The sequence below is a fragment of the Leptodactylus fuscus genome, chromosome 7 (assembly GCF_031893055.1).
Source record: "Leptodactylus fuscus isolate aLepFus1 chromosome 7, aLepFus1.hap2, whole genome shotgun sequence".
Taxonomy (NCBI): Eukaryota; Metazoa; Chordata; class Amphibia; order Anura; family Leptodactylidae; genus Leptodactylus; species Leptodactylus fuscus.
Window position 1 is genome coordinate 22546869 of NC_134271.1, and position 144179 is coordinate 22691047.

The 144179-nt window shown below is 44.8% G+C and overlaps 3 protein-coding genes across 5 annotated transcripts; 1 reads left to right on the forward strand and 2 right to left on the reverse strand.

Moving 5' to 3' along the window:
* Positions 1-2182: 2182 nt before the first annotated feature.
* LOC142212525 (interferon-induced transmembrane protein 1-like) lies at positions 2183-11404 on the reverse strand. Of its 2 annotated transcripts, XM_075280485.1 has the most exons (3): positions 11346-11404; positions 5863-6151; positions 2183-3231 (listed from the first exon to the last, which is right to left on the reverse strand). In XM_075280485.1, exons 2-3 carry the CDS (start codon positions 6103-6105, stop codon positions 3013-3015), a joined length of 462 nt encoding a protein of 153 aa, XP_075136586.1. In that variant the 5' UTR covers positions 6106-6151; positions 11346-11404; the 3' UTR covers positions 2183-3012. The 2 variants fall into 2 exon arrangements, with proteins under 2 accessions (XP_075136586.1, XP_075136587.1); XM_075280486.1 differs by lacking the exon at positions 11346-11404 and having other exon boundaries at positions 5863-6177.
* Positions 11405-25272: 13868 nt separating this feature from the next.
* LOC142214434 (interferon-induced transmembrane protein 1-like) lies at positions 25273-28474 on the reverse strand. The gene is made up of 2 exons (XM_075283381.1): positions 28146-28474; positions 25273-25422 (listed from the first exon to the last, which is right to left on the reverse strand). Exons 1-2 carry the CDS (start codon positions 28392-28394, stop codon positions 25273-25275), a joined length of 399 nt encoding a protein of 132 aa, XP_075139482.1. The 5' UTR covers positions 28395-28474.
* Positions 28475-66178: 37704 nt separating this feature from the next.
* Positions 66179-119277, forward strand: B4GALNT4 (beta-1,4-N-acetyl-galactosaminyltransferase 4). 2 transcript variants are annotated; one of them, XM_075281336.1, is made up of 21 exons: positions 66179-66722; positions 67620-67860; positions 75468-75571; positions 75650-75742; positions 77483-77578; positions 77663-77753; positions 78993-79093; positions 82331-82398; positions 89939-90017; positions 91409-91475; positions 91566-91700; positions 93147-93256; positions 93350-93450; positions 93619-93695; positions 96991-98110; positions 98244-98533; positions 106737-106890; positions 109785-109857; positions 109948-110101; positions 111162-111288; positions 118630-119277. In XM_075281336.1, the coding sequence occupies exons 2-21, from the start codon at positions 67710-67712 to the stop codon at positions 118745-118747; spliced, it is 3309 nt and encodes a 1102-aa protein (XP_075137437.1). In that variant the 5' UTR covers positions 66179-66722; positions 67620-67709; the 3' UTR covers positions 118748-119277. The 2 variants fall into 2 exon arrangements, with proteins under 2 accessions (XP_075137437.1, XP_075137436.1); XM_075281335.1 differs by having other exon boundaries at positions 66180-66677.
* The last annotated feature ends 24902 nt before the right edge of the window (positions 119278-144179 follow it).

Here is a 144179-nt window from a genome sequence, read left to right on the forward strand (position 1 = left end):
ACTGTGTTCAGGGCTTACTAAGGGACATAATAGAGTGCGGAGGAGGGGGTCAGTCGAGGTCTTCGGCATCGGTTTGGGGAGGGGGGGCCCCATGTCAAAAGTTCGCCATGTGGCCCCGCTATTCCTAGTTACGCCACTGTCCATTGCCTTTATCTTCTGACATAAAAATAGACTGTAAAACTGTAGTGTGAAACTAGACCAACATTGACAGGCAGCTTCTCTATGTCTGTGCAGTAACGTTGGACTGTTAAGGCAACAAGCTGATATACTTTTTGTTGCATAACTCCCCTTGAATTTAATCTTATATAGGTCCCTCTCCTATCTACCAGTCTGCCAATATAAGTTCTTAGCATCTGTGAAGTGGCGTCACTGCAGTGATGCCAGCGCAGTTGGAAATTTCTCTCTAGCCCCCACCGTTCCTGAGCAGCAAGCATAGACCTTTACCTGGGCCTATTACTTACCAATCCTAGCTCCTGCTCAAGGCTGCTGGTGCTTCCCCTTCTGCGGAGGTCGCTGTGAGCAGGACCTGAGATCGGTAAGTGAGGCCACAGGCCTGTGAACCCCAAACACTATTATACTTGGGGGTCTTTTCAGTATAATGATCGGAAGCCCAGAGAAGGTGAAGGATAATAAAATACACTGTTACTTACCTCTCCTGGCTTTGGAAGGCTTCAGGCATACTTGGCGCCATCCTAGACTTCACATGGGCCGCGCGCCATGACAAGCTCCGGCTCAAGTGATGTCTCTTCCATCATTGAAGATGGATGTTTGTTCCTCAATCACGCCAAAACGGCTGACCGGATTTGCCTGAAATTTCATACATACCTAGATGGTCACCTGGAAGGAAACATAGGCTACTTGATATGCCGCTAAATGCATGGCGTTCCCGACTGCTTGCGCCAAACGTATGCACCGGCTACGCTTGAGGACCCAAGATCAATATCATCCAAGGTCATTCAGCCATTGTCTGATAGGTTTGCGGCACTGTGGGCCATGACACCTCTATCGGGTCGGCGAGTATCCTGTGGGACCCTGGCGGGGGGTATGCGCGCATACACAGAAATGTACCACAGCCAGGACGCGGGTGCCGGCGGATTGTCGCAAAAAAAAAAAACCCACGTGGACAAAATCGCAGGAAATGCTAGTAAGGTGTGTATGTGTATATATAACTAAATAAATAAATGACACAATATCTCAGAAGGATTAATTATAAATTTTATTTAGATTTTTTTCTCTAAACTGCAATTGTTTGTAATATAAACATCCCACCAAGAAAAGAGCAGGTGAACGATATCATGAGATCAGCTATTATTGGAAAAAGTTACAAAAAAATTACAGTAAGTGTTACCAGTGCACCATACAAAAATGTTCATGTACAAAGACGTGAACCACCAGTGGGCATAACATAATAATACACGTGTATTCTATCAAGGTGCCAGCATCAGCCATATCTGCATGGACTTTATGCTGCATGGTTTGGTTACAGAGTCCCTTCCCTGAAAAGTTGTAATCCAAAAATATAAAAATAGAACTACTTTTATACATGGGAAACTGTTCATATCCTATCCCAAGTCTACTGTATAATGGCAAAGACCAAAATACGGGAACAATTTCACTAAAGACCCAGTAGTTTTTTTGGTTAGTATACTTGTATAATACACGGACTATTGTGTACTTATAGTATATGAAACGTGTGTAGTTCTATGTGAATTAGGTGTACCCCAATGCTGTGGGAGTAAAATAGAGGACACCAGAGAAGGCTACAGTGGGTGCTAGATGGTGTGACAAGTGCGCCATATTATATGGTTAAAAGTGGACCTTTCGCCACCTCCACCGAGTCTGGCGCAGTTGGAATTTTTTTCTTTAGCCTCCATGATTCCTGAGTTATCATTTCTGTTAGTTTCAGTACAATTATGCTGTCATGTGGGTGGACCTTAACTAGAGCAGAAAGACAGGGACCGCCCACTTGACAGTGAAGAGCATAATCGTGCTGAAAATAACAGAAATGATTGTTAAGGAATAGTGTTGAGTGAGTAGTATTCCCCGCCATAGGGATGCGTGTAAGCGGCCGAACACCAACGGGTTAAGCGCAGTGACTATTCAATGTGCTTAACCCGTTGGTGTTCAGCCGCTTACACGCTTCCCTATGGTGGGGAGGTATTCGATCGAATACTACTCGCTCAACACTATTAAGGAACATTGGGGCCTTGAGAAAAAATTCCCAACTGCACCACCTATTGAAGCAAGCAAAGAGTTGCTAAAGATGATGAAAAGTCCTCTTTAAGCTCAGGCCTCACGGTGCTGAAATGCTACTGTTTGGCAGATTTCGTTGCGTTTTTTTGAGCCAAAGCCAAGAATGGGTACGAATGGAAAGGGAAATATATAGGAAGTAGAGATGAGCGAGTAGTATTCAATCGTATACTCGTATCGGTCGAATACCACGCGGGAAAATTCCATTAAACTCAATGCAAAAACCTCCTCGTGCTCCTTCCGGAACTTAGAGGATCCAATGTGTCGAACTTTGGTTTCCATGGAAACCGGAACAACATTCCTGTTTTTTCCCATAGACTATAATGATATTCGATATTCGATAGAATACTACTCGCTCATCTCTAATAGGAAGCTCTTCTATTTCTACCTTTTGCGCGATCCACTCCTGGCTTCGGCTCAAAAAACGCTGCGTTTTCACAACGTAGGGCCTTAGCCTTAAGGAGAATTCTATCTAAGGAGCCTTTTATACAATTATAAAGAAACTATGGTAGAAACCATCTTTGGTCTAATTGGAATAGCACTTGGTCTTATATGGTGGCATTTGCTAATTTCAAAAAGTATAAAATCTTGACAAAAAAAATTCTCATCCCAACAAGAAAAAAAAAAAAAAATATACAGCTTGCAGACCCTTTAAGTGCTAAATTCCCTTGTCTTTGTATCTAGTTGTAATGAGGAAGAAAAAGTGTAAGAAAGGGTTAAATCGAGGAAGGCACCGCTAATTGTTGCTTAGAACCGGTTCCATTACTTCCCGTACATGTTGCCCCCATTGTTATTCATTTGCATTTGCTTGAATTCCTCACTCATCATCATTTGCACTTGTTGAATAGTAAAAATAAAGATGATGATTCCGATGATAAAAGTCAGGATGGACAGTACGGTGGTGGCAATGTTCAGAGACCGGGCGGTGGAACCGTAGCTGAGCGCAGCGTTCCTATCCCCGAGCAACTTTCGGTCTCTGGACTGTGGGAAAATAAATTAAAATTAGTCAGTTTTTTTTATTTTATAGCATTTATGGTTGTTTTTAATACAATTTCGTATCTAACCCCCTCCCGATACAGAACAAGTCTAGAATATTCTCCCATAGATTTCAATTCCCGATTATTCCTGCCTACGGCCATGACACTCCTGTAAAGCATAAAGTAGAATAGAAAAACATTTGCAACCAGAAAATAAAAATTATATTTCACCATCTGGTTTTAATCAAAAGGAAAATTGTTGATACATCATGGCTCTAGATTAGATCACTGGAGATATCCTGTTCATGAATTTTATGAGCCTCCGCAGACCTTCAACAGAGTCTCCCCTCCCATCTCCAAAGAATTAAAGGGATATTCCCATAACTTGTTCTGCAGCCTTAAAGCTCCATACACTCTTCACTTCCTGGATCTCTCGCACATTGGTGGGTGGGGTTTCACTTGCTCTGCTATGAGCCACAGTATGACGCTGATGTGGAAACGGATGTAGCAGAGCTGGATTTGAGTCAGCTTGCATTACATACAGAGGTAACGGACTCCCTATCTCAGCCCTTATCAGCCAAATTCAATTAAACTGGCTGATAAGTGGAAAAACTTAAGATAGACAGCACAGTAATCCCGAAGCTCTCACCTCCCCCTCCCCTATATGAGGAGCTCCGTTGCTTGTCAGCCCCTCCCTCCCCCCCCTGAGAGCAGGCAGGCACTTGACAAATGAGCAGATAATCTCAAGGGCCAGTGTCAACAATGAAGTGAATAAATTAAGATAGCGGCCAAACAATGCAGTTTTGATAAAGCAATGTATTTAGGAAAAGTCTTATATCCACATAAACTAGCAGTATAGATAGGATCCTTGTTCTGGGACAACCCCTTTAAATTGCCATGTCCGCACCACGGAGAGCATGGAAAGGGTGGCCTGAGAATATAGACTATTTAAGGACGTTACCTACGTCTATGGCCTCTCACCTAACCAAGCGGTACCCCGCTTTGTATTAATTGGGGGCAATAACCCAAAAACAATGGTCACTGCTGATAGAAGTCTCTTCTATCCCCTCACCCACTACCTTTCACTCATTGGTTCTCCCCAGCGTTTCTGCAAAATGCCATTTCTTCTCTAATGCAAATTAGGATTACGGAGCAAGGGGGGAGTTACCCCACATCATAACTTCAATGCCCCTTTTATGCTTCTGATCCCACCCCTCCTCCTCTTCTGCCTTTCACGAGTGCTCGTGTAGCAGACCACCAGAAAATGGCTGCTCGTGTAGAAGACCACTGGAAAATGGCCGCTCAGCCATGCGCAGTCGGCTCTGCCCCAACCTGGATTGCGCATGCACGATATTTTACATACGTATAGCGCTGCATGATGCCTGTGAAAGGCAGACGTTCCAGCGAAGAGGAGTAGGGGTGTGACCAGAAGAATAAAACAGGCGGTGGAGAGTTATAATGCTAATTTGCATAAAAGAAACAGAATTTTGCAGAAGCAAAGAATGAAAGGTAAGAGTAGAAATTTTTAAAGGATTAGTTCAAAATGTGTTTTTCTAATGATAGACTCCCTTTAAAGCCTGACATTGATCTATAGGGAGCTACCTTCCAAAAGGTGGCACTAGAGAAACAGTTTTCATTTTTAAAGTCATGGACACCCATGGTCCATCCCAAAATTCCTAACAGAGTATTCATGGCCTGTGACACTGCACAACTGAAAATGAAGGCAATCTTCTTGTACTGTTTAAATAAAGTTTTTATGCTAAATATATGTTTATAATTTAATTAATAATCTTTAAAAAAAATCCTAAAAATATTGCAATTCCAACTTTGCTCGCTAAGCCTAAAACAGCTTGTGCCTGACACTGTCCATGGGCTATAGATGCAAAGGTCTGGAGAAAACCCTGAAAGTTTTCTCAATTGTGATTTGTGACCTCTAAAGGTCATTGCATGGGGGAGTAGATAAGCTATGGAAGCCTCTATTGTGATTGATGGATTCTTTGTCTTATCTCCATTGACATGATATCTGTGATCATCAGTGAGGTGGCTGCTGCAAAGAATTTGCCTACAGAAAACGGGATTTCTCAGCATATTATTTGGCTTAGTGGCCAGAGTCAGTACTGCAGGATTTAGCACAGTTACCAAGCACTGTATATTCCTGCCCTACGGTGTATTAATACAAAGCCTAGACTACAAATCCCACGAGATGACCTCCTCAAAGGTAAAGATCAATATCTGGAAATGATTAACACCACCGCATACAGGCAGAGCAAATACATGTATTCTGCTGTAGGGATTTCATGTACTTGGTACGTTCCCTTTTTTTTAATGTCAAACGTGAAGAAACTCTTGGCACAAATCATGCCGTCTGTACTCATACTTTGGGAGATCAAGTTAAAAAAGTCAGTGGAAAAATAAATTTGCAACGTTCACAGAGCGGGAATATGAGAATTTCTATGAGGCTATTGTTGGGGAAGGATGATACAGATAGCCCAGGACTGAACAGAGCGTGGGAGTCAGGACACAGCCATACAAGGCTCTATAGCTACAACAAGGATCCAAGAACTTAAAATCAAGAAATCCGGAGGAGAAGGATGAGAAACGATGGAGATGGAAGAATGTTAGATCACAGCCTTACCTTGACGGAGAACACAAAGGCAAGGAATCCCAGGCAGCAGAAATTCAAGAACATGGTGTTGAAAAATGACCAGATAATATGATCCCGGACAGGAGGTCCTTCAGCCATGATGGTCACCACAGTGGATTGTATGGACTGGCCTGCGCAATCCCGAAACTCCACTTCTTCCTTTAGGGGTTCATAAGGTCGGGAGACGTATGGAGGGGGAACATTAAGCTCCCGTCCATAATGATTGTTTTCCATGATGTAGATCTAGGAGTCTTCCCGAAGAGATTGTAGAGGAAAGTACCTGTAGGAGAGGGAGAGAGAAGTGAACTGTTATATGGTGGGAGGGAAAGGAGGAGCCTGGGGTTCCGAATAACAGGATCAGTTTCATTTCTCCTCTACGTACTCTGCCAAGCAGATTGTTCTGACGGAGAATGATGGAGTTAGCTGAGGATAAACAACAGAAGGCGGCCATATACAGCAGACGTTATACAAACATTTACAGTAAGTGAGCGACCGGAGGTGACAAATAATGGATGACGTTACGAAAGACGTATCCGTTTTAGAAAATACATGTATTTCTTATTAGTTCCTATTCTTACAAGCGTATTTTGGGGTTTCCCTGTTATTCCTACTGTATTAATAAATTGACAACTAGGTGTTACCTTACCTTGTCTCTACACAGTCTGATATGTTTAGCACTAACTAGACCTTGTCAGACGTATAGGAACACCCAGTTGACAATTGAAGCCTTTCCTGTAACACAAATTTTCCATTTTCAGTTTTGCCTCCCTACCATCCAAATTTATTATTCCCATTCACATAGCCTTGGAAATACTTGTTCTCGGTGGGATATATTGTTATCAAAAACAAAAATTAAAATTATTGGGAACAAAAAAAAAAAATTAAAAAAAAAATGCAGCACTGCCATTGTATTTTTGGAATTTAAGCCAATGTTCGGGATTCTATTGTTCAGGTCTGCTTGAGGACCCAAAAAACATTACACCTATCCACTTAAAAAGCAGTTATCCACGGAATCCCGCAAACCCCTTAGGACTTTTCTCTCATTTTAAGCGGAATGGGAGATGGAGTCTCCGAACCCCAGTGTGGATGGACCTGTGGTCAGTACAATTCTGGAAATACCAAGATTTACATAGTTTAGGTTTTTCCACTAAAAAAAAGCTCTTTTGAAAATAAAATTTGATGTGCATTGACACCCATAACTTTTTCGTATTTCCAACTATGGTGTGAGGGCTCTTGTTTTTGGGTCACCTCTCCCGCCTTTTCCACATAACTGACCCAACATTAAGACGTGTATATCAAAAGTTAAGAAGTATTAACATTTGTCATTAACAATAGGCAGATCTGGAAATTGTTCTTATAAGAAGATGGACACATGGAGGCAAATTTATAAAGACTGGCATATAGTACGCCTGTATTCATAAGTCTCAGTCCCTGAATTGGTTGGGTTACTTATTAACAGATTGTGGCCTCTTCATAAATCTGTCGGATGTCCAGGTACAAAAATGGAAGTTTGCACCCGATAGAAATTGGCATACATTTCCATTCTCGCTTATGTTAGGAAATTGGTGTGCGTTTTACTAAATCAGCCATGGCCCACCCCGATCCCCGTGGTCGTATCTGTTGTTCTAGCATGATCACCATAATCTACAGGGTGGGCTATAAGTATGGATACACCCAGATAAAAATGGAAGTGGTTGCTGATATCGCCGTTTGTAGCATATAAGTACATGGGAGGGGGGAACATTTGAGGCTGGTTGACACACGGCCATCTGCAATACCACCATTTTGGATTCAACTTTACTTTTTTTTTTCAATGGGAAGGGGTTCATGTGACACATCAAACACATGGAGAATTGCACAAGAAAAACACGTACTATATCCCATGTACTAATATTCCACAAACGGTAAGGAGATATCATCCATTTTATCTGGGTGTCTCCATACTTATGTCCCACCCTGTAGATGTACAGAACTGCGCAGGAAGTAACTTGTTGGGGGGAAGTGTTGAGGAAATTCCTATACTACAAATTTAAGACCTCATACACACTCCAGTGATTTGGTCAGTTTTTTGCACTTAGTGATTGTAAGCCAAACCTTAGAGTGCAGGTTACAGGATTTGAGATTGTGGTGCATGAAGCCGAGACTAAAGGAACGCCATAGAGAGAATCCCTGTATCACCAACGCCTCAGGCCCTACAATCGACATAAGACGATGGGGCAGAATGGCTAATGGAACATTACCAAAAAACTGGTATACATGCCCTACATCACCTTTGGTAACCACTTGGACACCTTCCGTGTCTTGCCTGACGAGGGGTATGGGTCATCTTAAAATAGGTTCTGCTTAAGGTGCCAGATTTTGGCACTTTCGTCAACCAATATGCAACATACTGGCACATTTGTAGACTGTCTAGTCCCAGTTTTAAGCCACCGTCCCTCAGATCTTCATAGAGTATTCCTTTATCACAGTACAGCTGTGGGTTTGGACTAGTGCTCGGTATGTGAACCATCTCTGGCGCTCCTCCATGTCCTTTCCATAGTTTGTTTATTTCCTACCAGCCTGAGAGCTGCCGAGATCTCGTCCAAGAGAAGATTATAACAGAGGCTTTTAGAATTGTATATACCCAGTGTACAATGTTCTCTCCCGAATACGTTCCAGGAGAGATGTATGATCCCACAACACAGCAAGTAAAGATGTTTTTGGCATCAAATAGCAAGCGGATCCATCCTAGCCTAACCGGTCTTCTCCACCAGGAAGTGTGTGATGACATATTCTATAGTGGATGTTCCTTCTGCCTGCAAACATTGAAATGTTTACCAAAGGGCCACACCTGCTTTTTACATACTGAGACCCTATTATCCCCAACATCAAAGAGTAATACGGGTCACGCTATTGCTAGGTTCACATCTGCGTTCGGGATTCCGAAACTTGTAGACCCTAAAGACTATAATGGGGTCCACTGGGTTTCTATCTAAAAAATGTGGAGAGAAAAGCCCACGTTTTGTAAGCAGAAAGATGGATGGAATGCCCGAATGGGTAACAAGTGCACGCGTGAATCCTGCCGGTGGCTGTCGCAACACTGTGACCTTCAGCCAGTGTGACCGAGAGGAACCTACAATGTACGAATTTTTATTTAAGTATGTCTTTGTAGAATGGGAGGAAATCCATGCAAACATGGGAAGAACATACAAACTCCTTGCAGATGTTGTTCCTGGCAGGATTCGAACCCAGGACTCCAGTGTTGCAAGGCTGCAGTGCTAACCACTGGGCCACTGTGTTGCCCCATGGAAAATACAGTATTATCCAACAATTATATTTTGCATATTTTAATTATATAATGCACTGGCATGTAGATATCTCTCTATATAACATTACAATATGTAGGCACAGTACCATACTATTACAGCTAATATTTCACATTCAACCTAATAGAGTCTGTGGCTCAGTCAGAGTAACAACCTTGCAGACCTAATTATATCACTGTGCCATATATACTAGTGGGCCACAAGCTGGGTGAGACTATTCACTGGTTAAGAGAACCGAACCAACAGGAATACAAGATGTCTCGGCCCAATAAGTTTATTATAGCTCATGCCAGATAACTGAATTGTGGGGCGTCTGAATTATTAAGAGGCTAGAGCCCTTTTTATTTTTGACTGGAGTGCTTATTTGCAGAGAGGGGGGAACCTCCCCAACTTGGCATGTATGACTTATAACTTCAGGACCTTGGGGACATGTGGAGGACGTCTGCAAGTTCTCACTGGTGCTTTACTGGGAAGACTTCACAAAGTCCAAAGAGATATGGCTTCCAGCAGCATAAGGCAACACAAAATAACACAGCTTAATTCAGCCAAGTGGCAGAAGAATCCAGCAACATAAGACAGATTGTGACAAAAACAATCCCATAGGCTCACCGGGTTAGCAACCTGTCTCCACTTTTAGACTCCACACAGTCAATGTTTGTAGCTCAGCCACCATCAGAAGAAGGAAGGAGAGCGAGCCGCACCCTCCCACCTGGACAGTGTTAAGACTCCAACTTCGACTCTAACCATACCCAGGACTAGAGCAATGAGCCTGGGTCTATAATCACACCCAAAACCCGGATATGGATTCCAGTCCATTACCTAGTGGAGAGGAGCCATCTTATTGTTGTCGTATTGACGTATTGTCCCTGCACAACCTTTCCCTTCTCTGCTGGGCCACCTGTCCCTTCCGTCGCTCTATTTGTATACAGAATGGCTGCAGCAGCGATGCTATATCAACAGGCTGACGGTGTATACGGCTGAAAGTGTCAGACGGTTGGAGAGGGTATAACGTAAAGCTCCTGGGCCCCAATCCCAAATCTATAATGGGGCCCCGATCTACCTTGTGCCATTTAAAATATAGTGTATATTTATTGTATCAGAGGAACTTTTTGAGCACCGTCAGAGCTGTATACAGCTATATACAGTGACTGTTACTTCTGCACCACCTATAGCCAAGCTCCTGACTGCTGCGGCCACACTATACAAGCAGAGCGGCAGACAAGACACAGCCCAATACAGGAACGGTAATATAAATATATGGTTATATTGGTAGAAAAAAAAAACCTTTAATATCCTTGGTTGACATGATGATAGAGGACCTTTCACGTGCTCTGGCGGTATTATATACCACTAGAAAGTGCATTGAATTCAGTATTGTGTCAGCTTTGCCAGTATGCGCCTAGGTGCCGGAGATATCGGTGCCGTTGGTTTCGGGACCAGTATCCCTTCACTGTCAGAAGGGCGGGCTTTAGTGCTCAGCGTCATCGCTCTGACAGTACATGGCTTTTGAATACTGTTGGGGGCGCAATTCCTTAGTGCCCAGCGATGACGCTTAGACTGTTAGTCCCACCCTTCTGACAGTGGAGAGATATCAGTGCCGAAATTAACTGCACCGATATCGCTGGCACATATGGACACTCAGCTTTATAGCAGTATATAATACCGCCGGTGCCAGAAGACGTGAAAGATCCTCTTTAATTAATTGGTATTTTCTAAATACATTATTAATGGTGTAAAGAGCTCGGCCTGACAGTGATCGCTACGGTAAGGCTTCGTGTACACGGCACTTTTTTACTGCATACGTTGCAACATCGATGAACACATTTCTACCACATCAGTTAGTTTACAGTAGTAATATTAGCATATAAAAAAATGCATTGCAACATGTGCCATTAAAAACTGCATGCACCATGTAAACACAACTCTATTGTCCTGTAACCAAAGCAGTTCCGAAACCTATTATATTAGAGCGCCTACAACTGTACGCTAATGAAAGACGATCTGTCTGTCCCGGTGCAACGGAGAGCCTTATTATCTCAGAATCTTTCTCTAAAATAGGATCCCTACCACAAATCCACAACCCATGTAACAATCCTGCTAAAATACATCTACATTTACAACTCCGAGCACCCCCAGAGCTAGCGGCGGAGCACAGGATGCTGCAGTTACCTTGTTTCCTCGTAGACTTCGTCAGAGCAAATGAGTAATCTGAACCTGCGTTGTTGTCTGTACTTGCCTCTTCTACCAGGGCTCTCATATGAACGTTGTCTTTTAAAGGGACAGCTACACCTTCATAGATAACTATGCAGCTACAATTATAAGATCATCGCCTGAGTCTCCTCTAAGCTGGGTGGTTTGGAAAGGAAAGAGTTAAAATAAGAAGCCCAATTCACACATTCGGGTTTTCAGATCTGGATTTTTTTTTAACCCTACTGTTCTGCTCGAGTCCATATGACCTGAAATGAAATTTGAGACCCTGCGGATCTGAAACTTGTGATTAATTGACTTTAATTGACTTTTCCTCATTTTTAGGGATTCTTACTATGAGTGGGGTTTTTTTTGTTTGCTTTTCGCTACACGCTGATTGTTACACTTGTACTGTACAGTAGGGTTGAGCCGATCTTGAGATTTCAGGGTCGTTTTTAAAATCCGATTTTCGATCATTTTCCAGCCGATCCCGATCGTGAAATTCGCTTGATCGCTGATGGGGATCTGATCTTTCCCAATCCCGATCGCTCAACCCTAAATGCAATAAGTCATAGGTAGGATTGAGCTGATCTTGAGATTCCAGAATCGTTTTTAAAATTTGATTTTCGATCATTTTCCAGCCGATCCCGATCGTGAAATTTGCTCGATCACCGATCAGGATCTAATCTTTCCCGATCCCGATCACTCAACCCTAAATGCAATAAGTCATAGATTAGGTTGAACCGATCTTGAGATTTCAGTAGATGAGTGAACACTGTTCAGAACAGCCGTTCCGAACAGCACGCTCACAGCACGCTCCCATAGAAATGAATGGAAGCGGCTGGCACGCGGGGGGTTAAGCGACCGGCTGCCGGCAAAGTCTGCGTGCCAGGTGTTTCCATTTATTTCTATGGGAGCATGCTGTTCGGATCGGCTGATCCGAACAGTGTTCGCTCATCTCTATTCAGGATCGTTTTTCAAAATCCAATTTTCGATCATTTTCCAGCCGATCATGAAATTTGCTCGATCGCCGATCGAGATCTGATCTTTCCCGTTCGCTCAACCCTAAATGCAATAAGTCATAGGTAGGGTAGAGCCAATCTTGAGATTTCAGGATCGTTTTTAAGATCCGATTTTCGATCATTTTCCAGCCGATCCCGATCGTGAAATTTGCTCGATCGCCAATCGGGATCTAATCTTTCCCGATCCTGATTGCTCAACCCCACTCTTCAGGTCAATATAATCCGATAACATTTTATACTATTCTACAGGTCACTAACTATTTCTGCCTGCAAAATGTATTTGTTTTCCTGTGTACCGCACCTCATTATTCAAATGGTTGGAGGTTTCAGAGTCCATTCATGTGGAGTTTCCATGCGTGAATTCTCATGCGGAATTCGCATCAGAATTTGCGCAGAAAAAAAGCCTCCCATTGGCTTCAATGGGTTCCTTTTTCCGCTTTTTGAAGTCAATGGGAGGCTTTTTTTCCACGTGGATGGACCCTCACTGTTCTTATCAGTGAGCAAGAACTCATCCAGTCATTTCTGACAACTTTTTCACATCCTACCCACTGAACCAGATGTTGCGAAAAAGACAAATTACCATGCTGGGTATTATAAGGAAAAACAAGCCAGAACTGCCGCAAGGTATCCTTAGTAAAAGAGAGGTGTATAAGAGATACAACAGTTGTGTCTTACGTTCCCCAAAAAATAAACATGTAATTCTAATGAGCACAATGCACCATGACAATGCAATAAGTAATCGAGAAGACAGGAAGAAAAATAAAAAAAATTAATAAAAATTAAATTTAAGATAAATTTTTCATTTGTTTATGATCAACCACAATCACATACAGTTTAATAATGAAATAGGTAATAAAAAAAAACCCGCAGTAGCTAAAATCTACATTTTAATAGGTCGGGTCATATTGACCCGAAACAGTACAAGTGTATACTAAATGCGATCGGAATAGCAGACAAAACCAAAAATAGATTGAAAATGCCTCTGTTTTTGAAAAATGCAGGAGCAGTAAGTCCACAGAGGGAAAATGCTGAGAAAAACACTTTGGAATAAGGGGCTGCCTTCGCATCAGGTTTTTTTCAGTAAGGTGTGTATGTATGATGTAGGCGACCTCCTTGTTAAATGTTGTGCACTTGTTAGTTACCCTTGGTTCACATCTGCGTTTGGAAATCTGTTCGGGGAGTCCACATGTTTAGCCCTGCCCACTTTTATGTTGACTCCACCCATTCTTATTCATTTTTCATGTCCCCCGACACAGTATAGTCCTCTTACAGTCACCTGCACATTATATGTCTCCAACTGCCCCACAGTATTAAGTCCCTCTCCTGGTGCACCAGTTTAAACATGAAACTGGATCAGCTGGAGGGGGACATTAGCAATGGGGGTAGTTGGAGGGGGCAATAAATAAATGGCAGATGAAGTGGGTCATTAAATGGTGGGCAACTAGAAGCCGGAATTAAACCGTAGGAGGGTGACATTAAACTGGGGGCAACTAGAGACAGACAGGTCCCCCTCCAGTTCCTCCCACGGTTTAATGCCCTCTCCAGTTGTCCCCCAGTTTAAGTGCCCCCTTTATCTGCTCCATTTCATGTCCCCTCCTCCATCTCTGCCCCCGGTTTCATCTCCCCCCCTCCATTTCTCCTCAGTTTCATATCTCCTTTCATCTGCCCCCCAGTTTCATGTTCCCCTCCATTTCTGCCCCCAGTATAATCACAAACACACACAGACAGACAGAGACAGACACACACACACAGACACTCTCTCTCTTTCTCCATCCTACATCTCAGATCCCCCTTCCCCCTCCCTTCTCAGTACCTTACACGGATCTCTTTTCTCTTCACTGCACGGGACACTGACACGTCTACCCAGTCACGTGACCGTGTGATGTCGCACAAGGTCCTTGAACTATAGTAAAGCGTTCCTCCGATCACTGCAGCCTCTTATCTGTTATAAGAGCAGGCAGTGATCGGAGGAATGATTGATCAGTAAATCATTAAAGGGACATGGCGGGACAGGTAGGGAGCTGCGTGGGATGGCGGGACAGGGCAGTAAAATATGAGTGTCCTGCGGAAATCGGGACGGTTGGGCGGTATGCATTAGGTAGTCCGTTTCGGGGGGTCCCCATTCAGACTCTCCTGAACGGATTGCAAACGCAGATGTGAACGAGGCCTTAGTTTGGATGCACCTTAATAACACCTTTATTATTTGTAATTGCCACTTTTTTTGAGGCGGTCTGACCTGACAGACTTTTTTACGCTACGCATGCATATTTTTTGCCCTTTTTGGAAAAGTCATAAATTAAATGTGACAAGGATCTCCATCTTGGTCATGTCTCCAGGACAATTCTGGGGCATATTTGTTGGGACATAAATGTTTTTGATTTACTTACTTTAAATAAAAATTAAAAAACTCTCATAATAAAAATAATAGAGAATTTTTAGACAGAAAAAAAAAAAATTCTGAAAAATATTCCAACTGTTATGTAAGCAGTGGGGCGAAATATTAGCCTTTTAGCACCCCCTGTAATGGCAGTTGCCATTGAGGCTTGGAGCGTATTGTAGGCTCCCAGGTTTGGGATTATATTTCATCTATTACAGGCTGGGGGTGAAGGAATTATCTATGGCGGGTAATTCCAATCTTGAAAAATTCTCCCCATGTTGTGTGAAACCTGTAGAAAAAGAAATGAGGAAAAAAACTGTAAAAACACAAGGCACCCTGCTAAGCTACACACACACATTTGGAACCTGTTCAGATTTGTTGGACTTTTCAGAGAGACTGGCACACAGGGTAAAGTGGAGACAGCCTCAGTAAGAGAAGTGCCGACTACGTTTGGGTATACCAACGGCCAGCTCAGCCCATGTTCTCAGCGGTAATATTAGAAGTATTGTAGCTCTGCCCTACTTAACTCATGTTTCCAGGCCCATTTTAACACATTGGTGGGCCCAGTGCAAAGGTTTCATAAGTGGGCACCTTACCCCCCCATCACCACCATTTAGAAATGACTTGCACAAATTGTAATGCCCTCACATAGTATAGTGTTTCCCATACAATATAATGTCCTTGTTCATCTGTCTACACTGCCTAATGTCCCCCTCCAAGTGCACTCACAGCATAATATCCCCCTCCAAGTGCACTCACAGTATAATGTCCACCTCCAAGTGCACTCACAGTATAATGTCCCCCTTCAAGTGCACTCACACTATAATGTCCCCCTCCAAGTGCACTGACAACATAATGTCCCCTTCCAAGTGCACTCACAGTATAATGTCCCCCTCCAAGTGCACTCACAGTATAATGTCCCCTTCCAAGTGCACTCACAGTATAATGTCCCCCTCCAAGTGCACTCACAGTATAATGTCCCCCTCCAAGTGCACTCACACTATAATGTCGCCCTCCAAGTGCACTCACACTGTAATGTCCCCCTCCAAGTGCACTCACAGTATAATGTCCACCTCCAAGTGCACTGACAGCATAATATCCCCCTCCAAGTGCACTCACAGTATAATGTCCCCCTCCAAGTGCACTCACAGTATAATGTCCCCCTTCAAGTGCACTCACACTATAATGTCCCCCTCCAAGTGCACTGACAGCATAATGTCCCCTTCCAAGTGCACTCACAGTATAATGTCCCCCTCCAAGTGCACTAACAGTATAATGTCCCCCTCCAAGTGCACTCACAGTATAATGTCCCCCTCCAAGTGCACTCACAGTATAATGTCCCCCTTCAAGTGCACTCACAGTATAATGTCCCCCTCCAAGTGCACTCACAGTATAATGTCCCCCTCCAAGTGCACTCACAGTATAATGTCCCCCTCCAAGTATATTCACAGTATAATGTCCCCCTCCAAGTGCACTCACAGTATAATGTCCCCCTCCAAGTGCACTCACAGTATAATGTCCCCCTCCAAGTGCACTCACAGTATAATGTCCCCTTCCAAGTGCACTCACAGTATAATGTCCCCCTCTAGCTGACCTGACAATTTAATGTCCTCCTTCAGTTGTCCATAGTTTAATGTCCCCCTCCAGCTGCCCCCAAAGTTTATTGTCTCCCTCCAGCTGCCCCCACAATTTAATATACCCCTTCAGCTGCCCCTACAGTTTAAAGTCCTCCAAATAAAAGTAAAACAAAAAACCCTAATACTGACCTTTCCTCGTTCCCCTGCTGTATGGATGGCTCATCATTGTTTGCAACATCAGCAAGGACACCGATCAGCTCAAGTTGGGGCAGCCCAGAACAGCGGGACAGCAAATGCAGGACTGTCCCACTGTCCCAAGGGGGCGCCGTTGGCCTTATGGCTAAAGCAGTTCTGCATGGCTCCTAACCCCTGAGTTTTGTATGTGCATGACCATCACAGACACTCCACTGCCCATCAGGCTCAGGAAGGCTACCCGCAACTAGACGTTCTCCAGCAGAAACACTACCACCACCATCTTCATAAGGTACCATGTTCCACTCTTCAGAATAAACAAGCAAACTCAGACAAGCCAAGCATCCATGTTTATATGAGATGGGGCAAGATAGCCATAGCAGGAACTAGTATCAGATGACTGCGATCTATTGTTTATGACCTGTGTAAAAGACTTATACTCTCCTTTATAAGTTAGGGCCAACCCCAGATCAAATCTCAACATGGGGCAGCATAAAAACGATTTCTTTTGTTCCTATGATGCATTTCGATCCTGTTTTCAGCAGTTCCTACGTGGAGTGATATCATGCACTGCTACAGACATGTGGATTCTGGAATCTAGCTATGCAACAAAAATGTCCTTGTCCTTACAGATTGATGGGGGGAAGGGGGGGCTCAGAATAATTTGCTCCTCAAAAAACAAATTCAGACACTGTAAGGATCATTCTTATCTGCTTAATAGATATAAGAAGCGCATCGCAGTCCTATATATTGTCCTCGATCAGTTAACAAGGCTTTCCAGACAAAGAAAAAATGGGGCAATGACATCTAAATGGGTTAAAAAACTAGAAAATAATAATATAAGAACCTACAAATCCTTCACCAGTGACGTTCCAATGTCATCTGGTTCCCTACTGGTCCCCAACTCCTGTTCACACGTGTTGTGTCAAGACGCAAGAAGAGAAGACCACTGGAGACCAGTTCATCATAAGAGCGGTATAGACAGAGGACCCTGAGATAAGTAGAGTTTTTGAGTTTTTTTTTTTACCCAATTAGAAAACTCCTTTAACGCAGATCATGAAAAAACTCAGCAAATGTCTCAGTATGAGCTGCAAACCTGCCAAGCAACCCGTGTTATGTGTTTACTCTGCAAGCCAGGTCTTCCTGTTTTATATTCTACTTTTTGTATCTGTAGAACATCCTGGAGCAAATTTCATTTATTGGCACTGTTTACTATTCTCCAGTCATCCATGCAAAAGCAAACCTATGTGAACATGTGCAAAGCTTCGATGATCTGCATCAGGGGTCAGCAACCTACAGCACAACAGCTGCTGAGAAACTACAACTCCCATCATGCTCCATTCACTTCCATGGGAGCAGAGCAAGTATGCATGCTGGGAGTTGAGACTTTAAGATGCAAATTAGGTTAAGACTAGAGATGAGAAGTGGTAGTTTCGAATAGCATGCTCCCATAGGAATGAATGGACGCAGCCATTCGAAACTACCGTTTCGAATAGTACTTGCTCATCTCTAGTTAAGACCCTATGTAGAGAGTCACAGCCAAAAAGTGATGCGGGTAACCTGTGGAGGAAATGCATCCCAGTTTTTCCCGCGGTGTTTTCCAAAGAAAGCCCGTTGAGTTTTCCTCTTTGTTCATGACATTCAGGGGTACTAGAGATGAGCGAACACTGTTCGGATCAGCCGTTCCAAACAGCACGCTCCCATAGAAATGAATGGAAGCACCTGGCATGGCGACCGGCCGCCGGCAAAGTGTACGTGCCAGGTGCTTCCATTCATTTCATTTCATTTTTTGGGAGCATGCTGTTCGGAACGGCTGATCTGAACAGTGTTCGCTCATCTATAATGGGTACGTGTATCAGGACATTACAATATAATGGGCACATGGTCATGTGCATGGAGCCAAACGCACAGTGGTAAAGAACTACAACAACTGTACCTCCATTATAGGAAGTTGTGTGCATTGCTACCTACAGTCAAGTTGCCCTGTTTTCCAGCAACCTCAAGTCTTCTGAGTCTTATTCCTCCATTACCATCATGGGCACTCCAACTTCCATCAGATTCGGACTATCATCAGGTACAAAGCAGGCACCACTCCAAGAGGAGAGCTGAAAGAAACGTGGTTGAGTTTTATAGCCACCGTGACAAGTCCATGTCCAATGTTGTAGCAATTTAATGGGCTGACAAAATTCTACTGAAAATCTTCTTGATAACCTAATGAAATAAAGATAGACTACAGCTTGAGGAGTGTACACACACAATGACAAGGAATGTATGGATGCCACAAGTTATTGTAACAGTCCAGCCTTTTATATCATTTTACAGATAAGAAGACACAATGCTTGTTCTAAGTCCCAAGGTTATACAAAGTCTAGAAATAGACAAAGCAGGGTCTTGGCGCGCTCGAGTCATCAACATAGCTTGTTTGAAAGACACAACACCATTAAAGGTTAACCCTTCATTAAAGGGCAAAAAAAACCAATTTTTTTAAGTATGTTAGTGCTATTAATAGGTTAATAAATGCATTTAATAAATCATTTAATAGGTTAATAAATGTTTTTCGAGTGAGTTCTGGGTTACTCTGGGAGCTCCTGGAATCATCAGCATTTGTTTACATGGCCATCTTCCTGTTCTGTGTTTTCCTACAACTACCATGATGCCTTGGGCTTCACTCAGAACTGACTCACACCCCCTCCCTCTCTCTCACTCCCCCTCCCTTTCTCACTCACACCCCCTCCCTGTTTCCCTACATAGCCCACCCACTACTAGCCCTTCCTAACTAACTCATCGCCTCCACCCCATCATACGTACCTGTCTTCTGGACAGGATCTTCTGATCACAGGATTCACTTGTTCTGGGTGGCCGACACCTCCTCTTCTTGTCGTCTGCTGGCTGTTCACGCCTGCGCAATGGAGTCCCATTAACACCAGGTACTACTACTCCCAGCCTCTGGGCTTCCTCCTATTCTAACCTTACAGCATTTATTCAACACCTGCTAAAACTTTTGCACAGCACTGTACGCCTATGTCATGAAAAGGGTTAATAGCAGCCTCTCTGCGAGCTATAGAAAAGAGCCCAACTCAAACAAAAGTCTAAGTTACACATTACTGGCTTGATATAATAAGTGTACACAATAGGCTATAAAACCTCGATGAACCAGATGGACAGTGCTGAACATTTTTGTGACTAGATGAGGCAGTGGCAGCACTCTAGCGGTCGCAATGTGACTCCATTCACCAACACTAGGGAATATAAAAAAAAACAAAAAAAACTTGATAGTCTTCAGTAGTTGATACCTTTTTAATGGCTAACTAATAATGATGACAGATTACAACGTTTCGGACCTCTCGGCTCCTTTCTCAAGTAAGTTTAAAAAGCATTTTTGAAGGAGCAGATTTATGTACAAAAGTACACATAGGGATAGAATTCCAGGAGGAAGGGGGTAGAGGGTTATTAGTAATTGGTAGAAACAATGTAAACAATTCCAGGTTCTTATCAGTTCTCAGGGTCTCAGGTCAGTGATTTCTGTAACGTGCCATAAACCCTTGTGACAGATTTAACCCCTTCTCCAGTGTTTGAAACAGGGTCATAAGTTTATACTCATATACCCTCTTAAAACCAAAATTTTCATGTGATCGGTGATATTATGATCCTCATTGCAGAAATGTTTTGATACGGGAAGGTCCATTCTTCGTTCTCTAATTGTATTGCGATGTGAATTCATACGCATTCTAAGCAGCTGTCCGGTCTCTCCAACATACAGATTTTCAGTGGGACATTTGGTGCACATTATTAAATACACTACATTAGGTGTGCTACAGGTGAACGTACCTCGGATTTAATATTCCCTGTTAGAGTTAAAGTTTTATCGTTCAGAAGAATTGGAGTGCTGGACTTTATCTTTGACGTAGCAGGTTTTTGGATGTTGGGGCTGAGCACTGGCTGGAATCATCACTCTTTGGTGGTGATAGTAATTTTGCCCAGTTTTTCTGACATATCTAGTCCATGGGATTCTTACACACCGTATATTTCTACCTCCAGAATGCCCCCTAGTGCCCCTAATAGCGCAACAATTGGAGTGTAAAACTATCAGTACCACACCCCCTGCCACGGCACTACCCCTCACACCAATAGTCCTTTCCTTCCTCTTCCAGCAAGCTACACTAATAGTAATGGAAAATCTGGCACCGGATAAAAAGAAAATTACTCTATTTCAAAAAAGACTTAACAAAAAGAGATTATTGGTAATGAAAGGGTGACATGGCCGATGAATGTGTAACATAGGAAAAACTGCAATAACACAACACAGTGCAGAAAGTTTCCCTCCCCACTACTCCTATGATTTTTCTACCTATCTGTCTAAAATTGACTAAATCTAACTAAACTGTGTTCCATTAGTCCTCCTATAACTGTAGTCAAATTGCAATGTTTCTGTAGGTTGTCCACTAGCAATGTATTAGTGGCAATTGTTTTGGATGTCACTGCAGGGCCCCCGATCACCAAACATGTAATCGAGTTTTGCTGGTGCCTGATCCATTCTGTGGTGGGAGAAGAGCCCTAGTTCAAGGAAAGAGAAAGTCTTGGAAAGAAACATCCCAAGACAAGAAGTAGGCAGCAAACTACTGAACAAAAATGTGGTCTATGCAGTTTTAGGAATTTGCAAAGGTCAGGTATTGTTGACTCCTAGAATGAATTTTATTGGTGACCCCAGTGACACTCATAAAAATTGTTTATGGAATTTTAGTAGTTTAGTAAAAATATGTATAAAAAATTGTATAAACAGAAATTGCCGACAGTCTATTATTAGATTATAGAAAACAAAAGGGCAATAAATCATAAAGAAAAAGGAAAGTATATTGCTTTAGAAATGCTGCTTTGTTTGCCTGCTATGTGAACTTTTTCATAGGCTATGAGAGCTACAAGGCTACATGGTTTTTAAGGCCGTTTCATATGATCTAATTTGGATGAGTCATAGTAGATCCGTATTTTCTGGTTCTACTGTTTTACCATACTGTGAGCTTCAGAAATACCGTAGATCTACTGTCTTGTACGCCATATACAATTTCTCCCGCCCACAGAAATACCCCATATGTGGATATAAACTGATGTATGGGCACACAGCAAACCACAGAAGGGAAGGGGTGTCATTGGGTTTTGGAAGAGCAAATTTTACTGGAATTATTTTTAGGTGCCATTTTGTATTTGCAGAGCTCACTAGGTACTAGAACTCCAAAAGCCCGAAACAAATGACCCAATGGAAATGGAAACTAGTCCCCTCAAGGAATTTATCAATTTTAACCCTACAAGTGTTTTATATGTTTTTCTTATAAAATGTTAACCCCAAATTGTTTAATTTTCAGAAGGGATGAAAGGAGAAATTTTGTTAAGCAATTTCTTCCAACTACAGAAATGCCCTACATGTGGATGTAAACTGCTGTATGGACAAAAGGCAAGGGGCATCATTGAGATTTTGGAGGGCACATGTTGCTGGAATCTGCTTCAGCCACCATGTTGCATTTGCAGAGCTCCTGAGGTTGAAGAATGATACAAACCACCAAAAAGCAACCCTATTTTGGAAACTTCTCAAGGAATTTATCAAGGGTACAGTGAGTATTTTGACCCTACAGGTGTTGCATTCATTTATTTTCCAGAAATTAACAAACAACAGAGGTTGAAAGGTAAATCTGTAAGCTGTGCACAGTACAACAGGGTATAGTATCAGGGGCGTAACTTGAGGGGTGCAGTCGCATCGGGGCCCAGGAGCCTTAGGGGGCCCATAAGCATTGACATCAGTATTCAGATTGCAGCTTCCATCTGGTCCATGAACCAAGGAGACCCACAGATTCCCCGAACCATACTAAGGTGGATTACACTCCTTAGCACCCATAACCATCACTATCAAGAATTCACAGTAGGGATAAGGTAGAGGGGCCCGGACAAAAGATCACACCGGGGCCCACAAGACTCTAGTTACACCACTGTATAGTATGATAAACTATGGCAAATAAAGTATATTAATAATCTATGGAAGATTGGTACAATCTAAAGCACTTCTTCAAGTACAGGCCAGGTTTTTCAGAGCAGGAGTCACACTGATAAATCGTGTCTTTCCTTCTTCTCCTTTTGCTACACACCCCACACTTTTTTGGGTCTTCCCTTTCTTCCCAATTTGTAGGACTTCAGTTGCAAAGTGTTGACCCAGTACAATATGGGCACCTTCAGTTTTAACGGTACTGGAGCTGTGCCCTTCTTGGACCCCAAATATCAGGATCTTGATAACTGCCTGCTGAAACTGAAGGAACGTTCCTGTCCACCTTGCACACTGTGATAGTATGCAAGCACCACACGGTGCCATCTGTACAATGTGCACGGCCAGCTTTCTGTACCACACTTTTCATCATGGCACTATATGGCTTTCACATTTGGTCAGATAGATCAATCCCTCCCATGTAGTTATTATAGGCCTGGTGCACTCTGGCCGAAAGGTAGTGGTACAAGTTACAGGGACCATACAAGGACATCCCTCTTGTCCTTATACTTAACCAACAACCCTTCTGAGTGCCTGCACCACCTGTATTCTAGGGAGGCCTCACTGGTTTATCCGCACTGTCCCACAAGCTGAAAGAGTAGGATGCTAGTGTAGATATCCACAAAGAAATGGTACCCCTCATCCAGCAGTGGGTGCAGCAAATCCCAAACTATTCCTCCACTAAAACTCAGAATTGGGGGACATTCTGAGAGCTCAGTTCTGGTGTCTTTAACCCTAAACTTGTGGGCGTGCTCTGAGCTGCTGTCACATAGTTTGTATAGTTTAATGCCGCACCCTGCCCTCCCACCGGGATGGGACTCATCTATAGAAATGTTATACTCTGGAGTATATGATGCGACAAATTTGGTGTTGAAGTGTTGGCCAGTTTGGTTGACCATAATCTAATGTGTTTTGAGGCCTAAGAAGCCAATATTTCAGGGTTAATAGTGGTTGATTCACAAAGGGATTGGTATTTGTAAGTCCAGAAAAATGTCTGCCACCTTGAGAAAAAACATGCATACATAATGTATATGTAAGAGATACCAGCAGATACAATATTTCACATTTTACGGGGATGGGATGTCCCACTTTTCCTCACATCTCGTAAAGATGATCCAGTCCTCATAAGTATACATTTAATTTTTTTATTATAAATGTTTTACTGAACTGTAAATGTATACACCATACTTGTAATACACCAAGAGATGTATATGAACAATATGGGGAACAAAGTAACAGTACATATCATCAGTTATAGGGGAAAGGTTAGCGCGGGTTCACATCTGCGCCCAGTCTCCGGTTTAACCAGTCCGGCCGATTTCCATCTTCTACCTTGCGAAACTTGACAGGAGACAGAAACCCGGCGGGCAGCTTTCAAACACATTCACTTGAATGTGTTTGCAAAGGTGAACGCCCGTGTGCGTCTTCTGCCTGTCCATTCAAGTGAATGGGTTTGAAAGTTGACCACCAGGTTTCCGTCTCCTGTCCAGTTTCGCGGGGCAGAAGAGGAAAACCGGACGCATTGGCTAAACCAGAGACCGGGCGCAGATGTGAACCCGCCCTTACAAAGCAAACAACATACAAAAAATATCAACAGTACCACATGTAAAATTGTGTGTTTATGTACAAACATATGAATTACTATATCAGCATAAAATACAGATCAGGCGGCCTAAGGCTTGGTTCACACCTGCACCCGGATTCCGTTTAGGGATTCCATCCCCGATTCCGCTTTTTTGGGTGGAAACCTGGGGGACCCCATTACAGTCTGTGGGTTTCTGAGGGTAACCACTTTGTAAGTGGATTGGGTTTCCGTTTTTCGTGAATCTAGTTGTAAAACAATTCTACATTCTATCAATGTACCAATAAAATTTATGTTCAAATCAGTTAAAGCCCTGCCAAAAATATAAGTTGGATTTCAAAAAATTGAAAAATAGAACTACATCAACATATGGTAAAATGATCTCATGTACAAGTAATAACTGTATGACGTAGCAGATACCATGTGCCATAGTCTATTGGCAAAGACCCAAATACCATGAACGAAAACATGGTATATGGGGAATTACACATGGTCTTATACAGGGCTACTTGCACTTTCCTCCCAAAATTCACATTCACACAAGAAGAAAAAAATTGCAGCTTATAGGCACTTCGGCATCAAAAACACTTCGATCTTTGGCTCTAGCTACAATGGGAATAGGAATACAAAATGGTTATAGTCAGAAAAGAAACAATACATTCCAGAAGAGCTGGTGTTACTTTCCATATGTTTGGTCCCGAAAAGCTGTTGTCTAAACTGATGGATAATCATTAGAGATGAGCGAGTAGTGTTCGATCGAGTACAACGGTACTCAAAATACTCATACTCGATCGAACACTACTAGCTGTTCGAAGTTTAAGGTTCGATGCAGAACCAGCGTTGATTGGCAGAATGCATGCCCGTGCATGCGCAGTCGGCTCTGCCTAGCCCGGATGCCTAGGCAGAGTGAATTCCACCCGGAACCTTGCGCCGGGAGAAGACTTCAAGCAGAATCCAGCCCGACCGTCACTCGTGGACTTGGTAAGTATGATTTTATCAAATGTTGTGTACCCCTGAAACGAGCATTTCCCCCCATAGACTATAATGGGGTTCGAAATCCGTTCGAACAGTTGAACAGTGTGCGGCTGTTCGAATCGGATTTCGAACCTCGGACATTTTAGTGTTCGCTCATCTCTAATAACGATGTGGGGAAAACATAGCAAAGATGATGATCCCGATAAGAGTCAGGACGGACAGCAGGGTGGTGGCAATGTTCAGAGACCGGGCGGTGGAACCGTAGCTGAGGGCAGCACTCCTATTCCCATGCAATTTTCGGTCTCTGGACTGTGGAAAAAAAAATATATATAAATAATTAGAAAAAATAAATTAATTAATGGGGCAAATTTCAGGTTGTTTGTTTTTCAATAGAATATTTCGGTCAGTTTCCACATAGCATATTTTTGGAAAAAATGCACTTCCTGATGTTTTTTATGCAATTTCTTCAAAACAAAGTATAAAAATACAAGTCCTTTTTCCTTCCTGCTGGATAGACTTCCAACTTTGGCTCCAAAAATATATAAAAAAAACTGCAAAGGTAGTTTGTCCAAAAAACGGTTGAGAAACCACCATTAGGGTGGGGCCCCACAGGTCGGAAACACCGTGATTTGCCCGCGATGGAAATGCCATGGGAAAAATCATGGCAATTTACAGTATCTGCAAAGTGGATGGGATTCATGCGAATCCCATGCCCACTTTGCGTTTCAAGCACGGACACACTGCGATTTCCAAAAAAACGGAAAGGTTTTGGAAATCGTAACATGTCAATTATATCTACGGAAACACCGGTGGTTTTCCCATAGATATAATGGTAACAAAAAGTCCGCGGAGGAAAACTCTGTGAACTTTCTGTTCAAAGCGCTGCAAAAGCCCCACGTTGCAAAGAAAGCCTTTTTTTTTTTTTTTTTTTTTTGTTGAAGTAGAAGTATTAGCACTTCCTATATATTTCCCTTTCTTTTTGTAGCCATTCTTGGCTTTGGCTCAAAAAAACGCAACAAAATCTGCAACAAAAAAAAAGCTGCTTTTCTGCAACATGGCTAAGGCCCCACGTTGCGGAAACGCAGCCTTTTTTGTTGCAGATTTTCTTGCAATTTTTTGAACCAGAGGCAACAGTGTCTACAATAGGAATTTGAAATATATAGGAAGTTCTTATGCTCCGACCTCCCGCTCAATCCACTCCCAGCTTTGACTTAAAAAAAAAAATGCAGCGAAGTCTGCAACAAAAAGTCAGCATACAACATAGACGCTACTGATATTTTAGTTAAGCAGTAGCTCATCCATTTTTATGACCCTCATCCAAGTGCTGAACAAGAAATCCATAGAACAATAACATCTACTTGTTCGCATTCTTTATGCTGGATCTACTTTGACATCAAAAACTGGAGCCAAGTTGTTAAGACTGCTAATATTTGGATACACGAGATCCAGCAAAACAGAGGCACAAATCTTTGTGAAGACTTTTTTTTCGACACGTGAAAAGAGTCTTAAGAATAATGAAACCCTACCCTCTGGGGAATGTAACCAGTTTTTTGGAATCAAGTTTTTATATAAAACATGTTTTATGATTTTCTTTTTTATTCTCCATGCCTCTATACATACATAGTTACATGACAGACAATACTACAATAGAAGATAACACCTCTGAGAGAACATTACTGACCCAGGATTGATCCCTACTGACCACAGATAATTTCAAGCTTATCTACTCTCATTTTATTGATGATATAATAAATCTGTAAACAAGTAATGGCCGTTCTGTCATCATCATACCTCCAGATTAGATCACTGGACATATCCTTAATAGAGATGAGTGAGTAGTACTCGATCGAGTAGGTATTCGATCGAATACTACGGTATTCGAAATACTTGTACTCGATCGAGTACCACTCGCTATTCGAATGTAAACGTTCGATGCAGAACCAGCATTGATTGACCGAATGCTATACAGTCGGCCAATCAACGCTGGTTCTTCTCCTACCTTTAGAAGTCTTCTCCGTGCAGTTTCCCCGCGGCGTCTTCCGGCTCTGAATTCACTCTGTCAGGCATCGGGCCTGGGCAGAGCCGACTGCGCATGTCCGCTTGTAGTGTGGGCCCGATGCCTGGCAGAGTGAATTCAGAGCTGGAAGACGCCGCGGGGGAAGCTGCACGGAGAAGACTTCTCGGAGGATCCAGCCCGACCCTCACTTGTGGACTTGGTAAGTATAATTTGATCGAACGTTGCCTACCCCTGAAACGAGCATTTCCCCCCATAGACTATAATAGGGTTCGATATTTGATTCGAGTAGTCGAATATTGAGGGGCTACTCGAAATGAATAACGAACCTCGAACATTTTACTGTTCGCTCATCTCTAATCCTTATCTCTCTATATTATAAAAATGGATTTCTGTCTGTCTGTCTGTTCTTTATGCGCAACCAAATACAAATACCAATACAGTTTGTGCATGGTGACAACTTTGAGATATAGTCTGCAAATTTGATGTTGAATTCGGAACAATTGACCAACATAACAAGCCTTTCTGACCATTCTAAGCGCTGTAGATTCGTGTCCTTCTGTGTGCTAACTCTAAGCCTAGACTACAAGTCGCACTAGTCAGCTCCCTTGAGGTTAAAGTTCAACATCTGGAAATAATTATTACAACCGCATACATGCAGAGCAAATACATGTATTCTGCTGTAAGGACTCCATGTACGTGATCATTTCTTTTTGGTAGGACAAGCAATTGAAGAAACTTTTGGCACTGAACACGCCATGTGCATTCATATTTTCGGAGATTAAGTTAAAGTCTTTGAACATTGCGAAAATTGGCCAATCGAGTATGACTATGAGAATTTCTATCAGGCTATTGTTTGTGAAAGGATGAACTGAAGGGAGTGCGAGAGTCAGGACACAGCCATATAATTCACTATTCACTAATGTGCACAAGGGATACCAAAAAATAAAATATAGAAATGGGGAAGATAAAAAACATAGATGGGACAACTTTAGACCCTTGTATAGACCAGCCTTACCTTGATGGAGTACACAAAGGCAAGGAATCCCAGGCAGCAGAAATTCAAGAACATGGTGTTGAAAAAAGACCAGATAATATGATCCCGGACAGGAGGAACCTCAGGCATGATGGTCACCACAGTGGATTGTATGGACTGGCCTTCACGTTGGCATTCCCGAAACTCCACTTCTTCCTTTAGGGGTTTATAGGGTTGGGAATCATATGGAGGGGGAGCGTTAAGTTCCCGTTCAAAATGACCTTTCTCCATGATGATGGATATGAAGATCTAGGAGTCTTCCCGAAGAGATTGCAGAGGAAAGTACCTGTAGGAGAGGGAGAGAGAAGTGAACTGTTATATGGTGGGAGGGAAAGGAGGAGCCTGGGGTTCCGAATAATAGGATCAGTTTCACTTCTCATCATGCACAGCCAAACACAAAAATGGAGGAGTTAGCTGAAGTTTTTTCACATACTGGAAGTTTGACAAACAGTTACAGTAAATGAGAAAAGAGTTACGAAATAATGGATGAAATTACGGAAAACCCATCGCCTCGTCTGACGTATCTGTTCTAGAAAATATCTAGAGTATATATTCTTACAAGTCCGTCCCCTGCAGTCCTACAAGACAAGACTGGGGGGTGTTATAGAAATCTGCTGTCTCTTTAACATCTCTGAGATAGAGAATTACATTTTGTCGTCAAGCTTACGGAAAGATCCCATGTCGCAATAATGTCTGCATTTAGTTCTGCCTTTGAGATGATGTTTATTCTATTTTAATACCAGAACATCAGAACTCATGATATCTTACAAAATGCCAAACACGGAGGAAAATGCTAGCTTGCAGTTACAGACTGGGGAGGGGATAGATAACCAACAACCAATCAGGATTGTATGATGTATGTGGCTGGGCACAATCTTATGTGTTAGTCACGTCTACTTTTGATTAATATAAAGGTTTATGTTGTATGCCAAATAAAGGGGATATAGCCTTAAGGCTAATGCCCCACGGGCCGTAATCGCAGCACTAAAGTGCTGCGGAAAGAACCGCTGCATGATCGTATTGCGGTTCTTTCCGCAGTGCTTTGAAGAGAAAGTTCACAGAGTTTTCCTCTGCGGACTTTCTCTTCCCATTATATCTACGGGAAAGCCGCCGGTGTTTCCGTAGATATAATTGACATGCTGCGATTTGCAAAGCTGCAACGGCTTTGCAAATCGCAGCGTGTCCGCAGTGCGATTTTTTTCTGCAAAGTGGGCATGGGATTCGCATGAATCCCATCCTCTTTGCTTGCACTGTAAAACGCCGCAATTTTTCCCGCAGCGTCTCTGCTGCGGGCAAATCGCGGTTTTTACATCCCGTGGGGCCCCGGCCTTAGCCCACTTCCTGTGAGCATTATACTAGGGGAGGCCTCTGGGGAGCATAGAATACTGTGTGGGGCCACTTTGTGGGAGCATATCATAGTGGAGCAGCTCTGGTTAGCATATTATTTTGTGCGCGGCCACTGCGGAGCATTATATTGGCGAGGTCTCTGGGGAAAATAATATGCATGAGGCCACTGTGTAGCGTATTAATGTGTAGGGCCTATTATATTGTGACATTTATTCTTCTGCACTGTGGGGAGCCTATTGCACTATGTGTGGCCACTGTGGTGCAATTTACTGGGTGAGTGGTATGTGGAGCCTTTTATACTATCTGGGTCACATTATATTATGTGGGGCTGCTGGGGAGCATATTATACTATGTGGGGCCACTGTAAAGCATTATAGTGTGTTTAGACTCTGGAAAGCATACTATACTATGTGGAGTGATATAGACCATTTGGGGGCCACTATGCTCATGGAAGCATTTTATACTGTGTGGAGGTCACTGTAGAGCATTATATACCATGTGGGGCCTCTGTGTGGGAACTTAGGGGAGTATTTTATACTGTGAAGGGCACCATGGAGCATTATATACCATGTGGACCATTATACTGTAGAGGGGATCACAAATCCTGCTAGTAGTCCTGCGCGCTATGTCTACATCACAGCTCCCTCACTATAATCTTGCACATATGTGTAACGTATTTGGTTCATACACACTACTGTATGGGGAATGATATGGCCATGGATCTATTGGGATATGCACAGTACTATAGGGAATGGCGATACTGGGAAAATAACGCGGGATAGTCAGCACATATGTAAGATTCAGTGAAGGAACCATGGTGTAGACTATTAGAAGGAAGCTGGTGGGTGGGCCCCCAAAACAAGCCCCTCTGATGGGCCTTATGCCTTTCAGTCCGACACTGCAGCAGAAGGTAACCTTTTTGACACTGGAGCGCACCTACAGTGTTTACACATGGTGTTTTTATTGATTTTTATTTAGCAATTGTAGTGTTTTTCAGCAAAAATGACGAAAGCATAATTTCCTGCCAACAGAAAAACCAAGGCCAGGGCTACATTGTGACTTTTTGTAGATCTACTGGTTGCTTTTAGCTATTGATTGACAGCTTCAGTCCACAGCATTGTAGGCCGTCACTCGTATGGACTTCAGTTCAATAGTTAAAATCAATTGATAGTGCTACAAAAAGTTGATGTTTAACCCTTCCCTTGGTCACCTGAGTATTTCAGATCCTGAAAGTGCCGAGGATACCGAGAGTAAGTTCTTGCCTCTTAAGAATGTCTCAGCTTTATAAAGTCATTCGTTCAGATGAATGAGTTCAAGGTTAAGGGTTAAGAAACCATGGTATGTCTGGAGGAGCTGATGCAAAACTCCTGACAAAGGGCGTATTCTTACCAAAAAATATTAAGACTAAGGGCTGTCATTGATGAACAACAAGACAAAATTTAGAAAGAACCACCCAAAGTCGACACCGCAGATGGCCAAACGACACAAGTCTGCTATCATTTCTAGTGAGGACATCTCTAATTTTCAAGATCCTACGGATGGTAGAATTGACAACACACATCAAAGATCATACAGATGTAACATAGAGAACCCAAAATTTTGGAATTGGTTAAACTGGATGGCGTGATATCTAATCACAAAAGACAACGCTTCACTATGTGGGGCCTTAGCCGTAACACAATGTGTGGACAATAACACCAATGTAAATGCGTTCCGAACAACGTGTTCCTCATTGATCGCCGCTTGGTCTCCGGAGATCTGGCTGTCTAATACAACCTTTAGGCTGTGAGTTTCTCTCTTTTACGTCTCTTAGTGTGTGTCTTTTTACAGTTCCACAGATTACCTACAACGCCGTAGGCGTCTGTCTAAATTCTAAACTTCCTGAACCAGGAGTGAGGGAGGTCTCGCCTACATGAAATGTCCTGCAAGTGAAGGATGTCCGATCTGCTTTTCCCAGAATCACACAACTGTGAATCACGAAAACAAGTCAGCGACATGTCACATGCAAATTTCACTGTTAATAATTGATTAACCATTTAATACTCTCTCTTACTGAGACTTACACTTTGAATCCACTTTGACTTTAGCTCAAAAAATTACATTAAAGGGATTCTATCATGGTGATTTTACGATTTTAACTAAGCTTATGCTCAAATATCCTTTAGAAAGGCTACTGTAGGCATACCTTTAAAGGGGTTGTCCCATCACAAGGATCCTATCTATACTGCTTGTTAATGTGAATGTAAGACTTTTCCTAAATACATTGCTTCAGCAAAACTGCTTTGTTTGTCCACTATATTACTTTATTCATTTCTCTGTTGACACATCCCTTGACTTATCTGCTTTAAAGTCAAGTGATGTATCTACTTCTCTCAGGGGGAGGGAGGAGGGGCTAAGTGTACGGGAGCGAGCCTGGAGGGGGGGGGGTAGTTTATTTATTTTTTTTGGGGGGGGGTTAGGGGCCGCCAATGCAGACCCGGCATCCGCTTTAATAGAGAGGCGGATGTCGGGGAGTGTTAGACGCCGGCATAGGTGCCTGCAACATCGCTACGCTCCTGCCCTGTATGAAGCCAGCAGCGGCAGGAGCGATGCTGCTATTCCGGAGGGGAGGGGGGGGGCGGAGGAGCGGAATAGCAGCATCGCTCCTGCCGCTGCTGGCTTCATGCAGGGCAGGAGCGTAGCAATGTTGCAGGCACCTGTGCCGGCGTTTAACACTCCCACCTCTATATTATAGCGGATGCTGGGTCTAAATTGCATTGTGAAGGCTGTACGTCCGATGCCTAGCTGCATCAGGAGCGCACACGCAGGGCCAGCGGCATAGAAGCGATGACTTCTCGCCGCTGGCTTTGCATATGTAACCCCCGCCCACCAATGACGCAACAAAGCCGGAAGAAAGAAGAATTTACAGCATCGAAGACTGGTGAGTATGCAACGTGGGAATACCCCTTTAATTAGCAGATTGTTGAAGCCGTTTGCCAGAAAAATACGGATTAATGTTATGCAAATTAGCCTTCTCAGAGCACAGCGGGCGTTCCTCCTGCGCTCCGAGCACACCAGCATCATCAAGACGTCCTGCATTACCCTGCCCCCTTCTTGATAGAAGTTGACTCTTTCTGCTCCTCTTTTTACCTTTCTCCTTCCATTGGTGTGAACGAAATCTTGTGCATTGTACACTCAGCTTTGCAAGATCTCGTTCACACTGACAGAAGGAGGGAGCTAAGAAGAGGAGGAAGAGGTGATGTAGGTCCTGATGATGACCTATGTGAAGCTGGCCTACGTTTAAATGTTCACATTTTGTAATTACTGAAGCCAATGCTAGGTGTGCATCATAAAACGAGTCACAAAATCGAGGAAAGGAGCCTTACATACATTGCAGGTGGGTTTTTTTTAATCACACCAGTGTATTTCATCAAAGATGAAGGATACTTTGGGTCTCACATTTTTTGCATCACATGGGTCCCCGATCTTAGGGTGTTCTTGATACTGAAGAAGTACAGTGTTAAACTGTTTGTCTGGGGTAGCACATTCCTGAAAACTGGTGCAACTCTGGAAAAGTCTTGGAGAGAAGAGTGGTAAGTACTGATGATAGAGGATGCTAGTCTCAGAAATGGAGAGCACTCGTAGGGTGGAAGACAGTGATAAGGGAGGATATGTAGTGTGGTACAGAGCTATAGGGAATTTTGTAGATGAAGGGGTAGTAAGAACCAAACCCACACATGCATATGTCTCTCTAACACATGGCAAAAAAACATTTTAAAAGGCAATGGATTCATAGAGCATACAGGGGACAAACATTAAATACAAAATGTTTTAGTTCATATAAAAAAGGCAAAAGAAAAACTGACAAACAAGCAAACAGTTATAAAAAAAAAACAGGGAGAAAACAGAATAACCCTTACAAGTTACAGTTTTTATAATCCCTGAAGCTTGGGGAATATATGATGGCTGCCAACCACAGTGGGTGGCTCCACAGGTGTGACAAGGTTTCTCTGGTTATCATTCAGGATTGATAATGTTCATTGTTTCTAAGTCTCTGTCAGTCACTGGACAGTGGATTAATAAGCAGGTGAGCCCCATAAATATGAATTATTCCTGTTTAATTCACTCCCTCTATGGGTGGGGATTGACATGATGCTCTGTTCCTCTCTGTGAGAGTTTTAAGAAGGAGTGTAAGGAGTTTTCTCCTCCACCAGTTAGGAAGAGAGTAAGTTAGAGTCCATGGTGAGGTTGGCCCATGTTAGCTATTGTGTTCTTCTGCAGTCAGGAGATGGGAATAATCCCTGCTTATTTTCTGGATGTTGTCAAGAAGAGACTGTGAGGACAATTGTTAGATGGACCTCATAGCTACAACTCTGCCTGTTGGCCTTAGGTAGGACAAGGAACCCTTTTAGATTTGCACCCTGCAGCCAAGGCATTGGTTAGAGGGTGCGGACAGTGGATAGAGAGAGACTTAAGAACCCTGTATATGAGAAAGATTGCCCCTGCAAGGGAGACACTGATCCACAGGGGAGTACTATCATCAATCCTCAGATCCAGCCAAGTGGAAGTTCTAAGAATTGTGCCACACCGTATGGACGAAGTTTTGTTGTGTGTGTGTGTGTGTGTGTGCGCGCGCGCGATGAGGCAAGTGTAGTAAGTCTATAAATATTTTCTAGCATGGGGGGTGGGGGCGCCTAGCCACATTTTCTCCATAGGGATGTCTATCCGGGCTGCTCAGCTCTTCACTAGCTGATACTATCATACTGAGTGGCAGTATTGGATATATAACACAAGAGCCCTGACTTAGGCTGGACTGTCTTACATCTATGATCCTCTTCGGAGTACAATCTATAGGGCATCTCTTGGACTATTGTGTATGTCTGTACTACTGCAGAGAAAATTAGTTCACAGGTTCATGAGCACAAGCGGAGTTATGTCTGTAACCGGTGAAAACACATCATAGACAAAGATTAGGACATGAAAAATTACCTTTAAAAAGAAATGCAACAATGTAACACTAATTACATATATGTATAACTGTGCCTAAGGTCCAGGTGGTAACAAAATCTGGCTGCAAAATACATATAAAATACCAAAGCGGACAAATTCTCTTCTTATTGTCATGTTCCAGTGATACCCTATCCAGTCTATTCACGTGGTAGTGGTGATGACTTCATTGGCATGTGATTGTTGCCATATTAACAAAGACTGGCACACGACCATCCGGACTGGAGTGGAATGGCATCCTGCAGTATCATTTATTTTGCAGCCATATTTATTACCCTTTAATGTACCTAACATAAGCAGCTGTACACATCCCATGCACCCTTGGACTCTCTGTGCACCCTTAGGCTGGGGCCCTAGGGCCAGAAACGCTGTGATTTTCCCGTGAGGCCTTAGCCCAGGGCTAGGGAACCTTTGGCTCTCTAGCTGCTGTGAAACTACAACTCCCATCATGCTCCATTCACTTCCATGGGAGTTCCCAGAACACTAGAGCCAGTATGCATGCTGGAAGTTGTAGTTTTGCAACAGCTGGAGAGGCATATGTTCCCTACCCCTGCCTTAGCCTGATACAGGAATCTTACACTATGTTCTTTGTCTATCTTCACACAAACCGGCCTGAATCTGATCTTTTAAGTTTCCTCGAGACTGCACAGGAGACTCTACAGCAACTTCTGATTGTGGAATAATGGAAGATGGACACAGAAGAGAAACAGAGCCGTTTCTTTTTCCACTTGCCAGCAGCAAGGCACCTTATTACTACCTGTCATGATGTCATAAACCACCAGGAGGCAGTATCACATAACTATTACAGCTTTTACTCTAAGCAAATGGTGGGGACTGTAGGATGAATGGTAGAGCAGGAAGCTGGTTGTTTCCTGCTCCACCATTGTATTTACTGTATTTGCATCCTGAGGATAGGGCATATAGGTTAAATGTACCAGGCTCCGATGAGACCAACAATGAATGCCTGATGGTAGAAAAGCCAGGCAGGAAGGTAGTTTACCAGCCAGGGGGAAACCCTAGGCCAATGGGTCCAGAGAGGGATAATCATAACCATATAGCTGGGGTGGTCAGCTTTAACCATAGTGTCTAAGGGGGTGGTTAAATGCCCAGGCTCTGTGTTATTTCCACTTCTGGGTGATAGAGAGGACATCAGCTGAACAATACAGGGGGCCCCTTCAAACACTGACTCGGACACATAAGCCATATCCTAAGTGGATCATAATGCTATACTGGGCATGCCCAACTAACTACCCCAAAAAGGGACCATGAAAAGAGACGCAAAACCTGCAATGTAGGAAGTCGCTACCTTACAATGGTAAGATCAATGAACCTACAAATAATAAGTGACTCAGTCTATAAAGTAAACTTCATATATCGCAGCATCAATCCTGGCTGTGCGCTGTGATACACTTAGCAGAAGAAGCTTTTTTCATGGCTGTCAGTATATATTTCTCAGTGCTGTATTTTCTGCTTTTATAATACAAGTCGGTCCAGGGTTCTTATCATGTGAGCATTTTTCACCTTCACATGAAAGCGTCAAGGTCCTCTGGAATATTTTCTATGTCTGGATGACAATCTCTCTCAGTATGGTTTTCAATGCATGATAGTATTTGTCAAACACTGAGCCAAGTCGAGAAATTTCTTCCCCACACTGCTGGATTGCAAAATAAAGGAATGCCATTGTATTATGGAACTGCTATATGAGCAACTTCCAGATCTATGATGGATTCCCTGATATAACATAAGAAACAGATAAGATCTACTATCAGCAAGCATTCAGCTACCTAGGCTCAGAGAGCCTAAGGAACTTTTGACATTTTCATCAAAGCCTGCTGCATGCTTATGTCCGAGTGTGAAATCGGTTTTTTTTTTTAACCGGACACAAAGTAGGACTTGCAGATCTTTATGTCCGGTTAATAAGAAAACGGTATCGCCACGGAGAGACAGCAGACGCACATGGGCGGTCAGTTTGCAACCGTATGCAAGTGAATGGATTTGAAAACTGACCTCTGGTTTTCCGTCTCCTGTCCAGTTTCTCTCGGCAGAAGACGGAAACCCGAAAGCGGAGACCGGGCGCAGGTGTAAACCCACCGTCACTAGGAATCTATGTAGCTATGGGCTGTAGTTCTCTTTCTTGTCCAGCAGATGGTGATCTACTCTTAAGAATGATATTCTTTGTTAGATGTCATCAATATAAGAAAACCTTCTTTTCTAGTTTCTAAGGTCCGGTTCACATCTGCGTTCTGGTTTCCGTTAAGGGAGTCCATTTAGGGACCCCCCAAATGGAAACTAATCCGCATAAAAAAAGCGGTTACACCCATGGTGTATGCTTGCAGGACTTTTCTCTCCACGTTTTTCGTGTGGATAGGCGAACGGAACAACCGGAAAAAAGAAAAGAACAGAGCCTAAGTGGAATATCGGAAATGATATATGCAAGTTTGTATACTGTAGCATATACGCCCCAGAAGTTGTAGTTAGTCCTATAGATCCTGCACCCTCGTAGGCTGCCAAAGCTGACATCCCCGCTGGTCCCACAAATGCTCGATTGGCAAAAAATATGGCGACCGAGCAGGGCAAGAAAGATCGTAGTATTGCGGATACATTCCTAGAAGCCCTTGTGGTGTGGGTGAGCATTATCCTGCTGAAAAATACCATTTGGAAGCCCTGCCATGAAAGGCAATACATGTGGCTGCAAAATGTCCTGCACAAATCACTGAGTTTAGTGTCTCTTGAATCAATACTAGGGGTGCCTGACTGTTATATGCAATGGGTCCCCAGATCATCACATTACCATTGGGGCAGGGCGCAGCTCCACAGCAGGATTGAGCTGCGCACTGTACTGGACCCCAACCAACATTGAATCCCAAACAAAACCTGCATTGTTTTTCTCAAGACCAGGCATTATGAAACTTTTTCAACTCACCAGTTAATCCATGGCAATGCTGGGGACTCTCCAACCGTAGACCACACAGTATAATAAGGTTTAAGGCTACAGTATAGTGCTTCAATGAGGGGCCCCACACACTCTAATAGTGCTTCCATTAGTGGCCCCACACAGTATAATATGGCTTCAGGCTACAGTATAGTGCTTCAATGAGTGGCCCAACACAGTATAATAACGCTTCCATTAGTGGCCCCGCACGGTATAATAATGTTTCCATTAGTGGCCCCGCATGGTATAATAATGTTTCCATTAGTGGCCCCACACGGTATAATAATGCTTCCATTAGTGGCCCCACACGGTATAATAATGCTTCCATTAGTGGCCCCACACAGTATAATAATGCTTCCATTAGTGGCCCCGCACAGTATAATAATGCTTCCATTAGTGGCCCCGCACAGTATAATAATGCTTCCATTAGTGGCCCCGCACAGTATAATAATGCTTCCATTAGTGGCCCCACACAGTATAATAATGCTTCCATTAGTGGCCCTACACAGTATAATAATGCTTCCATTAGTGGCCCCGCACAGTATAATAATGCTTCCATTAGTGGCCCTGCACAGTATAATAATGCTTCCATTAGTGGCCCCACACGGTATAATAATGCTTCCATTAGTGGCCCCACACAGTATAATGCTTCCATTAGTGGCCCCGCACAGTATAATAATGCTTCCATTAGTGGCCCCACACAGTATAATAATGCTTCCATTAGTGGCCCCACACAGTATAATAATGCTTCCATTAGTGGCCCCACACAGTATAATAATGCTTCCATTAGTGGCCCCACACAGTATAATAATGCTTCCATTAGTGGCCCTACACAGTATAATAATGCTTTCATTAGTGGCCTCACTTAGTATAATAATGCTTCCATTAGTGGCCCCACACAGTATAATAATGCTTCCATTAGTGGCCCCACACAGTATAATAATGCTTCCATTAGTGGCCCTACACAGTATAATAATGCTTTCATTAGTGGCCCTGCACAGTATAATAATGCTTCCATTAGTGGCCCTACACAGTATAATAATGCTTTCATTAGTGGCCTCACTTAGTATAATAATGCTTCCATTAGTGGCCCCACACAGTATAATAATGCTTCCATTAGTGGCCCTACACAGTATAATAATGCTTCCATTAGTGGCCCCACACAGTATAATAATGCTTCCATTAGTGGCCCCGCACAGTATAATAATACTTCTATCCGTGGACCCACACAGCGGAGTAATAGTGGGAGCCGCTTGTGCTTGGCAGCAGATCGTACAACCCTCTCTACATATGGTCTGTCTGAGCCATCCAGTACCCATTCACCACGTGTGTGCGCCCTCACATAACCTTCAGTTAGGTCAGAACAGTCTAGATAGTAGAACATTAGTCAAAGCAACCATCTTGCTTCTCTCAGTCCAACTTTGCACTCCCTCTCAAACTGTATTGACTAAGCAAAATGTGTCCTGGTCTGCTGTACAGACATGTCTAGCAGTCAATGATCTCTCACCAAGAGGTACACCACCGAATAGTAGCCTCTGAGAGCCTTTTCATAATGAATCACTTGTACGCCCTCTTGTGGCAAGACCCAATATCTAATCAGACCCCGGCTGTAATCATTCATATATCTGCCCGAGACATAACTACATACTGAGTTTTGCAGAACTCTGACATGTCTATCTGGATGCATTATATTTTTGACAAGAATTATGTCCGATTTATAAGAAGGCTCATAGCTTGTGGATATTTTGGGCATCAATTACGCCACATCACGCGCACGTTCAAGAAAGTAGTGTGGGCATCCCGAAACTGAAAAAAAGTCACATTTTTGCACAAAAACCCAATTTGAGCTTCTTCATGGCATAGGAGCCATTATAAATCTTACCCAATGAGTGTGGTCTTATTTTATTTAGGGGTAATATTATAGTAGTTATATTTCTGTATAGAATTGGAGGTATTATAGGAGTTATACTCTTGTACATACAGGGTAGTATAATAGTAGATTTTTACAGAGATCCTGTTCCTTTACATTTTGCGGCTCGGTAAATGGGGCCAAGGAGAGATGAGCGGTGCGCAGAAGTCATCCATGTTCTGTCCGTGCCATTTACTCATGGCCCAGTGACACGTACATGGTGATATACATGTCGCCTTATAGTAGTCATATTCTAAGACCTAGGAGACGGTATTATAGTCATTACATTATTGAACATAAAGGATAATATCGGATAGTTGACTGTATTCTAGCATTTATACTCTTGTACCTAGGGGGCAGTATTATAGTATATACAGTACATAGAGGTTTGGGGGTTCGGAGCCTTTGTCCGGTACTTGTATAACAGGGCTCTGGACAAAGAGATGATCTCCTAGTTTTTCCGATCGTATGAAAAAAAATGAACATCTACTTTATTTAATACACAGGCAACACTTTATTGGAAGAACATCCGAATCTTGATATGTCCTGATACGATCTTTGAAAATCAGTTGCCAAAAAAGGCAATGGGACCGCACAGAGGATGTGCTATCATTTATTTTATTTTATTTTTTTGAATTGGGCTCAAGTAGATGGCAGTATACAGTACAATAGCGCCCTCTGTTGATCAGTGGTATAAATACCCAAAAAATATCTCTATATCAGACACAGATACAATAGGCCAAACTTGACAATTACTTTACAGTAGTTATAACGAGACACATGGGGCAGTATTATCAATGTAACCAAACCAAGGTGAACAGGATAACTTTAAGAAAGCGTATGATACAATAATAATAATACTAAGAAGCTGAGCTGTAGTAACCCGGCATAGTCAAATCCAAAGGCCAGACAATCCCTTTAACACACACATTGGTACATCAAGGCATAACACGGTGTAATATTTCAGCTGCCTACTTAACCTTACCAGGACAATACGGTGGCTCAGTAGCATTACAACGCTGGAGTCCTGGGTTCAAATCCTGCCAAGGACAACATCTGCAAGGAGTTTGTACGTTCTCCCCGTGTTTGCATGGATTTCCTCCCATACTCTAAAGATATGCTGATAGGGAAAAATATACATTGTGATCCCTATATGGGGCTGACATTCTACATTAAAATAAAATAACCCTCCATCGCACTATAATACGGTTCAGTTCAGATACATAGTGATGTGGATCATGTTTGCAGGCGGTTTAGCACAACCACCCCTTACAAATCAGAAAAGGAGACGATCTGCTTTTATGTCTCATACATTTGGATCTTTTTTTCACAATGTCATACGTCAAATAGCAGCGTGCGGCTGGGCGAGCAGTCTGATGTGTTTCAAGTGGTTTCATACCCACATAAAAAGCGTTTTCTATTTCATGGGTTGGGCACAGATGAAATCTTCTACAGTGCCCTGTGTATATGACTCATATAATATCATGTACAATCTACAATGTCGCATATATAATATAATAGCATGGACAATCACCGGTTGCGATGCGAGATCACATAGGCAATAGAACATACAGTAAGTATAATATGAATAAGAAAGCATAAAATTACTGTCAACATCACCTAATGCAATATATCATCAATATTACATCAGATGAGGTCCAACACCCACCACCAACAACAACCGTTTAAAGTGTCAGCTCGGACAAGTGCCCCCAATCTGCCCACTCACTTATTGGCCACACAGTCTGTTTGGACCTCAGTCCCATTCAAGATAAAGGGACTGAGTGGTAATACCAAGCACAGCCACCATGCAGTGGAGACAGGGGTGAACCTGCCCTTTTCGCCGCCCGAGGTGGACGACAGAAAGCCCCCCCCCCCCCAGGAGGAGGGGGAGGAGCGGAGGGGGTGTGGCGCCGCAAATGGGGCGGGGCTTAGAGAAGGGGGCGGGGATTCGCTGAGTTCACAGGCAGGGAAAGGACCTGCTCTCTGCCTGAGCTCCAGCGGCCTCCCCAATCCACCGCTTGGTGGTAAGCCAGTCCAGGACAGCTTGTCCTGGACTGGCTTAGGTAAGCAAAAATGCCGCCCTCCCCGGGGCCCTGGCATAGCGCCGCCTGAAGCGGTCGCTTCAGGTCGCCTCATGGGAGGTGCGGTGCTGAGCGGAGAGTAAAGAAGTGGCAGCACTCATCGAAATATCGTGGCCTCCTCAATAAGCTGATCAGTGGAGGTGTCTGTTGTTGCACCACCACCAATCTGAGACTGAAGACATAATCTTAGGATACACCACTGGTATCATACAGGGCACCATACAGTAAGGACCCCATTACGGGCCCCTATACAGTAAGGGTACCCACACTGACCACCTACAGGCCGCGGCACTGGCCCTCACCAAGTGACATAATACAAAAATAAAAGCAGGGGGCCTGGCCGGGACCGGTAATGTGGCAGGCATCTGCTATGGCTGTTATCTGCAGCATATCTTATGTGTATGACCTCCTATGGGGATATTGGATCAGCCCCAAAATAACAGTATGGAGCAGACTTTACCTGGGTCTTCGCACCAGTGGAGTAATTCCAGGTTAATCTTGGAGGATTGGGTTTTCATTCATGTACCAAATATTCTGTATGACTAACACTGTGTTGATGCTGCGGTTACTTTATCTAAGATATTCGGATAGAAGATTTATGATCCTATGCTTATATTTGCTTTCATTAGCTAACCCATCCTGGAACGGCTCCAACATTTATTACACACATTACAGGTGCACACAGGGACCATAACAGCCTTCTAGCTATACAAGAGGAAAGTGAACTACCGTCTTAGTAATTACGGTGTCATTTGGCCCCGTGCCATACGTCAGAAGCGAAATCTAAGGAGCTGTCTTAGGTTTCGGCTCTATTTATGCCAGGTTTATAGCATAAATTATAATAAGGAAGGAGACCAAGCCCGTGTCCCTGCCCCGCGGCAGCCGATTCTCTCCAAAGTGGAGCAAAATTGAAAAGCTTGTCAATTTTGGAGCAAATTGATGTGTTACAACCGAATTCTGGAGCACGGCCAATAGTAAATCTGCCCCAATCTCCGTTTCCATCCATTGAACTTGTGAGTTTCGGATAATTTGCGCTTGATTTTCTTTGCAGGATGTTAGAGTAGCCTCCCAGAGCTGCCATGTTGATGTGAATTCCCTCCGACCCTCATAGATCTTTTGCCTAAGGATACTCCAAAGGTTCTCAATAGGGTTGAGGTCGAGGAGGATGGCGACCACACCATGAGTTCATCTCCTTTATTGCCCACAGCAAGCAATGAGGTATTCTTAGCTGTTTGAGATGGTGCATTGTCATTCATGAAGATGATTTTGGTATGGAAGGTATACAGTGGGGCCCATAGTAAAATTTTCACTGGACCCAGGTCCCCAAAGTATAATGCCCTTCTTCAGGCCTCCACACTGTATAAAACACCCAGTAGCACATATGGTTCCCCATACAGTAAACTACCCCTGTACAGTCCCCCACCATTACTGCCTACCCCACAGTATACTGCTCATTTACAGGCCGCCATACAGTAAGGACCCCATTACAGGTCCCTAAACAGTAAGGGTACCCACACTGACCACTTACAAGTCCCAACACTGGCCCTCACTAGAGATGAGCGAACACTGTTCGGATCAGCCGTTCCAAACAGCACACTCCCATAGAAATGAATGGAAGCACCTGGCACGTACACTTTGCCGGCGGCCGGTCGCCATGCCAGGTGCTTCCATTCATTTCTATGGGAGCGTGCTGTTCGGAACGGCTGATCCGAACAGTGTTCGCTCATCTCTAGCCCTCACCAAGCAACTTTAGGTTGTTACCTACTGGTTTCCTCATTTCACTTACCCATCCCCACTTCTGCTCACCGCCTATGGAAGGTAAGGTTCTTCTTTTTGTACCATGGAAGAAAGTGGTCCGTCAGAAACTCTAGGGTCATTTTCCTTAAAGGGGCCTACTAATGCTCTCCCCATGATTCAACTCCTTGCTGACATTTCAGTCATGTTAGGACATGGTGGCCATCCAGTAACCATCCACTACTCCATCTATATGGACCATCCAGGAAATTAATCGCTACAGAATTGTGCACCCATAAACCTAGTCACACGTGTATGTCTTGGTACACATGAGGATGCATATCACCTGCTCAGGAGGTAAGTGGGCAACATACCGTATATACTCGAGTATAAGCCGAATTTTTAAGCACAGCTCTTGTGCTGAAAAAGCCCCCCTTGACTTATACTCGAGTCAATAAGTTTTTTGTGGTAAAATTAGGGGCTTTGGCTTATATTCGGGTCGGCTTATACTCGAGTATATACGGTAGTCATTGAATCTCTCATGTTTTACACCGCGGGGCTCAAGAGGCAATTTAACCCTGAAGTCACTGAGGCATCTAAAGGGTCACCTTCACTTTACTAGTGATGGCCCCAAAGCCTCCTTCATGGCTAGAGCCTTGTGGTTGTCATGGCAGCTAAAATCTTCTGAAGTCTTCAATAGCATTGCACTCTATAGTATGAGTGGTCTAATTTTTACAGGTCTAAGCCCCTTGGGGGTGGGGGGAGGAAGCAAAAAAAGTTCAAAGAAAAAGTTCATAAAAATCATTTAAAATAAAATTCAAGTCACCCCTTTTTCCATACAATGCATACAAAAATCTTCAGAATTTTTTTCTAGGTTTCTAGTACATTTCACGGAACATTAAATGGTGCCTTTAAGAAGTAGAAATTGTCCTCACGAAAATACACCCTGATACAGCTCCATGATAGGACAAATAAAGGTAAGTTCACACAGGGTTTTTTGGACTGGATTTTGACACGGAATCTGCCTCAGAATCCGGCTCCAAAAAACACAGCCCATTGACTTCAGTGGGAGCCGTTCACTTCTTTTTTCCCACTAGCATTTTTTTTACCACTCAGGGGTAAAAAGAGGCAAGGTGCCCTTTCCTGTCGCCCTCTAGTGCCTCTCTAGTATCTAGTGCCCTCCATCCTCCTCATGCTGTCTCTGGTCCAGTGCTGAAATCAAGATAGCTATAGACTTCTTAAAAACCATGTCCGTGTTCGCTATCCTTGGACGGACAAGCGTTGATGACTTAGAACAGTCTGTGGCCATGAAATCGGACAGGGAATCAGGACAGAGACCGACGTAATGAGTGGAAGGCGCCACGTATGTTCCTTATAAATGTATCACGTATAGTCCTATTTTGCTGAAACACAACTTTTTTTGTTGCAGATTTTGCTGCAGTTTTTTGAGCTAAAGCCAGGAGAGAACTGAGTAGAAGGTAGAAATATAAGAACTTCCTATATCTTTCTCACTCCTTTTTTAACTCTTGGCTTTGGCTCAAAAAACCGCAGCAAATTCTGCAACAAAAAGAGCTACGTTTCTGCAACGTGCAAAATGGCCGCTTACAACACTGTGTAAGCAGCCATTTTCTTGTGGCCGGCGGGCATGAGCAGTTGACTTTGCCCTAGAAGTTTGAAGCCATTCCCCAGAAGAAGACGCATGAAGACCTCGTTCCTGAAGAAGATGGAGAGTTCTCTCGCAGCATTGGGGACGCCCCCAGTGCTGTTTGAGCACCGGGGCCCGCCCCCAGTGCTGCGAGAGAACTCATTTGCATACCGGCGAAAAACGGGATTTACCCGAACAGCGGGGCGGAGAAGACATCGAAAGGTAGGAGAAGAATAGCCTTTCTTAAGGCTACTAGAAAAAAAAGATTTTTAATGGTAGAATCCCTTTAAGTACCATCATGGTTTCGCTCAAGGGTCTATATCAATAATAATCTAGCTCTAAATAACACTGGCCCCTTAATTAAAAAATAATAAAAAAAAAAAATTAGATTTGATGCAAAAAAAAAAAAAAAAAAGTTGGTGTTTTTTTAGCAACTATAATATGAACAGACACATAGCGTGTGCCGAAATGTCTAGCTTTTGATAGTCCCCTGGTATACAGAGGTAGCGGGGCTGATAAATATTGCATGAAACACTGGTAGCTTTCTGTGTATAGTTCATGTAAATTATGAAGCGTACAAGTGAAGGGATTCCAAATATGGAGCGCAGCAGTGTGAAAGTACTGATTTTTATAGATATACAACTCCACCGCCGCACTTCAGGAATCCGAGTTAATACTCATAGGGAAAGTTGTGTAGATGTAAATGCAGCCTAGAGCCACAGGATCCTGAGATCACCGGGGGAGGGAGAGCGGCTTAGCAGAAACACTACAGTAAGCAGCGAGGTAAGATTAAAGTTGCATGCGGGCACAGTCAAGGATGAAGCATTGCTATTGCTGTGCAAGGCAGAAATATTCATTTAATAGGTTTATATGAATAATATAAAGGGGTCGGCTGGTTTAGAGAAGGTATTATTAACCTATAAGGACGTGTCCACACAGAACTATTAGAAGTCAGAATGTCAGAATCTAATATGTATTTGCAGTGGCTGAGCCGGGAATATCTACCGGGATTTACCATTCTGAATGGCTGATGTAGCCTTAAAGCTGAATTCACACGGGGGTTTTTTGGCTGGATTTTGACGTGGGAAGCCGCCTCAGAATCCGGACCAAAAAAACGGTACATCTTTGGAATATGGGATGGAAATCCATGCAAACACGGGGAGAACATACAAACTCCTTGCAGATGGTTTTATGCCCTTGGCAGGATTTGAACACCAGGACTTCAGCGTTGCAAGGCTGCAGGAGGCTCCGGGAGGTGTTTTTTTTTTTTAGCTGGATTCTGAGGCGGATTCCGCCTCAAAATCCGGTACAAAAAACCCTGTGTGAATTCAGCTTTACACTGTATTCACATGTATACATACTGTGGATATGTGATGTCCGAGATAATAATGGACGGCACCCCACTCTGCTTTTTACGGGTCCCCATAATTGATCCATTTTTCACATGCAACTTTTTAAAAAACTTTTTCTATACTTTTCAATGTCTTTGTGTTGTGATTAGAGATGAGCGAGTAGTATTCGATCGAGTAGGTATTCGATTGAATACTACGGTATTCGAAATACTTCTACTCGATCGAATACTACTCGCTATTCGAATGTAAAAGTTTGATGCAGAACCAGCATTGATTGGCCGAATGCTATACAGTCGGCCAATCAACGCTGGTTCTTCTCCTACCTTTAGAAGTCTTCTCCTTGCAGCGTCCCCGCGGTGTCTTCCGGCTCTGAATTCACTCTGCCAGGTATCGGACCTGGGCAGAGCCGACTGCGCATGCGCTAAAAGAAAAAGGCTGCTTTGACTGTAAGCGGCCATTTTCTTGTAGTGCGGGCATGCGCAGTCGGCTCTGTACAGGCCTGATGCCTGACAGAGTCAATTCAGAGCCGGAAGACGCCGCGGGGACGCTGAATGGAGAAGACTGCTCGGAGGGTCCAGCCCGACCCTCACCCGTGGACTTGGTAAGTTCAATTTGATCGAATGTTGCCTACCCCCGAAACGAGCATTTTCCCCCCATAGACTATAATAGGATTCGATATTCAATTCGAGTAGTCGAATATTGAGGGGCTACTCGAAACGAATATCAAACCTCGAACATTTTACTGTTCGCTCATCTCTAGTTGTGATAAATGACATATGGATGCCAACTGTTTTTGGCGCTAATATGCATGTCGCCATCCACTGCAGTTTTAGGGTTTCTGGGTTGAATTCATGGCACAAACTACCTACTCCTAATAAAATCTGTGCCATGTGAATTATAAAGTTTCCATTCAAAGCAATAGGAAGCAGTCGAGGCACATAAAAGATAGAAGATGCGCTATATTCAGCATTATAAAAGCTGCGCTAATATTCTTTTTGGTAATTTTTTTATACAGAGTTCCCTCCCTTAGGACCCTTGTCTTTTAGCCATAGATAGGAACCCGCTACAATAAATGCCACCCCTTATTGAAGACCCAACAGTCCTCTGGTGTTCAATGGACACCGTGCAGTACCTTGTTTCCCCTTTAGAGGCACTACACAGGAATTAAAAACTTGCTGAATTGTTCCCCTTGCACACTGTTTGGGATGTGTTCAAACTTCTTCACCACTTGGGAAACTTGGGCACTGTGAAATACTTTGAAGAGTTCCCATGTAGGTAACAGCTAGCCCCTGGGGTTATAGCAGCAGGATTTTCTAAGAACCGCTTATTATAGAAGGATCCTTCCCTCTTTTCTTACCACACGTACCTGCAAGGGGTATAAAATGGTTCTTGAGCCTTAGGTGATTGGATGCTTGCAAAAATGAAGTTCAAAACTAGAGATGAGCGAGTACTGTTCGGATCAGCCGATCTGAACAGCACGCTCGCATAGAAATGAATGGACGTAGCCGGCACTCGGGGGGTTAAGCGGCCGGCCGCCGTCAAAGCGGAAGTACCAGGTGCATCCATTCATTTCTATGGAGCGTGCTGTTCGGATCGGCTGATCCGAACAGTACTCGCTCATCTCTATTCAAAACCAAACTAATCTCCCCGTTCTTCATCCTTAACCCTGGCAAGAACAATGGACTTTCCTGGTTGTGTTCTCAGATGGTGGTCTACAGGGTGTCTTCAGTATCCTTCAAGGTTTCCCACTAACATAACCATAAGTAGATTTGTAGACAATTGAAAAACATTTTTCCAAATATAAATAATTAACAAATTTGCTGAATTTTAAAGATTTTCTCTAACCATCTTAGTGTTGACAGTGTTTCGAAAAGATCGATATCCAATGGATATGACCATGAATGCAAAAACTTTCTACGATCTGGAACTTATCAGAAACCCAGTTATGACTTCCTTATTGAACAGGTTATCAGGCATTGATACTACATGTATGTGAAGATAACCTGGGCACCATAAGGAAGACATGTCCATTAGCAACTGATAATGACCACTTGGGCTTCGTTGACATCTGCATCGGAATCTCCATTCACCACCGAAAATTGTCAGAGAGAAAAGTCTGGTACGGAGAACCTTTTGTAAGTTGTTTCAGTGTAAAACTGGTGGAAACCCCCAAACACCCAGTGGACCCCATTATAGTCTATTGGTTCCGCGAGTGTCCGCAGGCAACCACTGTTTTAGCGGGCAGGCTCTCTATCGTTCGGGTCCAACAGCTGATACAAACGACAGAGAGCAGGCATAAGTATTAACTATCTACAAGTTTATATGTGGTTATGTTCATGGGAAAACCCCTTTAATCTGGCATATCGTGCCATTTGGTGCATGGGGTTAACATCCCACTTGTGTTCTAAGACTTCAGTTATGCTAATCTCATACAGGTAGAGTTGAGTGATCGTGTTCGGAAAAAAATCAGATTCTGATCGGCGATCGAGAAAAATTCACGATCGTGATCGGAATCCCAAACACGATCTTTTTAGGTGGGATCGAGATCGGTGATCATTTCCCACAATGCGTTGCTAGCTAGTCTCCCATTCATTCTAATGGGAGACTAGCTAACATCTCTAGTGGCTACTTACCTGAAGAGATGGCTGGTCTGGTGCCCGGTCTTCTCGTTCTTCTTCACCTCGCTGTGCCCTGCCTCCCAGGTTAGGAGAGTGTGGGCGGGTACTGGCGCACTGTTCCCGCCCACACTCTCCTAAGCTACAAGCCCCGCCTTCCTAGCTCTTTAAACACTAACCTGGGAGGTGGGGGCAGCGAGGCAAAGAAGACCGAGAACAACGAGCACCGGACCAGCCATCTCTGCAGGTTAGTGGACACCAGGGGGGACTAAGTAACCAGAGGATTAAAAAAAAATCCTCTGGCTACTTAGTGATTAACAAAATTCACTACACAGTGTGGATTCTAACAATTAAAGCGTTCAATTGTTAGATTCCATGCTGTATAGTGAATAGGATTGTTTTTAAAATCCGATCTCCGATTAGTAAAAAAAAAATCCCATTGACTTGCATTGGGATCGGAATTGGGATCGAGATCGGGTTCGAATGAAAAATGATCGGAAATCGGATTTCAAAATCGATCCTGAAAAGTCAAGATCGGCTCAACCCTACATACAGGAAGTCATGAACATTCACGTATGTCACCATCTTTGGTGAGCTTTGGTAGGTGACATGTCCTGACCCACGTCCTTCGCGCTTTCAAGAATATAATATCCTCTTTACTTTCTGAAGCTTTTGACATTCAGTCATCATTTGGAATAATTTGAGTCCTGATATTTTCTGGACATTTCATGATGGCAGACTGCTTGCTACAGATCTGATGGATTCTTGGCAAATGACTATTTTGGCCTTGGCAGTGGAAAATGGAAGGATGGCAGCAGTACAAAAGTCGTGCCCCTTGGGTGCAAGTTTTCATTCCTGAATCAGAACTGTTTGGGGATACGCTGACATCCTTTGGCTTTACTTTGGCGTTAGATGAATGAAGACTGGTGACCTTTACAAATGTTTATTAGTACTAAAATGTGTTACTATTCTCATCCAAGACCTGGGTCCTGGTTGACGTAGTTGGTTTGATGTTGGCAAATATGAATCTGAGTAATGTCATTCTTCACCCTTACAAAGAGTTATGGGATTTCCTAGTTATATACCGGCTGTCCAAATGGCACCAGGCATCGAATCTCCGGAGCAGAAGTAAATATGTGATGCAAATAAATACATAATACATTACTTTGGTTGTTAATTGGGTGTCATAAGTAGGAGTCATTTGGCAATAAAGGATACAACAACGGGGCAAGACAGTGGTTCGGTGGTTATCCTTGCAGTGCTGGAGTCCAGGGTTCAAATCCTGCCAAGGACAACATCTGCAAGGAGTTTGTATGTTCTCCCCGTGTTTGTGTGGATTTCCTCCCATATTCCAAAGACATACTGATAGGGAAATGTATTACGCGCATAATACATTGAAAGCAATAGGGAAAAAAGCCTCCCATTGATTTCAATGGGGAGCGCACGTATGCCGGCTCCCATTCAAATCAATGGGAGCTGCTTTTTACGCGCTCATTCTGAACATGTTTTTACGTTCAGAATGAGCGCAGCATTACTCCGTGTGAAGGCTCCCTCTCAGGTAGAGCAGATGGGTGTTAACTAGAGATGAGCGAACACTAAAGCGTCCGAGGTTCGAAATCCGATTCGAACAGCCGCACACTGTTCGACTGTTCGAACGGATTTCGAACCCTATTATAGTCTATGGGGGAAATGCTCGTTTCAGGGGTAGGCAACATTCGATAAAATCATACTTACCAAGTCCACGAGTGACGGTCGGGCTGCATTCTGCTTGAAGTCTTCTCCCGGCGCAGGGTCCCCGCGTCCTCTTCCGCATGGAATTCACTCTGCCTAGGCATCCGGCCTAGGCAGAGCCGACTACGCATGCGCGTGCGGCTCTGCCCAGGCCTGACGCCTGAGCAGAGCTGACTGTGCATGCGCGTGTATATGCGTGCATGCCCGCGCATGCACAGTCGGCTCTGCCTAGGCCGGATGCCTAGGCAGAGTGAATTCCACCCGGAAGAAGACGCAGGGATGCAGCGCGGAGAAGACTTCGGAAAGGTAAGAGAAGAACCAGCATTGATTGGCAGAATGTATAGCATTCTGCCAATCAATGCTGGTTCTGCATCGAACCTTAAACTTCGAACAGCTAGTAGTGTTCGATCGAGTACGAGTATCTCGAATACCGTAGTATTCGATCGAACACCTACTCGATCGAACACTACTCGCTCATCTCTAGTGTTAACGTCTGACCCTCTAAAGCTACTTCAGCAGTTGTGGGTAGGGGGGTATAAGCAGTTTTCAAATAAATCCGCCAACCCCTGGGAGACCCTGTGTGAGTCTTATTCCTGTACAGTATTTATCATGCCTGGCCTCCGTCCATAATCTCCATAATCTACACAATAGAATACATTAACATCTCTGATATGAAGCAGAATGGACAGGCTTCGGCACGCCAGCTTCTGCTGAGAAGCGTCGTTTATGCTCAGTCTGCAGGCGGATGGCATTAGGGAATGTGCTTTATTAACATTATTAGTGCAGATGGCTGCCCATCCTTGTATTAAATGATTGTTTTACAGAAAACTCTAGTATGCTTTGCATTGTATTGAGTTATGCAATTCCTTAGCGGTAGATTAGAGACGTCTATCAAGAGCTATTACATTGCATGTTCCACAAGGCTCTCACCAGCACTTTACATCACTTCAGTGACTTATACCATTACTAAGAACATTTCATGACTTAACTTAGAGGCCTATATTTAGAGAAGTAATATCTGGGTAATATGGGGTGATTGAAAAAGAATGGAGCCCAAGCAGTGCCGTGTAGTAAAAGACAGATCAGTGGTAAATTGCCAGTGTCGGAAACTGAGACGTCAACCTGGAAGAACCCTACAGAGGGTGATTCGCGAATGGCAGATTGCAGTAAAAGCGGGAGCAGCCTTGGGCATTATAAGAGTGGATAGCTACAGATATTCAGACCCCATAGACCAGTGATGGTGAACCTTTTAGAGATCGAGTGCACAAACTGCAACCCAAAACCCACTAATTTATCACAAAGTGCCAACCTGGCAATCTAACCTTAATAATGTGCGGATCCACAATTGTGGACAGTTACGGACGGTCTGTAATAATATCACGTGTCTGCTATAAAACAGATACTACGTGATAGAGATAGTGAAGGGCCCACACACAGTACAAACTGCTCCACAGTTGCCAATACACAGTACAATTTGCTCCACAGTGAGCCCCACACAGTGTAATCTGCTGCAAAGTGGCCCCACACAATATAATCTGTTCCACAGATGGCTGCCCACAGAGAGAGCTCTGTGGGCAAGTGTGCCATAGGTTTCCAATAATGGCCATAAAATAATATTAGACCCCAGATTGTTGCTGGGTAAATACATAATTGTGCCAAATTAATTTACATCATTTAGTGTGTTTAGTATGAGTTTCCCATTTTAAATGTTAAATATTACATTAATTTCATTGTGTGGTTTGGACACGGTTACGGCAATACCAAATATGTCTGTTATTTCTTATGTTTTGTGACAGTCATCTAACCCCTTCCTAACATCTGCCGTATTAGTATTTAAATATGGCAGACGCTCAGGAGCTGAGTGGTCGTCATACCATCGGGTCTCTGCTGTTTTATACAGCAGAAACCCTGCCCTAGTGATCAGGGGTATTAAACCCTCTGCCACCTTTGTGTAGATAACCGAGGCGTTGCCACCATTTTGCCAGGGATGGCCGGTACCCGGAGTGAGATTCGGGGCCGTTGTCCATTGGCATGACAGCCAGAAGCCTATTGAAGGCTTCCAGGCTTGACTGCCATTCATTTGTATGTCAGGCTGCTTTATGCAGCCTGCTATACAAATGACAATATTTTGCAATGCGTTGCAATACATTAAAGGGGCTCTATCAGCAAAATTTTGCTGTATGGGCCCCACATATGTGTGAATAGCCTTTAAAAAGGCTATTCAGGCACCGCTAATCTTATTTTAAACCCCGTCCCGTTTTAAAATAAAACTATAAAATCATATATGTAAATCATACCTATTGTGCACGGGGGGCGGTCGTGCATGATACAACGTCATCTTCTGGCACGCCTACCTCTTATTTCGGCGACGCCCTCTGTTCCTGGGTCTTCCCGGCTTCATCTTTATCTTCTTCCAGCGGTTCAAATCCGATTGGTTGAAATCCGGCGCATGCGCAGTAGCGCTCCCTCCGGAGCTACTGCACACACTCAATGGCAGTGCCGCCAGAGTGTGCGCGGTAGCTCTGGAGGGAGCGCTACTGCGCACGCGCCGGATTTCAACCAATCGGATTTGAACCGCCAGAAAGAAGATGAAGATGAAGCCGGGGAAGAGTCAGAACCAAAAGGCATCGTCAAAAGAAGAGGTAGGCGTGCCAGAAGATGACGTTGGTGCACGTTCAGGTATGATTTACATATATGTTTTTATAGTTTTATTTTAAAACGGGACGGGGGTTTAAAATAACATTAGGCTATTCATGCATATGTGGGGCTCATACAGCAAAATTTTGCTGATAGAGCCCCTTTAACATTGTAATGCATCACATTAGTGATCAGATACCCGGGGTTCAAGACTCCTCGGGGGTCTAATAAATTCAATAAAAAAAATTTAAAAAAATTCTATGGAACTATAGGTGTCGCAAACCATCTTATGAAAACATTTGCATTGTAAGCAACACAGATTACTGGATAGCTGCTAAATGTTAAACATTTTTGAAAATATACATAAAATTTTGCAGATTTTTATAGGTTTTCACTAAAAATCTTAGTGGTGACAGTCTCAGTCGATCACAGTCGTTCAGAAGTATCACAAAGCCTATATTTTTCGAGCAATTCGAAGGCTATACTAAGTTATGCTACAGCCAAGTGCAGCGCCGCCCATGATGCGACCTGAAACGACCGCTTCAGGCGGTGCTATGCCAGGTCTACAGGGAGGGCGGCATTTTTGCTTACCTAAGCCAGTCTAGGACAAGCTGTCCTGGACTAGCTTAGCACCGAGCGCTGGATTGGGGAGGCCACTGGAGCAGCGCTGCTCCAGCAGCCTCCCCTCACGCTCAGGCAGAGAGCAGGTCCTTTCCCTGCCTGCGAACGCCACTAAGCCCCGCCCCTCCGCTTAGCCCCGCCTCCCACTTAGCCCCGCCCTCCGATCCGCCCCCTCCTCGGGGGGGGGGGGCGAAAGGGGCAGGTTCACCCCTGGCCAAGTGTATGAACTTATAAAGTTATAAACTCAATAGACAATAAACTACAACCCTGAAAGTTCAATTTCACCAGAAAAATAGTCCAAAAAGTTCCATGGTGCCGTTATTGTTCTTGGTGCTGTTCTTGGCTTACTTTATGTGATGGATATCTAGACATTGTGTCATTTACTGTTGTTCAGATTTACATCTGCCCACTCATTTCTTTCTGAGCTGCCGACAGAGACGGCATGAAATGACGGTGCAGAATGGCTTCTTCAAAGGGAAATGTGGTAAGTAATTGCAGAAACTGAATAAGCTGAACTAAAAATACATTCTCGGGAATCAGTAACAAAAGCAAAATAACAAAAATAATAAAAGAAAAAACATCCATCGAAATATTATTATAATGTACAACAAATGTAGCAAGGTAAGAGATGGATTGGGAAAGGCTGTGAATGTTTTTGTGACTTGTTTTTTGGATTTGACATTGGTGTAGTGTTTTTGTTCTATACTCAAACTTTAGCCAAGTGCCTGTTATCCTAAAACTGACCATACCCATACATTTCATGACCGCCAAATCTGACCATGGTGCGACTAGTGGACCACCTAATGTGGAGGGCGGTGTCACAACGGGTGTCGGGGAAATATAAGGATCAGGTTGTTGGGTTTCAATATGCCCAATCCTTTTGTTCTTAGTATAACCATAGTAATTGTAGACACCTAATAGTTAAACATTTTTGCAAAAATAGATGATTAAAAAATTTGCAGTGTTGGCAAATTACCAGACATGAACAGTAAATGCACAAGAAGATAACCCGGCCACAATAAGGAAATCATGACTGGGTTTCTGACAAGTCTCAGACCACGGAGAGTTCCTGTATTCATGGTCTTATCTGTTGGCAACCGATCAAGACAAAAAACTGTCACCGCTGAGATGGTTAGAGAAAATCATGAAATCTCAAAATTGCAAAATTTTAAATTTGCAAAAATGTTTGTTTTAATTTACAAATTTCTACAAATTTAAGTCTGGTTATGTTAATGTGAAAATCCCTTTAAAGAGAACCTTTCATGTCCTCGGCACACGTGGTTTTATATACCGCTAGAAAGCAGACATTGAATTCAGCCCACTGTCAGCTTTATCGTTATGTGCCCCGGGGCTGGAGATATCGGTGCTGATACTGATGTCTGCCCACTGTCAGAAGGGCATTCCTGAGAGTCTAGCTGGGCTGTGCGGAGCACTACCCCATCCCCCGACTGTACTCATTCATAGACTAGTACTGGGGGGCGTTTTTCACAGCTTAGCGTCATCGCTGGGCAGTAAGGAACGCCACCTCTGACAGTACAGGACTATGGACGAGTACTGTCCGGGGGGAATGGGGGTGTTCCTCACAGCCCGGCTAGACTATTAGGAACGCCCTTCTGACAGTGGGCTGAGATTGGTAACAGCACCAATATCTCTAGCCACAGGGTACATAACAGGAAAGCCAACAGCGCACTGTTGGCTTTCTAGCGGTATATAAAACCGCATGTGCCTGAGGATATGAAAGGTCCTCTTTAAAGAGGACCTTTCACCACCTCTATCAACTCCATATCTTAGCATATGTTATTAGACGCTGCTCCACTATTGCCCACCATTCCTGAGCAATCAATGCAGGTAATTTTGGTTACAGATATACTATATAGGCTCTGTACTGTCAGGTGCGTGTTATCAGGTAGGAGCCCGCTCCTGTCTGACACTGCTCATCTGACAGTACAGAGTCTATATAGCATATGAGACAACAAAACTGACAGCACTTATTGTTCGGGAATAGTGGGGGCTTGACAAAAAATTCCAACTGTGCTGTATTGATGGAATGGCGCCTATTAAGTCATATAAAGAGCTGGACTCGGTGGAGGCAGTGCAAAGTCCTCTTTAAGGAAGGTAAGCTGCTCCCAGAAAGCACGTGTATGCGATGAATAGCAATCTGCAAACAACTATCTAAAGCTTAAGGTCTTTGGCACATGGGCATATCACTGTTTGGTACAACGTGCACTGGACCAGTTGGTCTTGTTGTACCTTTAACTTCACATGGAGGCAAACTCCTTCAGGTGCCATGTCACATGCAACATCAGTGTAATATGGTGCCATATGGAGCATCAGTGACTGGGCCTCTATAAAGCCATGTTCATGAGATTTCACACAAAAGGAAAAAGTGCAAAAAAAATCATAGCATAACTTGTTTAAATTGAGCAATCTGCAAAATTCATATTAGTGTTGGCAGACCGCTAACACGGCTGTAATAACCTTGACCATAAGAGGGTCCATTGGGTGTCCACCACTTTAAATCTAAAAGCAACAGACAAAAAGCCGTCCGTGCAGGATTTTTTCACTCGCCTATTTCAGGCAAACAATGCGACAGAGACTCCAGCACAAATATGGAGGTAGCCTAAGGTCTTAAAATTGTTGGATGCTTCTGCTCCATTGTCTGTGTATCGAAGCCGGAGTACAGCTCACTGATGGGGGTGCCGGATGTCAGAGACCATTGCTGGAGCCGACAGATGTTGGACCTCACCAATCCGATAGTGATGGGTCAATCCTTCTGATCGGTCAGTATCAATTTTAGCACAGTTTAATCAAGAGCATGTCGATAAAGGGTTAAACAAGTTAGTGTATAGGAAGTGTGTTATACGTGCACATCCTCTAGAGTGCTGGAATGAATGACTACATCAGGTAGGAGTCATTTCTGACTATGGTAACCACACACAACCACAGCTTCTAAAAATACGGAGACACTTTTGGTTCTCTGCGGTCATAGTGCACTAAATAGGCAATGACGTTGTAGCTTGGGTTTGGGTTGTGTAACCTATAGAGAAGTGTAAATGCTCATCCACACAGTATAGTATACAAATGTCATAGTCGGTAGTTCAGACGAAACACTAAGACTTGGGTTGAGCGAACGGGATCGGGAAAGATCGAATCCCGATTGGCGATCGAGCAAATTTCATGATCGAGATCGACTGGAAAATGATCAGATTTTAAAATCGATCCTGAAATCTCAAGATCGCTCAACCCTAACTACGACCCAACAAACTCAATTCTGCTACAGGACCATAAAGACATCTTCACACAGAAGAATTGGAGAGATGTAAGGAAAAGGAATCGGAGGGACGATCCCCCTCCTCCAATGATGATCCAGAAGTTTTCTTACAAGTCTTAAGGAACTTGAAAAAAAGACCTTTCCATGGTTTTCTTAGCAAATAAAATCAACGTTACCAATATGGAAAAACCTGCTGTTTCCAGTAGCGGGATGTTCCAACGGGACTGCAAGCAATTTTGTTTCCATGAAAATAAGACGTGTACTTCTTGAGGCGTTGGAAGGCGATGCGTGCGGTCTTATAGTAATACACTAATGAGATCTAGCGTGCCCTTCAGATTACACTTCCAATGTGAAGAGGTTTGCTTTCAGTGTAGATCGGTGTTGTTACTTTCAAGGAGATCTGTCAAGGCTCCTTACCTGTTTGCTATATACTCGTATATATATGGAAGGATGCCACAGGTCTTTCTATCTACGATTGGGAATCAATTAGTTGTATGCAATACTAGGCAGACGCTTCCCCGTGTCCTCCGAAGAACAAGCAGCATGCTTGAGAGTCCGCCGTGATCCTTGGATTCCAGAATTATGGGGGGTCCGTCTTACTCAATGTTTACTATCTATAAAGGAAATATAATGTAATAAAGGGATTGTCATTGAGTAGGAAACAATAGACCTTTACGTTACACAGCTGTCTGTACGGATCCCTCATACATTTCAGTACATGGACGAATCCGTGAAAAACGGTCAACAATAGGACATGACATCAGTGAATAGCCCTGTCACTGACATTGAAATTAATGCTGCAAAAAAAATGGACATCAACACGACCATTATCCTAGATAGATCCTATATAGACTATAATAGGGTCCATATGGTTTCCGAACAAAACATGCGGCAAGAAATTTCTCACCTTTTATAAGGTTTCAGGTGTAATTTTTATATTGTCCACACCTGTTACTTGCCACAGGTGAGATTGAACATGCATTACATACTTGAAGCAGTTATTTAACCTCAATTTTGAAAAGTTGCCTACAATTTTGTCTAGCCCATTTTTGTGTTGTGTGAAATTATGTCAAATTTGCCTTTTTTGCTTGCAGGACTTTTCTCTCCGCATATTTCATGCGGATAGGGGAAGAGAATGGCCTAAACACAGATGTGAACCGGGCCTCATTTGCACATTTACAGATCGGCTTTTCTCAGGAAATGGCACATCTCTTGGATTTTCTGAACGATGGTGCTCAAAATATTGTTCCGTACAATGCACTGCGACTGATTTGATAACAAGTTTCCTGGTAACCAACTCCTAAAGTATATCAGTAATGCAATTAGCTATCATTAACGTACTGTACAGTGTTAAGTCTAACCTTAAAGGGATTCTACCACTAAATAGCTATTTTTTCTGCTTTAGACGTCGGAATAGCCTTCAGAAAGGTTATTCGTCTCTTACCTTTAGACGTGGTCTCTGCGGCGCCATTCCTTAAAAATCCTGCTAATGAGTTCTCTCGCAGCAATGAGGGCGTGCCCCAGCGCTCAAACGGCGATGGGGGCATCCCCACTGCTGCCCGAGAAGTCTCTCCAGCGACGCCTCCTTCTTCAGTTGTATCCTCCCCGTCTCTGTCGTCTTCCTTCTGTGTCAGCTCACACGCCTGTGGAGTTGGCTCTGCCAGCGAGACACTAGTAGAGCTGATTGCGCATGCCGGCGGCCATATTTTTGAGGCCACAAGTGCGTGCACGCGCAGTACGCTCCTTGAAGTCTTCGCTGAACAGAGTGTACTGCACATGCTCAGTAAGGTCTGTACAGACCCTCCAAACCTGGATGACTTCACTCGCGCGACGGAGGTCTGTACAGACCTTACTGAGCATGCGCAATACGCTCTGTTCTGCGAAGACTTCGAGGAGCGTACTGCGCGTGCGTGCAATTGCAGCCTCGAAAATATGGCTCTACTAGTGTCTCGCTGGCAGAGCCGACTGCACAGGCATCGGAGCTGACGAAGAAGGAAGACGACAGAGAAGGGGAGGATGCAGCTGAAGAAGTAGGCGTCACTGGAGAGACTTCTCGGGCAGCAGTGGGGACGCCCCTATCGCCTTTGAGTGCTGGGGCCCGCCCTCATTGCTGCGAGAGAACTCATTAGCATACCGGTAAAAACCGGGATTTCTAAGGAACGGCACCGCGGAGATCACGCCTAAAGGTAAGAGACGAATAGCCTTTCTGAAGGCTATTCCGACGTCTAAAGCAGAAAAAATTGCTATTTAGTGGTAGAATCCCTTTAATTGTCAAACTGAGAACCAATGACCTGCTAAATTGGAACAGCACTGGATGGAAGGTCCTGGGAGGGTTATAGAGAAGCTTCTTTCTACCTGTGCAAAAGTGATAAGCATAGGTCCACAAACGGCTTAACCTAGATGAACTTTTATGACGTTGTATATATTGCTATAGACGCTTAGCTCCTGGAATTCTACTTTCTTACAAACACACAGCTGACCTATGGAAGGGTAGAGAAATGGAACAACACTACAGGTACAAGATCAAAATAAAAGTTTTAGAAGAGGTGTCCTACTTAGTAGCTCAATTATTTCTGCTGATGAAATGAAGGAGTCCCACAAGTCTACAGTATTTCTTTTATCTCGAGCGCTAATCACATTACTCTAGTCAACGTCTGAATAATTTAAAGCGCACATAATTAAAACATGCCCCTGTGTTGCCAACTTTCCATTTGTATAAGTACAGTAGCTCCATTTTTTTCCCCCTTTGCAGATAATTTGTGCTTTCTGGCAGTTTGTGACAATGTATCCCTTGTCAATTGTTTTATTCCTGGCTCCTGACATGCTGTATACATGTACTTCTTGTTTTGATCCCTTTTTAGCTATGCAGTAGCAATTTAAAGAAACAACTCCCAATTATAGGACACGACGAATATGGTAGAGAAAACACGGCGGATTGTTAGAATGCCCAGGGGGCCGATCGGTAGTTGGTTAGGGCCGGATATAGGCAGGTGTGGGAAAAAGACTGGAAACTAAGGACGCTTTAAAAAAAAAAAAAAAAAATTAATGTATTATTTTTGTGAAGAGTAATTTAATCACATTAAATTTTACAAAAATTTTACAAAAATTAGGACTAGATCACAGAAGGGACCTTAATGTATAATTGCATTACAAACTAAAACAAAATTCTAAGAAAGTGAATTCCGTTTTCCTTGACATTTATAATTCATCAGCAGTACTAACATTTCCTATCTAGTTCCATGAAGGAATCTGATGTCCAGCTCTCTTCTACATTCTCTATTAAAGGGATCCTATCATTAGAATCCCTTTTTTTCTCCTACCTTTAGATGTCTTCTCTGCGCTGCCGTTTGGTAGATATTCCGTTTTATGTCTTTATGCAACTGAGTTCTCTTGCAGCACTGGGGGCGGAACCCAGCGCTCAAACAGCATTGGGAGCGTCCCCAGTGCTGCGAGAGAACTCTCCAGCGCCGCCTCCATCTTCCTCAGGAACCGGCCTCTACACGTTGACTTCCGACCTGGCTTTCAATCTTCTACGCATGAGCAGTCGGCTCTGGCAGCAGGGCTCGGGCAAATCTGACTGCACATGCGCTTTTTTTTTATGGCCTCTTATGCAAACTCTTATAGTAAGCAGCCACAAAAAAATAGGCGTGTGCAGGTGCTGGCAGAGCCGACTGCGTATGCGTAGAAGATTGAAAGCCAGGCCAGAAGATGACGCGTAGAGGCCGGTTCCTAAAGAAGATGGAGGCGCCCCCTGCACTGCGAGAGAACTCATTTGCATAGAGATGGATAACGGAATATCTACTGAATGGCGGCGCGGAGAAGACATCTAAAGGTAGGAGAAGAATAGTCTTTCTTAAGGCTATTCGTACGTTTTCGTTAGAAAAAAAGGGATTCTAATGATAGGATCCCTTTAAACTTGCCAGGAAAACAAACAGTTACGGCATTAAGAGAAATAGAATTTTTGGGCCATTTTTAGGAATTTTTTTTAATACATTCTATACACAGAATTTTTTTTATACTTTGGTCTGTTTATCCACCATCCAGACCAACCTATCATCAATCACGTCTAGGGAGATTAGCTTCAGTGCCATTGGTTGTAAATTTCTCGTTTATGTTGTATACCACGGACAAAGGAACATCAAGATCTCTGGAGTTGTAACTTTGAGATTGTTGATATTTTTCCAAAATTTTGGTTCTCAAGTCCTCATACAGTTCTCCTCTCCTTTATCTGTCCTCTTTGCTTTTTGTACTGCACACGATGCAAAGATTGAGTCAACTTCTCACCTTTTATGTTTGTTTCAGGTATGGTTTCTATATTGCCCACACCTGTTACTTGCCACAGGTGAAACTGAACAAGCATCACCTACTTGAAACAAAGTTATTTACCCCCAATTTTTAAAAGGTGCCAACAATTTTGTCTAGCCCATTTTTGGAGTTCGGTGTGAAATTATATCTGTTGTGCCTTTTTTATGGTGTTCTAATACACACAAAGGAAATATACTTATGTACGGTAATTACAATCATTTTCTGGGAGAAATACTTCATTTCAGGGTTCCAACACTTATGGCCATGAGGGTGTATACATGAATGTTATTAAACACATATCATATGATTTGTGCTGGTAGAAAATCAGTGGTAGATTTGTCTAAATGCCCAAAATGGGGTTGTTTTCACAGTGGTATTCAGATACTTGTAGCAAAATTTGTTTGTCAAATGGGGAAGTAAATGTTGTGGCCTGCGGGCGATGCTAGGATCCATGTGACTACACACGTCTGCGGCCCCGATGAATGTCTTCCAGACACAGAACCACTCTTGTCTATGCACTCAGTCCGGTAATAAAGTAAAGCGCTGCTCAGCCCCATTATAGCGGAGACCAGACACAAGACACGGACAAGATTAACTGAGACTAGAGTGTATTAACTGAGAATGAATAATGACAGTGATCAGAGATAGACTTGGCAACAGTTCTGTATTAACCGGGAGATCCACTATTAAAGTATCAATTCCTTTTGCTCTTTTTAGGACACCATCTGTCCTTGTACAAGGCTGCAGTTCCAGGCTTGTCCAGTGGTGGCAGCAGAGAGAAAAGACAGAGGTGTTTTTTTTATTTGCCATCCATCAGTTTACAGCCGTCATTTTCCAACCTGAAAAACAAATCCAGTCCTTATAAATATGCCAAACGCAGTATGTTTTACACCTTTTAGGTTTTATTAAGATGATCATGATGTACTGTATATACTCGAGTATAAGCCGACCCGAATATAAGCCGAGGCCCCTAATTTTACCACAAAAACTGGGAAAACTTATTGACCAGAGTATAAGCCGAGGGGGGAAATGCAGCAGCTACTGGAAAATTTCAAAAATTAAAATGGTCGGAGTTTTGGGTGCAGTAGTTGCTGGGGAAGGGGAGGGGGTGTTTTGATTGTCTGTCCGCACCTTCCCTGAGTTTGAGGACTGGGATTTTTTCCCCCACTTGGAATTCAGTCTGGCTGAATATAGGGTATCTGCAGTGCTCCTATTAACCCCTTCCCGATGGAACAGGAGCACTGCAGATCCCCTATATTCAGTAGCCCGGGCACTGTCAGACACAGGGATACCTAATGTGTATGTGTGTCACAGTCATTTTCTACTTTTGTATGTATTCTAGGGAAAGGAGGGATTTACAACTTTATTTTTTTATTATATTTTTTTTAAAGCTTCTTTTTTTTCCCAATACTTTATGGGAGATTCTATACATTACTATTGTCCCCCCCCCCCCCCCAAAAAAAAAAAAAAAAAAAAAATTTTTTTTTTTTGCTTGACTCGAGTATAAGCCGAGGGGGGCTTTTTCAGCATAAAAACTGTGCTGAAAAATTCGGCTTATACTCGAGTATATACGGTAATTCTAGTGCATGGGGCTGGCTTTGAGTTTTGGTATAACTCAGATCAGATTTTTGGTATCTGCAACATCTGTGAAAACAAAAACTGTGGGGCACATTCACTAAGGCCTGGTTCACACGGGGGTTTCTTGGTCCGGAACCTGAGACGGAGGCCACTTCAGGTTCTGGATCGAAAAACGGGTAGCCACAACTGGATGCCGCTCCGGATTAGGCCCAATCAATGGGCCTAGTCGGGAGGAGAGAGTGTCTTCAGGCAGATTCGCGAGGTGAAGAATGAGCATCCCATTGATTTTAATGATTTCAATGGGAGATGTCTTTTTGGTCAGGATTTCAAAATCCTGATCATAATACCCCATGTGAACTCAGCCTAAGTTGCATAAAGGCAGCCTCAGACTACATTCACATGAAAGTGGATGTACCTGAGGGGCACCTGATTTCATGAATCCCCTATAAGGAGGGATCCATAAAAATGGCTGAACATAGGGCATGACCTATATGTTGATAGTCCATGAGAATGGACAATGAAAAAAACGATCCTGTAAATAGCCCACTGAAATGAATGCCACCGTGCAACGTCCGTTTTCCGTATTGACTGTCGTGTGAATGTAGCCTTATACTCAGTTCACATCTTATCTGTACACATTTGGCTTGTCTTAGGAAAGATACCAGCATATAATATTAAAATGTGCCTCCAGTTATAAACAAATTGTCATGAATGAATAGTACAGGTTAGTGTATGAAACGTTGTAATATATATTATTAAAGAAATAGGTTTTCTTCTCCACTTTCTACATATTAGTCTATTACAAGAGAGGGGAGGGGGGATAGAAAAGACAATCAAATAATTGTTGTTTCTTCACTGCAATTCTGAACACTTTTACCGCTGCTCGATTTGTAGACAAGAGGCTTCTAATGCACAGAATGAGCCAATAAATGAACTAACTTATAATGCGTGCAGGCCACTGTGGTGTATATTATGCTGTACAGGTCTTGAAAGCAGTGTGCACAGGACCTTACTAAATTTTGGCACTATTTTTCAAAGAAAATATCAGATTTAACAATAAATGATATACCAGTCTGTCAGAGAGACAAACCAGAGGTACGCAGGGCACATATGCAGTGGATTTTCCAGCACATGGTCTCTCGTATTGTACAAGTGCAGCACAACAGATGGCAAATCTCATATACAGTCTGATCAAAAAACCCTCCATTCTAACATATCATCAGACCATGTTCACACATATATAATAAGGTCAGTTAAGTTGCATCAGCAACAAACAAATTATTTTTCTCACTCGGATGCACGGATATGTTAGAACGAAGGGTTTTTTGTGCAGTATTGTGGTCCTTCTGCTCCCGGGTCTTGTTCCGGATTAAGTCCTCTCTGCACGGGATGTCAAAGGTGACATATATGAGTGACGTCTGGGTTCCTTTCCTTAGGCAGCTGATTGGCCTTAGAAGTCATGTGAGGCAAGGACTTCAGCGAGGACCCCAGGGAGTCGTTGGTTTGGTCAGTGATGGGGGGGACACCAGAGTTTTCCCTTTTTTTAACACTTTCCCCAGCCTCCTTGTGCAAAACTGTTTATCCTGGACAACCCCTGTAAGGTTTATACTACCGTTGTTAATGTCTGTTGCTGTCTTCCATCATAGGATGACAGCAATGGACATTAAACTGTTGCAGTGAACGGATACAGACTGATTCTGTGTCCATTCCCATTGACGCTAATGTAAACAAGTTGACGAAAGCGATTTTCCGTCACATCTGCTTACCTTTGTAACGTAAGACAAAGTTGTACATGCGGAACTTTATCTTCCGTTACGAAGGTAGGCATCCGTCAAGTTGTTCCTATGTCTTTTCCCTTTGACACTAATGTAATCAGTCTGGGTCCGTTCTCTGAAAAAGTTTAAAGGGATTCTATCATTAAAAAAAACAGTTTTAACCTAAAAGCACATTGGAATAGGCTTTAGTTCTATTACACGAGACTACCACAAAAGGGCGACAGAACATGCACAGCCATCTGCCATTTTGCGATGGTCTCATCTAAGAAGAGAAGACACGTTGGGTGCAGAAGACAGAGGTGGCGCTGGAATGGATGACAACGCTGTGCTCTGAGCACAATTGGCATAACTAAGACTCCCACAAGGTGTCTATTGTTTCTTATTTCCAGCACCACATCACACTGTATGAATTTCACCTTTCCAGGTGTGTGGGATAGTCAGACGCTCATTGAAAGGGTCACGGTTGTTCATGTGTTTGGAATAGTTGGCCGTACGACAAACCAACCACAGTTCACTTCAGAAGAATGATGGCAGTCTAAGGCCCGGGTTCACATCTGCATTTGGGTTTCTGTTTGGGGAGTCCGCATGAGGGGATCCGTGTAAGGAAACCCGCGTACCCAATAGACCAGGGGTAGGCAACCTTTGGCACTCCAGCTGTTGCAAAACTACAACTCCCAGCATGCATACTTGCTCTGCTGTTCTTGGAACTCCCATGCAAGTGAATGGAGCATGTTGGGAGTTGTAGTTTCACAGCAGCCGAAGGTTGCTGATCCCTGCAATAGACTATACATGCCCCTGCCCTGGTTATGTACAAGAGTCACCCAGTTTTTGTTCTTGGGGTGTAACGCGCCCGGACATCGCAGTCACGACTTTACAAGATGTCACTTTGGACTTGTCATAACATGGGGATAGCAAGAATATTAGGAAAGTACAAACCCCATGAGTGGAGGATGGTTGCTCTTGCAGGGTGACATTGCATTTACAACTGCTGAGGCTGACATGACACTTTCCAGGCCCAGACACTCATTCTATGAATCTCCTTCATTGCCCATTACTGTTCCCCCCAGCTACAGATACAATGGTGCAGCTTCACTATTGCACTCCATAGACATTATGTAACCCTGCTGCATATCATCTCCTCATCCTCCATCCTCACTCCCTACAAATGATGTTTTCATTTCCAAAGTACACAATGCTGCATCCTGGATCGGCTCTTAGCATCACTGCAAACCACAAAGGCTCTTCTCATCCACTTGGATCGTGCTATGCTACCAAATAGGGGAATCTATTCTCGTGTCATGTAAACTAACGCTCACACAACCCCCTGCCCTAACCAGAATCTATAATACTTAGGTCTATATTAGAAAGAGGAACTGGAACTTCAACGCCGTTAAGAAATAAATTCGGAGAAGTGCGTGTGAAAATGCTACAACTCCTTGTCCACCCCGGTTACAGAATGGTTTAGCCCGCAAGGTGTGCGCGCGTTGGCGTGGAGATGGACGCCGGGTGCAACCTACCTCTTTGTGCTCCCGTTAACTTAGGCATCTGATTGGACGGCTTCCAAATCGCTGGCGTGTGATTGGCTGGAGCGTGCCAGTGTTTAGAGTGGTCCCGATCATGCTTGGTTACTCTGCAGCGTTGATGCTTTGTAGAGGAGACAGAGAAACGGGGAGAGAGACAGCGGGAGAGCGAAGAGACAGTCTGAGGCGGAGGCTTGGAAGGGCTGAGGCGACGGCAGCTCCGGAACGGGGCACTTCAAGACGCTACCTAGACGGGGACAGACAGCTATCAATGGAGTGAAGGGAAAATGCAAAGGGAATTAGACAGTCGCCGATAGGAATAAAGAGACGGCTGGCTAGTGAGACACCTGTGGAATGAGAGAGACTCCTGCAGTGCAAAGTAATCATGTGAAGAGCGTGAAGGAGAGGCAGACAGTGAGTGAGCATCCCCGGGAGAGCTCGGTGAGGAGGGGGTGACCTTACCCTGGGCCTGGTGAGCATCACATGAGTGACAGTCCTGAGGATGAGTGAGGATCATGTGAGTGCTGGGCTCATAGTAGTGCAGTCTGTGTGCATAGCCTGTCCCTAGGAGGAGAGCGCCTCACGCTGGGTGTCTGGAGAGGATCTCCCCTAGACCGCTGCCTGGCCCTATGTCTACTCTATATGTCTCTGCCTGTGCACTTGGCGCAGCAATATTCCACCAAAACCTTGCACTATCACATCACAGAGCCTTCACGCACCCGCAACACATCACTAATCGTTACTCCGGGCAATTAGCTTTCCCTGACGAGTCTTAGACTTCATTCACATGTGCAAGGAGACCGATGCAAGAGTGCATTGAAAAGACAAGTGGATTTTGGCAGAGGTGTGACTGTGCCCTTCGCTGGTGACGGCTTTATTTTTGCACCAGTTTCCACTGAAATCCCGTGTAAGTGCGATATTGATTTTTGCATTAGCACTTCACAGGGACTCGCATAGATCGTAATAGTTTTCCGATGCCATGCCTGCCCTAAGACAGAGCGCTATTATGTGTATACAGGATCTGGCGGGATTGTTTACCAGGTAAGGTTGGCGGCATGGTGTTGGCACTCACCCGGGCTGTCATTGGAGCCCAACAAGTGGTGCAGATACAAGGGAGTGTTGTATGGCTGCTACATTTGTATCTGTTTTTTTCCATGTAAGGTAAATATTAGTATAGCGGTGTTACGTTCTATCTAATCCAGGGGTAGGGAATCTTCAGCACTCTCGCTACTGTGAAACTACAACTCCCAACATGCTCCGTTCACTTCCATGGGAGTTCCAAGAACAGCAGAGCCAGTAGGCATGCTGGGAGTTGTAGTTTTGCAACAGCTGGAGCGCCGAAGGTTCCCTACCCCCGTTCTAATCCATACGACCCTGTGCCACCCTGACTGTGTTTCTCCACTAACATTGCCAGACAACCCCCTTTGGCTTGATGTGCTGTAGAAGTGTGTGAGGGAGGCCAGCCCGCGGCCCCACCGCTGCGCCTGGTGATGGTGTCGGCAGGATGCCTTGGTTGCCAGTGAAGAAGATCCGTAGGCAATTTAAGCTGCTGCTCCTGTTGGTGCTGCTAACGTCGGCCGTCTGGGTCACCTACCTACATATCAGTCTTGCAAGGCAGGGCAAAGCTCTCCGGCTGCCCTTCGTCTACAGTCGAGGTAATTGTCTTTGTATCCGTGACACTGATACCTGTCATCTTTTTCCGCAGAGCGTTCATACATCACAAGACATTGCCATAGCAATGTCCTTCTTTACCTCTCCGCTAAGCCGGATTATAACTTCGGGCTACTCCGTTATTGTAGTTGGCAACAGAAGGGCAGTCACTCTGACAGAGGTGCATGTCTATGGAGATGTAGCAGAGTCGAGTCTGCGCTTTAACTCATTATACTAGCAGTTTTATGACATGGGCTCTGCTACATGCTTCATATGAAATCCGTAAGTGCTGACGGACTCGTAGCAGCCGAATCCTGGGAGATTGGGATGGAAGATTGGGATTTGTGTTCCCCTTGGCAGAGGTCTTGTCGATGGGAGGAGCCCTATAATTAGGGATTGCAGTGGCTTGTTATTACATTAACTCTTGGTATTCACTTGGCGAGCCCCTTCGCTCCCCTCCCTTAGCTGTTTCTGTGACTCAAGCATGGTTCTTCCAGCTGGCAGGAGACAAGCAGCAGGGAGGAGGTGAAGCTGTGGGATCCCCTCACTAACAGAGGGGTGTGCGTGCCCAGGAGAGACCCTCAGCACTTCTATTTGGCTAATAGACCGCATTGTAGCCTGTTGCGCTGGAAGATGTAATGTGGTCTTATAGGAAACGGATGATGATTCTGTAAATCTCATTAGTCATAGGAGATCTAATCTTCCTGACCTGTACACTGCGCTCTTCCTGTAGAGATAAGCACAGTCACAGCGTTCTGTATATGTACATAAGCTTCCATACGCTACCCACCTTCACCTGCTATGGCTTATGTTCCTGTTTGACCTCGCGTTTCTTGGTGCAGTATCTTCCTTGTATTGGAAACTAACACCTGACAATCCAGGGTCCATCTAGGTTGTCGCCCAATTTGCACCGTCCCTGAATAGTCTATATCTTCTTACCCATGTTCTGCTCCTTGTCTTCAAGGTGGTTCTCCAGGTATATTCTCCTTCCAGACCGCACTTTGGGTCTGAAGAGCCTCGTGTAGTCTGACAATACAAAAGTGGAGGGATATGGGGCAGCACGGTGGCTCAGTGGTTAGCACTGTAGCCTTGCAGCTCTGGAGTCCTGGGTTCGAATCCCACCAGGAACAACATCTGCAAGGAGTTTGTATGTTCTCCCCGTGTTTGCGTGGATTTCCTCCCATTCTACAAAGATAGAGGAAAAGAATGTACATTGTGATTCCTATATGGGGCTCACAATCTACATTAAACAAAATGTTGAGGGAGCAATGAGTATCGTGCAGGGGTCCTGTTACATAATAGAATCTATACGCAAACAAACGCTGTTTTACCTCTTGTGAATTGGTTCCTCCTATGATATGTTTTTGTTAATATGTAAATCATCTCTGTAGTGCAATAAGAACATTGCTCCAAAGAGATCATTTGCATATGGACAAAAAACAATCTTTAGAATGGGGGCATGGATTCACAAAGGGAAAAACATAGTTTGATTCGGGTGGGTTCACACCTGCGCCAGGTCTACGCATTCAGGTTTCTGTCTCCTGCCCGGCAAACTGGACAGGAGATGGAAACCGGCGGTCGGTTTTCAAACCCATTCACTTGAATGAGTTTGCAAAGTGTCCGCCTGTGAGCGTCCTATGGTCTTTGAGGCGAAACGTTTTTTTTTTAACCGGACACAAAGTCAGACGTGCGGTTAAAAGAAAAAAAAAATTGGTTGCACTGCGGAGACCAGAAGACACTCACGGGCAGACACTGACTGCCGGGTTTCAGTCTCCTGTCAGCAGAAGACGGAAACCCACAAAGGGGAGACTGAGCGCAAATGTGAACCCACCCTCACCTATATATCTTCATAGCTGGATTGATATACTGGCTTCTGGCGATAGACTCCCTTTTAAGGCGTTGGCTGGTTCCAAATCAAATTTTTATACCTATCGGGGCCACAGGGTGGCTCAGTGTTTAGCACTGCAGCCTTGCAGCGCTGGAGTCCTGGTGTTCAAATCCCGCCAAGGGCAAAAAAACATCTGCAAGGAGTTTGCATGTTCTCCCCGTGTTTGCATGGATTTCCATCCCATATTCCAAAAAAAAAAAAAAAAAAAAAGACATACTGATCGGGGAAAAAATGTACATTGTGAGCTCTATGTGGGGTTCACAATCTACATCTAAAAAATAAAATAATTCATACCTATCCACAGGATATGACATCAGTATGTGATATGTGGGGGTCTTACATCCGAAGGCCCCGTTCCCACGGAGTAATGCGGCGCTCCATCTGGCACGTAAACACGTGTCAGAGTGAGCACTTCAAAACAGAATCCCATTGACTTCAATGGGTTCCGTTTAACGTGCGTAACACACCGAAATCAATGTCTTAAAAGGCCTCCCATTGATTTCAATGTGTGGTGCGTGTAAGACGGAACCCATTGAAGTCAATGGGATTCTGTTTTGAAGCGTCACTCTGACACATGTTTACGTGTCAGATTGAGCACCGCGTTACTCCGTGGGAACAGGGCCAAACCCCGCACACGTCATTTGCTGAAGCAGCCTCTGGTCCCAGAAGCTGCTATGGTAGTGAATGGGTGTCGTGTACAGCACCTTTCCTATTCAAGTAATAGGAGAGCCATCCACGAGCAGCTTCTGGTTCCCGGAGTCGGACGCCCACAGATCATATACTGATGACCTACCTTTTTTTTTTTTTTTTTTTTTTTTTTGTCAAACCCAATAGAGACTACAAAGGGAATAAGAAGTATAAAGGAATGACTTCTACTTCTCCTTTACTCTGGCTTTGGCTCAAAAAAACCACAGCGAAATCAGCAGCAACAACAAAAGCTGCAACGTGGGAACTTAAAGTTAAACATATGATTATTATTGTCTGCAAGTGCTGCTGCATCCATGACTACAGTAGGGCTGGCCAAGTAATCGAAAAATATCTGGAACTGAAATCTCCTTAAAGAGGACCTTTCACCATATCCGGGCACATGCAGTGTTATATACTGCCGGAAAGCTGACAGTGCGCTGAATTCAGCGCACTGTCGGCTTTCCCGATCTGTGCCCGGTGTGAAGAGCTTACGGTGCCGGTACCGTAGTGCTCTATGGTCAGAAGGGCGTTTCTGACCATTAGCCAGGAACGTCCTTCTGCCTCGCGGCGCCTATCACGCTGTGCTGTGGAGCGGGAAGGAACGCCCCCTCCCTCTGCTCACAGTACTCGTCCATAGACGAGCATTATCAGGAGGGGAGGGGGCGTTCCTTCCCGCTCCACAGCACAGCGTGATAGGCGCCGCGAGGCAGAAGGACGTTCCTGGCTAATGGTCAGAAACGCCCTTCTGACCATAGAAGAGCTACGGTACCGGACCGTAAGCTCTTCACACCAGGCACAGATCGGGAAAGCCGACAGTGCGCTGAATTCAGCGCACTGTCAGCTTTCCGGCAGTATATAACACTGCATGTGCCCAGATATGGTGAAAGGTCCTCTTTAAAGGGTTCTACCATTAAAATCACATTTTTTGTCGCTCACACGTAGGACTAGCCTTAAAAAAAAGGCTATTCTTCTCCTACCTTTAGATGTCTTCTCTGTGCCGCCGTTCGGCGCCATGCCGGTTTTTGTCAGTATGCAAATGAGTTCTCTCACAGCACTGGGGGCGGTCCTCAGCGCTCAAACAGCACTGGGGGCGTCCCCAATGCTACGAGAGAACTCTCCAGCGCCGCCTCCATCTTCTTCAGGAACGGCCTCTCTGAGTGTCTTCTTCCAGAGCCGGGTTCAAACTTCTAGGCCTCGGGCAGAGCCGACTGCACATGCCCACAGGCCACAAGAAAATGGCCGCTTACTTACTGTGTTTAATGATAGAATCCCTTTAAAGCTTACCTCCAATAAAACATATTTTCATAAATGAATAGTACAGATGAATATCTGAAACTTTATAATAGATCTTTACAGGTATATACTTCTTTCTCCACTCTCTGGGCTAGTTTTTACATAGAAGTCTATGGAAAGTGAAGGAAGAGGTGGCTGGAAAGGCGCACAAATCGCTGCAGCGTCTGAACTCTGCTACACGGAGAGTGAGGGAGCGCTTCTAACACGGCTATGTCTTTCAAGAGACACAGTGAGGCTATACATGGCCAGCCTTCTTCTTCTTCTTCTCTTCATAGACTTCTGTGTGTGAGGTCAGTATGGAGTCAGATTCTATACAGATAGAGCTTGAGTGAAGAGAAGGAGGAGAGCAGTAATATGTGGAGAAGAAAACCGATTTCTTCACTCCCTGTGCTTGTTTTTACATAGAAGTCTATGGAAAGTGAAGGAAGAGACGGCTGGAAAGGCGCACAAATCGCTGCAGCTTCTGAACTCTGCTACACGGAGAGTGAGGGAGCGCTTCTAACACTGCTATGTCTTTCAAGAGACACAGTGAGGCTATACATGGCCAGCCTTCTTCTCTCCATAGACTTCTGTGTGTGAGATCAGTATGGAGTTGGATTCTATACAGATAGAGCTTGAGTGATGAGAAGGAGGAGAGCAGTAATAAGTGGAGAAGGAAACCGATTTCTTTGGTAAAATATTCTACAATGTCTCTTATCGTCACTATTAATTTACAAGAAGTGGTTTTATAATTGGAGGTATGCTTTATTGAATACGTTTTACCTATCCACGGGAAAGCGTAGACATGTCTGTTCACTGAGGGGCCACTGTTGGGTCTCCCAGTACAAGGGACCCGAGCCCCTGTATGATTGAAGTAGTAGCATGCATGTGTGACTTGGCGGCACCATTGCTAATGTGAATATTACAGGCTGAGCACTCTCTGCAGATAAAACAAGCCCAGCTTTATACAGAAGGGGGACATACAGGCTTGGAATGGCTTTCAGGCAGCACAGCGGATGTGGGTTATATTCAGGGTAGTTTACACTGGGGGGGGGGGGTGTTAAGTTTGGATTTGCTCGGCAAGTACTGACAAGTTTGACTTGAGAACGAAGGACACGAATGTAGGTCTCTTAGGTTACGCGCGGTCATTTTCTATAGCCGTTCCGCCTTTGATATGTATATTCGGAGTTAGATCTTCAGTCACTAGTTACTCCTCTTTTAGAAACGATTGGTTTCACGGTTCCTGGTTTAGGTTTCCAAACTGGGACTAGAGGGGTTTAGGATGAAAGACTTCCATTCAGAGCAGTCTCTATTTAGTCTGGGCACGCTCGCAGTTTCTCGGCGTGCCAGGAAAAGACCGCCTATGTGTTTAGGATGCTTCGTTAACTCTTTGCTTGCTCAAAAGCCGATCGACACTTGGGTCGTGGAGTTTTGTTAACGGGGCTTCTTGTTCGGAGCTCAAGTTTCCTAATAGGCACGGTTACAATTGCGCAATTTGCAGAGGGGAAGGTGATATGTGTAGGTATAACCCCTATGAATACACCCAGTGTAGAAGAACATAGTCATTATATATGGACTGATAATTTTAGGCTTATGATCTTATGTAAAGCAGAAGTACAAAGGACCGTGTTGTATTCTGGAGCGTTATAGGTAACATAATATTATCTCGGTGTAAGGAGGGCAGGACGTCTGCCTCAGGACTAAGATTTTGTCACCTAATCCTGAAATGGAAGAACTCGGGAAACATTACAGTCCGCATTGTAAAGCTTACACATTAGATGTATATCTGTCCAACCATTCAATTGTAGTAGGTTCAGACAGAACATCTATAATGGGTGTGGGAGACTCCCAACCCGATAGATGTCCGCCGCAAGGAGAAAAGGATTGGGTAACCAGCTGCCTGATACTTTGTACACCGAGTCTCCCCTCTACTAGTTCAGTATACATGCAACGCTGGACTTTTGTCCATAGTTATGGGCGAGGTAGCTGGCAACTGGGCAAGCATTCGACTGACCAATACCGATAAATGTATGGCTGGCTTAAAGGCCAAGAATTCAAGTGCTTTAGATACTGACTATCTATTCTGTGGATAGGTTTTCAGTATCTGATCGGTGTGGGTCCAATAACCAAATCCCACCCCATTCTAGCCGCTGGAAGGTGTATAGAGCCTAGTGGAGCTCTGCTGCTAGATACGTGAATGGGAGTAGCGTTGCAGTTTCTCAGCACCACTGTCATAGGCTACTTCACGGCTTATACCACGTATACAGAGCTTTGGGACGTAGACTGATCAGCGCAGGGTCAGGGCTTTGGACCCCCCACCAATCAGATACTCATGATCTATCAGTATACACAACTCATGCTTTCTTGAACAATCCCTTTAAATGTCACTTAGTTGGCTGTAGACATGAGATATTTATCAGCAGGTCACTACCACACCCAGCATGTAGGTTTTTTATTTTTTTGTAATATCAGCTATAAAAGTGCAATTATAATTTTAAGGACGTCTGACATGGTCCTGAACCACCCCCACCCCACCCTCGCTCCTGTAAAGAGGCAGAAGGGCTCAGCTGATCCCTGTGTCATCCAGTTATGATCTGCTTTCCTGGGAGATCAGAGCTCATGTAGTATAGTCCTGTACATGCAATGGTTAAAAAAAGCGGAGAAGACCCCGATCACAGTCAGTGAGCCTCGGAGCTCAGGTGTGCACCTCTGCCACTTCATTTAAGTGCTCGGGGCGTCTGAGCACGGCTTATACCATAGTGACATGATCATATCTCTGTCACAGTGGCACATGGGGATGGTGTTCTCAGACGCCCCGAGCACTTAAATGAAGTGGCAGAGGTGAGCATGCATGTGTGGGGGTGAGGGAGGGGGCTCTGTAGGATTAGCTTTCTCTGCACTGAGCTGTACCTGTGACATAAAGGGGCACAGCGGGTTTACAGGGCCTAGGCATTATAGGGGTTAATGTATAGTAAAGCTTATGTACTGTAGCCTGGAAGGGGTTCCTAATTTTTATTTTTTTTGGTATCCTTATATTATTGCTATTGTACAATGTATTCAAGGTCCACACCAACTTTCAGCCTGCTTCAGAAGATGTGACTATTGTAGACCGTGCATGGACATGTAGTAGATCGCTTGTCTTACTCTGTCCGTCTCTTTACGTCCCAGTGCCTTCCATCCCCCGTTGACTTCAATGAGGGGTTCCGTTCCGATGTCGTAAAGTGATATAAGACCTACAAAATAATGGGGACCCCCCCCCCCATCGGAAGAGCCTCGGCCTACACAATTGGTTGTGTACATGAGGCCTTAGTCAGCAGTCTCAGCTGACAGACATATCTAATGTGAATTTGCTGCTTTAGTCACATTGTCTGAACTAAATTCCTGCTGACGTATTCAGTAATAAGAAAAGGGGATCACAGTGGTAATGTGGGTAAGATTTTTTATAATATATATATATATTATATATGTATTTTTTTTGTCCCCTTTCAGGACCGTGACCCCAGGGCTTATTATCTGATAGCTCAGGGTCCTGCTCCCTGCACCCCTAAAAATAGTTTATTTGCCTGGGAAAGCCACAGCTAGCCAGGAAATGTAGAAGCTGACGGTGCCGACCGAGTCTCCTTTCTGGCTCCTAGTGGGGCTCATTCAGTCCCTGACATCTTGCACAAAGTGACCGTCCATTCAGACTCTGCTGCTTTCATGACATGTTACTGATCTAGGAGCGTGTGCATTAGCCTTGCCATAAACTTTGTTTTCTACAACCAGATGGAGAGCGACTTGAAGGAACCGATCCAGCCCGAAAAACGGGTAAAGTTCAGGCGTCTCCACCACACTCCCAGGCAGGGGATTCTAGTGAGGAACTTCCTACAGTAAGAAATGCAGGGGTGGGAATGTGATGGTTTTTTTAATGTGGTGGAGACTATTCAGTAATGGATTTATTCCTATAGATGGACGCCCCTGGATGGAAGAGAAGTCACCGACTGCACCCCAGCCTAGAGCAGGTGAACCTTACTGACACTCCTCTGCCCTGGGATGAGAAGGTTAGTGTGTTCATGTTAGGAGGGTTGATATGTTCAGTGAAGTGAAGCTGCCGTCTCAGTGACCTAGATTCCTTAGGAAGATGGTAGTACAGACCGAGCATCACAGAGCACTTCTATCTACATTACCAGTAAATACCAGGACTTCTCTGTCGAATTGCTTTGGTCAAAGCTGTTTCTGTCTAAGGTGGAAACAACCAGTATGGATGCCAAGGAACGCCCTGGTAGAGGAATACTTGGTTGCATTGTATTGCACCATCTCTAGTAAATAAACCCAGTTAGATAGAGGTTAGGGTCACCTGAATTAAAGAGCGTATTTCCCTTGTTGTTGCCAAGATATTTCCTGTTTTTCTCAATATGCAAATGAGCTATTAGGAGCAATAAGGGTGTTGCCGCTTACCTACTTGGAGCAATAACAAAGACTTCATTGCTCTGAATAGCTCATTTGTATAATGACAAAACTGCAATATCTCCGCAACAGAGGCCCCGATTCACAAGGGAAAAGTGTTAGGTTAGGGCCGTGATGGTGAACCTTTTAGGGGCCAAGTGCCCAAACTGCAACCCAAAACCCATTAATTTTTAGCAAAGTGCAAACAAAGCAATTTAACCTTAATGTGCGGATCAACAGTTGCACACAATTACATACCTGCAAAATATGGTTATACAAATGGTGCTTTATAGGGCTTTCTGCTCCACTGTGACTCCCACACAGTATAATCTGCAGCACAGTGGCCCCCACCCATTACAATCTGATGCACAGTGGTCCCCACACAGTATAATCTGCTGCACAGTGGTCCCCAGAACAGTACAATCTGATGCGCAGTGGCCCCCCACAGTACAATCTGTTGCACAGTGGTCCCCACACAGTACAATCTGATGCACAGTGGTCCCCACACAGTACAATCTGATGCACAGTGGTCCCCACACGGTACAATCTGCTGCACAGTGGTCCCCACACGGTACAATCTGCTGCACAGTGGTCCCCACACGGTACAATCTGCTGCACAGTGGTCCCCACACGGTACAATCTGCTGCACAGTGGTCCCCACACGGTACAATCTGCTGCACAGTGGTCCCCACACGGTACAATCTGCTGCACAGTGGTCCCCACACGGTACAATCTGCTGCACAGTGGTCCCCACACGGTACAATCTGCTGCACAGTGGTCCCCACACGGTACAATCTGCTGCACAGTGGTCCCCACACGGTACAATCTGCTGCACAGTGGTCCCCACACGGTACAATCTGCTGCACAGTGGTCCCCACACGGTACAATCTGCTGCACAGTGGTCCCCACACGGTACAATCTGCTGCACAGTGGTCCCCACACGGTACAATCTGCTGCACAGTGGTCCCCACAGGGTACAATCTGCTGCACAGTGGTCCCCACACGGTACAATCTGCTGCACAGTGGCCCCCACACGGTACAATCTGCTGCACAGTGGCCCCCACACGGTACAATCTGCTGCACAGTGGCCCCCACACAGTACAATCTGTTCCATAGTGGCCCCCACACAGTACAATCAACTCTACAGTGGCCCCCACACAGTATAATCTGTTCCATGGATGGGTTCCCAAAGAGAGGGCTCTGAGTGCCACCTCTGGCACGCTTCCCATAGGTTCGCCATCACAGGGTTAAGGGGATCTGAATCTATCTGTGGGGCGAAAGGCTTCCTTTATGAAAATAAGGAATTGTCTGCAGTATTGCATTCATCTTCTAAGGCTAGTCTTCTTCTCCTGAAGTACAAAGGCAAAGTGAATCTCCACGTATTTGAGGACTGGTGTGGCGGATCAGTGCTGCACCTCAAGACGAACCTACACTTCCCTCTGTATCCTCATGTAAGTATTCTCTCTTTCAGCCAAAGTTTGCTTCTTTCCGGACCCTCCATTCTCTCATTGCTTTCTTGTTTGTCTGTTCTGTAGACCCGCACTACTGTCACTAAACTAGCTGTGTCACCCAAATGGAAGAACTATGGGCTAAGGATATTCGGCTACATACACCCGTACAAGGATGGTGAGTGTGACATCCTACTAATATTATAAGTGTGAAAGTTTGTGTGTTTGGATGTTTGTGAGTTTGGATGTTTGTTCCTCAATCACGCTAAAACGCCTGGATGGATTTGCGTCCACAAACATAGTTTTCCCTTAGGATTGAGTCATAGGCTACTTTTGGTGCCACTAAACAACATGGCTTCCTAGCAGGAGACTCACAAAAGCAGGACTCCTAGCCCCAGCTATAGACTCACACACACTGCCTGGCATTTCCTGCCTGAACCTGCCTGCACACTCCTTACTGTCTCCTCAGGAGTAGCCCTCACTCTACTCACTCACATTTACATATAGCTTTCCACTATATAACACATCACATTGTCTGTATCACGACATACACAATACAACACATCACATTGTCTGACACAATACAACACATCACATTGTCTGTATCACGACATACACAATACAACACATCACATTTGCTAGCCCACCAAACTTTTTAAAGCACTTTTACAGTTTTACACGTCTGTGTCCGCCCAATTCTCAAATCACCGCAGACGAAGTCGCGGGTAAAAGCTAGTGTGAAATATTTCCATATTTCTGTTTTCTACTCCTTGGGTACTGATAACCCAACCATGTGATAGGTCATCGATATCCAAAACCTGCAGCGATCAACTGATCCGACTGATGCCCTAATCCAAGTAATAGGGGGGGCACCGTCATATTTCAGCTGTTTCCAATGTCTGGATACAGCTGGACCAGGTATTGGACCTCCACCGATCAGATACTGACGTCCTACCCTGTGGATAGGTCAAACTCTTTTAAGCTGCTCTGCTCTCTCAAATCACCTCTTACATAAAAAACGCAATCTGAATGAAGCCCAAGTGTTTATACTGCTAGAAATCAGGAAATGATTAGTTTATTCACGACGGGGAAGGCATTGTTTGTGTGTGTGTTGTCCTTGCAGGAGATATCGGCCACGTCAGTCCTGTATGGGGTAAGTAAAGCTTTCTCTAATGATCTCTCAATGGACTTTCCAATTGATTCTGCAGAAAACACATACAGGCTTCGCATCCACAGCAGCACTCAGGGATTGACTATGAACTGAAGATTATTTTTTAGTAAATTGGTCGGTGGATGTTTTTTCTTTTCCAGTCCTGCTTGTGTAATCCCGGCGGTGACCTGACACGCAAACCCTTTCATATTGCGTTTTGTACACATCACTAGTTCGTGTCTCAGCCGTTCCTTTTGTCTTCTTCAGGGGACTTTCAGTTTGCTGTGGCCTCAGAAGATAACTCTGAGTTTTGGCTGAGCACAGAGGAAAGCCCGTCCAGCGCCCAACTGATCGCTTATGTGGGGAGGGTGAGTGATCGTGTTCTATATTATCAAACCAAGACGGGTGCCAATATATAGCTATATACAAGCTGTCGTGTAGATGCAAAAAATATGTGACGGGATAGAATGACTGCTCTTTATCCTTCATATATCTCTCAGTCATCACTAGAATACTTCACTAGGTGTTCTGTGTACATAGTGGTACTTGTAAGTGAAGGAAGAAAACGGCTAAACTGACAAGGCACATTTATCAATGTATTTACTCCAATGTGTTATACCAAGTGCAGGCCATGAGGGGGCGATCCATGCCACAGGGGTAGAAGGAGAGGAGAGAAGCTGAGCTCTTTGATATATAGGGTTACCGTATTTTACGGACTATAAGGCGCACTGGACTATAAGGCGCATTGCCCATGAGCGCCTTATAGTCCGTCTCGGTTCATATATAAGGCGCACCGGACTATAAGCCGCAGTCTGGTGCGCATTATATGTTATTGAAAGTGGCGGCAGGCAGACTTTGCCAGCGGCCGCTTAACCCCCCGCGTGCCAGCCGCTGATAGAGCCCAACCGTAAAAGTTATATTAAACTACACCCCCCCCCCCCCCCCCCCCCCCCCCCCCCCCCCCCCCCGTTTTAAAATAAAACCCTGAAACAGAATGTGAAACTTACCGAGCGGTGCAGGGCGGGCGGGCATTCAGGCCTCCTCTTCCTCCGATGTTCCGTCCTCCTCCTCCGGCGCTTGCTAACTGATAATGGCCTGGGCGCATGCGCAGTAGCCGTAGTAGAAGCATTATGATATTGCGCATGCGCCCAGGCCATTATCAATTCGCGAGCGCCGGAAGAAGTGGTCAGGACATCGGAGGAAGAGGAGGCCTGAATGCCCGCCCTGCACCGCTCGCCCGCCCTGCACCGCTCGGTAAGTTTCACGTTCTGTTTCAGGCCGGCGTGACAGCAGGGCTGCCGGACACTTCCCATTCATTTCTATGGGAGCCGGCATGCGAGCGCTCCCCATAGAAATGAATGGACTGCTTGTTTCCATTCATATCTATGGGGAGCGCTCGCATGCCGGCTCCCATAGAAATGAATAGGAAGTGTCCGGCAGCCCTGCTCCGTAGTGTGAATGCACCCTTACGGTGCCTTTTATGTATGTATGGAAGTGGCACGCAGACTTTGCCGCCGCTTCCATCCATATATAAGGCGCATCGGACTATAAGCCGCACTTACGATTTCTGAGGAAATCGTAGGTTTTTATGTGCGCCTTATAGTCCGGAAAATACGGTATATGATCGAGGAGAGAAGCTGAGCTCTGTGATATATAGGGTTATATGATAGAGGAGAGAAGCTGAGCTCTGTGATATATGGGGTTATAGGGTAGAGGAGAGAAGCTAAGCTCTCTGATATATAGGATAGAGGGAGAGAAGCTGAGCTCTGTGATATATAGGGATATATGATAGAGGAGAGAAGCTGAGCTCTGTGATATATAGGGATATATGATAGAGGAGAGAAGCTGAGCTCTGTGATATATAGGTTATATGATAGAGGAGAGAAGCTGAGCTCTGTGATATATGGGGTTACAGGGTAGAGGAGAGAAGCTAAGCTCTCTGATATATAGGATAGAGGGAGAGAAGCTGAGCTCTGTGATATATAGGGATATATGATAGAGGAGAGAAGCTGAGCTATGTGATATATAGGGTTATATGATAGAGGAGAGAAGCTGAGCTCTGTGATATATAGGGTTATATAATAGAGGGAGAGAAGCTGAGCTCTGTGATATATAGGGATATATGATAGAGGAGAGAAGCTGAGCTGTGTGATATATAGGGTTATAGGATAGAGGAGAGAAGCTGAGCTCTGTGATATATAGGGTTATATGACAGAGGGGAGGGAGAGAAGCTGAGCTCTGTGATATATAGGGATATATGATAGAGGAGAGAAGCTGAGCTCTGTGATATATAGGGTTATATGATAGAGGAGAGAAGCTGAGCTCTGTGATATATAGGGGTATAGGATAGAGGAGAGAAGCTGAGCTCTGTGATATATAGGATTATAGGATAGAGGACAGAAGCTGAGCTCTGTGATATATAGGGTTATATGACAGAGGGGAGGGAGAGAAGCTGAGCTCTGTGATATATAGGGATATATGATAGAGGAGAGAAGCTGAGCTGTGTGATATATAGGGGTATATGATAGGAGAGAAGCTGAGCTCTGTGATATATAGGGTTATATGATAGAGGAGAGAAGCTGAGCTGTGTGATATATAGGTTATATGATAGAGGAGAGAAGCTGAGCTCTGTGATATATAGGGATATATGATAGAGGAGAGAAGCTTAGCTCTGTGATATATAGGGATATATGATAGAGGAGAGAAGCTGAGCTCTGTGATATATAGGGGTATAGGATAGAGGAGAGAAGCTGAGCTGTGTGATATATAGGGTTATATGATAGGAGAGAAGCTGAGATCTGTGATATATAAGGTTAAAAATCTATGCTTGTGTGAATTAGCCTGAATCCTGACAGGGCACCTAAGAGAGTCCATGAGAGTCCTTCTTACCCCGCACGCCTATTATGTGCATATTAATGTGTTTATACAGAAGGCTGCCATTCATCCTGTATGGATGGGGCAGAGTAGGACTCCCACTGTCTCTCGTAGGAATAACCATATATACCCTGATGTCCATTGTTAGTTTACTAAGGTGATCATCTAATCTAAAGAAGTATATGGAGTTACGGCTGAAATCGTAACGGTAAACACAGAACCAGGTATGATGTGCTGGCTCAGTTTTAATGGGGAGCACCCCGGATGCATTTTTCATTAAAGATGGATAATTCCTCGCGTTGGCTTAACACTGGCGTAATGAGCTCTTTTAATAAATTGTGTATGTCGCTGTAATTGGTGTATTCTACATGGCAGAGATTTATCCAGAGAGTCGATGGGATTGAATTTTATAGAGTAAGCCATGAATTTCTTATGAAATGGGATTTCTCACCACCGTCTTGCTGTGCTTTTTTTCCGCTTTCGACTTTCTCTGGAGCGACACAATTAGCGTTAATTAAGAAATACATTTTATAAAGCTGCGACTTTTTACAGCCGGCTCTGCTTACTGTGGTATTGTTGGCAAGCCGCTTGTATACAGGGAAGGAGAACGCAGCGGTTTGCCATGAGGGGTATATATGATGTGATGGAGAGGATAGGCCTACTAATGCCATATATAAAGAACATTTGTCCGCTCTTTTCAGAAATTCTTAACATGACTCTTTCTTTCGTAGGTTGGCTCTGAATGGACCGCTCCGGGGGAATTTACAAAATTTAGCTCTCAGGTTTCTAAACCTTTCAGGTAAGGCGAAATCCTGGTCATTTGCGTTTATAGCTGTATACTGTAATACTATGGCCTGTTGTGTTGGGCATTGCTTACCAGCATGAGTGTCTTAAAGGGATCCTATCATTAAAAGTAAATTTTTTTTGTCCCTAACACGTTGGAATAGCCTTAAGAAAGGCTATTATTCTCCTACCTTTATATGTCTTCTCCAGGCCGCCATTCGGTATATAATCCGTTTTTTGACAATATGCAAATGAGTTCTCTCGCAGAACTGGGGGCGGGCCCCAGCGCTCAATCAGCACTGGGGGCGTCCCTAATGCTGCGAGAGAACTCTCCAGCAACACCTCCATCTTCTGGAACGGGGTCTTCACACATCTTCTTCCGGCGGTGGCTTCAAACTTCTAGGCCTAGGGCAAAGCTGATTGCGCATGCCTGCCAGCCACAAGAGGATGGGCGCTTACAATACTGTGTAAGCGGCCATTTTCTTGTGGCCGGCAGACATGCGCAGACAGCTTTGCCCTAGGCCTAGAAGTTTGAAGCCAACCCCAGAAGAAGACGCGTGAAGACCCCATACCAGAAGAAGATGGAGGCAGCACTGGAGAGTTCTCTCGCAGCATTGGGGACGCCCCCAGTGCTGCGAGAGAACTCATTTGCATACCGACTAAAACCTGATTATATACCGAACGGCAGCCTAGAGAAGACATCTAAAGGTAGGAGAAGAATAGCCTTTCTTTAGGCTATTCCAACGAGTTAGGGACAAAAAAATGACTTTTAATGATGGGATCCATTTAAAGGGGTTATGCCATGAACCGTTTTTATCCTCTCTTCATAGGATAGGTGAGGGTCTGGCCACTGCGAGACCCCCCACCACCACCACCACTGACCCTGAGAACAGGGTGTGTTTTCATCCCCCTGTCACTTGGTGAGCACAGTCCACCAAGCAAAGCTCCTACATTCGGTCTGAGTGCAGTTAGGCCGAATGCACAATGGGAAATAAATACCCCCAGTCTCAGCAGTCAGAGACCCCCTACCACCTATCATGTATTTATCCTATGGAGCGATGATAAATAACATTTGTGGATAACCCCTTGAAATAAAATTTGTGTGAGCAGGCTTGGATTGGGGGGAAAGAAAAAAAAAAAAAAAAGTATTATTTCTATATCCTGTCCGGGTCCCTTCTGGTTTCGACTTCCTAGCGTCAGCTCGACAAATAAGGAAAGGTCCGGAAATATTCACTCGGACAGTCATGGGATGATCCAGTGATTGGCTGAATAGGGATTTCCTGTGGTCATGTCAAGGACAGGAAACAGAAACCAGCGAAAACTCAGGAAGCATCAGATAAAGTGTTGGGGGGGATCTGTGAGGGATCGGTTCTATTTGTTTAACTTATTCCGAACCTACTGCCACCAATTTTTTTATGTCCAAGATGTGAATGAAGGAGGACGTCTAACACCACACAGCCCATTTACTAATTCCATGCACTTGATGTAATCTTATAAGTGTCTGAGCTAGAGGGATGGTCTGTTGAGACTGCGAAAGGAGGAGGGGGGGTCTCGTAACTGTGGGTCCCAGCCTATGAGTTAGTATTTGAACAGCTGATGTAATATTACGTTTACCCTATTATGGCCAAATGTGGCCCAACCCAACAATGACGACTTGATGGCCTGGGGTTAGTGAGGCCAAACCACAGAGAGGCGTCTATTGAAAAGGGGTTTTCTTTGTGACACTAGATTCTCTTGTATGTAACGTGTGAACGAATGGGCCGCAGTTTGTATAGTGAGGCTCACGTATGAATATTCTTTATTTCTGGGGTAATGTCAAAAAGAAAGGAAATTTGTCTAATGCATACAGCCTGTTACGTGTGCGCCATGTTACAAGTCAGGGCTGTGAAGGTTGGAGTGATGCTAAGCAGAGCGCTGAAATAATTTGATTCACAAGACCCCCCCCCTCTAAAATAAGCTTACACTAGATTCACAAGAGCACTTAGGTTTCCGTCCTTCATGTTCGCATGGGGACTCGCAAGACAGAGACCCTGTGTTCTTGAAAAGCAATTACCGTATATACTCGAGTATAAGCCGAATTTTTCAGCACCGTTTTTGTGCTAAAAAAAGGCCCCCTCGGGTTATACTCGAGTCAAGCAGAAAAAAAAAATACATATAAAAGTAGAAAATCACTGTGAAACACAAACACATTAGGTATCCCTGTGTCTGACAGTGCCCGGTCTACTGAATATAGGGTATCTGCAGTGCTCCTGTTCCGTCGGGAAGGGGTTAATAGGAGCACTGCAGATCCCCTATATACAGCCAGGCTGAACTCCAAGTGGGGGAAAAAGAACTCAGTCCTCAAGCTCAGGGAAGGGGCAGACAGACAACCAAAACACCCCCTCCCTTTTCCCAGCACCTACTGCACCCAAAAACTCCGACCATTTTAATTTTTGAAATTTTCCAGTAGCTGCTGCATTTCCCCCCCTCGGCTTATACTCGAGTCAATAAGTTTTCCAAGTTTCTTTGTGGTAAAATTAGGGGCCTCGGCTTATATTCGGGTCGGCTTATACTCGAGTATATACAGTACACACGGAAACCCCTGGACCCCATAGACTATTATGGCACCCGCTGGGTTTCCGCCAGTTTTATACTCCGCTAGTGTGAATCTAGCTTTAGATAGATTGGGGTTTTTGGTGGCCGACTACTAAAAAAAAAAAAAAAAGTCAGGCTACGGCTGCAAAATTTTTAGGGTCCCCACACAGTTGGATAAACTAAATCCGAGTTACTAATTTTCCATTGGATGTGTATAGAGATGTCCCAACTTTCCCCCTAGGGCAGATGCCGGGGAAAGAAGGATCAGACATGTTGGATTTCCTTTGTTTACATAGGAGATAAGCAGCTTACTCCCCATTAAGAACAAACAAAGCGTTCACCAAGTGTGTACGTGTATGGGGGAAGCATTAGGGGGAATAGCTGGTGGCCAAATTATGGCCGACATCTACGTAAAGTGTATGGCCACCATAATGTGAATTGGCCACCCAACAACAACCAGAAGGATCTGCTTTAAGACCCTACATTTTGTCTTTGGATATATTGGTCATAATATGTCACATGGGAGGAGTCTAATGGTTGTTCTAACTGCACAGACTACAAAAATATCTATCCTGAAAGGGAACTAGAATTTACCGTTGCACTTAAGACCCTTTCCCATCCCTTGGTTGCACTCAGTGTTACCACTTATAATGGCGGTGAATTTATTACCTAATTATTGCATTTTATTTATTGTGTCACTTCTACAATAAGAATCAGTTCAACAAAAGTTTGTGCATTTGCAATGTATTGTTTACCCCCTAAGTTGTAGTCTAATAATATTAGTAATCCTGTACGTGCCCGTGTCTAGGTTTCATCTTCGCTCCTCTTCACCCAGATCTGCGGTTGCTGCTTTTCTCTACTTAGGCGCTCCTCAAGCAGCAGGACGCGCTCGGCTAAGGCATTGTTTTCCTTCATAATGTCAGAGATGTGCGTAGCATGCTGGCTGAATGACAATTCCACTTCGTTGAGCAGCGTTTCTGCCTCCTGAATACGTGGAGAGAACTTTTCAAGTTTCTTGTCTAGCGCTGTCAGGGCTTCCCCCAGGGCATATAGACGATCCTCTAATGGATGCCAGCGCTCTCTAACACCTTCTGGGGTTATGGAATCAACATTGACGTATTCTGCAGACGTGGCGGCGAGGGACATAGAGTCCATGCTCCATGCCTCCCAGTCGATGGGTTCTGTCGGCACCATTCCCATGCCGTTTGTGAAAGGGTTTATATCGATTGTGCCAGGGGACACCATGGGGAGGACGCTGATGCCGACTGTACCCAGCGTTAGAGAGGCAACGTTCACTGCTCCCATTTCCAGACATTTCACCGGCAGTGAAGCCATATGCCAGTCAGTCCCCATGATACTAAAGTTGAAGGAATGATAAGCCATAGATCCTGCTGCGGCTTCATTCACCGTCTGTGTGTTGTTGCTTACCAGAGCGACGTGTAGGGAGTCCATGGGCACCAGACCAAAATCCTCCGTCCCTATATCATTCGTTTCCATGAACTCTATGTCAGACGATAGAGAATTGCGGGACAGCAGGTATTTTCCCTCAGCGTCCACCTCGGGCTCGATCACCTCTGCATCCAGTATGAAGGAGTCGCTGTTGACCAAGTTGGCGGTAGACACATCTGGATCTGTCGAGTCTGCTCTCAACGTGGACAAGTCGCTGTAGTTCCTCTTCCTGCTGATTTTGATGTATTCTTCCTCTGTATTGCTGTCATATGTCATTTGCTCCCATGACTCTCCGCTCTGTGTTAAGTCACTTAGTTCCCTATCAGTGCTGTCCGCGTCTTCCTCTTTGGAGGACTCTGGAGAGTTTGTGTCACAAGACGTACTCGTTCCGTCAGATAAATCCTGCTTCACACATTGGTTAAATCCAGCTGTATCGTTTTGTAAAGTGTTTCTAGGATCACTGTTCACTATTAGAGAGTCGTTCTCTTCCAAAACGTCACCCGTCGTGCTCAGCTTTGAAGTGCTTTCTTCTAGTTTCAGGTCCTCATGGTGACTATCCTTCTCACCGGTCATTACGTCCATCTCCTTTCTCCCACCATCTTCATGTAGATGGAGCGCGTTGCTGCAGAGGTCTAAGTCCATTGTTTTGTCAGTCCCCTTGCTGCGGTCAGGCCATCCGATACCAAGATTAATAAGACCTGAGTCTTTATGCCAAGCAGTCTGCACCCTCCGTCACACCACAGCAAAATATGCAGCGTCTCTGACTTGCCTGACCTCCTCCCGACGCGTCTTAATATTCCCATGTCTTACAGCCAGTTTCCATTGTCCTTGTCTAGGTATTACTTTCAATCAGAAAATCCTCTTAGGCTTATTATGTGAGTCATACAGATGGTGTCAGAGGGGGACACATGTAAAATATATTTTCGAGTGCTCAAAGAGTCTATCCAGGCTTCCCGGGGCCATGTATATGCTGATGATCAACATATGTTTGTGTCTACGCTCGTGATTTTCTGCAGGATACGAAGACTATTTTTGGCTTTTTAATAGCGGGGTTGTAGTGAAGTCTTTTATCAGCATCCAAGTCATTGCGTAGCAAATTCCATCGTAAACTTTGTGACGTCGTGACAAGTGTAAGGAGAATGGAGGATTGAAGTCGGTGTAGGAAGTGTCATAGAGCTTAGATGTGTACATGTATATATTAGCCCCTGCCCGCAACTTCATTTGCGTGTCGTTGGCGTCAATGATCCGCCTTTATTCAACAAATTGCTGCCATCGATGGTTCACCTGCTCTCGAGTTTTAGCAGCTCTCAAGCTGTCCTGCTGCTGAACTTGTTCCTCACGCCGTGCCCGTAATTGTTCCAGCATCTCAGAAACTCACTGGGATGCCATATAATGAGCGTGTTGTTGGCTTGGATGATCCGCCTACTTCGGCATTTCAGTAGCTCTCAAGCTGACCTGCCACTGAACTTGTTCCTTGCACCGTGCCCGTGATTTTTCCGGCATCTCAGCAGCTCACTGGGACGCCATATAATGAGTGCGTTGTTGGCGTTGATGTTCTCCCCTGAGCTCCGCTTGAGGAGAACCCTGTGACTTCTGGCTACCTTCATAGCTCTCGTTGTTTTACAATTTTGGGACAAATTAGGTTTTCTTTTTCCAGGCATGTTAAAATTGGCAAACTGCAAATATGGATTAAGGCTAAGGCCCCACATTGCGGAAACGCAGCTTTCTTTTGTTGCAGATTTTGCTGCGGTTTTTTGAGCCAAAGCCAGTAATGGCTACTAAAGGAATGGGAAATATATAGGAAGTTCTTATACTTCTCAATTCTGCTCAAACCACTCCTGGCTTTGGCTCAAAAAACCGCAACAAAATCTGTAACAAAAAAAGCTGCATTTCCACAAAGTGGGGCTTTAGCCTAAAGGTGTTTTTTCATCCAGTGTGTCAGCACTGCCTGGAGCAGATCAGATAATATGCAAATGCATGTGCACAATGGACTGAGGTTTAGATGAGTGTTTACATAGGGAGGTAACAGACCTGACTTTATAAGCCTGCTGCCAAGAGCAGTGTAATATAGTATGTGAACATAAATTCATAACAGGTTACAAACTATCTATGTGCTGAAGTTCATTCAAAACCGTTCAGCCGTTGCCATCTTCTAAGCAATGTAGTATTATACATCCATGACCCCAACTTGTGTGTGTGGCTCACCGCTCTGGCACATAGGGGTTTCTCTTCATTAGCCTCTATAGACCTGAGCTTTAGCTAATAGATAGATATATATAGTCGGCTTCGGCTCCACCGGGGCTTAGAAAATACTTGGCCCCAAACTGTTGTTGCTTCGATACAAAGCTATGGAAAGGCTCTTTGTCAAAAGATGTCAAACAGCGACCGACCAATGTGAAGAACTTGTCGTCTTACGTAAATTCCAATCCCACCCGTATCTCTACCCCTCCATTCCATAGTCAGAGGGGCCGATTGTTTCTAGGATGGAAAAGAGTAGAGGAAGATTTTCACTGTTGAAGGGGTTAATCCACAACTCGATAACCTTTTCTAATCAAGAGAATTTATTGGCTTTATTATATTCCGTCTTGCAGGTTTTTATGTGTTTCGGTAATTACTTCATAATAAAGATTTATTGTCTTGCTATAGACTAGAAGACGTCCTGGGGAACGCGCTTGCTCAGATCGGTGTCTACCCATGAGGGAAAGAAAGGCAGAAAGATTAGAATATACTGATATATACTGATAGAATATGCTGTAAGGAGGGGCAACAGGGTGGCTCAGTGGTTAGCACTGCAGCCATGGAGTCCTGGGTTCGAATCCCGCCAGGAACAACATCTGCAAGGAGTTTGTATGTTCTCCCCGTGTTTGTGTGGATTTCCTCCCGTTCTACAAAGACATACTGATAGGGAAAAAAAAAGTATGTAAGGAAGAAAGTGGGAAAACTAAACCCATATAGATTAAGTAGATGCTTACGGCCTCGTGCACATAGCACATTGTTCAGCCCGAAGGGGTTGCAAATTTTTTTTTTTTTTTGTTAATGGAAGACATGTGGATGACATCTTGGTGTCTTTCATCTTCCATTGATACCAATGGGCGGTTCTGATCAGTTTTCACGGACCTGGGTAAGACCTGCTCCATAATCCTTGGAATGGAACAGAGCATCGGACCACCACTCAGTCACGTGCATGAAGGTTAAAGGGGATTTCAGGGAATTTAATATTGATGACCGATCCATATGATGGGGGGGATCCAGCACCTACCTGCACCGGAACAGGTCCTGAAAGAGCACTGTCTAGTGGCTGTGAGTGGTACTGTAACTCTGTTCCCTTTTTTAAATGTGCTGCAGTACTATTCACGGCCACTAGTGAGTGTAAGGCACTGTGCTGTTTATTGGGTTGTTGGGTGACTGACCCCCACCAATCTAATATTGATGACCTTTCATAATAGTATTGTCCAGTATCATGGTGTATAGGGTAGGTTATGTATCGCTTACCTCTCGGATGTTTTTTTTTTTTTTTTTTTTTTTTTTATTAGATTGATGAGTTCTCGGCGATATTACTTTGAACTTCTTCACAAGCAGGATGATCGAGGCTCTGACCATGTAGAAGTGGCGGTAAGTATTATAATCCACACTCATGATAAGATGAGGACGTTTTTAAGCCCCTTCCAAAGTGAAGGTTTTATAAATGTTTCTCTTGTGTAATAGATGGCTTCTGGTCCTTAAAGGACCTTTCATCAGATTGGGTACAGGCAGTTCTATATACTGCTGGAAAGCTGACAGTGCGCTGAATTCAGCACACGATCGGCTTTCCCGATCTGTGCCCCGGGTAAAGCGCTATCGGTCCCGGTACCGTAGCGCTTTACAGTCAGAAGGGCGTTTCTGACAGTTAGCCAGGGACGCTCTTCTGCCCAGCAGCGCCTATCGCGTTGTACAGTGCGACCTCCATAGACGAGTATTATCAGGAGAGGGGGGGGGGGGGTTCCTCCCCAGTCTTAGAGTACAGCGCGATAGGCGCTGCTGGGCAGAAGAGCGTCCCTGGCTAACTGTCAGAAACGCCCTTCTGACTGTAAAGCGCTACGGTACCGGGACCGATAGCGCTTTACCCGGGGCACAGATCGGGAAAGCCGATCGTGTGCTGAATTCAGCGCACTGTCAGCTTTCCAGTAGTGTATAGAACTGCCTGTGCCCAATCTGATGAAAGTCCTCTTTAAATTAAAGGGGTGCTCTGGCTGTGCAAGTTAATTTTTGAAAGGCTCAGAATGGCATGAAACAGAAAAAGTAATCCCCCCCCCTTCATGATACTCTGCCGCGCCCTTTCTGATTCTCTCATGGGTCCCCGTCATTTGCTTCCCGCTTCCTTTTACAACACAGAAAATGGCACTCAACCATGTGTGCAGCCAGTGATTGGCTGAGAGGGCATTTCCTGTGTGTGGATCAGGATCGGAGAGCAGAGAACTGGGGAGTAACTTGGAATCGGAGTAACAGGTTATTGGTAGAGATGAGTAGGACGACTTTATTTTATACCACTCTTTACCTTTATACTCACTTATGCGCATGCGCAGAGAAGCTAGGGTGTCCATCTCCGGCTTCACTAAAGAGCTGCGCAGGCGCAGATTCTTTGGGCTCTTCTTTAGTTTTTTTTTGTTTTGTTTTGTTTTTTTTGTTTTTTTTTAATGTTGTTGAGGATTATGTTATATCAGGGTTATTTGGGACACTAAACCCCGGTCCATGAAGAAATAAAGGCGGTTTAGTGCCCCAAATCTCCCTGACAGGTTCCCTTTAAGCTCAATTCCCATCGTACCTTTTAACTTTTAGCACCCATTAGACCCCTATATGTGGGTATCTCTTGCTACAATCCTATTGTCAAGGTGGTAACTAGTAAATGTATGTCCCGACCACCCTGAGTAATATGGTGTGCGGGGAGTTGAGCTGAATATTTTTACACATGTAATAATTTCACTTCCCAGAATGACCCTCTTGATGTTTTATGTCTATATTTCTAGTGGCGCCTTTCTCTCCCAGGGATGAAGTTTGAGATTGTGGACGCTCAGTACTTATCTTTATATACGGGTAGGACTGCAGTGTGTACTTACCTAATGTTACCGACGCTTTAGGATAAACTTAGAAAATCTCTCAGTAAGGATATTTTTGTCCCCCCAGATGAGACAGCTTATAAAATGAATGAGGTCTCTCACATCCCCCTCACACTGTCTGGCGTGATTGACCATCGCTTAACCAGAGAGGAACCCACCGTTGACATCTTGAGACAAGATCCTCGAGACACTTTCTATATGAGTAAGTTTTGCATAATATTCTGTTTTTTTACTGACATCTCCGGGTGCATAAAAGTGTTCTGAAATCTGTGGATTCATCAAACATTCAATCGTATTACCTTGAAGTGCAAATCCAGTGCAGATCTACAGCATTCTCCTGATGTCTCTGGTTTAGTAAAAACTTGCATTCCCAATTAAATCGGTTTTGAAGTTTCTTTTCTGCAAGTCTGCATTGTGTCAAAGCCTCTGCTATTCCTCCTGGAAATGTGTGAATTCATGAACAGTTGGAGATTACGCTCCCCTTGTTAATAGGGTGTGGTGTTACACGTTCTGAAGCTTCCAGCACTTTTTGGAAAGGGTCATGTTGTGTAGGGAGGTTTTTGACAAGGATAATGGCTACACCTAATTTTCTCAAACAACGTATCCTTGTTGCAAAGGTCACTTTTGGAGACAACAGCTTTGATGTCTTATACAAAGGCAGATGTAATTTATCACAAAGTGCCAACACGGCAATTTAACCTTAATAATGTGCGGATTCACAATTGCACACAGTTACAGACCTGCAAAATATGGTCATACAAATGGGGCTTTATGCTCCACTGTGACCCCCCACACAGTCCAATCTGCTTCACAGTGATGCCCACACAGTACAATCTGCTCCACAGTGATGCCCACACAGTAGAATCTAATCCACAGTGGCCCCCACACAGTACAATCTGTTGCACAGTGGTCCCCACACAGTATAATCTGCTCCACAGTGGCCCCCACACAGTATAATCTGCTCCACAGTGACCCCCACACAGTATAATCTGCTGCACAGTGGCCCCCACACAGTACAATCTGTTCCACAGTGGCCCCAACACAGTACAATCTGTTCCACAGTGGCCCCCACACAGTACAATCTGTTCCACAGTGGCCCCCACACAGTACAATCTGCTCCACAGTGGCCCCCACACAGTACAATCTGCTCCACAGTGGCCCCCACACAGTACAATCTGCTCCACAGTGGCCCCCACACAGTACAATCTGCTCCACAGTGGCCCCCACACAGTACAATCTGCTCCACAGTGGCCCCCACACAGTATAATCTGTTCCATGAATGGGTGCCCAAAGAGAGGGCTCCGAGTGCCACCTCTGGCACCCGTGCCATAGGGTCGCCATCACTGATCTAGGGTATGCGACACCCTATGCAATGGGAGTTACTCACCCCGTAGAGATGGGTTGATTTAATAAAAGGGGTTAAAATATTGATGACCTATCCCAAGAATAGGTAACGAATATCAGATTAGTGAGAGTCCAACACCCGGTACTCCGCAGTTGATAAACAGAGAATGGAGCAGGAAGCAGACAGCGCTATGAATGTGAAGTGGTCAGACCAGGTACTGCAGTTCAGCCACTACACAGAAGAGAGCGGTCTCGTCCATTCAGCATACCTATGCAGAACGTAACCCCTAACATCTCCCCGCAGCCCCCATGATTGAACAATCCCGAGTGGAGAATGTGCTGGTCCCCTGTGCTTACAACCCCACCTACGTGGTGAAGGATTTCCCTATTGCCCGATACCAAGGCCTGCAGTTTGTAAGTACATACTGGCTATCTCTTACCTCACTCCGCCTTGTCTCTTATCACACGCCATTGCTATATGTTTCCTTTTTTTTTTTTTATTTTTAGGTTTACCTTACCTTCGTCTACCCAAATGATTTTACACGTCTTACCCACATGGAAACAGAAAACAAATGCTTCTACCGAGAATCCCCGGTGTACTTGGAGAAGTGAGTTGTTTGCACTGATCTGTCTCGTAGCTCTGATATAAGACGTGTTCTTTCCACCTTGCCTAAAATACCCGTAGCCCTCATTGCCACAATCCTGCTTCCTTTATATTCACTGTCACCATAGTCTTGGAGGTGACATAGCCTTTATTTTATGTTTTCTTCCCTAAGGTTTGGCTTCTACAAGTACATGAAGATGGATGACGATGATTCTCCCCAAATGCCATTCCTCTTCTTCAATCGGCAGCGTATGTACAGCCTTCCTATTACATATATACCTTACTTTCCACTCTTCACGGACATGACTCACGGCCTGTTTCTGCAATTTCTTCCCACAACTGTAAAAGTCATTTGTAGCTGAGGGTTGTCAGATGTCGCTGAGGTTATTGCTATATATAAGGCCATTGTGTCATCAGACAGAAGCGCTTTTCATATGGACATCCGAAAGATATATTTAAAGCGTTAACACACTCGAAAACTAAGAGTAGGAAGGTCGCAGACTACCAGTATTACAGACAGGCTACCAGCTCCCCAAGCAGCAGTCACTACCATGTTACAGAGCGTATACTCTCAGCATGTTACCTGTGTTATGGATGTCACTTTTGTAAATTTAGAGAAAAATAACTTTGAAGTGTCATGCAAATGAGGCAGCTGGTGCACTGGGGGGCGGGACCTCATCTCCTTGGTCCACTGGGGGGAGAGACCTTATCTCCTTGGGGGGAGGGACCTTATCTCCTGGGTGCACTGGGGGGAGGGACCTTATCTCCTTGGTCCACTGGGGGGAGGGACCTTATCTCCTTGGTCCACTGGGGGGAGGGACCTTATCTCCTTGGTCCACTGGGGGGAGGGACCTTATCTCCTGGGTGCACTGGGGGGAGGGACCTTATCTCCTTGGGGGGAGGGACCTTATCTCCTGGGTGCACTGGGGGGAGGGACCTTATCTCCTTGGTCCACTGGGGGGAGGGACCTTATCGCCTTGGTCCACTGGGGGGAGGGACCTTATCTCCTTGGTCCACTGGGGGGAGGGACCTTATCTCCTGGGTGCACAGGGGGGAGGGACCTTATCTCCTTGGTCCACTGGGGGGAGGGACCTTATCTCCTTGGTCCACTGGGGGGAGGGACCTTATATCCTTGGTCCACTGGGGGAGGGACCTTATATCCTTGGTCCACTGGGGGAGGGACCTTATCTCCTAGGTGCACTGGGGGGAGGGACTTTATCTCCTTAGTCTACTAGGGCGGGAGAGACCTTATCTCTTTGATGCATTGGGGGAGGGACCTTATCTCCTTGGTGCAGTGAGGGAGGGACCTTATCGCCTTGGTGCACTGAGGGAGGGACCTTATCTCCTTGGTGCACTGTTCTTGCCACTGTCTGTTTCACCTCATTCAGTGGCAGATGATCCTGGGAGCTAAAGCTGAAATGCTAGTGTTTCCCTTATAGGTAAGGGCTGGTTTACGCTTTTTTTTTTTTTTTTCTTTTTTTTTTTGTGTTTCGCTGCATAACGTCTTATCCTTTAAAATATATTTTCCTGGCAACAAGATTGCAGTTTGACAGCCAAGTTGCATATAAGAGATTTAGAAAATTTCCCTTTAAATGCAGCACATACAAGAAGTCTTGTCTCTGCTGACCACTAGTCATAGGTATAGGGATGAAAAGCTTTCCCATTACCGTGCACAATAGGTAAAGCGCATTGCACATCCCTTGCTATTCATTATGTTACAGAGAGCAGATTGTTTTATCCTTTTTAATTCAGATTTTGCTTTTTAATCAGTGAAATGAATCATTGAAAAATTCCATCAAAATCAAATTATCTCCAGCAGGAACAGATGTCTAGGCAGATAGGAAGTCTTCCTATGCAAAGATTGGGGGATGGGTTGCTAGTTGTGCTGCCCGTTACCACCTTGTAAAGCAGTGAATCCCCCTCGGCCCCCCTTCTGTCCATCCCAGATTTCAGGGAAAGCAGCCTCCTGGGGCGCAGTTATATTTGGTTAATGATTGGGGCGCAGTGATCCTCTGCACCTAATACCATGTCTGCTCACAAGGAACAGAGGAGCTGTCATCTGTGTTTCTGTTGGAGGTTGGAAAAAATGACTCCTCTCTCCAAACTGTGTGGGTCTGTGTATGTATGTGTGTGCAGGGGCCTCTATGGGGCATAATACTGTGTGCAGGGGTCATTATGGGGCATAATACTGTGTGCAGGGATCACTATGGGGCATAATACTGTGTGCAGGGGCCACTATGGGGCATAATACTGTGTGCAGAGGCCACTATGGAGCATAATACTGTGTGCAGAGGCCACTATGGGGCATAATACTGTGTGCAGGGGCCACTATGGGGCATAATACTGTGTGCAGGGGCCACTATGGGGGATAATACTGTGTGCAGGGGCCACTATGGGGCATAATACTGTGTGCAGAGGCCACTATGGGGCATAATACTGTGTGCAGGGGCCACTATGGGGCATAATACTGTGTGCAGGGGCCACTATGGGGCATAATACTGTGTGCAGGGGTCACTATGGGGCATAATACTGTGTGCAGAGGCCACTATGGGGCATAATACTGTGTGCAGGGGCCACTATGGGGCATAATACTGTGTGCAGGGGCCACTATGGGGGATAATACTGTGTGCAGGGGCCACTATGGGGGATAATACTGTGTGCAGGGGTCATTATGGGGCATAATACTGTGTGCAGAGGCCACTATGAGGGATAATACTGTGTGCAGGAGCCACTATGGGGCATTATACTGTGTGCAGGGGCCACTATGGGGGATAATACTGTGTGCAGGGGCCACTATGGTACATAATACTGTGTGCAGGGGCCACTATGGGGGATAATACTGTGTGCAGGGGCCACTATGGTACATAATACTGTGTGCAGGGGCCACTATGGGGGATAATACTGTGTGCAGGGGCCACTATGGGGCATAATACTGTGTGCAGGGGTCACTATGGGGCATAATACTGTGTGCAGGGGTCACTATGGGGCATAATACTGTGTGCAGAGGCCACTATGAGGGATAATACTGTGTGCAGGAGCCACTATGGGGCATTATACTGTGTGCAGGGGCCACTATGGGGGATAATACTGTGTGCAGGGGCCACTATGGTACATAATACTGTGTGCAGGGGCCACTATGGGGGATAATACTGTGTGCAGGGGCCACTATGGGGGATAATACAGTGTACTGGGGTCAATATGGGGCATAATACTGTGTGCTGGGGCCACTATGGGGATAATACTGTGTGCAGGGGCCACTATGGGGCATAATACTGTGTGCAGGGGCCACTATGGGGTATAATAATTCAGGAATGTTGGGGGGGTCGGTTTGTGGGGGAGTGGTCAATAGGTCGTTTGGGTTGGGGGGGCATGTCAAAAGTTCGCTATGGGTCCCCGTAATTCCTGGTTATGCCACTGATTTTTATACTATAATAAAGAGGTATTAAGGAGTTCTTTGGGCCTTTCTGTTTACAAAATGTAAAATATATTTTAGAGATTCTCATCGTTGAATCTGGCCTCAGTTTTTAACTTTCCTTTTTCTTAGATTTCATGGATGAAGATGACGATGAGGACGACTCGCTGTTGCCCGGTATGTCACCGAAGAAAAATGTTAAGGAAGAGGTGATGACCAATGTCTTGTCTCCTGCCCCGGTGGTTCCTCAGCACACCAATGTTCATTACAATGAATCACCAGAATCTATGCCAGGAATAAATTCCAGCAGCAGGTCCTCGCTCAGATCTCTCTTGTGGGCACCAAGGGAAAGCCCACCTTCTGCTCGCCGAGGAAGTAGAAAACACTTAATGCCATTGATAGGTGGACAAGGAATTGGAGATGATCCAGAACCCACTGGAGGAAAATCTGCTTTAAAAGCTAGAGAAGGAAATTTTATTGATCATAGGACAAAGGGAAAGAATTCGGACATTAAATCAAGAATGAAAGGGAGGTTGGAGACTCGGAGGCGAGGTGAGAAGTCCGAGTCGCGGAATAAACGAGGGAAATTAGAAGAGGGTACAGAAAAGCAGGACAATATAGAATTAAGGCCTAGTGAAGAAGGCAAACTAGAGGTCACCACAAAGGCAGAGAATGTAAAACTAAACACAAAGAACTCTAATAAACAAGAATCGGATAAAGTATATGTGACACGGCTCCTCTCTGGAGTCAAAAAGTCTCGAGGTCAAGTCTTCCCTGGGATGTTGTTGCCTAAACCTAAACCACGAAGGACCTCCAGAGTTCACGAGCACTATCATCTCCCCACATCCCCAAAAATGTCACACGGGGGAAGACGATCCAGACCCTGGACTCCACCTGATACCTCAGAACTTGGGCTTTTCAGTTGGGAAGGCCAAACTGAAGTCCCTGGAATACCCCTCCCTACCTCACCTAGTCTTCCTGGTGGCCCTCCATCACTCAGCTTGTCTTCTGAAGCCCCAGCAGAAGAATTACAGGACTACAGCTACGAGGACGCAGAGCCTCGCCAAACCTGGCCAGAGGACGCCATTAATTGGCAACGCACATTTAGCGTAGGAAACGTAGACTTTGAGATGTTAAGGTCGGACTGGAACGATCTTCGCTGCAACGTGAGTGGTAACCTGCAGCTTTCTGAAGCAGAAACTGTGGATGTGGTGGCTCAGTACATGGAAAAACTCAATGAGAAGAATGGAGGGTGAGAAAACTGTTGTTTTTACATTCCTTTATACTCCCATGGTATGTCCTTACTTTCAGATATGTACCAGTTTCTTATTTTCACGTAAAATGTCTTATTTTCTATTTATTTTCTCATTTCTTCCTCTTTTTAGCATTTACACTTTACTTCGTATAATCAATGTAGAGAAGCGTCGCGACTCTGCAAGGGGCAACAGATACCTCATAGAACTAGAGCTGGAGGAACGAGGGCGTAAAAAAGTCAGACTGGCAGAGTATGTGTATCTCCTGCTGCATCGTGGGGCTGGTGGGGACAGTGATGAGAGCCCTCCTGCAGAACCCCCGGAAGTTTCCCCCAGTCCTTCCATCTACACTAAACCAATCTTGTGCCGACCAGTCAGTCTGAGCTGGAATCCTCGTGCCACAGTGCACTTTGTAGTGCCCGGTGAGTTGGAATATCCTTTTTTTCTTAAGGGGATTCTATAATTAAAATCACATTTTTTTTCTCGATCACCCATAGGAATAGCCTTAAGGAAGGCTATTCTTCTCCTACCTTTAGATGTCTTCTCCATGCCGCCGTTTGATAGAAATCCTGGTTTTCGTCTGTATTCAAATGAGTTCTCTCGCAGCACTGGGGGCGGAATCCGGCGCTCAAACAGCACTGGGGGCATCCCCGATGCTGCGAGAGAACTCTCCAGTGCCGCCTCCATCTTCTTCAGGAACGGCCTCTCTGCGTGTTTTTTTTCCGGAGCTGGGTTCAAACTTCTAAGCCTTGGACAGAGCAGGCTGCGCATGCTCGCGGCCACAAGAAAAATGGCCACTTACACAGTAAGTAAGCGGCCATTTTCTTGTGGCCTGTGGGCATGCGCAGTCAGCTCTATCCGAGGCTTAGAAGTTTGAATCCAGCTCTATAGGAAGACGCGCAGAAAGGCCGTTCCTAAAGAAGATAGAGGCGGCGCTGGAGAGTTCTCTCGCAGCATTGTGGACGCCCCCAGTTCTGTTTGAGCGCCGGGTTCCGCCTCCAGTGCTGTGAGAGAACTCATTTGCATACAGACTAAAACTGGAATTTCTACCGAATGGCGGCGTGGAGAAAACATCTAAAAGGTAGGAGAATAATAGACTTTCTTAACCCCTTAGCGACCTTTGACGTACTATTACGTCATGGACGCGAGGTACTTCGCGCACCATGAAGTAATAATACGTCATGGTTATAAACAGCCTCCGTGTCTCAAGACACGGAAACTGTAAGAAGGTTGCTGCTGTCCATGACAGCAGACAACTTTCTTTACATGAATCGGAAGATTTAACCCCCTCCCTGCCACGTGGATCGCTGCAATTGGATGATTGCTTCGCAATGTCCAATTGCAGCTTGCCGGCACAGATCCAATGATCTGTGCCGACAGATCGGTACAAAAGTGACAGTGATTGGAGCTACACCTTGCACCAATCCCTGTCGAGTGTTTGGGGGGCGTACAGTGGTGCGACCCCCTCCAGATGTTTTAATTGGTCAATCTGCCAGCATCATGGCAGATTGACCAATCAATGGCGTGCAGGGCAGTGTAAACTTCGGGCACTGCTCTGCTTACATCACTCCCTCTGGGAATTGCGAGCAGAGCAGAACCCGTGCTGCCCTGTGAGCCCTGTGCGTGAGATTGCTGCGTTACCGCTGCGTCATACCTCGATCAGATTCTGCCAGACGTCCTAGGTCCTCTCCCAGCCAGCCCTCTACTGCCCATCTCTCCCCTCTTCCGTCTCCCGTCCCCCCTCCCATCTCCTCTCCACCCTTTCCTGACCGAGGCATCTGAGACTGTCTGGCTCCTCCAGCTTCTGGGTCCTAAACTCTGCATTCTGTGCAGAAAAGAGACTCACTTCCCTCCCCTTTTTGAGAAAGCCCTTTTTGGAATTTCTCCAAATTTTATTTTTTTTTTTTTGTTAGTTTTTTTTGCATTTTTGCATTTTTTTTTTCCTTTTCTTTTTTTTTTGTTTGTGCACAAGCTTTTTTTTTTTTGTAAAACTCGCCACCGCAAATTGTCCAGTAATAAAATATACGTTATTGGTCACATTTGTGATTTTTGGGTCAGTTTTTTTTTCTAGTAGGTAGAAAAGAGAATTTTGTTTGTGCACAAGCTTTTTTTTTTGTAAAACTCGCCACCGCAAATTGACCAGTAATAAAATATACGTTATTGGTCACATTTGTGATTTTTGGCTCAGTTTTTTTTTCTAGTAGGTAGAAAAGAGAATTTTGTTTGTGCACAAGCTTTTTTTTTTGTAAAACTCGCCACCGCAAATTGACCAGTAATAAAATATACGTTATTGGTCACATTTGTGATTTTTGGCTCAGTTTTTTTTTCTAGTAGGTAGAAAAGAGAATTTTGTTTGTGCACAAGCTTTTTTTTTTGTAAAACTCGCCACCGCAAATTGACCAGTAATAAAATATACGTTATTGGTCACATTTGTGATTTTTGGCTCAGTTTTTTTTTCTAGTAGGTAGAAAAGAGAATTTTGTTTGTGCACAAGCTTTTTTTTTTGTAAAACTCGCCACCGCAAATTGACCAGTAATAAAATATACGTTATTGGTCACATTTGTGATTTTTGGCTCAGTTTTTTTTTCTAGTAGGTAGAAAAGAGAATTTTGTTTGTGCACAAGCTTTTTTTTTTTGTAAAACTCGCCACCGCAAATTGACCAGTAATAAAATATACGTTACTGGTCACATTTGTGATTTTGGGGGCAGTTTTTTTTTCTAGTAGGTAGAAAAGAGAATTTTGTTTGTGCACAAGCTTTTTTTTTTGTAAAACTCGCCACCGCAAATTGACCAGTAATAAAATATACGTTATTGGTCACATTTGTGATTTTTGGCTCAGTTTTTTTTCAATCTATATATAGCTCCATTTTTGATAGAAGGGAAGGGTTTTTTTTTGTTTTTTTTACATAAAATACACGTGTTAAAGCACAACACACACCCCACACTGAAAAAGTTTCAAAGAAATAAAGTTTCAAAGAAATAAAGTTTCAAGAAATAAAGTTTCAAGAAATAAAGTTTTATATACTCAAGTAAAACACCACACACACACAAAAATGTCCCAATCATCCCAAAGAAGGTTTTCAGTAGAAGAGGCGTACGCCATACTGGCCTCTGACACTGATACCGCCAGCGAGGGAGAAGAGGAAAATGCCCCATTCCTTTATTTTTCCTCTTCTTCCTCCTCCTCCTCCAGTGATGAGCAACCCCAAAGGAGGCGCCCCAGAACAATTGCTGAGTTAGTTGCCCCACCTGTAGAGCCCATGTGGACCCCACCCCCAGAAAATTATGAGCCTCAGCTTCCTGACTTTGTTGCCCGGTCAGGAATACAAATTGAGACTGAGGGCTTCAGAGAAAATGACTTTTTCAAAATCTTTTTCTCTGATGAGTTTGTAGATCTTATGGTGGCCCAAACGAATTTGTACGCTGAACAATTTTTGGAACAAAATGCCACCTCTTCCTATGCCAGGCCACAGAACTGGACCCCAGTAAATGCAGCAGAAATGAAGATTTTCTGGGGTCTTATTCTGCATATGGGCATAGTGAAAAAACCTAAAATTCGTCAGTATTGGAGTACAGACGTCTTGCACAACACTCCAATCTATCGAATGGCTATGTCCAGGAAGCGGTTTGAAAGTATCCTAACGTTCATTCATTATAATGATAATTCCCAGTGCCCGCCCCAAGATGCCCCAAATTTTGACCGCTTATACAAAGTTAGGCCAGTCATTGACCACTTTAGTTCCAAATTTGCAGAGTCCTACATCCCTGATCAGAACATTGCAATTGATGAGTCTCTGATCAGTTTCAAAGGGAGGCTAAAATTCCGCCAATACTTGCCCAGTAAGCGGGCACGGTATGGCATTAAAATGTATAAGCTATGTGAGAGCAGTTCAGGATACACTTATAAATTTAGGGTGTATGAAGGAAGGGACACAAGGATTGAGCCCCCAGACTGCCCCCCAATCCTAGGAGTTAGTGGGAAAATAGTGTGGGATTTGATGCACTCACTGCTGGACAAGGGTTATCACCTCTATGTGGATAACTTTTACACCAGCATCCCACTCTTTAGGTCCCTGAGTTCTAGAGGAACTGCAGCTTGTGGGACTGTGCGCAGAAATCAAAGAGGCCTCCCTAGGGCACATATTGAGCAGCGCCTCAGAAAGGGTGAGAGTAGTGCCGTCTGCAATGAGAATATGCTGCTGGTCAAGTATAGGGACAAGAGGGATGTCCTTGTACTGACCACAGCTAATGGCAGCGGCAGCACCTCTGTCCCTCTGCGTGGCACCAGTACCACTGTCTCCAAGCCAGACTGCATCCTGGCATACAATAAGTACATGGGAGGGGTTGATCTATCTGATCAGGTCCTAAAGCCCTACAGTGCCATGCGAAAAACAAGAGTGTGGTACAAAAAGCTGGTCGTGCACATGGTTCAGATGGCATTGTATAACTCTTACGTGCTATCACGATGTGCAGGCCACACAGGAACTTTCCTTGAGTTTCAGGAGGCAATTATCAAGTCCCTGATATTTGGGGACCTAGAAGTGCCAGGCCCCAGTACTTCTGAAACTCATGGTTCCCGTATTGTACCAGGGCAACATTTTCCCGGTGAAGTCCCCCAAACTGCTAAAAAAGGGAAAACTCAGAAAAGATGCAGAGTGTGTTACAAAAGAGGAATAAGGAGAGACACCACTTATCAGTGTGACACCTGCCCTGATAAACCTGGCCTGTGCATGAAGGAGTGCTTTAGATTGTACCACACTTCCATGGAATATTAATTTTAGAATTTATTTTCCATGGAATATCGCCTCCTTATACCATCACGTACTCTGCACACAATTACTTTCATCCGGTTATGCAGTAATTTCTGGATAATAAATTATTGCCATACAAGCTGCATCCAAATGTTTGCTATACTTCTTGGTAAATTTTTTAAGAGGTGTAATTTAACACTAACGTCACTGAAGTCAAGGGGTCTAGTTTCCAAAATGGGGTCACATTTTGGGGGTTTCCACTGTTTTGGCACTTCAAGGCCTCTACAAATGTGACATGGTAACTAAAACCAATTTCAGCCAAATCTACCCTCCAACTATTGTTCTATCCCACTGTGTGACCATACATCACTTTACGTCCACATGTGGGGCATTTCTGTAGTTGGGAGAAAATGCTTGACAATTTGTGGGGTGCATTTTCTCTTTTAACCCCTTGTGGAAATGCATAATTTGGGGTTAAAGCTACATTTTATAGCAAAAAAATGTCACTTTTCCTTTTGTTGGGCCAATTCTGTTACACTCCTGTAGGGTCAAAGGGCTCACTATACCCCTTGATAAATTCCTTGAGGGGTCTAGTTTCCAAAATGGGGTCATTTTGGGGGGGTTTCTACTGTTCTGGCACTTCAGGGGCTCTCCAAATGCAACATGGTGCCTTGTACAAACTCAAGCTAAATTTGCCCTCCAAAATCCCAATAGCGCTCCTTCCGCTCTGGACCTTACAGCGTGCCCATAGATCACTTTACATCCACATGTGGGGCATTCCTGTTTTTGGGAGAAAATGCTTGACAACTTGTGGGGTGCATTTTCTCTTTTAACCCCTTGTGGAAATGCATAATTTGGGGTTAAAGCTACATTTTATAGCAAAAAATGTCACTTTTCCTTTTGTTGGGCCAATTCTGTTACACTCCTGTAGGGTCAAAGTGCTCACTATACCCCTTGATAAATTCCTTGAGGGGTCTAGTTTCCAAAATGGGGTCACATTTTGGAGGTTTCCACTGTTTTGGCACCTTGGGGGCTCTGCAAAAGGAACATGGTGCCTGCAATCTATTTTAGCAAAATCTGGCCTACAAAATCCAATTAGCGCTCCATCCGTTCTGAGAGCGACCGTGTGCCCGTACATTAGGGTACCAGCACATATGGGGTATTGCCGTGTTCGGGAGAAATTGCGTAACAAAATGTGGGGTGCAATTTCTCCTTTAACCCTTAGTAAATGTGTAAATTCTAGGGCTAAATGAATATATTAGTGATAGAAATTGAAAAATGTAAATTTGACCTCCATTTTGTTTTAATTGCTGTGAAATGCTGAAAGGGTTAAGAAACTTTCTAACTGCTGTTTTGGATTCTTTCAGGAGTGCAGTTTTGAGAATGGGGTGACTTATGGGGGTTTTTTACAAGAGAGGCCTCTCAAGTTCCCTTCAAAACTGAACTGGTCCCTTGAAAAATGTGTTTTGGAAATTTTCTTGAAAATTTGGAAAATCACTGCTTGACTTGTAAGCCTTATAATATCTGAAAAAAATGAAAGGGTGATTAAAATTTGACTTCTACATAAATCAGAGACATGGTTAATTATATTTATCAAAAAATTTGGGTAGTATGGCTTTCCATTTGAAAGGCTTGCAATTTCAAAGTTTGAAAACTGCACTTTTTTCCAAATTTTCATCAAATTTCCTATTTTTTCATAATCAAAGGCAAAAAATATCGACAAAAATTTTCTACTGACATGAAGTACAATATGTCACAAAAAAACAATCTCAGAATCACTTGTGTAAGTTAAAGCGTCTCAAAGCTATTGCCATTTAAAGTGACACATGTCAGTTTTGAAAAAAGAGGCCTGGTCCTTAAGTCACTTTTGGGCTGTGTCTCTAAGGGGTTAAGGTTATTCCTACGTGTGATCGACAAAAAATGTGATGTTAATTATAGAATCCCGTTTAAGCTTAGACCTCATTTTGGGAATAATTATAAGCTTATAAGCAAATGTAATATTGTACTCTAATCCGAATAATATAAGTTTATATGTATGTATGTATGTTATACATAACCTGAAAATGGGTTACAAAGTAGAGACCAGACACCAGGTTTTCTCATCCAATCTTCTTGGATTCCCTACCAGTCTCCGCTTCCTGGTGCCTCTTGATACACAGACAATTCTCCTCAGCCAATCAGTGGTTGAGGTGGGACACCACGTCGGCCAGCAATTGGTTGCGTGTGCTCAGGCGGACTAGATGGGGAGATCTGCTCGGGAACAGGACAGCATTGAAATAGAAATATTGGGAGACTGCTGAACTGTGTAAAAAAAATAAATAAATAAATAAATAAAGTCCCCAGTGGAAAACCCCAGAGAATTTATTGGAAAAGTCTAGACCATGCAGTGTCACGCTTTGACTTGAGATCACAGCCAAATATCACATTTTCTGCTGTTTATTTCTGAGTTTCTAAGCAATGCCTTGGATCATAAAATGGGTCAGTAAGGAGGCACAAAGCAGATTTAATGTATTCTTTGTTCTAGTACCGTATATACTCGAGTATAAGCTGAATTTTTCAGCACAGTTTTTGTGCTCAAAAAGCCCCCCTCGGCTTATACTCGAGTCAGCAAAAAAAAAAAAAATTTAGGGGGGGGAGTTCTATGACCAAGCGCAATATCAATGTATAGAATAAGATTTCCCATAAAATAATGGAAAAAAAAAAAGCTTTAAAAATTTTTTTAAAAATTAAAAGTTGTAAATCCCTCCTTTCCCTAGAATAGAGACAAAAGTAGAAAATTACTGTGATACACATACACATTAGGTATCCCTGTGTCTGACAGTGCCCGGTCTACTGAATATAGGGGATCTGCAGTGCTCCTGTTCCGTCGGGAAGAGGTTAATAGGAGCACTGCCAGGCTGAATTCCAAGTGGGGGAAAAAAGAAACAGTCCTCAAGCTCAGGGAAGGGGCAGACAGACAACCAAAACATCCCCTCCCCTTCCCCAGCGTCTACTGCACCCAAAAACTCAGAGCATTTTAATTTTTGAAATTTTCCAGTAGCTGCTTCATTTCCCCCCCTCGGCTTATACTCGAGTCAATAAGTTTTCCCAGTTTTTTGTGGTAAAATTAGGGGCCTCGGCTTATATTCGGGTCGGCTTATACTCGAGTATATATGGTAATGTGTCTGACATTGTTTATTTAACAGAAGGGTGGTCGAACTTTCCAAGTGGAAAGTCCAAGTTTTACTGGATGCAGTTTTCCATGTACATAGTCTGTGTCTGGGATAACATTTTATGCGTTGCTTTGATTAAAGGGATCCTCCACATTTTACAGGAATGGTTTATTGTCAATAACCCTACAAAATTCTCATCTCCAGTTTGTGGAGGGGAGGATTACGGTCGCGCTCCATATTTGACAGACTGCAGCATATTCTACATGATTCCAGGACAAACAGTCATTTGGAATCCTGTAGAGTACACATGGTTAATCTGCTGCTTGTCAATCCCAGATTTGGGTGGCCCAGCCGGAGGAGTAGGCATCTCCAGCCAGTTGTCTTGCATCCTGTTAAAGGACTTTGAGAAGGAGGAAGGACATGGCTGAGCTCCTAGAACACAGAATTATTTAGAGAATTCTCAGCTGTATCAAAAGCCCATCTTGGGTTTTTGTATTCAGCAATTTATAGCAAAGCTCCAATGCCGATTGTCCTCCAGAGTAGAACATTATGAGAATCTGATGGATGAGGAGTAAGGAGAGGACACCAGAATTGTCACCAACTGCTTATAGAACAATCCAGACCAATACTATACCAAATTGTTCCGGATGATTGAGGATACTGCATTTCTAAAAAATTATGTTCTGCCTAATTTTTCATCCTTTCCTGTTTTGCTTTCCCAGTTAAGAACCAGGCACGTTGGGTCCAACAGCTGATCAATGATCTGGAGTTTCTGTACCTCAAGACTCGGGATGACCAATTCAGCCTCATTCTAGTGGATTATGACAGCGAGGACATGGATGTAGAACAAGCTTTGCGTCGTGCTAAACTGCCAAGGTATTGGGTTACTTTATGTTAAAGGGGCTGTCTATGATCATTAAAAAAATAATTAGATCGGGGAGGTGGAAAAAAAAAAACCAAAAAAAAAAAATAAAATTTCCTTTTCACTTTTGGGCTTGATGTCTGTTTTGACTGGTCCAAGCAGAGGTCTTCTTGAGGCCTCCATGGATATGTACAGACATTGTGAGCAGTGTGCGTCCATGGGTGAAGCCGCATGGTGGTGCCGAATTTTGTAACCTCTTAAGATATGAGTTAGATGAGGTAGACCAGTGAGAGAAGTTGTATACATGTTGGAATGGGCATAAACAACCTTCGTTGTGCCCCTACCACTACACGGTTGGTCGTGAGTGGTGTAATGGTACTGTTCAGAGTGGATTTTCTGGATTGTAAGAAGTGTTCCTTGTTCTCCAATTTACCATAATTTGACGGAATTGTTATCAAACCCCCTCCTTTACTTGCCTTGACATGTCATGGAATTCATGAGAAGATAATACCAAAAATTATTAGAAACTACCTCACAGGGTAAAAAGAATGTTAAGCTTTATAGATCCAGGAGTTCCACTGTACACGTATTTTGTACTACATCTTACAACATATCTCCAGGTCTAAACCACTTTTCCTAAAGGAATCGTACAGTTTAATGTAAGAAACTTTGTAATATGTAAGAGCCGGGTAGAAAAGACACTCAAATAATTGCAATTTTAACACTGCTGGGTTGTAGATAAGAGGCTATGAGAACACAGAATGAGACAATAAATCAATTGACCAGCAAGCTGCCTCATGCTCCACCCCTCTCTTCTCCATAGAGCTCTGTGTGTCTGGCTGAATACGGAAACAAATGAATTTACACAATGTACTGGGCTATGCGCCCGGGGCAAAACGTACGCTAGCTTGCAGCTGGTGTACACTTTCACCATCATTTACACCCAGATTTCTGGTGTAAACGCTGATAAATTTGCCCTTTTTGGATAAGTAGCAAAGGTGGTGCAGATTTCACAATTTTTCTGTGAAAAAAAAAAAAAACGGACCGAAAATTGATGGGGCTAGAACCTGCTTCCTATTTTGCAGCTCTGTCCTATGGTCTGTAAAAACTATACATGTGTGTATGGGGTCATAGACGTGAATCGGTCCGTATGCTTTCCATTGTTCTATATCCATTGTGGTTGTGTGAATGAGGTCTTATAATGTACGAATGTGCTTTTATGTATTTTTCTGGTGGGGGATGCAGGGGTGTCTGTTTTGTTTTTTTTTTCCCATTACATCCAGCGGCCCTTATAAAACTGCTGTCGATGTAGTTGGCCGAACTCGGGCAGCTGGTAAAGGGAAATCATTTAAAAAAAAAAAAAAAAATTGCAATCAATAGTAATCAAATTAGGTTTGTTTGGTTTTCTGCATTTTTAATAACGTAGAAGCCGATAGTTGGCAGCGGATCTGCTTGCGCATCGCTTTCCGTAAACATCTCCCTTGCTTTTACAGTGAGCGATAGTTAAGGTAGTGTGTGTGTGTCTGTTGTGTTTTTTTTATGCACTAGTCTCAATGTGAGTCAAAATGTCTACACTGTATATACGGTGTGTGTAATAGGAGTCATCCAGGTGTGGGTTTTTTGTTTTCTTTTTTTTTTTTTTTTTGTGGGGGGGGGTTAATATAAGGATGCTGTGGAAAGACAAAAGGTTGTATGTGCCAGTCTTCTGCCGTTCTTACATGGGGGCTTCTCCGGTTCCCTCTTCGTCTTGGTCACCCACAGGACGTTACTATTCAACCAGGAACCTGCCTCAGCCAGTGACATTGTGCATTGAGATGGCTAAGGCCTCGTTCACATCTGCGTCGGTAATCCGTTCGAGGAGTCCGCATGGCAAACAGTGTACAGTGAAAGCACACGGAGCCCCTAGACTATAATGGGCTCCGTGTGCTTGCCGCGAGATCTCCGCAGGGAACATGCGGACAGGAAAGTACTTCACAATCTTCTTTTCTGTCTGCGGAGATCTCACGGCAAGCACATGTTCCCCGTTATAGTCTATGGGGTCCATGTGCTTTCACTGCACAGCGCTTGCAAATGCATTTGGTCGTCCGTTCGGGAGAGGGGGAAGGATCCCCATGCGGACCAAACGCAGATGTGAACCAAGGGTAAGAGAGTAGAGACCAGCAGGGAACTGGTGGAATGGGATGTAAGAACAAGGCAGTATTGCATGGCTCCAATTACACAAGTTCCCAGGGACTTCTGTCCAGCCTAGTGTCCCACCTCTTTTAAAGGGGTTGTCCAGCCTCAAATCAAATTTTTGTAATGACTTGTCCATAGGGTAGGCCATCAGTATGTGATCTGTCGGAGTCTGACACCTGGACCACAAACAGATCATCTGTTCTAGCCGTCTCTGGGTGCCAGAAGTTGCCAGTGGATGTGCGATATGTGCAGTACCTCTCCTATTCAGGCAGTAGGGGGAGTCGCAGCAGCCCTATCTACTGCATGGCGGTGATTCTGGTGTACTGAAGCGCTGCTCTTATTACATAGGAGCTGCCTGTCCACTAGCGGCATGCGGCACCGGACGGCTAGAAAAGTCAACCTATGTGGGACCTGGGCGTCAGACCCTGATAGATCCCTTATTGGTGACCATTGGATAGGTCGGTATCAGTATGGAAATTCAATTTGGGGCTCGACAACCCCTTTAAATGGTCTTTCTAGATACTGATCTGACCTATAAACCTATGAAGTTTAATGTGTGACATCCGTCGTGTAGTCACAAAGCTTCTCTTTGGACTTCTCATATCAGGGCCATGGTGGGGGGTATATAACCGTACATGGCGCTGATGTCACACATATATATATGCAAATATATCTTGCATCCTTGTACGCTTCCTATGCATAGACTTTATGCTGAGATTTTCTTTCTTCTCAGTTATCAGTATCTGAAGAGAAGTGGAAATTTTGAGAGGTCAGCAGGACTACAGGTCGGAGTGGATACGATACAGGTTAGAGATGAATACAGTTCGGCGCTGTCAATTGATGATTCTTTTTATGTAGATGGCGCTATTCATCACCTCATTGGTATGTCTCCACAGGACAATCATAGCATTGTATTCCTGTGTGACCTGCACATACACTTCCCTCTCTCAGTACTGGACAGCGTGCGGAAGCATTGTGTGGAGGGAAGGTTGGCGTTTGCACCTATTGTAATGAGACTGAGCTGCGGAAGTTCCCCACGGCGGCCTAGAGGTACGGACATGATGACATTAAATGTAATTTTTTTTTGTCCCTAACATGTAGGAATAGCCTTAAGAAAGGCTATTCTTCTCCTACCTTTAGATGTCTTCTCCGCCCCGCCGCTTAGTATATAACAGGCATAGGGAACCTTCGGCTCTCCAACTGCTGTGAAACTACAACTCCCATCATGCTCCATTCACTTCCATAGGAGTTCCAAGAACAGCAGAGCAAGTATGCATGCTGGGAGTTGTAGTTTTGCAACAGCTGGAGAGCCGTACGTTCCCTACCCCTGGTATATAATCTGGATTTCATCGGTATGCAAATGAGTTCTCTCACAGCACTGGGGGCGGTCCCAATGCTGCGAGAGAGCTCTCAAGCGCCGCCTCTGTCTTCTTCAGGAACGGGTCTTCTTCGCGTCTTCCTCCAGCGGTGGCTTCAAACTTCTAGGCCTTGGGCAGCCAACTGTGCATGCCCGCCGGCCACAAGAAAATGGCCACTTGCACAGTATTGTAAGCGGCCATTTTCTTGTGGCCAGCAGGCATGCACAGTTGGCTGCCCAAGGCCTAGAAGTTTGAAGCCACCGCTGGAGGAAGACGCGAAGAAGACCCCTTCCTGAAGAAGACAGAGGCGGCGCTTGAGAGCTCTCTCGCAGCATTGGGACCGCCCCCAGTGCTGTGAGAGAACTCATTTGCATACCGATGAAATCCAGATTATATACCAGGGGTAGGGAACGTACAGCTCTCCAGCTGTTGCAAAACTACAACTCCCAGCATGCACACTTGCTCTGCTGTTCTTGGAACTCCTATGGAAGTGAATGGAGCATGATGGGAGTTGTAGTTTCACAGCAGTTGGAGAGCCGAAGGTTCCCTATGCCTGTTATATACTAAGCGGCGGGGCGGAGAAGACATCTAAAGGTAGGAGAAGAATAGCCTTTCTTAAGGCTATTCCGTCATGTTAGGGACAAAAAAAAATTTACTTTTAATGATAGGATCCCTTTAAGGTTGTAACCTACCTCCTTATCATACTCCTGTATGTGATATGTCTTCATCCTTTCTCTTGTTATTCCTTGTAGGTTACTGGGAAGTTAATGGGTTTGGTCTTTTTGGGATCTACAAGTCTGATTTCGATCGCATTGGTGGGATGAATACAGAGGAATTTAAGGACCGCTGGGGAGGAGAAGACTGGGAGCTGCTGGACAGGTATCCTCTCTTCTACTATATGTGATACGTTACCATATAGAATGGCCATATAAGGACCCTTCGCAACTACTGAAATGTTCGTTTTGGATAATTGCCTTTCTCATAATTCTGTTGCACCCTTCCTCTGTTTATTCCTCCTGGAAATCTGTTTCAAAAAAATGAAACTTAAGATTTCTCATGTGGAAGGGGTTGTCAGCATGGATAGGACCGTGTCCGTATCTGGAGCACATCTCCAACCGCTAACACCCAGTGGTCAGTTAACGCCTACATTTTCAGGAGGGATAACAGAGGAACAATGCAAGGTAGAGTTCTTTAAAAAATAAAAAAAAATGTTCTAGGGTTGTTTTCTCATGTTACTAGAGCGGACCAGTCCTCGGTGGTAACCTCTAGTAATGCTGTAGTAGCGCCTCCTAGTGCTGAGTGGTATCTACTAGAGATGAGCGATGCCGTTCGAATAACACGCTCCTATAGGAATGAATCAACGCAGCCGGCACCCAGGGGGTGTAGCGGCCGGACGACGGCACAGGCTGCGTCCGTTCATTCCTATGGGAGTGTGCTATTCGAAACGGCAGTAGTACTCGCTCATCTCTAGTATCTACTCCTACCAACAGCTGGAGATCCATAGGCAGAGGACCTAAGAGCCACATCTTTTAGACCACTGACATTGTTGGGCGTTCTCCTGACGTAGTCGTAGTCCTAGGTAAGATCTAGCGAAGGCTAAGGAGGAAAGAGTCTTGGGTCAATATAAATGGCTCCTTGGACTTCGGCCATATCAAACGCATGGGTAAGTGAAGGCGATTCATCTTACTATGAACATAGGAAGGCCTAAGAGGATGGACTGATGTGCGGTGGACTCCACTTAGCCGTGGGCAATCTTGCTTCTTCCCTTCAGCTAAATGTTGACAGCAGGGTAACGCAGCACCAGGTACAGATGTAGCAGAGTTAACCTGAACTGCAATTGGTTAAACTGCTGCAATGTGATCTCTTATTACAGAAGACAAGAAAAGTCGTTATTTTGTGTTGTCTTCTATGATAAGATATCACACTGCAGCAATTTAACCAGTTGCATGGTTGCCTCGGTCTCCTGGTAGTCTCTACCGCCTGGTCTGTCTCCATTACAGGCAGTGATCAGCTGTCCCCGTTTGTCGCGGGACACCTAAGCGGCATCAGTACTGGAGCTGTAGGGGAATCATTGAGCGCAGTATTGCTGCTTTTATTTTTTAACCCATTCTGAGCCATTTCTTTAAAAAATGGATCTGCTGTAAAAATTTTAATACTTATGTTAAAGAGGACTCGTCACTAGGTCTGAAGCCCAATGACTTATATCATCTTATAGGCATTGTCACCTGGAGCATTTTTTTGCTTTGCTTATCCAAATCTGTTCAGCTATTCCAAAGATATAAGCCCTTACAGTATTGTTGCAAATTAGGTTCTACTAGTGAGGTAACACAGTGGAGTGTGCTGGGGTCTGGGTCTGTGTGCGCGCGCTGGGGTCTGGGTCTGTGTGCGCGCGCTGGGGTCTGGGTCTGTGTGCGCGCGCTGGGGTCTGGGTCTGTGTGCGCGCGCTGGGGTCTGGGTCTGTGTGCGCGCGCTGGGGTCTGGGTCTGTGTGCGCGCGCTGGGGTCTGGGTCTGTGTGCGCGCGCTGGGGTCTGGGTCTGTGTGCGCGCGCGCTGGGGTCTGGGTCTGTGTGCGCGCGCGCTGGGGTCTGGGTCTGTGTGCGCGCGCGCTGGGGTCTGGGTCTGTGTGCGCGCGCGCTGGGGTCTGGGTCTGTGTGCGCGCGCGCTGGGGTCTGGGTCTGTGTGCGCGCGCGCTGGGGTCTGGGTCTGTGTGCGCGCGCGCTGGGGTCTGGGTCTGTGTGCGCGCGCGCTGGGGTCTGGGTCTGTGTGCGCGCGCGCTGGGGTCTGGGTCTGTGTGCGCGCGCGCTGGGGTCTGGGTCTGTGTGCGCGCGCGCTGGGGTCTGGGTCTGTGTGCGCGCGCGCTGGGGTCTGGGTCTGTGTGCGCGCGCGCTGGGGTCTGGGTCTGTGTGCGCGCGCGCTGGGGTCTGGGTCTGTGTGCGCGCGCGCTGGGGTCTGGGTCTGTGTGCGCGCGCGCTGGGGTCTGGGTCTGTGTGCGCGCGCGCTGGGGTCTGGGTCTGTGTGCGCGCGCGCTGGGGTCTGGGTCTGTGTGCGCGCGCGCTGGGGTCTGGGTCTGTGTGCGCGCGCGCTGGGGTCTGGGTCTGTGTGCGCGCGCGCTGGGGTCTGGGTCTGTGTGCGCGCGCGCTGGGGTCTGGGTCTGTGTGCGCGCGCGCTGGGGTCTGGGTCTGTGTGCGCGCGCGCTGGGGTCTGGGTCTGTGTGCGCGCGCGCTGGGGTCTGGGTCTGTGTGCGCGCGCGCTGGGGTCTGGGTCTGTGTGCGCGCGCGCTGGGGTCTGGGTCTGTGTGCGCGCGCGCTGGGGTCTGGGTCTGTGTGCGCGCGCGCTGGGGTCTGGGTCTGTGTGCGCGCGCGCTGGGGTCTGGGTCTGTGTGCGCGCGCGCTGGGGTCTGGGTCTGTGTGCGCGCGCGCTGGGGTCCGGGTCTGGGTGCGCGCGCTGGGGTCCGGGTCTGTGTGCGCGCGCTGGGGTCCGGGTCTGGGTCTGTGTGCGCGCGCTGGGGTCCGGGTCTGGGTCTGTGTGTGCGCGCGCTGGGGTCTGGGTCTGTGTGTGCGCGCTGGCGGTTTGGGGTCTGTCTGGGCGCGGTTACTTGACTAGTATACTAGTATATAGCTGTAGTATATTGCTCAGGGTGACGCTGCTTCTCTGTAACGTAGGCCATTGGGATTTTCAGCCCCAGTGACCAGCCCGTCCTCTTTCACATAAGTTTGAACACCCGGGTAATAACAGTCAGTTCCTCGGTTTGTCATATTTGGTCTTTTTCCTATTGTGCTCTATAGGATGAGGGCTCTGGCCTTCACCTTGGCTTGGCTTTAGAAGGCCTCACCTCCTGGGGTGACTGCCAGGACCATTACACTATAAGTAGATCTGCTCTATAGGACGGGGCTATTACCACTTCCCTTAGTGAAGATCCCTTGAGGACACTAGAAGCTTCTAGAACAGCTGTACAAGGGAGTACGAACGCCTTCCTACAGATCATTGACATCATTTGGCAAAAACAACCCTCTTGGAACATCTTTATCCTTGGATGGTGCGATGTCGTGAAGTGTACAGACCAGGTTCTGCGCAGTCTTTGGGCATCTGTAAATGCTTACTTTGGCTGTCTAGGCTTCCTTGTAGCGAGTAATTCCTGGAAAGCGCAACGTGTCTTCTCACTTATGTTCTTCCGTTTGATGTGAACTTCTTCTTTGGCTTCAGTTTCCTCTACATTTAGTCATGTTTCCATGGCAATATAAAATCTTTATTTTACAATCCCTCAATATTTTGTCTTTTAAGAGAGACTAAGGCCCGGTTCACATCTGCGTTTGGGATTCCGTTCGGGGAGTTCAATGTACGCATTAAAAACCAGTTAACTAAGAATATACACGGACCCCATAGACTATAATGGGGTCCGTGTGGTTTCCGCACAAAATTTGCAGAGGGAAAAGTGCTGCTTGCCATACTTTTCTCTCCGCATGATTTGTGCGGACACCGAGCGGAACCAACATGGACCCCATTATAGTCTATGGGGTCTGTGTGGTTTCTTAGCTAACCGCTTGTTAATGCATATAGGTTACTGTTCAGCGCGTCCCCAAGCGGACTCCCCGAATGGAATCCCAAACGCAGATGTGAACCGGGGGTAAGTAGCATTACCAGACATTGGGCAAAAAATGGGATCAGACTGCTGGGAGTCCCACCATACACCAGAACAGGCCTCAGCTTCTCTCCTCTATCATATAATCCTATATATCACAGAGCTCAGCTTCTCCCCTCTATCATATAACCCAATATATCACAGAGCTCAGCTTCTCCCTCTATCCTATAACCCTATATATCACAGAGCTCAGCTTCTCTCCCTCTATCCTATAACCCTATATATCACAGAGCTCAGCTTCTCTCCTCTATCATATAACCCTATATATCACAGAGCTCAGCTTCTCTCCTCTATCCTATAATCCTATATATCACAGAGCTCAGCTTCTCTCCTCTATCATATAACCCTATATATCACAGAGCTCAGCTTCTCTCCTCTATCATATAACCCTATATATCACAGAGCTCAGCTTCTCTCCTCTATCATATAACCCTATATATCACAGAGCTCAGCTTCTCTCCTCTATCATATAACCCAATATATCACAGAGCTCAGCTTCTCCCCTCTATCATATAACCCTCTATATCACAGAGCTCAGCTTCTCCCCTCTATCATATAACCCAATATATCACAGAGCTCAGCTTCTCTCCTCTGTCATATAACCCTATATATCACAGAGCTCAGCTTCTCTCCTCTATCCTATAACCCACAGAGCTCAGCTTCTCTCCTCTATCATATAACCTATATATCACAGAGCTCAGCTTCTCTCCCTCTATCATATAACCTATATATCACAGAGCTCAGCTTCTCTCCTGTACCATATAACCTATATATCACAGAGCTCAGCTTCTCTCCCTCTATCATATAACCCAATATATCACAGAGCTCAGCTTCTCTCCTATCATATAACCCACAGAGCTCAGCTTCTCTTCTCTATCATATAACCTATATATCACAGAGCTCAGCTTCTCTCCTGTACCATATAACCCTATATATCACAGAGCTCAGCTTCTCTCCTCTATCATATAACCCACAGAGCTCAGCTTCTCTCCTCTATCATATAACCTATATATCACAGAGCTCAGCTTCTCTCCTGTACCATATAACCTATATATCACAGAGCTCAGCTTCTCTCCTCTATCATATAACCCACAGAGCTCAGCTTCTCTCCTCTATCATATAACCCTATATATCACAGAGCTCAGCTTCTCTCCTCTATCATATAACCCAATATATCACAGAGCTCAGCTTCTCCCCTCTATCATATAACCCAATATATCACAGAGCTCAGCTTCTCTCCTCTGTCATATAACCCTATATATCACAGAGCTCAGCTTCTCTCCTCTATCCTATAACCCACAGAGCTCAGCTTCTCTCCTCTATCATATAACCTATATATCACAGAGCTCAGCTTCTCTCCCTCTATCATATAATCCTATATATCACAGAGCTCAGCTTCTCTCCTCTATCATATAACCTATATATCACAGAGCTCAGCTTCTCTCCTGTACCATATAACCTATATATCACAGAGCTCAGCTTCTCTCCCTCTATCATATAACCCAATATATCACAGAGCTCAGCTTCTCTCCTATCATATAACCCACAGAGCTCAGCTTCTCTCCTCTATCATATAACCTATATATCACAGAGCTCAGCTTCTCTCCTGTACCATATAACCTATATATCACAGAGCTCAGCTTCTCTCCTCTATCATATAACCCTATATATCACAGAGCTCAGCTTCTCTCTTCTATCATATAACCCTATATATCACAGAGCTCAGCTTCTCTCCTCTATCATATAACCCTATATATCACAGAGCTCAGCTTCTCTCCTCTATCATAGTGAAGTATATGTGTTAGTCTTCTTACACATTGGCCATGCTATATGTGACAATCCGCTGAGTGGTGAATTCACTAGAGATACGTGAATACTGCAATACTTATTTTCTACAGGGTATCCTATTAAGAAGGACAGACAGATGACCCTACTTTTCTGAGTGCTGATAGTCCCAGCATTAGTACGTTCCAGATGTATTTTTTTTTTCTCCATCTTCATTGGTTTTCATCAGATTTATCTCTTATATTTTTATGAAGTATACTTTCAGAAAAGTAATATAAATATCTATTAATGTGACGTCTTAAATTACTATTAACAAAAGAACATCAATCCTCCAGACACTTGTAGTCTACAGAATGACGGCTTATTACAGCCAGAAGAAATGTAAAATATGAGGATTTTTGTGACTAATTTGGCGCTGCAGACACTGCGCCTTTGCAGTTTATGGAAACCTAATTTTATTTTGGCAGAGGAAGACTTGACGTCTTTCCAACTCCTTTACTAACTTGATTTTTCAGGATAAATTAGGATTCCCTGTGCTGAGTCTGTATTTATTACATTGAGCACGGTTGAGAAAGCGAGTGGTGAAGAGCTGCATTGTTAAATGGATCATCTGGTTAAAAGGGAACGCGTCAAAATAAGACTGCAGTCCGGTCTGTAAGTGTAGGATGAGCCAAGAAATATTCAGTGTGACTAGTCATTGTATTCCCTGCTCATCCTGATCTTAGAAGTTCAAGGAATCCTGCCGAGTAATTCAGTCTCTAATGTTGGAGTGTGAAGACATACCGTATATACTCGAGTATAAGCCGGCCCGAATATAAGCCGAGGCCCCTAATTTTACCACAAAAAAACTGGGGAAACTTTTTGACTCGAGTATAAGCCGGGGGGGGGGGAATGCAGCAGCTACTGGAAAATTTCAAAAGTTAAAATGGTCGGAGTTTTTGGGTGCAGTAGGTGCTGGGGGAGGGGAGGGGGTGTTTTGGTTGTCTGTCTGCCCCTTCCCCCCCTTTAATTTTTTTTTTTTTTTTTTCTGCTGACTCCAGTATAAGCCGAGGGGGGGGGGGGGGGGCTTTTTCAGCACAAAGACTGTGCTGAAAAATTCGGCTTATACTCGAGTACAAATGGTAGATATCTGAGGGTAAGTTCCCACGGGGTTTTTTGGTCCCGATTTTGAGGCCGTATCCGCCTCAAAATCCTCCCATTGAAATCAATGGAGCCGGTTAGTTTTTTTTTCCGGGAGCCGTTTGTACCAACTCCCAAAATAAGAAGCGACATGCTCATTCTTGAGGCCGATTCGCCTCCCGACATCCGCCTGAAGACACTCCCTCCTCTTCTCCAGGCCCATTCATTTGGGCCTAATCCAGAACGGAGTGCGCGACTGGACGCTGGTGCAGGTATTTTGGTCCGGAACCTGAGGAGGAGTCCCCAAAAAAAACCATTGTGAACTTACCCATAGGGCTTATTCACACATCATGGTTTATCATCCGTTGTATTAATGGCCAACACACGGCCCCATAGACTTTCATACAGCTTTCCCAAGGACTGTTCAAAGAGAATTGTTCCTTTCATTTATTGGGCCAAGTTCATGGATCCCTCAACAAATTCCTGTCTATGACGGATCCCTGAAATTGGATTACCCTCGGGCTGTGAAACAGTACTGCAGCCTTGTACAAGTCAGACCATTGCAAACAATGCACTTGGTAAGAGAAACTCGAGACATCTTTGCAGGTCCTACTGAAAAATTAAGACAAAATGTAGTTTTCCTTTTATAATCACTGCAAATGTTTTTCTTGTTGCAGGGTGCTGCAGAACGGTCTGGAGGTCGAGCGGCTGCGCCTGAGAAACTTCTTTCACTACTATCACTCCAAGAGAGGGATGTGGAACACCCAGAGCCAGGAAAACGCTGCCAAGGACTGAGGCCATGCTGAGCTGAGTGTCTGAGCATCGTCCGCGATGGAAACCTCCCTGCACAGAGAAGGCTGGTGGTTCTGTCTAATAAACACGGTACTGCCAGAGTAACCCACAGAGCACATTGCACCCCCTGCAGGCTACTCTGGTCGTGTTCTGAGGAGGCTGCGATACTCTGCAGAAGATGACTGATGACCTGTATCCTGCTTCAGAGGAGGATACGTATGTAGCGCACGAGCTGATCTATCTGTACCAACAAGCTGTATACTATTAATAGAGCGGCTGATAAATAGGAAAATGGCTCAGGATCCGACCGCCAAAAGATTCTTAGTGTTTATGCGCTTGTATTCATTGTACAAAACGTACGCTACACAGGTAAGAGCAGCTTGTTTAGTGTGTACTTGACCTAAATAGCAGCGCTAGGAATATTTCTTGCACTTTACCAACCGACCACTGGATGGCGCTCTTGCATATCTTTACTTGCCGGTTGAATATGAGGATTCCCAAGTGACCATTGACCACAAGGGGTCAGTAGAGGGGAAAAATTAAAAACAAAAAAAAATCATGTGAGCTATTCTATGTATTGTGGTGCTAAAAAATATAATACGGGGTAGTACCGAGATCGAAACGCATAATCTATCCCACTGCATAGGTCAGAGGCCGAACACTGAGACCACCATGGATCATTCCCCTTGTCTGAATGGAGCCCCCGACGCAGATGTGAATGTAGCTCAAGTCAGTCCCAAAGAGTTTGAATGGAACAGCAGAGTATATACTGGACTATTCAGAGACCCCTCACTCTCATGGTCATTGGGGGTCCCAGCGATCGGCTACTATGCACAGGGATAGGTGATCAGTCTTTGTCTCGGCACGACCCCTCTAAGTGCATTGGCAGATTCCACAACGCCTCGGGTTATTGCCACTCTCGATTTGCACTTAGTGGGTCATTTGTTACGAGGCCGAACGCCAAATGGAAAGATCTATTTCTATATTCTATAATCTATCAGCGGAATCTGGAGATCTGCCCGGCTGCTTCTTGAGAAAGTATTGCCTAACCGAGCCCTTGTCTCAATATAATATCTTTGACTTTGGCGCCAGATGACAATGTTCTACATACAGTCTTCTTCCTTTAAAGGGATCCTGTCTGCTGGTTTGGGGCCACTAAACCGCGCCATTAGACCACTGGGATGTGGGGTCCCAAATTTCTGTAACATACCGCCACCCGATATCCGTAGAAATCAAAGATTGAAGAGGTTTACTGCGACCCCGACACGTTCGCTTTGCACACATTGAGCTGGAGCTCCGTACGTTTCGATTCGCTGCCCAATGTGCAGAGACGCAGGTTGTATTGACCTTGGCTTGGCTTATGTCCTTCAGAGGACTCGCCTGACCCCCGACATATTTAGATTTCTACAGGTGACAGGTGGTGACATGTTACAGGGGTTCGGGATCCTTAATCCCAGCTGTATACCTGTAGGCTTGTGGTTTAGTGGCCACAAACCAGCGGACAAGTTGCCTTACAAGGGGGTTATCCGACGTATTAAAACTGATGGCCAATCCTCAGTGCGCCGCGACCCCTTTTAAAAAGCTGATCGGCGGAGGTGCCACATATCTGTTGGCCTGGTGACCATCCATTTTATAAAGTTGGAGAACCTCTTTAGTCAGAGAGTACCTTCTGTCGTCATCTTCTGCAGAAACCCAGCCATGCTCAGCATTTACAATGATTTCTGTGAAATTAAAATGTAGCAAGAGGTTTTTAGACGTTTTAAATATTTTTTTTTTTTTCCTTTTTAAACTAAAATAAAACCATTTTCAGTTTGGCTTTTATTGTTGTCTCTTAGTTTTTTATTATATTTTAACTGGGGTTGTGCGGTCCTTCATATTAACACTGAACGTGATAGAAATGAGAAAAATAAGATATTAAAAATTGTTTGTATTGCTTTAATATACAGGAAATGATAATTGTCATGTGGCTACAGCTGGACAGCAGCCTCAGGCTTTAGGGCCTTTAACTTGCCCTCGCTTTCATTAGGTTCGCACCAGCGGTCGTCTCTTGATCGTTAAGGTCCCGAACGGTGGAGAGCCCGTCCCCTAAAAAAAGTGTATTCTTGCAAACCCCGTAGACCAGTAATGATGAATCTTTTAGAGGCCGAGTGCCCAAACCGCAACCCAAAACCCACTAATTTATCACAATGTGGCAACACAGCAATTTAGCCTTAATACTGTGCGGATCCACGATTGTGGACAATTCTGGACGGTCTGTAATAATATCACTGCTATAGAACAGATACTGTGTGATAAAAATAGTGAAGGGTCCAGACACAGTACAATCTGCTCCACAGTGGCCAAGACACAGTACAATCTGCTGCACAGTGGGCTTCACACAGTGCAATCTGCTCCACAGATGGGTGCCCACAGAGAGGGCTCTGAGCACCACCTCTGCCACGCGTGCCAAATGTTTGCCATCACTGCCATAGACAATAATGGGATCCACTGGTTTTATACTGCAACCAGCAGAGAGAAAAGTTCTCCGTGCAGGAATCTAATGGACTCTCAATCCTCGTTCACATCTGCATCGGTAATCTGTTCCAGGGAGTCTGCATGGGAACCCGCCAAACGTACTACTGAACGCATTGGCAAGCAGTGTACAGTGAAAGCATACAGACCCCTTAGACTATAATGGGGTCCGTGTGCTTTCCACACGGAACATGCAGACAGAAAAGTAGTTCACGTTCTACGTTTCTGTCCGCATGACTTGTGCGGACACCACGCGGAAATCACATGGACCCCATTATAGTCTATGGAGTCCATGTGCTTTCATTGCACAGTGCTTGCCAATGCATTCAGTAGTCCATTCTGGGGGGTTTCCATACGGACTCCCCGGAATAGATTACTGACACAGATGTGAATGGGACATCATGAAAGCTATTGTACTGAAACTACTGTTAAAGAAATTATTTGACTAGACTTCCCCTTTAAAAAAAAAAAAAAAGACTAAATTTTATTCATTTGATGGTTTGGATCCCGTGACATCCATGTCATGCGAAGTAATTGTTAGAACTGTCGGCCATTTTTATTGACGATCTCATAACTGATCCGGCTGAATTTTCCACCAAGAATAACTTAGAATTTCTGATCAAAGAACACTTTGTACTTTCACTGTAAAATTCCACCAAAGACGTCCCCAAGATGGTTTATTTTACTCTTTCAAATACATCTGTAAATGAAAATAAGAGTCTGGTTCCAGTCGATAACGTGACCACCATTTGTGGGGAGAATCTCCTTCTGTCTTGTGGCTGCAAAAAACCTTATTATTATTGAGCTCAAGCCACCGGCCGATCTCCTAGGGAAAAACATCAGGCCGGCCAAAACCAAGACGTCTAATCGTTACGTGGAGATGAGGAAGAAAACACGTGTCACTGGAAGGGAATTAGAGGAAAGCTTCATCTTGGGAGTGGTGATGGATTGTAATGGGGAAATGCATAAATAGCAACTCCATAAGGCAGTGTTATAATGAGAAGGATTCCCTATTTAGCCTTGGGATCCGCCCAATAATAACATAAGCGACACTTGAAATTTTATAGTCACACAAAATAGACCTATAACTATTTATACAGCTAAGTATCTGTAAATGGTGCTATAAAGCCGGAGTTATGTGTCTGCGTTTATGTTACTACACAATGAGAGTGTAAGTGATCACATCTGTTGTAGCATTAAAGGGGATGTCCCGGGTAATTTTATTTTAATTAGCCCCAGAGATGTGAAAAAAATGACATACCTGTCCCACTGGTGCCCCGCTGCCTCCTTTCATGGTCCGTTCCTGTAGCTCCATTGTGTTCTTCCAGCAGATGTCCCCGTGGTGGCCTCAGCGAAGGACACATAATGTTACTACCTGGGATGTCCCCAAGCCCTTTTCTGAGGCCACTGATTCAGTTGGCAAAATAAACCACGAACCACAAATTCAAAGCCGGTGAGGATTTATGGCAAAAGCAGACAGCTGGACGGCACTGGGAGGACATCGGGGACAATATATATATATATATATATATATATATATATATGTATGTATATGCTGTACAACCTCTTTCAGCCATAGTATTTTTTATAGTGGCACCCTCATAATTGCTTATGTCTACTACAGAGGTTCCCAATTTTTTTTTTTTCTCGTAGACCACTTTCAAAATTTTACTGGTTTCGGTGAACCCCCTGCTGCTACATTTCTACCATATTCCCAAAACCCGTCAAAAAATGTGAAGATTAGATCTAACGATGGAAATTTGCGTCGCGGTTGAGACCCCAGGGCGTCCACCTAGACCACTTTGGGAATCGCTGGTCTACAAGGACTCTACATGTATTCGTTCCAAGGCACCACTTTTAGCGACTTCTTTTGTTTTGTTTTGGGGGGTTTTCGGGGGGGGGGGGAGGCTTTAACGCACAGGATGTATATGTTCTATAGGAAAGGGTTAATAATATTATGGCCGAAATTAAAGGGGTCTGGAAAATATTAATAGCATTTGCTTTATAACGCATAAGGCAGCTGGAGCTCGGAGAGGTGAGTAACGCACTGGATGTTGGGTATAAACAAGTAAACCTGCAAATATTCTAGACTACTAGGGATACAAACATTGACATCTTCACTATCCTAATCCATTATTGTGCTTAACTCCTTCAACTCCACAACGACCAGGATTAATAATACATTAACCCTCAAGATCCAAACTTTACAACAAACTTTCTCCTATAATCTGGACGCTTCCTTGCGCTTGTCTCTTTGTTAATCTGACTGCCACTCTGAATATCTCTGCTTTCTGTCTAGATGTAAACTGGAAGTCACCTGACTTGGATTACAGCTGTTTATTGGGCGCTGAGTGAATATGAAGGACAGGAGCAGATAGTCTCGGTCTGATGGGGATCTTTCTATCACAACCAAATTATTTTACGCACATTCGCACAGTTTAGTTCTTCTATGGATTTGCCCTACATGCACCTCGGGCTGTCTCTGAGTGAAAGAGTAACCGTCATTGAACAGAATCTCTTCCGCCAGGTTCACACCTGCGTTCGGGTTTCTGTTCAGGGACCCCAAAAACGGAACACTAATCTGCTTAAAAGAGCAGTTAACCGCAGACCCGGTAGTGAATAATGGGGGTTCCACCCTGTTTCTGCCTGAACAGAGTGAAATATGTGGACAGGAAACTGCTGCTTGCAGGATTTTTCTCTCGGCATTTTTAATTTGGAATGGGGAACAGAATCCCCAGGTGGAGACCGGGCGCAGCTGTGAACCCAGGCCTTAGTTATTAGGAGCACCAACTAGTCGCCAACCAAGGCCATGTAGGAGTATATTTGGTAATGTATTGGCCACACAAAGTAGCTTTTTGTTGTTGGGTTTGGTGGTGGTCTTCTCCACATTAGGCTGTCCTGTGCACCCGCAATGCTACCAAAAACCTAGCCCTCCTGAGTGGCTTCTGGACTTTGACTTGGTTTTGTACTGATGGCCTTGGCTAGTTGCTCTTTTCCTGATTCCATTCCATTGATGGGGCCTTAGCCTAAGGGATCTTTTCCAAAAGCAAAAACGTGGGGTGTGCTGCTATAGATTTTTTGGGGGGTTTTGTTTTTTTTTTATACATATCAGATTGGATCCAAAACCTGAATCCCGAAGTGATTAGTTGATGTGGCCACCACTACCAACCATACTACATTGAAGCGGAGCTTGGTCTGGGGTCTATATTATCTCAGTGGGTATTACCTGAGCCTGCACCGGATTAGATGGACTCATTTGGGGTTGCATTTTTATAGGGGTCTGCGTAGACTTGTTTTGGTGGTCTATATGGATTTCAGGGCTTATATAGGGTCTCTAGTTACTCGGGGGTCTGTGTTTTGAGTGTGTTGCTTCTCAGAATCTACTTGATGTCAGTAATTTAGAAATGTTTTTGTAAAACTGAGTAACAATGAAGCGCGTTGACCTTTGCGATTGTGTGAGTGGATCGGGTCTACGGACAACAACCTGTTTTGGCAAGGAAAGTAGTGCGTGTGCTCGGTGCAGACTATTAGGAAGCCAGTCAGTGTCACAGGTCTACAGATGTATCATACCGCTCTGACATATGCTTCCATTTGCCAAGTGAACATTTTTTCCTTCCAGGGACATCTGGGCTTCAGAACAATGACACGCTATATTGTGATATGAAATACCGCTCCACGCTGATGTGCAGTCACTTGCATTATTGATATGCCTGATAAATATTACATTACCGGAGTCATTGTGCTGAGTACTGTGGTTTATATACTGGAACCTTCATATATGTGTATAGTGCGATGAAGAACGGATTCTATATCATTATGGCGAAGAGAGTCCGAGGTTACACAAAGTAATACTCAATAGGGCAATGCACTGTATCACAGATGTATACAAGACGAGACTCTGGTCTCCACTGAGGACCACTACCGATATACAGAACTTAAAGGGATTCTACCATTAAAATCTAATTTTTTGTCGATCACACGTAGGAATAGCCTACTGTGTAAGCGGCCATTTTTCTTATTGTGTTTGGGCATGCACAGTCAGCTCTGCCCGAAGCCCAAGGCCTAGAAGTTTGAACCCAGCTCCGGAAGAAGACTCGCAGAGAGGCTGTTCCTGAAGAAGATGGAGACGGCGCTGGAGATTTCTCTCGCAGCATTGGGGACCACCCCCAGTGCTGCGAGAGAACTCATTTGCATACCGATGAAAACCAGGATTTTTACCGAACGGCGGTGCGGAGAAGACATCTAAAGGTAGGAGAAGAATAGCCTTTCTGAAGGCTATTCCTACGTGTGATCAATAAAAAATTAGATTTTAATGGTAGAATCCCTTTAAGGACTCCATAGAGGTTCTTAACCCATTTGACACCACCATTAGCTGAGTGCAGATAATGACTTGGATCAAAAACGTCTGCACCAAGGTCTTTCCAAATATATTTATGGAATATCAGTTACTGAATGCTATGACTTTCCTTGTATAACGCCCATTGAAGTTCTGCAGCTGTTGAGAACCGGGGGATCCAGAGCATCAGAAGCACTATCCCAGGGGCCCCTTTTGGGACAGGGGCCCTGGGCAATTGCCCAGTTTGCCCCACCTTCCCAACGCCGTCCCTGGATAGAGGAGCGGTGTCTCAGTTCCTAAGATCATCAGAAATGTGTTTTTCCCATGCGAAATGGTCGTTCGACCCCCAAAGTTGTTGCGACACACAGGTTGAGACCACTGACTGCTCTAACTGAACTATTCACATGTCCTTTTCTATTAGTTTTTCAATAATTCCTTATAGGCTCAAGACCGTGAGGGACCCGTAAAAAACTTGGATGCAGAACAGCGGTGAAAAACGGACTGTTTGTCAATTCTTCACAGCTGTGTTTTTAGCTCGGTCATGTGAATTTAGTCTCATGTTAGAGGCGTAGGTATAGGGGTACAGAAGTCTCAGGGGACCCAAAGGCGCCCCTGCAACATAAGGGAGCTTTCACACGGGGCAAAACAGCTCGGATTCTGGCACGACTCAGCGCAGAATTCACGTGGTGTCCGCTCGAATTACGTGCGCGATTGCCACCAGAATCCACGCGGTGAAAAGGCCTCTCAATAGAGTTCTATGGGGAGGCTTTTTAACTGCGTGGATTCTGGCGGCAATCCCATACGTAATTCACTCGGACATCGTGTGAATTCCGCGTGGAGTCGCGCCAGAATCCGAGCCATTTTGCCCTGTGTGAAAGCTCCCTAAGAAAACACCACTATTATAGATCGTGCATGGTAAAGAGGAGCCCAATAAATACTTTGCATTGGGGCGCGGGAGTTACACCTTTGCCTCAGCCTAATGCAGATATGAATGAGGGCTAAGGAACAGCAATCTACTTTGCAGTGCGTAAATGGATCTTTGTATTGCAACGGTTCATTTGTTGGCATGTGCTTACACGCTACAAGGGTCCGCCTGCCATGCACAAAGCTGTCAAGTGCCAAAGTGTCAGGTACTTTCCAGCTATTGCCATATGGGACTTTCTATAGGTTGTATTCCAGGTTTTCTAACTTCTCAATGGTCGGAATAATGGAATTTCCTTTTGCTTAATAGTAATGTTAAAGGGAGTCTGTCAGCAGGAAGATCGGTATCAAACTAATGACAACAACTTGTAGAGCTTCTACACTTTCCAAAGATGTCTTCCTTATTTTGCATTGCAGCCCCATTTTCATGAAAAAACTGTATTTTAGCTGAAAAGGGCTTTAGGGGCATTTCTTCTTCTACCCAGTCTTTGCTCTCTACTCTAGATAACCGACCCTAACTCAAATAAAGTGAGTGGGAGATGGGGAAAGGAGCTGGGCGGTAGTTCACTCTTGCGCCTGTGTCCACCCACCGGGTCTCCATCCTATTTCGCAGGGAAACTGGATAGGGGACGGCTTCCCTTATTTGTGTCCTTCTCCAGTTTTACTGCAGTATGAGACCACATAGGATCACAGAAAGGAATAGAGTAATGGAAGATTTACTGGGAATTCTATTTGCAGATTTTTCGGAGTGTTCCTTTAAGGATTATCTTTGTCGATGGCTCAGGAGCAGGAATAGCTTCATCCACAGCGTACTAATAAAGATGGGTGTGTGCCTGACAACACATTAATGGAGGCATTGTCATCGTTTAGCCAGATACTGCTGTTGCTTCGCCTAAGGAAACTTATAAAAAAAAAAATTCTCTCCATTTCCCACGCAATTTTATTGTCAAGTATTAGAGTCCAGACCGCACAGAGATTTTTCTCTAATATTATGGACATGTTGTGTTGATTAAATTTTATATGCCCTCGTTCACACATCTGGGAAGTCTCTATTGTGTTCCGGTGCTGTAAAATGTGAGCAGATCCTAGGGTAAAAGAGTAGTAGGGAAAGCTGAGTGACAATGCAGCCATACTAGTAACTACTCAGCTTTACCTGAAACGGATATCACAGGGTGAATTCATATACAATAGCTTTGTTGCAAAACTTAGTAAACTGTTGTAAACATTTGTATACAACAGGGCGCCACGTTGCGAATACGCAGCATTATGGCTATGGCGGAAAGGCTGCAGCATAAATCGATGCATTTTACGAGACCTGCAAAGTGGATGGGATTGTGGCTAATGTAAGTGGTTTTTCACCATTTTTCAGTAGTTGGACCAGTGGGGCTACCGTACGTTACGTGTTGTGTATTCCTCGCTGCACATTGACATGACTACATTGTCTATATGCCCTCAGGCTCTCCTGCAGTAAGTGCACTTACAATGTTTACTATTCCACGCTCGCTATCGAGGTGGGACAAGGTTCCTTCACCCTCCAGGCATCTATGCCTGTCACTTGTCACATCTCTTGTAGCGTATGGCCTGAATTATGGCTGCGCATACTGTGATCCCTAAATGAATGGAACAATATACACGAGCAGGGGATTCATTGGGATGTAGAAGCCGGAGGTAGAATTCATGTTTACGATAATTTGACATAAAATTAGCTTTGTACTGTTTTCTCCATATAGGGCTGCTTTCTGGATTCTGTTGGTTGCCCTTGCAATCAGAGAGCAGTATAGCTTCTTTGGGATTTAGGAAATGTGACTTAGACTAGGTTCACACTTGTGCTGTGCTGGGTTCTCTGGGGACCTGAATGATCTTCTAAAACTGCGATTACCCATTGACTCCATAGATAATGGGTTTCACTGGGTGTCCGTCGGGTTTCCACCATTTTTGTACTGAAACTTGCAAAGACAAAAGTCCTTTGTGTAGGATTTTACTCTCTGATGATTTTCACCAGATATGATCAGATGTGAACCTAGCTTTACTAGATCTGAGCCCCCCAGGACACGGGACATCATGGGTGACGTATGTGTGTAACGTTCTGGTTCCTTTCCTTAAGCTGCACATACGTCACCCGTGATGTCCCGTGTCCTGGGGGCTCAGATCTAGTGGTCATGTAAGGTGTGGACTTACAAGAAGCAACGGAGTGCCATTAGACTGGAGAACAACAAAGGACACCAGAGCCTCCTTTTTGGAAAATTGTATGTCAGTGTTCTTCCTCCTTGGCTGAGAGAGGAACTAATACCAACATTGTGTGTCTGGTGTCCTTTCCTTACTGCTGGCACTCAGTCTTGCTAATTAGGACGACGACAGTTACCCAGGATTATTGATCAATTGGCCATCAACACGGCCTCTGACCTTATCAATCTGAAAAGATATATTTTTTAATAGAGTAGATATAATTTATCCCACAAAAAACAAGCCTTCATACAGCTATGTACATCTACCCAAACTTTCTATGCCTCCTTGTAGAAGCGGATGGAACGGGGATGTTGTTTAACACCCTCTGTCGCTGAGAATTTGGGTAGTATACAAGTACATAAGTACCCAGTAACTGATCCAATGACCTCTCTTCCTAACCACCCAAAAGATGGGAACAAGCTCAGTTTGTCAATCAGCTGAGAATCTTTACATTAGATCCCACCAAAAGTAGAGGACTCTCCAAATATGTAGCATCTACAGTATGTTCAGCTAAAGCAATGGCCTCTTGACATGGTGACTATCTTGGGCCTAACCCAATGGATCAGATCGTCCTGTTTTGGTTGGAGCCAGGGCAGTCTAGGTGCGGCCTAATTTCTCAGTAATAAGGAATGTTGGCAGTGATAAGGCATCTCTGATGGGGTTAATAAAATAAACCTGCCCCATATAAAGAAGTAAACCAGAAAGGCCTCCTACCCTACTCGGCACCGGTTCCAAGGCGCCATCATTGCCCACGTGGCCTAAAGTTATGAAGCACCAGCATTGTGGTAGAATTGTTATTACAAGGGGTTTGACCATAGAGTTACTAACCGGCAAAATAAATACATACAGCTTTTAATTGTGTGTTTCTTTCCTTTTGGCACTCTGGTTTCCACCCATACTCCAAAATTGGCGACGTGTGAACCTGTGCCTGTTGTGTGGGCACGTGTCTCATGTCAGTAAATTAGTTGTTCAAATACAATTTCGGGTTCTGCTTTCATCCAGTTGCGGCGTGGGAAATGTTAGTATTGTTCGTTCAGATGATCAGGTGATCATGGAATAGACTCATTGACAAAAAAAAACAAAAAAACAAAGCGCCCAGATCAAGATGTCGGATTCCTACAAATCTTATCACTTATGTCTCAGATATGGAAATATTTACTGGTGTGGTCTGATTAGATACTGGGTCTTGCCACAAGAAGGCAGAAAAGTGCTTCGCCCTCAGAGGTTACTTTTGGGTAGTTTACCTTACTGAATGATATTGGTAATGTATATAGCCTTAGTGAATTGGTAAGGTAAGTGTGTATACAAGTAATGTCAAGGGGGTCAGAGGCGAAACAGTTTCTTCCTGCAATCACAAGATCAGATATACTGCCAAGGCAGGTTTATTGCTTTACAACTTCTTGGCCCGCATCAGAAGAAGTCAGGCATATGGGTGGGGCAGTTGTGACTGGACAGCGACCTCAGGCATCTGTAGGATATTCAGCTTTCCTGGGGGACATGGCACAAAAGGTATAGACATGGCCACTAGGAATCTGACACTAGGAAAATAAAAAGATGGCAGCTCTGCCTCTAGGCTATACCCTCTCAAGAGACAGTGTGCTAAACAGTTTTAACCTGGTGTCTGTAAGGGCTCGTCCACATCTGCGTTCTGATCTCCGTTATGCAGGTTTCCGTTTCCTGCACAAAACAGAGCAGAGACGGAAACCTGCAGGAGTCTCTCTCACCCATTCATTTGAATGGGTGAGAAAGCTGTCCGGCCGTGAGCGGCGGTGAGGGTTTTGCGCTCTCCGCTGCGAAATCGGGTTTTATAATCCGGACACAGAGTTGGACATGCAGTACTCTGTGTCTGGATAAAAAAAACTGGTTTCGCGGCGGAGAGCATAAAACGCTCACCACCGCTCACGGCCAGACCCGGTCTGTGGTTTCCGTCTTCTGGCATGCAGAAGACGGAAACGACAGGACGGAGACCCTGAACGCAGGTGTGAACCTAGCGTAAGAGGCAGGCATGACCTTAATCGCGTCTTTCTGTCTTACATTGTTTTTATTTTTTCTTCGAGGTCCAGGGGATCTTGAGCATGTACACAATACTAGTCGTACATCCCCTTCAGGTACAGCGAGCACCTCGTTGGTCACCCAGACCCCACTGGCAGCATCGACGCCCGGAATACCGGTGACATCACGCCATGTGCAAGGTCCACCGAGGGCGATAACTGCAACACCTGAAGACGCCAGATAGGTGAATATGAGAATCTACCAACTCTGCCTGGGGCATCCTTCTAGAGGGTTCTCCATATTAGCAGATAAGACCCACTTACTATGGGATCTGGTGGCTGCTTTTTTCTGCTCTCCTGAGTGGCAATTGTTGGGGTGGGGGGTTGAGGGCCCTTCTTTCCGTCCCCGATGCCTTTTTCTTGGCCTCTGCTTGCCTTCTGGAGCTCTTGAACAACTCCATGCCAGGGGTCTGCCACAGCCAGCCGCAATTTCTATTTAGTCCCCAGTCTCCGCTTCTAGGCTTACCCTCTCCCTGGACAGTCGTGACCCCTCCTAGGTTCTCTTAGCAGGGTCAGAAGACCAATAGGCTCTCTTATTGGTTAGGGGGCAACTCAGGGAGGTCTCTCTGCTTCTCCCAGTGCTGTGCATGCAGGAACCTTTAGGAGAAGAACCCTCAAACTCCTCAGGAATTCTCTGCTTTCCTAAAGGACGCAGCCTCTCTGCAGTAGTTGGTGTTGGACCTTTCTTCCAATGGTCTTGGTAGGTTAACCTGTAACATAAACTTACCTTGACGCCAACCTGGGCCCATCTGCTCTGTCTTCTGCCTAAGTCAGTTCAGGAACCTCCAGTTCCCCCCCATCAGATTCGGCGCCCCCCCCCCCCCCACATCCTCCAGACGCAGATGAGTTGATACCGCGACACACCTCCCGTAGACTGGAACAGCAGGACAGAACCTGGAATCCAGGACTGTCCCACTGACTCCGGAACGCTTGCGAGGTTTGTCACAGCAGCGAGTGGAGGTTCAGCCACACAAACATACTGGTGTCCCATTCTCATGGAGACTTTAGAGGGACTCTCTGTTCTCCTGGTTGTTTGGGGACCCAGCGAACGGGCCCCCAGCAATTGGGCACTTTGTCCTTAATGGCACGGTAAAATGCGGCACATACAGCATATACATCCCATATGTTACTCTCCCACCAGATAGTAAGGTACATGCCCCAGTACTCCTGGATGTACAGCAGGTTACTCATTGTATGTGTAATTGGTATTTATCAGACATTGGTACAATCTTTCTCTGTGATTGATGAGACTTTGCTCTAGGGAAGGAGTAGCCAGAAAGCAGAAATCTGTGCAGTGATTCACAAGGCAGGCGGCTCCTCCGTACATTGACAAATCACATCTACGGCTATGCCTTTTACAATACAAACTTTGTAGCAGCCAATGCAAATGGGTTTTTTTCAGCCCGAGTCAAATAATAACAGATCTTCAACCAATCCCAACGCAGTGACTCAAATACTGATAAAATAGTGACACCTGAGTAAGCCGCTTGGATTAATAGGCGCTGACAGCCCGCCCAAGTCTGCGGCAATGAACAGCTACTGTATAGCATTTATTTAACTCTCTGGCTACCAGTGAGACACTATAGATAAAATACGGTACTTGCTGAGTAATCGTATCCCCTGTAAGGCTAGGTTCACACCTGTCTGCACTAGGAGATCCTGTTCCCCATTGTGTTTTGAGTCTCAAGAAATGCGTAATCCAACATTGCTCACCGACTTGGTCTTTGTGCGCCCTGAGTATTGGGACTTACCTGCCATCAGTCCAGGTTTTCATAGGATAGTCCTGATATTGAATATGCAATGGGTTGTGCCTAAGGGTATGTTCACACGGCAGAATTTGCATTCCGCATGTGAACACTTCCGCGCGGCTAGCCATTGCGGCATTCGGCTCCGGATTAGGCCCAAAGAATGGGTCTAATCAGGAGGGAGCCTTGCACCTCGGACGCCACGGCTGAGTCAGCCACGGAATCCGCAGCAAGATAGGGCAGCTTACTGCTTTTTACCGCTACTAGCTAGCGGAAAAAAAGAAGCGAGCGGCTCCCATTGAAGTCAGTAGGAGCTGTTTTTGGAGCCGGATTTTGAGGCGGATTCCGCGTCAAAATCCGCTCCAAAAAAACTCTGTGTGAACATGCCCTAAGGGCTAGTTCACACGTGAGTTTTTTGGTCCAGATTTTGAAGCCGCGTCAGAATCCAGACCAAAATGCGCCTGCCGCGGCTAGCCGCAACTGTCACGGGTTCCGACAGTCGCGGCTTTCCGCTCTGAATTAGGCCCAAATGAATAGGCCTAGTCTAGAGGGTGGTGTCACGAGGCGGAACTTCCGCGGAAACCGCCTGAAAAAAGGGCAGCTTGCTTTTTTTTCCTGCAAGTGGGAACAAACCACTCGCAGAAAAAGGAAATGACCGGCAGCGCCGCACCTCCCATGAGGCTACCTGAAGCGACCGCTTCAGGCAGTGCTATGCCAGTGCCACGGGGAGGTCGGCATTTTTGCTGACCTAAGCCAGTCTAGGACAAACTGTCCTGGACTGGCTTAGGGTCACCGTCACTGAGCGGTGGATTGGGGAGGCCACTGGAGCAGCACTGCTCCAGCAGCCGCCCCTCACGCTCAGGCAGAGAGCAGGTCCTCTCCATGCCTGCTCTCTGCCTGCTAAAGATGCTCGCTCCACTCGGCCCCACCCCCTCCACTAGGACCTCCCCCTCTGTGTGGCCCTGCCCCCTTCCACTTGGTCCCGCCCCCTCCTCCGGGGGGGGGGGCTTTCTAACGTCTGCTTCAGGCGGCAGAAAGCCATGGTTCACCCCTGATGACCGGCTCCGAATGATTTCAATGGGAGGTGGTTTTTTGAGCAGGATTTTGATGCAGATTTTGCATCAAAATCCTGACCATTTTGCCCCGTGTGAACTAGCCCTTAAAGGGATCGGAATAAAATACCTCATGATGGTAGTTTGCTTTTGGCATGTATGAAGACTCGCCACCCCTAGTGGAAGACCATGTAGATCCCGCGTAGTTTGGTCCCGAGTGCTTTGTTGCTGAGCAACAGCCTGAACATATTTGGGGTCCTGCTTAGTAATGACTAGACTGGAGGTCTCCATAGCAAATAATTACCATGTGATTTTTTTTTTTTTTTTTTTTTGAGTTTCCATTTCATAACTATGTTACCTGTAACTACAAGGGCGGGTGCAGAGATTTTTGGTATATTTGTAGTTAAGGATACGTCACCGAGCCTGTATAACTACTTTAACCTGTCTGACATTCGGCCCCTGCAGGCACAGGGAGAGGGGTCGCCGCTGATCACTCACTAGCTGATGCATTATGGGGAGTCATGTTGAGACACCAAATAATTTGTCATTGTGTGATACTTCTAGTAATCGCTGTACGGCTCCCGCCATCTACGTGTGATATGGTTAGGAATGACTTTAGTCGGGGTCGTCGTGAATAAGTGTCGGTGACATGTTCGCATTGCGTGTATATACACGGCGGTGTCGGCGCAGACTCTCTGTTTTTGTTTTAGTCTACTTTTATTAGTTTCAAGTGTTCCCAGAACATCCAGTACGACGAGCCCGGGTTCTCTGCGGGTGATGAATGAGGATCCGTTTCATCATGGACACAACAATGTTAGTATAGGAAGAAGAAAAACACTGAGTCAGGGTCATTCTAGTTTTCTGGGTGTGAAACCGTTCTTAAGATGTTTGCTATGGGGCCTCCTCAGTCTATGTCTTTGTATAAGGGAGGGGGTGTCATTCTTGATGGGCCGGGGTGTCGGGGGCACCTTATCCGTTGTAAGAATCACTGTAAGGAGAGTAAAACAATGGCCTAATAATTCAGGCCTAATCAGTGGCGTAACTAGGAATGGCGGGGCCCCGTGGCGAACTTTTGACATGGGGTCCCATCCCCGACCGACACTGATGCATTCCTGCAAATAGTATTATGCCCCATAGTGGCCCCTGCACACAGTATTATCCCCCATAGTGGCCCCTGCACACAGTATTATCCCCCATAGTGGCCCCTGCACACAGTATTATGCCCCATAGTGGCCCCTGCACACAGTATTATCCCCCATAGTGGCCCCTGCACACAGTATTATGCCCCATAGTGGCCCCTGCACACAGTATTATCCCCCATAGTGGCCCCTGCACACAGTATTATGCCCCATAGTGGCCCCTGCACACAGTATTATCCCCCATAGTGGCCCCTCCACACAGTATTATCCCCCATAGTGGCCCCTGCACACAGTATTATCCCCCATAGTGGCCCCTGCACACAGTATTATCCCCCATAGTGGCCCCTGCACACAGTACGTGTACGGTCCGTGCAGATGTCCGTACCCTTTAATCATGGGTGGCATAAATCAATTCACCCTTTACCATAATATCACTTGCTATCAAAAGGGATATAAATGGGGGCATAAAAGTGCTGGACCCACATAAGTACATCACGTGCGGGCATGAGCATCGCCAGAAATGGGTGGAATGTTGATTTTAGTTCCCACTTTTAAATGGGTTCTATCATTAGAATCCCATTTTTAAATAAGTCCACGTAGGAATAGGCTTAACAAAGCCTATTCTTCCCCTATCTTTAGTTGTCTTCTCCACGCCACCGTTCCGTAGATATCCCGGTTTTCTCGGTATACGAATGAGTCTCTAGCACTGGTTTTTGCCTATCTCTCTGGAGGCTGGTCCATTTCCACTATCTGTTCAGACATCCCTGTGACGGTGACTAGCAGCTGCCCGTCTTCACCTAATTGATCAATATGCCCATTGGTTATTGTGTCTCACACAATTGGTCCAGGTGAGCAGTCACCTATTGTCCTTGTTTGTCATTTCATATATCGAAAGTATTACACCAGGAACGGCTCGGTGCCGTGTTCTTCTTTTTTTCTGTTTCAGACAGCACAGGGGGCGTTACCCCATGCTCAAACACTACTGGAGGCGTCCACTGTGCTGCTTGAAAACTCTCCAGCGCCACCTCCATCTTATTCTCCACCTCCGCCTCTTTTCCCGTGTCACCATCACATCTTCATCCAAAAGCGCCAATTGGCCAAGCGGGAAAGGCCACAGGAAAATGGCCGACGGACAAGTGCAGTCAGCCATTTGTCTGTGGCCTAATAGGAGAGGCCACAGGAAAATGGCTGACGGACAAGCGCAGTCAGCCATTTTTCTGTGGCCGAATAGAAGAGGTCACAGGAAAATGGCCGACGGACAAGCGCAGTCAGCGCTTTTGGATGAAGATGTGATGGTGATGCAGGAAAAGAGGAGGAGGTGGAGAATAAGATGGAGGTGGCGCTGGAGAGTTTTCAAGCAGCACGGGGGAACGCCCCTTGTGCTGTCTGGAGACTCATTAGCATAACGATGAATATCTACCAAACGGCGGTGCGAAGAAGAATTCTAAAGGTAGGGGAAGAATAGCCTTTCTTAAGGCTATTCCGACATGGGCTTAGTTAAAAAACGGGATCCTAATGATAGAATCCCTTTAAGTGTACGCTTATGATGTTCCATACTTGAGAGCAGCAGTTAGTTCTCTTTTCTCGTCATATATTCCTATAGTGTGATGCCGCCTCTCTGATGTGTAACACCCATGTGGTATCGCTTCACAGTGACTCTATCATTATCCCAGTCATGCCATAATTATACCAACAATTTGTAGACTGCGGCCCATGCAATCAATAATAAAAATAGGGCGTCTAGTCATTCCAGGCATTGTGCTGTACTTTCTGTAATGGATGTGGAGATGAATAAGCGTTGCGTATTTGTCTGACTGAGCAGGATTCAGGGCCTGGGGTGAAACTCAATCACTGGTGTTAAAAGAAAACCAATGAAAACGTAATAGTAATAGCCAGTAAGAAGTCAGTGTGAAGGCAGGCGGAGCCATTCAAAAGTAAACCTAAAAATAACACAACAACAATTCTCAAGGAGTAAGACCAGATACGAAAAAATAAACAAACCTACTCTACGCCAATCTCACCTCTGGCTGGTGTTTTTGAATTTTTAGAACAGATCTTGGTTTCTTGCTACGCAGAGATCAGAACTGCAAGAGAAGTGGTTATGGGATAATGGCGTCCATTCTTAATCACAAGCTATGGGTTATTTCCAGTAGGGAGACATAGGTAAGGGGCTAAGGCCCCGTCCACACGGGGAGCGGATTGACGGATTTTGGTCCCGAGAGTGATGCGGGAAGCCCTGTCACAATAGGGCCAAAATGAGCCTGCCACGGCTGACGCGGCTTCTCACAGTTGCGGCTTCCGCCTCCGGAGTAGGCTCAAATGAATGTGCCTAGTACGGAGGGTGCTGCTGCGAGGCGGACGCCGGGGCTGAATCAGCCGTGGAGTCCGATTGAAGAAAGGACAGCTCGCTTCTTTTTTCTGAAAAAAGTAAGCTGGCAGTCTACATAGACCTCCATTGTGAGGGGGCAGATTATGACGTGGATTCAGCGCCATAATCCTCCCCCTCTTGCCCCGTGTAAACGGGGCCTAAGAGGTCTAAGTTGAGTTTTCAGCTTCTGGCTAGATCCAATCCAAGATGTTTCTCAGTGATGTTGGAGCTCCATCATACAACACCTCAAATGGGATCTCGCCATTGGTTGGTGGTCATGCCAACATTAAAAATATAGACTAATATTTGGTCTACTGAAGCTGGTAGGTCACACTACTATTATTAATGCCCATTGCACTCTTCCATCATAAAAAGGGAGCAGTAGACATTACTAATACATGACGGAGTGTGCCCCATCTGGGATCCGTCTTCTTCAGTAAGTCTGCTTAGGCTTCGGGGACTATTTGGGGACTCTGTTCCCCATTCCGCTTAAAATATGCAGAAACCTAGAGCCCCATTACAATCTTCTTAAGCGGAAACCCAAACACTAGTGTAAACAAACATATTGGAAGAAAGCGCCCGTCGTGTTTTTTTTTTTTTTTACATTAGAGTCAATAAGAACCAACATAGTCAGAGGAGACTCCATCTCCATCCATCACTCTACCACCATTAATGTCCATTGCTCTCATCCTATGACGTAGTGTGAATGTCCCCGATATTAAAATGTGCTCAAGAGTAATTAAATATGTTGCGAAACCAGAGATTTCTACAGCTGGGGAAAGACCTGTTTAATATACAGTCACCTCCATGACACCTGCCTCCTCCCAAGGCTCACCTCACAAGGATGAGTTCACTACTCTACAGAGGTATGTTCCTTCTTGCTGGGCTTTGCTTATTTGCAGCAATGATGTGCTATAGGCCCTACGTCACTGGCCTCAGGGATACACCGTGCAAGACTCGTGAGGCCAGTGATTGGCTGTAGAAGTCATGTGAGCCATACAAGCAATTAAACAATCCCAGTGGGCTCAGTGGCCACAAACCTATAAAGCGATGCCAAGATAATCATCATTTTTGAGATATGCAAATCAGCCAGCAAGTGCAACAGGGGAGGGGCCTGATTTGGGAAATTTGTGGCAGAGGTAGAAGCTGAAAAGTTCATCACTAGTAAAAGGACGTCTGTAGGTAAATCTAGCAGGTCAGACCCCGCCCGTAGTGCACTTACTGACGATTTGCTTATCCAGAAAAGATGATTTTTCCTGACCCTTCTCGGTGCTATTATTGGTTTCAGAAGTATTACGGACCTGACAGGATCTTCTTTAATTGAAAACCTTGAGTTTAGCAACTCCATTGCTCCTATGCCAATCCAGGATTATGTGAAAGAGAGACCGATACAATTCTGGCCTTTCTGACCTGGCAAGGGATACTTATAATGTGCATCGAAGCATGCTCAAGTCTCTGAACGGCTTGTGACCTTCACGTGTAGTAGATCAGTAGCATATATTTCTGCAAATTAAAGGGGATATGTGGGAGGCCATCTTCTATACATGCATAAAGGGGCATAGGGGACCGTTTTCTATACAAGCATATACAGGCATGGGGGATCATCTTCTATACATGCATGTACGGGCATGGGGGACTGTCTGCTATACATGCATGTAGGGACATGAGGGACCATCTTCTATACATGCATGTATGAGCGAGGGGGACTGCCTTCTATACATGCATGAATGTGCATGGGGGACCGTCTTCTATACATGCATGAATGGGCATGGGGGACCGTCTTCTATACATGCATGAATGGGCATGGGGGACCGTCTTCTATACAAGCATGTACGGGCATGGGGGACCGTCTTCTATACATGCATGTATGAGCGAGGGGGACTGTCTTCTATACATGCATATACAGGCATAGAGGACCATCTTCTATACATGCATGTACGGGCATGGGGGACCGTCTTCTATACATGCATGAATGGGCATGGGGGACCGTCTTCTATACAAGCATGTACGGGCATGGGGGACCGTCTTCTATACAAGCATGTACGGGCATGGGGCACTGTCTTCTATACATGCATGTACGGGCATGGGGGACCGTCTTCTATACATGCATATACAGGCATAGAGGACCATCTTCTATACATGCATATACGGGCATAGGGGACCGTCTTCTATACATGCATTAATATAAGCATGTTTATACAGTTAACTACAAAAAACTCAATCCCCACTTAACCCATTTAAAATCCACTCTATACATCCAGATGGGATTGTTTAAGTGGATTTCTGCAATGCCATTCAGTAGAAATGTATGCAGCAAATCTGCAACGTCTGAATTTACCCTATAGAAACACTAAACCTGTTTTTTACCTTATCTACCATTAGTAGACTCTAGGTTTATCTTTTTGTTCTTCCGGTCCGTGCAGAACTTTTTCCTCTGCCTATTTGCAGGCAGACATTGCGATGGGGCACATTTGAATGTAGCCTTACCTGACTGTTCTTGAATATAAATTATTCATAAATATTATAAATTCATAAATAAAAATAAAGATTTTTCATACACAACTGGTCACTAGGGAGCAATTTAAGTATTCAGAAATATGCAGATACATTTTAAGAAAAGGGGTTCTCCAATACTAGACATTGATGGCCTGTTCTTAGGCTCCATATCAGATTGATGGGGTCCGACACTGAGTATCTGTTCGGCGTATGGTGTAAGGAGCCGGCCGTGGATGTGCATATTGTGTAGCATCGAGTTATTGCAGCTCAGATCCCATTCAGGAGTATTGATAGATACTGGAGTATATATGTATCCTTCGCAGAAGGGTTTTCTCGGTGTCTTTATGAGTGTTGTCTTTTGGGTGTAGAATATATTAAGAACTGGGTGTGGCCATAATCACCATCCATACAAGCTTATACCTGCTAAGAACGAAGGCAATGACTACCCCCCTCCACACCCTGTGAAAGCCAAGAGACAAGGCTGAACTTGAGTTTCCCGCAGGGGCTTTCAGACATCCAAGGTGCTGCATAACACCCTCAGTAATACCTGCCTGTATTATCATCCTCACTTCCTTCTGCAGACCAAAGCTCACCATTGTCATCGCACATGAGTTACAGCTACAAAGGCGAATTTCACATGGCAGATTAGCGGCAGAAATTTCTCGCGCGGAAACCACCCAACTCATAGGTACACAACCGATTTTGATTCGCAGAAATTTCTGAAACAAATCTGTTGCATGTGAATTTATCCTAGTAGAGACCACAGTCTAGAAGTTACTGCAGAGCTGCTTTCAGGAGTTCGGGAAAGCTGGGTGACATCATTGGACTGGCATTGCAGCAAATATTACGTCACATAGTTATGAAATCAATCACTTGCAAGCTAAATTCATACACAGACACAGTTGATGTCTGGTCTGAATATTTCCCTCCACTTTGTTTGCTTACCATGTGGTTCCCCTGAAAGATCCTTCAAGGTCTTGGCACCCTGTAGCAAAACCAATAGGACCTACTACGACTGGGCCTTCTCTCTCTAAGACGTAGCTGCCTGCTCTCAGGGGGGAGGGAGGAGGGGCTAATTGCACGGGAGCCAGCCTGTGTCTGTAGCTATTCCTGTGTCTACACCACGTGACCTAGCTTCCTGCTCTCAGATAGGGGAGAGGAGCTGCTTTCATTTCTGAACTTGTCTTCTGTTCTCTCAGTTATCAGGCTAGCTAATTCAATTGTGTTCATTATGGCAGAGACAGGCAGTCTCTGTATGTAACACAGAATGGAGTTTCTCCTGCCTGTACTTCATAGTCCAACATTGTGCATATAGTGTTGTTTGAGGACCTTTGATGACATCACAGGCCCTTCAGCCGCCCCATAGGATCACGCTATGTGGTGGTGGGTGGAGCTTCATGCTAATTTGGGGGCAGAGCTAAACGGCAGGTTGCATGTGAAACCCCGGCCACCAAATGACACAAGAAACCAGGAAGAAAGAAGATTTTACAGCAGTGAAGACTGGAGAGTATGCGACGTGGGAATACTCCTTTAAGAAAGGCTATTCTCCTACCTTTAGATGTTTTCTCCACGCCGCCATTTGGTTAAAATCCTGTTTGTCGACGGTATGCAAATGAGTTCTCTCGCAGCACTGGTGGCAGTCCATAGCACTCAAACAGCACTGGTGGTGTACCCGATGCTGCGAGAGAACCCTCCAGTGCTGCCTCCATCTTCTTCAGGAGCGGGGTCTTCACGCGTCTTCTTCCGGGGGTTGGCTTGAAACTAGAGCAAAGCCGACTGCACATGCCCACCGGCCACAAGAAAATGGCCGCTTACAATACTGTGTAAGTGACCATTCCTTGCGCAGTCGGCTTTGCTCTAGGCTCAAGACCTAGAAGTTTGAAGCCAACCCTGGAAAAAGACGATGGAAGCAGCGCTGGAGGGTTCTCTCGCAGTATTGGGGATGCCCCCAGTGCTGTTTGAGTGCTGGGGCCCGCCCCTAGTGCTGCAAGAGAACTTATTTGCATACCGGTGAAAACCGGGATTTATAGGGAACGGCGGCGCAGAGAAGACACCTAAAGGTAGGAGACGAATAGCCTTTCTTAAGGCTTAAGGGGTGATAGTCAGAAAAAATTGAGTTTAAATGATAGGATCCCTTTAAAAGCAATAGCGAGAGAAAGGCATACAGACATGAAAAACAGCAGCGACTATCATTTCGCACCTCTCAGGTGCTTTTTCACGCTTAGTATGAACCTTGAAGCTTGAAAAAGACTCCATCGCTAAAATCGCCAGACGAAAAAGTCATGCGAGCCCAACTCTGGAGATTACAGTTAAAAAGAACAAACATCCAACGGACCCCATTATGGTCATTATGGTCGAGGGGCAAAATTGGTATCCACTATTTTGGTTTTAGGTTTGTCTGATCCTTCAACAGACCAGAAGAACGGACACGCCAATGCTAATATGAACCTGGCGTCACTATTGTATCAGTCATTAGCTCACTATTACATACACTAATATAATACCGCTTTTTAAGAGGACACGGTCTTCGTCTTTCCATTCCCCATAACCTGAATCACTTTGTTATGTCATTATTGCATCGCTTATCCATCTAGTAGTAAACCGATATGATGTGAACTATAATATCAATGTTACATAAGTACAGAACAATACAGGAGTATTGCACAACTATGAGGTCCAGTATTGCAATACTCCATTCACTAGAAATTAGCAATGGCTTCACGATAATATATGCTGTGACATCACTATATTTCACCATTATGTAATAACACCAAGTATTTCCTTCCTATATCCTATTCCTATAACCTATGCCTCATTCTTACGTCTCTGTCGTCTCCCTATTACATAAATTATTATGGTGATGCATCATATGTAATATAACTATTCTATCACTATTACAATAGGTTTTACATCAATATGGCATGATTCAACATTATCATCAAAAACAGGACTGTGCAAAAGTTTTAGGCGTCAGGGAATGCTTTCGCAAATAGAAGTCATAACAGGTTATTTTTGTCAATTAACAAAACGAAGGGAATGAAAAAAAGAGAAGTCTGAATCCCGTCGATTATTATGTGCGACTGTCATTTGAGGGAGGAATCTGGAGAGTTATGATACGGCCCCCACGGAGCCCAGTCTGTCTGGGATTACACGATGAGACAGAAGGATTGGAGCAAGGTTATATCCACAGAAGATCTGTCCTCTCTGTCTATGTCTGTAGCCATTGACTTTAATGTAAAAAACACGATGGATATAGAGATGAGCGAACACTGTTCGGATCAGCCGTTCCGAACAGCACGCTCCCATAGAAATGAATGGAAGCACCTGGCACGTACACTTTGCCGGCGGCCGGTCGCCGTGCCAGGTGCTTCCATTCATTTCTATGGGAGCGTGCTGTTCGGAACGGCTGATCCGAACAGTGTTCGCTCATCTCTAGATGGATACTTTCTCCCATAATGTCCTCTGCTTACAGCTAGGATCTAACCATACCATACAAGAAAAAGGAACGTCCCGTCCCGTCCCCCCCCCCCCCGAACTATTCTCATCCATAGCCCTGTAATGTCAGAGGGGCGCTCTTTACTGCCAAGTGATGATGCCAAGATGTGAAGAACGCCCCCCAGTACTAGTCTATGAACGAGTACTGTAAGCGGGGCATTCTCCATCGCGATGCGTTTCCACCGTGGTCTTTTTCACGGCAGTTTTTGGCAGTGATTCGCTAGATGGGGCCTTAGCCTAAAAGGGTTTTCTATGCTAATTATATAGGTGACCTCTATCCTTAGTACAGGTCTTCCATATCAAATTTATGGGGTCCAACACCCTCAACAATGAGGGCTGATCACAGCAACTGCCGACACCAGAACAGGTCGAGTCACTACAGATCTGCCCCTAGTCATGTCAATGGTTGAGTTACCACTTGTACAATGGAGCCTTCTGCTTCCAGCTCTATTCTCCATCTATATTCTGACTGCAGCTGTGAACAGTTGACCAGTGGGGTTACAGTGGGGTATTGGACCCTCACTGATCTGATCTTGATGATTTATCCCGAGGACAGGTCACGGATATCTTCAGGCCAATTCCCCACGTTGCGGCAACGCGGTGTTTTTGACTGCTGTAGTAAACCACGTTTCGTTTTACAGTACCAACAAAGTGAATTAGATCCTCCGCACCTTATAAAAAAAAAAAGCTGTAGAAAAGAACTGTATGTTAATTCTAAGCTGCGGAATCGCGAGCGTTTTTCCCTATAGATTTAATAGTGTTTTTAAGCAGTGTTTTTAGCTGGGTTTCACTACGCCAGGACTTAGCCTAATCCTAATAAAAGTTAAGGACCATCTACACGCACTTCATAAATGATTCACAGAATAATAGGGCTGAAGAATTGTGGAACATAATGGACGCTGATGAGACTATTATCCTAAAACAGATATGTATCACCTACAGCTAAGACCTGGTTCACATCTGCGTTCGGTGTTCCGTTCAGGGACTCCGGAATACCGAACATATTAAAAAGTGGCTAACAAAGAAACCAGACGGACCCTATAGACCAGACCTGGGCAATGTACGGCCCGTGGGCCATATCCGGCCCCCTGATTG

Coding starts and splice junctions, on each gene's coding strand:
- B4GALNT4 (XM_075281336.1), top strand. CDS start 67,710: ATGCCTTGGTTGCCAGTGAAGAAGATCCGTAGGCAATTTAAGCTGCTG. Junction 75,743..77,482: donor CTCTGCCCTGGGATGAGAAG/GTTAGTGTGTTC, acceptor CTTCTCCTGAAG/TACAAAGGCAAAGTGAATCT. Junction 77,579..77,662: donor ACTTCCCTCTGTATCCTCAT/GTAAGTATTCTC, acceptor TCTGTTCTGTAG/ACCCGCACTACTGTCACTAA.
- LOC142212525 (XM_075280485.1), bottom strand. CDS start 6,105: ATGGAAAACAATCATTATGGACGGGAGCTTAATGTTCCCCCTCCATAC. Junction 3,232..5,862: donor CCTTTGTGTTCTCCGTCAAG/GTAAGGCTGTGA, acceptor ATTTTCCCACAG/TCCAGAGACCGAAAGTTGCT.
- LOC142214434 (XM_075283381.1), bottom strand. CDS start 28,394: ATGGAGAAAGGTCATTTTGAACGGGAACTTAACGCTCCCCCTCCATAT. Junction 25,423..28,145: donor CCTTTGTGTACTCCATCAAG/GTAAGGCTGGTC, acceptor TTTTTTCCACAG/TCCAGAGACCGAAAATTGCA.